The following is a 137,806-nucleotide window of genomic DNA, read 5'->3' as shown; positions in this document are numbered from 1 at the left end:
TTCTTAAAAGTTTTTACGAAATCCATCATTTTAACAACATTTTCAAAATTAAGTATGGGGTAGTGGAAAGGGCCTAAGTAGTTTGGGCATCAGACTAGAAATTAAATGATGGGCCAGCCCAGGGGTTAAAACCCCCTTTCAGGGCAATTTTGGCCTTTAAGCAAAAACACACTTTGCTCATTCTTTGGTTCTCAAAACAGATTCAAAAAAAGAAAATTGTTTTTAAAATTTAAGTTTTCAACACATCAAACTAAAAAAATTTGATAATGACGGGTTAATTTTATTTTTTAAGCAAGGAAAGGGGATAGTAATAAAAAATTAATTTTATATGTTTTTAAAAAAAAGTGCAAAACGGAGTTTTTTTTTTTGTTAAAAAGTATTACATAATACAAAATAACTCGTGTTTTGTTTTTTTTCAGATATTTTTTGTAAAAGGTGAATTTTTTTGTGCAGCAAAATCACATTGTCCATCTTTCACATAAAAGGTTTCTGTATTCAATCACTGCATCCACTTCTTGACCCTTTCTGTAAATAAAAAAATATTTTTGTATACTTTATTTCCATTTGGTTTAAATATTTGCTCTTTTCAGAAATGACGGTTTGGGACTAGGGTTTTAAAGCCAGGGACAAATACTCAATTCTATTTTTTATAAGGGAGCAATAAGGTCCAGTGGTTAAAAGGTCTGGGCCTCCTAAATCGGGATTATGGGTTTGAGCTCTTATTTGGGGTCACAACTGGCATCCTTGTAGCAGGGGAACTGATGAGGTATAGGAAATAAACCAAAATGTGATCAAACCTTAGTCCTGCCTGAAAAAAGTGATAAGCCTATGCCACCAGTATAAGTTTGAATACTGTTTGCTGAATAATTTTCAGGGTGATTATTCCTATATGTGACATCAAGAGTTCCAAAAATGGAAACTAGACAAGTCTATTGAAACGAAATTCTGCAGGTTAAAGGGTCAATACAAGTTGCAAAAACTTTTTTTCACAATACATGTATACCATAAATGGATAATAATGATCTAAACGTATATGCATATGGAAATTTGAATATCTAATTTGATGAGAATCTAAATTTAATGTCTAAATGTTTGGATAGCATACAGAACCAAAAAGAATTCAGAATTTGGTGAACACAAGTTCAATCATTCTGATGAAAATGTCAAATAAATGCATTAAATATGGTTCAAGAGGGTCATCTTAGCAATTGAAATCAAGATAGTGGTTTACAATATGGGTAAGGGAGTAATCAGTAATGCAAACCAATGTGAAGTAGCAGGTCCAATGGGTTTTAGGAGTTAGAAAATCAATGCATCTAGACTAACAATATACTCTATACTGTTCACAAATTTTTTGAAAAATTGATATCTTTGTATGAGTGAAGAGACAGCTTGAAAAATAAAAGAAAGGCAAGTACATTAAAAACAGAGGGGTGTGAAAATAAATGATTAATGTGAAAGGTATGGGTCAATGGACAAGGAAATGAACTAATATATAATCACTCATAGAGAATATTAACGAGATTTTAATGTTTAAGCATGCATTAAAAGAAGATATAAGAATTTTTTTTTTTGTATCACATTTTCTCTTAATGATAAAATTTTTGGTGAAGAGGCTATTCAGCTATCTTACTGAAAGTTCCTCTGCAAACCCCTGCTCCAATATGGAGTAATACACACATCCAGATACCACAGAAATAAAACCAAGGTCCACGTTCCCAAATTAATCTGCAAGAATGGCAATTGTTGGTGTTGATGATAGACTTAAAACTCATAAACCCCAGCCCCAACTCCCCACTCCACCAAAGAACCCCCCAAAGGATCCCATATCCGAAAGACTGAATCAAATCGAAATACCCTCACAGTTCAGGTGTTAACTTTGCCCTCCATTGCAAAATTTCATTTTGGCTTTTCCTGAAGATAAATAAAAATGTAATTTAACAAATCAGTTGTGGAAAAGGATCTAATTCAAAAGCTTGTATGAAAGATTATTGTTAAGGGCAAGTTCTATAAGTTTCAAAAGAGAACTCCACTGAGGTCTAAAAACATAAAATTTGAATTTCTTACAAAAATCAGCTGGGTTACTTAAAAAAGATTAGAAATACATGTATATGCAAAATGTAATTAAACTATATACTCAGAAATAATTTCCAGTCCCGTCATGTCAAAAACTTAAGTGGAGTTCCTTTAAGAAAAAATATCTAGCATTGCAGTAAATAAAATAAAAATGTACATAGAAATGACAAAAAGAACAATCCAAAAATAATCAATGGTTATGAAAAACATAAACTCTAATGTCTAAACCAATGGAATTTAAGTAACTTATTCCAGAATTTCCGGTTGAAATAAAACTAATTCTAATAGCAGAAACTGTTGTCTTTTTACAGAATATAAAAACTATCACCTTGACATTTGACTTATGATCCCCTCCAACCACCAAAAAAAAAGAGAAAAAAATAGCCACAAATTTTGTTTTCTTTTTAATGCACTTACCTCCACTTTTGTGAACACAGTTTTAGAGGATTTATCAAAACATTGAAAAAAAAGGAGGAGTATTTAACTCCCTGGGTTTCCCCATCTGTGTCCCCCTTTTTTCTGTACTCTGTTGTGGGCTTTCTGTCCCAACTCTTCTCGTTCTGAAAGAAAAAACACACACACACTATATCTTTTAACCCATTGCTTCATGAGCATTTTGTGAAAAATGGCTGTTTTCATTGAAAAGTCTCCCGTTACAAGTTCAAATTGCTATAATACTATAAAAACTGCTTCAACACTAATCAAACTTGGCACAAATGTTGACTGGACCATTGTCCTTGCAACAACATGCTCAGGCTTAAATTTTCTGTTACCATGGCAACGAGGGGACATCTCAAAATTGCCAAAAATCACTATTTTGCGTTGATTTTTTCCATCAAAATTGATTTCAAAGTGCTGCAACTTCTCAATGGATTGAGATAGAGTCAAATGCTTTTCAGCGTTGGTTACACGTTACCTTATGATCAATCTGGGGTCATTTACAGCCTCTCACAAGTCCAAAATTTTCTTGGCGATGAGGGGGACTCCGCCCCCCTTCAAACCCCCCCCAAACAGAAGGGGGCACATCCCCCTTCTGGCAACCCCCTGATGTATCTTTTGGTTGGGGGGGGCCAGCGCCGAAAAAAGGGTCACTTTTTTTAACAACATTTCTCAAACAAAAACAAGTGTTTGGGGCCTAAATAAGGCATTTTTTCATCATATGAGACAACAAAAAGGGGGGGGGTGAAAAAGGCGTTTAAAGGCGTGTATATGAAAGTAATGGGTTAACAGAAAATGATGAAAATACTTGAAATTACCCTAAATCCCGTTTTTTCATGTTTAAACATGGCCTGTCATATAAATTTGAAGAAAAATTGTTGTTTTGTAGATTTTTTTCTTTTTTTCATTAACCCATTGCTTCATGAGCATTTTGTGAAAAAATGGCTGTTTTCATTGAAAAGTCTCCCGTTACAAGTTCAAATTGCTATAATACTATAAAAACTGCTTCAACACTAATCAAACTTGGCACAAATGTTGACTGGACCATTGTCCTTGCAACAACATGCTCAGGCTTAAATTTTCTGTTACCATGGCAACGAGGGGACATCTCAAAAAATTGCCAAAAATCACTATTTTGCGTTGATTTTTTCCATCAAAATTGATTTCAAAGTGCTGCAACTTCTCAATGGATTGAGATAGAGTCAAATGCTTTTTCAGCGTTGGTTACACGTTACCTTATGATCAATCTGGGGTCATTTACAGCCTCTCACAAGTCCAAAATTTTCTTGGCGATGAGGGGGACTCCGCCCCCTTCAAACCCCCCCCCCAAACAGAAGGGGGCACATCCCCCTTCTGGCAACCCCCTGATGTATCTTTTGGTTGGGGGGCCGCGCCGAAAAAAGGGTCACTTTTTTTAACAACATTTCTCAAACAAAAACAAGTGTTTGGGGCCTAAATAAGGCATTTTTTCATCATTTGAGACAACAAAAAGGGGGGGGGGGGTGAAAAAGGCGTTAAAAGGTGTGTATATGAAGTAATGGGTTAAGTAATGTTTTAACATCTTCATAAAGTATTTGTTAGGCCCTTTTGATTTCAGAGATAAGTTGGTACATGTATTGGCAATATTGACCTGAAACTCATTAATTGTCAGGAAGTTTTACGTTAGTTACCGTAATTTATTACAATTTATGTACAGGATTTTAAGGATAAGATTGTTCTCCAAACCTTTTATTTCACTTACAGCCTGATGGCCTAATGTTAAGAATGATGGAATCGTAATTGCACAGTTTACTTCGGAATCTGATAATTACTGCCACAAGGTAATTGAAAGGTCAGTATAAATAAAAATGCCAAACAATAATCACTTATCTTTTTCAGTTTACATTGTGACCTATGCCATTTGTGTTTTGACCTATACCAATGAAGCTTCATTTACTTAGTCAGTGCTTTGATACTGAACTTGATTGTGATGTTTATCATTACATTTCTTTACGCTATACAAATTGTTTAAAAAAAAAACAACAGGTTTTTACATAATTTAACTATAGGAAACTTTTGTATTAGAAATTGCTAAGCATATCATTTGTTTGTACTTTTTTTACAATAATGTATATCATGTACATTATGTAATGTTATATTTTGCTGCCATATGGCGTTACAATGTTTATTGGACGTCACATCAGTTATGTTCAGATAAAGCTACAGTACCGGTATCTAGAAAAAAACATAAATAAATGTTGAAAATAAACCATGAGTTGTTGTTGGACTTTTTGCAAATGAATACTTGGAAAATTTGTTACCTTTTTTTTGTTACCATATATCAGCATACGTACCAGAGACTTTAATCTGTTCTTGAGATCTGCGTAGCAATTGATAGGTTCTGTGACAATATCATAGAATAGATCAAACACTTCCATAATGGCATATTTCAGTTCTCGTAATGTACTGGCATTAAACACTAATGTTGTCATAGAGTCCAGTCTCTGGAAGAAAATATATTAATTTATAAGACTTAGATTATTATAATGTATAGCCAATCAAATTAACCGGCTGGAAGCAAAAGTGATTACCCTTTCCCAACAGTATACATGTACAGCCAGGCTAGCTGGAACTCAGTGCCATGTTTTGTTTAGTTTAAACTAGTTTATTTGAGCCGCGTCAGGACAAAACCAACATAGTGCTTTGCAACCAGCATGGATTGCTTACCAACCCTATTACAAATAGAGAAACTGATAGCGAACAGCATTGATCCTGATCAGACTGCAGGGAATTGGTGCAGGCTGGTCTAGATCCATGCTGGTCGCAAAGGCACTAATTGTTAGTTTTGTCGTGACATGGCTCATTTTAGTTTGATTGTGCTGAAAGGTATAAACTTATGGAAACACTCTCAAATCCGTTCCTCAGGAACCAAACGGGATTCGCACCCACGATCCTTAGATTACTAGTCTGATGCGATAACCACTTGGCCAAGCCGCCACTCTATATTGTTGGTAGCTCAATTTTTGTACCCATGCTAGAAATTTCATCTAGAACAGGGGAAGAGGCAGATAAGCTGCATGCTTTAAAATTACTGTACATTATTTTAGCATCTTTTATGACTGAATTGTGTGCTTAAAATGATGATAATTCATCAATAGGAATGAGGTTGTAAATTCATATGCTGCAATAAATGAGTTAAAAGTAAAATGAGCCGTGTCATGACAAAACCAACATAATGCATTTGCAACCAGCGTGGATCCAGACCAGCCTCAGCTGAGCAGCGCATCCACACAGTCTGATCAGGATCCATGCTGTTCGCTATCAGTTTCTCTACTTCTTATAGGGTTTGTAAGCGAACAGCATGGATCTTAATCATACTGCACAGATGCGCAGGCTGGTCAGGATCCATGCTGGTCGCAAACGCATTAGGTTGGTTTTGTTGTTACAGTTGTCGGCTCTAATATTTGTTCATAATTTCCTTTTAAATTTTTCATACTTAATATGTGAATTGATTTTTAGTTAAATTCTGAGTATTTTTCTTTATCATCTTTTTACATGTTTTTCTTTTTTTTAAAGCAGCACTCCTTCAGATTAATGCTTATTTTGAAAATGTGTTTAAAAGTAATATCTATTGAAATAACCAAAAGGAATAAATAAACACATTACCAATGGCACTTACAACCCACATAAATTAGTAAAAAAGAGGACAAAATATGCAAAAATAACCCTTACTGCATTAGTAATGCAGTGGAAATATAGTTATAAATCATTAATCACATATTACATGTATATTATAACTTTAATCTTGAATATTTTTCCTTGTCTGAAATTTTATTACATTTTTTCTCAAGTTTGATTTCATTGAAATATTTTTGCTCATCTGGAGGCATGCAGCTTTAAATGCCCCAGGTGATCTTCATAAGATTTTTAAATTTTTAGAGGTCCTTATGGTGTTCCTTTAAGAACCACTGTGTTGGATTTATTTCTTTCATATTATTTGCCATTTTGCTTCATTTTCTTTTCATGATTTCAGTTAAATTTTATGACTTAACTTTCTCAAACCTGTATCTAGATTTAATGGTTATTTCTCGTCATTAAAAACTTTATGAACAATCAATTTATTTTTAAATCACTTTGAAATCAGAAACAAACAAGTATTTTTTAACAATGAACCAATGTAAAAATGTAACATTTAGATAACCTAGGATTTAAATGCCTTTCAACAATATAAGTAAAAAGAGTGTTAAAAAAGACAGATTTGCATGCAGAGCTAAACCATTTACAATACATTTAGATATTTATATTCCAATCCATAACTCATCATAAGATCATTTTGTTGACAAAGGTCATGGCAGTGTACAAATTCAGAAAAAAACTACAATTATTTTATTTTATTCATTTTGGTGCACTTGACCGAATCTTAAGTGGATAGATGACATAATTTTATTGTCCAACAATTGATCTCTAGCTAAATCTCAAAAAGCTGTGATTAATCTGTGTTGTTACTTTTTTCTTTCTTTCAAATAATCGATCAATTTCTTTACTAAAGAAATATCTTCATAATTTGTTTACAGTTTAACGCTAATTTTCAAAAAAGAAATGATTTGGAGCATAGGATATTATAATGGCTGGTAGTTATAATATGATCAGGAAACTTATAGCACAGACACTTCTGTCACACCCCACCCAGCATTTAGAGAAATTTATAGCACACCTACATATATACCTGCCTTCATGGAACATGTGTACTGGTGTGACCCATATCTTGAAAATGTTTACCCCCCAACTTCTTTACTTCAGAAATTAACACTTGACATTATACAAAAATATTTTATTCAGATTAAATCATGCCACTGTACCATAAACAATAAAGTTTTATGATATCAAATCAAGATATTGTTTCAATCAGATTAAATCAAGATAATATACCAATCAAATCAAATCAAGATAATGTACTGATCAAATTAAATCAAGATAATTGCCTCTCCTATTATTACCCAACCACTAACAGATATGATAAATAGATGCATACAAGTATCGTTATTTCTAGATAATATGACAAAAGCTCAAGTTGTACCCATTCATAAGAAAAATAGTATTTTAGATAATAGCAATTACAGACCAGTCAGTCTTTTACCTGTAATGTCCTAGGTTTTTGAGAGAGCCATTTATGAACAATTGATGTCACATTTTGATAACATTTTTAATCCCTTTCTTAGTGCTTTTAGACCTGGTTATGGTTGCAATACAGCTCTTTTAAAAATTGTTGAAGACTGGAAGTATTTCTTGGATAAAAACCAGTATCTGGCAGCTATCCTAATGGATCTCTCAAAAGCCTTTGACTGCTTGCCTCATGATGTATTATTACTTAAAATGAAATTTTATGGTATGTCTGAACAATCACTAAATCTTATTAAAAGTTATCTGTCCAATAGGCAACAATGTGTAAAGATAGGAAATATATGTAGTGATTATCAAAACATAATTAAAGGCGTCCCACAAGGCTCAATACTTGGACCGATTTTGTTAATATTTTTATAAACGACATTTTCCTTTTCATAAATAAAAGTCAACTGTATAATTATGTGGATGATAACACTCTTTCTTACTCAAGCACTTGTAAAACAGACCTAGTTAGCACTTTAGAAAAAGATAGTTTAACTTTGATAGACTGGTTCTCAAAAAAATCAAATGAAGGCTAACCCTGAGAAGTTCCAGGCAATAGCTCTTGGGGGAAGAAAACCCACAAGCAGAAAATTAATTTTAAATTCAAAAATATAGAAATATCATGTGATGATGAAGTAAAGCTGCTTGGTGTAAACTTAGATTTTATGTTAAATTTTAATTCATATGTGTCAAATATTTGTAGGAAAGCCTCTAAACAACTGAATGTACTAAAAAGAATTGGTAAACATCTTAATAGGTAAAGCAGACTCACAATATACTACTCTTTTGTCATGTCAAACTTTAATTATTGTCCTCTTACTTGGCATTTTACCAATGAATCAAACACTAGGAAAATAGAAAAAATTCAAGAAAGAGCTTTGAGATTTATTTATGATGATTTTAACAGTAACTATGATCAACTACTTGAGAAGTCCGGCCTTATTTCTTTGAAAGTTAGGAGATTAAGAGCAATTGCTTTAGAAACATACACAATTCTAAATGAATGTCTCCTGTTTATTTAAATGATTTACTACATCTTAAACATTCGAAATATAATTTTAGACACACCAATATTGTTGAGGTACCTTTACCAAGAACTGACAGATATTGTAAGAAATCTTTCTGGTATGCCCTGCCAAACTCTGGAATCAACTTCCAGATAATTTTAGACAAACTTCATCTTTTAACCATTTTAGATCATTGATAAATACTTGGCAAGGGGAGAACTGCTCCTGTACTTCATGTAATATCACATAACGCATGTACATCATCAAAAAGAAAAAAACCCAAAATGTTGGCAGCGACATGCTGGATGTTTCAAGTTTTTAGTTACTTTTGCTTTGCATTTGTTTCATCACTATGCTTGTTTTAATTATCTTATATGAGCTGCTTTTGTGTGCTTTTAGTGTGATAGATTTATTTCTATATTTTTTTTTTATGTGCTATGCTTTTGTGTGCTTTTATTGTAACAGATATATTTCTATTTTTATGTGCTATATATCATCTTTTATATACATGTATAACTTGAATGTTTGTGTGTATGTTAATGTCAGGATTGATGTTCATTATGCATATTTTAACCTTGTCATTCTATTGCTTAGTCCTAACCATGTTTTATTTATTTATATATAATTTGCTCTTTTTATAAGTTGGTTTGTCTATGCATTTTATTGTGTGTATGTATGCTTGATGTTCCTCTGCTTAAATGTTTGTGTGTTTTATATAAGCTGTGATGTGTGATCTTAACCTTTAGTATGTATATTAATGGATTTTTTATTAGATCTAATATGTATTACCTCTTACTTTTGTATGCTACTGATGAATGCTAGTACAGTGCTGTTTGTCTACTCTATTTGTTAATGCAATGCTACTTGTCTTATTTTATCATAACCATTTTCGTCATTTATCATATCTTAAACATGTGTTGTATATTATTGTAGTCGGTGTAAAAAGCTCATCAGAGCTTATGTTTATTGTTGATGTATCCGACTTATAAATAAAATTTACTTGAGTTGACTTGATAATGTAATCAAGATAATGTACTGATCAAATTAAATCAAGATAATGTACCAATCAAATTAAATCATGATACTGTACCAATCAAATCAAATCATGATACTGTACCAATCAAATCAAATCATGATACTGTACCAATCAAATCATGATACTGTGCCAATCAAATCAAATCATGATAATGTACCAGTCAAATTAAATCATGCCACTGTACCAATCAAATCAAATCATGATACTGCACCAATCAAATCAAATCATGATATTGCACCAGTCAAATTAAATCATGATATTGCACCAGTCAAATTAAATCAAGATACTTATAATACCAATCAGATTAAATCAAGATACTGCACCAATCAAATCAAATCATGATATTGTACCAATCAAATCATGATATTGCACCGGCATTAAATCATGATATTGCACCAATCAAATTAAATCATGATACTGCAACAATCAAATCAAATCATGATACTGCACCAATCAAATCAAATCATGATACTGCACCAATCAACTCAAACCATGATACTGTACCAGTCAAATTAAATCAAGATACTGCACCAATCAAATCAAATCATGATATTGCACCAATCAGATTAATTTGTTCAACTTGGATTACTAGTACTTAAAATACTTAAGCACTCATATTTATAAATATAAAATACATACCAAATTCTCTTGTTCACTATCACCCATCTTGTAAGTTAAAGCACGGAAGCTCTACCTTTAATAAACAAAAATAAAAATAGCAATGTTAATCAATCCTCATTAAATATGAAAAAAAAAAAAAAAACAACAAAAAACACAACAAAATATAAAATACAAAAACTTTGAACATTTTTAAAAAGAAATTCTAACAATTATTCTGATAATGCCAATTATTTTTATTGTATCTTGGTTTTGATCTCTCATTAATGCAATACATAATTTACTTCATTACATCATTCTCAAATATATATTGAAATGTAAAATTTGCTTAAACAAAATTGACCTTACATGACAAGTGGTCCTATTATTAGAGTGACCTCTTTGTAGAAGAATACTCCTTCAACTAAGCAGTCGATAGTTTGATTCAATTCAAAACACATGTATATGAAAACAATTCATTATATTCATTCAACTAATCTATTAAATTAAATGCTTAATTCCAATTCAACCACACCATTTTAACCACACTTTGTATAGTTATAATTAATCTATCAATATATTGCATGTATAAAACTCTCCCCTTAGTTGTCCATTATTACATACCGTCTTTATATTTGGGTGTAATTAATAAAATCCGGGATAACATTTTAGACAAGAGGGGTCAGTACACTTATCTTATTGTTTGTGGTAGCTAAGATCTGTTGTAGTTGAAGAGATATTTTTTTGATAAAGGACAGTGTATTTAGAAGACCACTTTATCATTTTCGTCCTTTAAGGTTTTACAGGGTATATAAAACAAACATATTTAACCTACGATTGTAGGTGATGGATTTTGATGGATTTAGCATTTTTGTAAAAGTTGGTGCATAGTTATAACAAATAGATACATGTAAGCCCTTACAATGCTCGAACCTAATGCAACCAATATTATAAGAGCTAGGCCTGTACATCCACATGCAGTCTGACCAGGCTAAATACTGTTTGCTTACTAACTTACTAAATCTTTATCTTCATCAAATGTCAAAATTAGTAATGACTAACTGTTTAATTCAATCTCAAAATAATCTCAAAATATCTAAATAAATATCTAAATATTATAAACCTGACCATTCAGAGAATTGTTTTCTCATATTAAATATTTTCATTTATTTAACATTTTTTGCACTGAAGTCTTTGTTTATAACAGTTATTTTACAATGAATTTGACCTTGGAATTCTCTTTATTTATATAAGTTTATAATTTTATCATATTCTTATCTAAAAATAAAATTGTAAAAGTATACAACAAACAAATCATACCATGAATTAAAAAATAAAAATTTATATTAAACTGTAATTTAACTTGAACTTACCTTAAATTTTATTAAATTTTAGGTCACACATTTAAATCCAACTTAAAAGTTACCGTACACTATGTTTATTTCTTTATTTTCTTGCATTTTTCCAAATATAAAACACCATTAATATATATTTTTTTGTTTATTTTTAAAATCACCAGGGAGTCAAATAATCACTTGTTAATTTGTAGATCCCAATTTTTTTCCTTTGAAAATGATTTAACTATTCTTTTATTTCACTGAAGAGCCATTTCATTCTCTTTTACAAATAACACAAAATAATTTTCAAACTTCACAACTTCCTGAAAATACATGTCACACTAAAAGTGAAAAACCAGCAGGTGAAATATTTTCAATATTTAATTTTCTTAAAACAACAATGCTTTGTTCACGACAGAAAAAAGTGAACCTGCCTAATAAAAACCTTTAAGACATTCTCTTAATAAAAGTGGATAAATATTGTACTTATAAAATCTAAGTTTCTTTCTTTAAACTTTTTAATACCCATTTAATCCTGCTAAAAGTATTAATAAATTGTTTGGCTCCAATGAAATATACATAAACTAAACAAGATGGTTATTAATACTAAAAGCAGTACACTGAAAATTCTTTAAAAGTAAAAATTTATTGGTAAAAATCTTTAATAAGATTATTATTATGAGTAAATAAATAAATATAGTATAAGTAAATAAATAAATACAATATTTTTATAATGCTATTGTAAACTAGTCATCAATGATTCCTGTACATTTAAGTGACATTAAAGGAAGATAACTCATTTAAGTGACTGTAGCCATTAAAGGGAGATAATACATTTAAGTGACTGTAGTCATTAAAGGGAGATAATACATTTAAGTGACTTTAGCCATTGAAGGGAGATAATACATTTAAGTGACTTTAGCCATTGAAGGGAGATAATACATTTAAGTGACTTTAGCCATTGACGGGAGATAATACATTTAAGTGACTTTAGCCATTGAAGGGAGATAATACATTTAAGTGACTGTAGTCATTAAAGGGAGATAATACATTTAAGTGACTTTAGCCATTAAAGGGAGATAATACATTTAAGTGACTTTAGCCATTAAAGGGAGATAATACATTTAAGTGACTTTAGCCATTGACAGGAGATAAAACATTTAAGTGACTTTAGCCGTTAAAGGGAGATAATACATTGAAGTGACTTAAGCTTTTAAAAGGAAGAAAATACATTTAAGAGAATTAAGCCACTTAAGGGAAATAATACATTTAAGTGACTGTAGTCATTTAAGGGAGATAATACATTTAAATGACTTAAGACATTAAAGAGAGGTAATACATTAAGTGACTTAAGCTATTATAAGGGAGATAACACATTTAAGTGACTTTAATCATTGAAGTCAGAAAATACATTTAAGTGTTTGTAGTCATTAAAGGGAAATAATACATTTAAATGACTGTAGTCATTAAAGGGAGATAATACATTTAAGTGACTTTAGCATTAAAGGGAGATAAATACATTTAAGTGACTAGCATTAAAGGGAGATAATACATTTAAGTGACATTAGCCATTAAAGGAAATAATACATTTAAGTGACTTGCATTAATAATTTTTCAAATTTTAAGTCTTATCATACCTCAGTGTCAAGTTCCTTTAAAGTTAGTTTAAGACAACAGTCAGATTACACAGATGTGCAGGCTTGCCTATCTATTTGCTGGCAGGAAATGTTAAACGTTTTTGGGTCCAATAGGTAAAAGATTAAAATACACCGTCATCTGTCAATTAAACCGACTGCACAACATTTTCAATTTAGCCGTGTTAGACACCCTTTTTGACTATTTTCATGTTGAGTGACAAAAATGAGATTTCTTGAAAAAGCGATTTCAATCTTGTTTACTTCTATAACGTCAAATAAATTAGATACACAAGTATAAGGGGTTTAAGTTGTTGTTTGTTAAAAGTAATTATATCAATACAGAATTTTAAGTTGATGTAAAGTGTAATTATAAATATTATTTTAGATGAAATAACAACAGTGTCAATATCACTTAAATGTTGCACCCAGGAAAGGTCAAAATAACTAAAGTCCTAGAAATAAATGACAATAAAATCTAAAACTTTAATTAAAAACTCTATGAAGTGCAATTAATTAAGCACAAATAAAATGTTAAAATGTCAGATTATATGGGGTTATTTATTGAAATATTTTTAACTCCCCATTGCTTTCTTAAAGATTTTATGACTGGTGATTTATTATTTTTACAGGCAACAAGTTGAATTCTATAATAACAATTTAGACACGAAAAAAGTTCAAAAGGTTTCAACCAGGTATAAATATCATATAAAACTATCTAAGGAAGGCACTTTCAAAAGGAAGGACAGTCTGTTCATGGTATTACATGTACACACATTAGTCTCTATCTCTATTCTGGTGGCAAACACTTATCACATTCAGTACCAGCAACGTTAAATGTTAAAGGAACTACACTGAGGTTAATAAGCCTCAAATTTTTTTTTTTTTAAGTTTTCACATAGATAACATGAGCACTTATAACAGAAATATAAATAAAATATAACTAAGAAAAATACAAGAAATACATCGAAAATCGTATGTTTGTGCTATTCTCTGTCCGATTCGAGTGAAAAGCGTTTAAACCTTTTGTAATTTTGGGTCATTTTTCACTATTATGATAATTATTTTGTAAAAACAGAAAGAGCTAATGATCTCAAATTTTGCACATAAGTTATATGTATAGATCTACGTAACATCAAACAGAGAAATAATCTAAAAAAAATATTTCTAGTCCGGCCAAGTCAAAAAACCTCAGTGGAGTCCCTTTAAAACTAAAACTTGGTTAATGGAATAGGATAGTCCTCAAACTTAATAATAGAACATAAAAGAGATTTTCTACACCAGCATATTTTAATTTCTATCAGAAATATTTGTAAATAATTAAACAAAACTTCATATTTTTTGTTTGTTAAATAAATGTATCAACATAATATTATATTGATGTTCTTGGGTAAGTTAATAGAGATTTTGCCATAAAATATATTATTATTTAATAATTACATAATATTTGTGTTTGTTATTTTAATTGCAGTTAAACTATTACCTGTATAAAGAGTCAAGTGTTCTTAGATAAAGTTTTAAACAAATGTGGTAAAATATGTTTTAATTTTTAAGTCTTTGGTTTAATTCAAAAAGTAGATCTACATAAAAGTTCATAAAAGGCCATTTAAACTTTAATACTAGTTTATATGTCCCCTAGCCAGGGATTCAGGCATTGATTTTTTTCTGCTTATGTATAACATATGTGCTATTTTATCCTCGTTTGTGTTTTTGATAATATCAATTTGCCAAACAGAAGCACAAAAAAATAGACAGACTGGAACCTAGGCTATAAGTCCCCCCTTCCTTTTATTTTGTTTCCTTGTGTTTCTGATGTGTAAGTATATTAACAAAAATTTAACACAGATTTTGTTTCTGTCAGATTGTATGTGTTCAAGTGATGCAATCTAGCAGACTCATAGCATGGCAAAATTATAAACTGGGTAATAATGAATACTTAACATTCTACTCCTACTCCTGTTTAATTAAAACTTGACTGAATCAGCTGCCCTTGCAATTTATGGACCTTTCATGTTATGAAACTATCAAGGTAACTCAGAGAAGGTTTATGCTTCTACACATGACATTGTGCATTTCTGACTCAAATATTTATTATGCAAGAAAGGGTATCTGAGATGTTCCTTAACTAGTTTAAGTTAGAAAGCTGCTGAGAATAATGTACTAATATTATTCATGTTTATTTTATAATGAATTATTCACTAATTAAATTCCCCCTATTTCATTATACAAATGTAAATAAAAAAATTAAATATGAATGATAATACTGAGTTAATATAATAAATATTTGACCTTTTTTTTTTCTTCCACTTAATTATAGTAAGAAACAATTATTTTTTTAATGGCCTTACCAACTAAACAAATGAAATAATTACATCATATTAGGGTGATTATGGTTTTTAAATAATCCTTTAATTTTCAGATTATTAAGATTAACACAACTTTAATCCATAGATTAGGAATGATGGATTAATTTAGAAAGGAAATAAATATATGAATAAGCTAAAACATTATGTTTGTTCATAATTGGTAAAAAAACATTTAACGTCATAATAATTTACGTCAAAGTGTCAACCAGGTACACTCAGCTGTTGCTAAACCTGTAAATTTTACTGAAATCATTTCAAAGTCGTGTGCAACCTTTTCTTTATTTTTGAAGGGTTTAACCTAGTCCTGACTATTGAAACAAAGAAAAAATGTTGTTGGACTGTCACAAATTTTAAAAACTCTTTCACTGCCACTGCCAATATATATAATATATTACAATGTACACCCTTATGCCAAATTAATTTCCTGGAATTTTTATATATCTTGTACCTTTTTTCACAAAAATGTGTCTACTTATGATTTTTTTTTAATTATTAAAATACAATTAATAATTAGATGAAAAACTTAAAAATGACTCACTGTGGCCTTGCCCTTTGACCTCAAAATCTATACAAGAGGGCAATGATGGCCCTGAGTCGCTCACCAGAAACAACTGCTTTTCAGTAAAAGATAAGACTACCTAAGAATGCTACAGACAGAGTTTGGTGATCATCCATCAATTATTTCAGGAGGAGATGATGTTCAAAGGTTTTTCTATTTATGGCTTTAGCGGCCCCTAAAAGGGGCCAATTCAATTGATATGAGCAAACATGATAAAATATTACCTAAGAATGCTACAGACAAAATTTGGTGACCATCCATTTATTATTTCAGTAGGAGATGATGTTCAAAGATTTTTCTATTTTTAGCTTTAGCGGCCCCTAAAAGGGCCAATCAAATTGATATGAGCAAACATGATAAAATATTACCTAAGAATGCTACAGACAAAATTTGGTGACCATCCATTTATTATTTCAGTAGAAGATGATAATCAAAGGTTTTTCTATTTTTAGCTTTAGCGGCCCATATAAGGGGCCAATCAAAGCAAGCAAACTTGATAACAAGATTTTTCTATTTTTAGCTCCTGTGTACTAGTTTTTCATCCAAGATGTCCCATTTGGAACTCATCCGAGCAATTACCTAGACAAGCATCAATGATTTAGGCAAAAATGTGACCACTACAGTGTTAACAAACAAATGTGGACTGACAACAGACGACGTACGATGTCCAACGGACATCCAACGATCCTAAAACCTCACCCTAAGCTAGCTCAGGTGAGCTAAAAAAAAGTAAAATGTATTGTTTAAAGGTAATTACTTATTAGATTTTTATAATTATAAAATAAGCCTTAAGTGAAATAGGGAAAGAAAAATTTACTGCAAACAAAGAAGAAAACTATCAATTTATTGTTATAAGGCACTTAATGAATATTGACTTTATTCAACTTGAAGGAATTATGCCAGATTTTGTAACATTTGTGATCAAAATATGACAGACTTTCTGGACAGGACAAACGAAATAACAAAAAAATCAAATCCTTTCAAACCATATATCAAAAAGGTTTAAATTCAAACAACTACACCTGACTTTAAACACATGTGGACAGTTTAGACAAATCCTAATCAATCCTGACAGTTTTATTATAAATATTAAAACTCAAATCATGCAAGACTTACTTGGGGGGCTTTAATATAAACAAGTTACATAGAAAAGCCGATTTTAATGTTATAAACAAGATTTGTTTTTCGATTTAATTTTTAGTGGTTTGATTAAAAGCATAGTAACATGCACACATTCACCGCTCTTACCTTTGTAAAATTCAAATCAGGCTACTTTTAATAATCACACTACTTAATTTTAATAGTGAACTTGCTTTCCTTTGAATTTTGGTTCGGTCCATTGTTGTTTCATGGGGTTTCAATAACAAAGTACATGTATATATATAAATTTGAGCATTAACCAGTATAAAGGCCAGTTAGCTCAAAAGGTAGAGCACTGGATTGTGAATCAGGTGATCCTGGTTTGATTGCCATACATTGCAGGTCACTTTTGTTGTGATTGATCATAACATCCTTTCTACGGTCATTTGCACTATACCTCTGATCTGGTATGTACAGAAGTTGTCAGTTCCTTGTGAAAATGAAGGCAACAAGTTACTGGTAAACTACCTGAAAGCCTGCCCAGGAACAATGTAGTGGGTGAACAGTGCTTTGATAAATTCAATGAGGCTTACTCCTGTGATCCGGAGTGAAAACTACCAACACCAGTATAAAGTCTAGTCAATATATAAACTGTTTGTACCTCAATTTTAGTTTGTCATTTGAAATTTAAAATCAACAATTCTAGATTAAAATCATGAAAAGACTAGTTTTATTCAAATTCTAATGGTGTAAATATTAAAAAGTTCTTGAATTGAAAATTTTTGTGTGTGTTTGTTTGTTTGTTCAATTTGAGTTATAAGCATTGGAACAATTCATTTTTTGCACAATTAAAATGTTTGTACTTGAAAAAGCAGATTGAACAAAAGATATAAAATTTTGCATTCAAGTTATTATGGTTACAGACCTACATTAAAAAACAATACTAATCGCGAAAAGATATTTCTAGTTCCTTCAAAATTAGTAATCTTAGTGGAATCAATCACTTTTAGAAAACAGATTTGAACTAAAGTAATCTGGGGAATATAAAATATAGACTGTCGGTTCAATTATATCAAACAACTCCAAAACATAAACAATTTAATATCATAATCAGATGTAAATAACTTTATTTTTGTTTTCTTGAAAATGTTCTTTAAACATAAATATTTACAAGCAAAAAATTTTTTTTATATTTAGTCAGACTAACCAAACAAGCTTAAATTTAACTGTCAATGACAGGGCAAATGACGCAAGTTTAATCTTTTATAATTACTTGGCAAAGTTGTGATTTAATTTTTTAAGTCTAATTGTTTTCAACATTTATCTAAATGGGATTGGCAGTTATTGGTTTTAAGGTATTGTAACCATTTTACAATTGTAATTTATTTACGATATTACATGAAGTGTCATTGCATAAAGATTTATATATACCTATAAATCTTTACCAAAATAAATGAATTTTAAATCAACTTGTCCATCTTTCATTCCAGACAAAACCATTCATCATTTAATCATAAGGAAAATTTCTAAGTAATTAAAGAAATGATTGAAACCGTCCGGTTAGCTCAATAGGTGGAGCGTTGGACTGTGAATCGGGCAACTGGGCGGGTTCAATTCCATAACGGTGCAGGTCACTTTAGTTATGATTGATCATGAAGTTTTTATTGATCATGAAATCTTTTCTATGGTCATTCACACTGTACCTCTGCTCTGATATGTACAGAAGTTTCAGTTCCTTGTGAAAGTGAAGGCAACAAGTACTGGTAAACTGCTTGACAGCCTACTCAGGAACGATGTGGTGGATGAACTGTGCTCTGGTAAATTAAATATGGCTTACTACCGTGATGACTGAATGACAAACAAATACATGTGCTATAAGCAACTTTATGAAAATACAAATTTGTTCCATCAGTTTCCTATGTTTTAATATATTTTTTTTTTTGAACATCAAAACAAAGCTTCTATAAAACAATCATAATGTAACTTAAACCATAATAAACTAATTCAATGTTACCTCAAATTTATTTCATATGGTACAGCAACACGACACTGTTCAATGCAAAAGGCTTTTTTTATAATGAGATTTTAATCGGTTTTAATACAACCCACAATACAAGCACAATTGCCTATAGTGTCTACATTTCTAAAACAAGAAGACCATAAAAGACATGAAAGGCTCATCAAAATATTTGCTGCCTTAATTCCTGAGAAGGCTGTTCAAATGGATTTATTTTTATATTTTTAATTCAATAGACAGTATAAAACATACATGTACAATTAATAAGAATCATCTACATACACAAGAAACATAACATAGTCTTAATTTCAAACTAAACATTGTTAAATACAGCTCATATCCAAGGAGTGCACAAATGATAAACTCTTAAGACCATTTTTACATTATCAACTATAAACCCAACATATACATTCATACATATAGGCACTAAATATAGAATAAATAATTAGAGATTCTGTATTCACAACAGAAAACAGATGAGTGTAAAATACACACAATGTGCAATGAAATTTATATCACAGATAAAAGCTCATTATAAATAAATTAATTGAATACAAGACATGGTATACAAATTCTAACAAGTTAGATTGATTGATTAAAAGGACTCCACTGCTGTTTTTTAATTTGAAAACACTTGACAAAATTTTTTTCAAGACTTGCATACCATTTGATGTAAACTATATCTGCACTAATAACTTGTGTGAAAAATTTCAGTTCATTCCCTAACTCCATTTTTCCAGAATACGTATTTTTATTGTACAAAATGACCAACAAATGCAAAAGTCTTGCAATGCTTTTCACTCAAAGTAGGCTAAAAATTCAGCCACAATCGATTTTCAATTTATTAGTCTGAGTTTATTCTTTGAGTTTATTCCTTTATTATCTTTTGCAGAATTTTCCTTTAAAGTGTGTCACTTAATCTATGGAAGAATTCCAAACTTTTGTTTTTAGGCAATTTGGACCCCAGTGGAGCTCCTTTAAGATTTTATAACAACTTGTAAGTGGACAGAAATATAAATATAGCACCAGCATGATATGTGTAACAAATAGCAACAGTTATTAAGACTTATAAAATATGTTCATTTAATGATATCATGTTTCATTTCAGAACAATTACTTAAATACCAAAATACAATTATCAAAGTTCCAGTTTTAGTTTATAACATCCCAGTTATTCAGAAACAAATAAATTTTTACTTATTTCGAAAGGAAAAACATAAATGTATAAATCAATCAAGTAAATTAATCAATTTTCAATTAAAATTCATTTGTTTGTTTGCTTGTTTCATTTTACGCCTTTTCTCAACAGTATTTCAGTCATATAGGCGGGTAGTTTCCTAACCATCGTTCCTGGAGAGTTTCACCAGTACTAGACTACCTTCCTCTGCCCTAAACTACCAAAGCATCTCCCTGGGATCGAACCCACGCCAGAGAGGTAACTGGATTAGAAGTCATCGACTCTAACCTCTCGACCACGGAGGCGGTTTAAAATTCATTTATCTTAATATTTCAATAACAACATCTTAACAAAAACATCATAAAGTATTAACTATAAAGTGAGGTATATTAACCTAAAACATGCACAAATATTCTTTTTTAATCATCTGAATCACTCTCTGATAAATTTACACAATCAAATCTCTTCTTTTCAGCTGGTTTTGATTTCTTCTTAACTGTCTCCACTGGAGCTATAGTATGAAGTCTCAATTTCCCCTGACCCCTCGCACTTTGTCCCCTCCTCTGCCCTCTCCTCTTTTCTGCCCAAGGTAACCCAGTAACTACAGGTTTAATTGGGTCAGTTTTATAAATACTGTCAGGTTTTGCCTTTTTTGATTTGGTTTCAGTTTTTACAGGCTTTATTGGTTTTACTGTTGTCTCTGTTTCATTCTTCCCACTTTTCCAACTAGCAGTTTCTACATTAGTCTCATCTATTTCTGAAACCTCTATTTTCACAGACTCTATAGATGTTTTGTCTTCAACTCGAACATTTATTTTATCAGATGTGTTCAATACTTCAGACTCAACAGAACCACCAAATTTACCATCGTCCTTTATGTTATCATCTTCATCTTCTACAGGCTCAGCGTCTTCCTGAGTAACAGATTGCAAAACTTTAGATTTATCCCTCTTGCTATTTGTTCGGCTTGACCTAGTTCTTTTAGTTTCAATTTTACAAGAGTCTTCAGTGGCAGTAGTGTTTTCCACCATTTTTGATTTCTTCTTTTTCTTTTCACTTTCTTCAGGAACATTTTTCTGTAAATCTTTTGGTTTATCTTGAATCTTTGCAGACTCATTATCAATTGCACATTTATCCTCTAAAGTCTTAAGATGCATCATAAAATCTTCAGATTCTAATTCAGGACATTCTTCCATTTCAAAGTCATCCTCCCTGATAAAACCTCCTTCATTTTTAAATTTCTCTTCATCAATTTTTTCAGTATCAACTTTATCACCATCAACATTTTCAGTTACATCTTCCTCCTCCTCTTCCTTAACTAAACATTCATCAACTTCTTTACTTTCTCCATCCGCTCCACTTTCAAGATGCAAGATTTCATTCACATTCATTACATTTTCAACCACCTTTCCTTTTTGTTTATACTTCTTAACTCTTTTCATTTCATCAAAGGTGCACCCCATCTTAAGGTTTAATATTTCATCTATGTTTAAACCAGTTTGCACAACATTTTTTTCATCATCATTAGAATCATGATCACTACTGTCATCGTAATCATCATCTGAAGATGATGTTGAAGAGTCACTTTCTGAATCAACACTGTCACTATCTGATGAAATAATCTTCCCTTTCTCAATCTTTGTATTCCCTGACCTCAAACTTTGCCCTTGACCTCTGCCTCTTCCTCGACCCTTACCTCTCCCACGGGCAGGTTTACCACGTACCTTTGTTTCTAGGTCTGGTTCTGCATTACATGCAACTTTACCTTTTCTATCAATTTCTTTATCACTCACGAACTCAGAATCTGGTTTACTTTTTTCTTGTTCTGCACTTTTGTCTTTTGACTGACTAGCCTCTTTTGTTTTCTTATTTGAAGCTTTACCTCTTCCCTTTACAGGTTCTTTTCCTACACCTGCTGATTCAGGCATTCCTTCAGGATCTACTGTCTCATTTTCACCTGACTGACCTTTTGACCTTGACTTTTTACCTTCACCTTGACCTTTTGACCTAGTCTTTTTCTTGTCTTGCTCATTATCAGAATCTCCTTGTTCCTCGGAGGGATTGACAAATTTATTAACCACTTTTTGCAGTCTCTTGCTCTTTACAGGAGCAGGGTTCATGTAAACTTCTGGTTGAAAAAATGCACTTATACTTCTCTGTGACTGTGAAAAAAGGGGGAAAATTAATACTGTGACAGTATAGAAACATTTAACAGTGTAATGTTTAAAACATGGGCATATTTACAGATATTACAGATATACCCTTAGTTATTAAGCTACAATATCCATCTATAGAACTCCAATAGGACAAGGTTTTTTCTTGGCCCATTGGGTCATGTTCCCAATGCCAAAAGGTATGTTTTTAAGCACCATTTCAACGAGAAAACTCCAACTTCAAGGAACAAAAAATAGAATAATTAAAACTATTGTCATTTTGTCACATTTAAATGCTCTGTGTCATAGAAAATTGTTATCTTGCATTCCAATTTGTAATATGTGCTTATGAGTGAAACCCAATTTGTCCAAACCTTTGTAAAAATTTCAATTCTAGGGGTAGGGTCATGTTCCTTAAGTACCAACACCTTTCAAAAATTTTAATTAAAAAATTTACCTGTTTTTCACTCAATCTTTTTATTACAGGTAATAGAACTTCATCTGTCTTTTCACGGTTCCATTTCAGCTTGCTTCCAGCAAATGTACGCAAGTAAGTCAAGGAAATATTGCTTGTATGTAATGTAATTATACAATTTCTATTGTTCATTTCAATATCTTTTAATTCTTAAGTAGTATGCCTGTCCAGTGTACAAATTCTTTTAATTATTAAGCAGTATGCCTGTCCAGTGTACAAATTCTTTTAATTATTAAGCAGTATGCCTGTCCAGTGTACAAATTCTTTTAATTATTAAGCAGTATGCCTGTCCAGTGTACAAATTCTTTTAATTATTAAGCAGTATGCCTGTCCAGTGTACAAATTCTTTTAATTATTAAGCAGTATGCCTGACCAGTGTACAAATTCTTTCAATTATTAAGCAGTATGCCTGTCCAGTGTACAAATTCTTTTAATTATTAAGCAGTATGCCTGTCTAGTGTACAAATTCTTTTAATTATTAAGCAGTATGCCTGACCAGTGTACAAATTCTTTTAATTATTAAGCAGTATGCCTGACCAATGTACAAATTCTTTTAATTATTAAGCAGTATACCTGACCAGTGTACAAATTCTTTTAATTATTAAGCAGTATGCCTGAACCAGTGTACAAATTGTACAAATTCTTTTAATTATTAAGCAGTATGCCTGTCCAGTGTACAAATTCTTTTAATTATTAAGCAGTATGCCTGTCCAGTGTACAAATTCTTTTAATTATTAAGCAGTATGCCTGTCCAGTGTACAAATTCTTTTAATTATTAAGCAGTATGCCTGACCAGTGTACAAATTCTTTTAATTATTAAGCAGTATGCCTGACCAGTGTACAAATTCTTTTAATTATTAAGCAGTATGCCTGACCAGTGTACAAATTCTTTTAATTATTAAGCAGTATGCCTGTCCAGTGTACAAATTCTTTTAATTATTAAGCAGTATGCCTGTCTAGTGTACAAATTCTTTTAATTATTAAGCAGTATGCCTGTCTAGTGTACAAATTCTTTTAATTATTAAGCAGTATGCCTGTCCAGTGTACAAATTCTTTTAATTATTAAGCAGTATGCCTGTCCAGTGTACAAATTCTTTTAATTATTAAGCAGTATGCCTGTCCAGTGTACTGATTAAGTACATTTTTAAAGATATAGAGGATATTAAGTGTCAAAATTTGGAAGTCAGAGACTGCAAAATGTCTGACATTAGAAGTCACATCATATAGGTAAAGAAAGGAAAGCATTATATTTTGTAGGTCACAAGCTAAGATCAAGGAGTAAATGACTCCCAAATTCCATTAATGGAAACCCTGGGATAATGAATGAATGTAGGTTTAATACTGAATTTATTGAACGAGTTGAATAAAATTATATTATGCTAGCCTTTGGTTAGCATAATATCATTTAATTCAACTCTTTCAATAAATTCAGTATAGAACCTACACTTCAGTTTAGAACTTACACTTCACATACAATTATAAATACTGACATAATTTGTAAAGCATCACACAGATTGTTAATATTTATGCATTTTTTTTAAATCATCTTTTGTTATTTTAATTTATCATTACCATAACTATAAAGGATATTGTCTTAGTTGCTCTAGGTTTGGTAACGACCAAGTGAACTTCTCTGTGGAATCATCAACAACAGGAGATAAATATGCCTCTACCACTTGTGTGTTGGGAAATCCTGAAATTACATTAAAAAAAATTTACATCTTTGAAAAATCACAAATATGTTTGCAGTTTCAAAACTCCTTTCTTCATTTATCTGTCAAACTATAAGAAGTTATATGACGCTAAATGTTCTGCATGTATGCATATAAAATGTATTGGCCTAATATCAAAGCCCATGATAATCCAATAGCAATCTTTTAGATCTTGGATAATATCTTTTAATTTCAACTACATTTTTTTGAGTATCTTTATTTCACTTTGAATGTTAAAACATTAAATAAATACATTGTCAATAGTATCTCTGGTAACTTTGTCAAATTGACATTTTAGATGAGAAATTAGCTTTTTAGTTTAAACATATTCATTTTCAGTTTGATAATGATGAAAGTTTGAAACTTATCTAAATCATTCTTGACTATTACGCTTCCTGGTGCTACCCAAGACTTGTTGTGTTATATGAAGGAACAGGGCTGTCATCCTAGAAGTGCTCAAACATATAATACCTAAGTTGAGAGACAGATACCTTAACCACTAAGCCACCGCTTCCCACACAACCATTTTCAGGCATACCTTCACTTATATCCAATTCCCTGAGTTTTGTCAGAAGTTTTGAGGTCGTCACTGAGATCCTAACATCTTTCTGTGCATCTTCCCACCATGATTTCAATTTCTGAAGACTTTCCAGCCCCTTTCCTTGAAATTTAGCGAGGATTTCCATGGCAGTGACTGGCCCGACCCCTCGTATTCCCTCCGTGTAGTCACTACCACACAACATGGCTATGTTTATAAGACTTTCACGGGTCAATCCTAGCTGTGAGCTAATAGTCACATCTCTGCAGATATAAATTGATAAAAAAAATTCCTGCAGTCAATCATAAGAAAAATTTTTATGCATGGATGTAAATTATGTGTCATTTTCAAACCATTTCCCTGAGGATTTTTGTATTGAACTTATCTTTAATAGAACTCTGGTCAACAAACACAACTAGGTAACCAAGGGCAAGCTTTCCTCGCAAAGGTTAGTTAAATAGGTAGATAGAAATTTTATAATACAATATATACATTTTATAATACAATATAATTTATACATGTAGTAAAAATGAATATCTTTAAAAATTGTACAGTTTTCTTCCATGTCAATATTATACCTATACTTCGCAAAGTGTTGACCTTGACCTTTTAAATGACCTTGACCATCAATATCACTTTAATATACTACAAAATAAATCATACTCACTTGAAGCATTCTACATGTTTCTGCTGATTGAAGAAATTCTTGAAAACACATTTCCCGCCAAAAAGCCAAATATCACTGTCGTCTGTTATAGTTCCGTTAGTAAGCTTTATAAGCTCTAATTGAGCACACTGGGCCTCAGCTTCTGTTGGGCTCACAATATATGGGATACCAAACAGCTGAAGTAATTCCTGTTACAATAAATCAAATTATTATAAGGTCTAAAATAGTTTTATCTTCCTAGGGCATTCACTCACTTTTTTTTAAAGAAACTGATTTATTTGAGGAAACAAGAGCGATCAGTAATCACATGTGTCGCCTCATGATGGCCAATTTCATGTTGGGTCAAATTTTGTGACAGACGGACAGACAGACAGACAGTGCACAACTAGACTTGGTACTGATCATTCCTGTAAAATTTTGATAAAATTGCACCAGTAGTTTATGAGGAGTAGTCCGGACAAGCTTTTGGCGTATCTGGCAACACACAGAAAAAAACACCTTTTTATCAAAGGGCCATAACTCGGCCAAAAATCATTCAACCCGAAAACCCGTGCAATATGCGCAAGAACTTGAGCTACAGATCAATCCTGTAAAGTTTCATTGAAATTGCATCAGTGGTATAAGAGAAGTAGTCCGGACAAACTTTAAAAATAAAAATTATTAAAGGGCCATAACTCTGACAAAAATCATTGAACCGGAAAATGCTGACAATATGCACAACTAGACTTGGTACGGATCATTCCTGTAAAGTTTGGATGAAATTGCACCAGTAGTTTATGAGGAGTAGTCCGGACAAGCTTTTGTATATCTGGCAACACACAGAAAAAAACACCTTTTTATCAAAGGGCCATAACTCGGCCAAAAATCATTCAACCGGAAAACCCGTGCAATATGCGCAAGGACTTGAGCTACAGATCAATCCTGTAAAGTTTCATTGAAATTGCATTAGTGGTATAAGAGAAGTAGTCCGGACAAACTTTAAAATTAAAAATTATTAAAGGGCCATAACTCTGACAAAAATCATTGAACCGGAAAATGCTGACAATATGCACAACTAGACTTGGTACTGATCATTCCTGTAAAGTTTGGATGAAATTGCACCAGTAGTTTATGAGGGGTAGTCCGGACAAGTTTTGTGACGGACGGACCGCCAGACAGACGGACGGACGGACGGACAGACAGACAACGTAGAAGTGATCCCTATACATGTATGTCGCCACTACTCCGTAGAGGCGACACAAAAACACAAACATGTATTTCTTTTTATTTCAAAATATATTTGTAGTGAGATGACGACGGGTGAGTACAATAGCTCTCTGTATTCTTTGAAAAGTCTAGTTAAAATATTTGTTGTTATTTCACAAGTATGAAAATTGTATTAAGCTGCTCTAAGAAGCAGTATCTACATTTATTTAATAAAAAATTACAATAAATAACAGCTATTGTAAAATTCTTAATACATGATTGTATGTGTTAAAATAGAGATGCTATTGTATTTATTTAATGTTCCAATTGTATTGAAAAACTTTAAACAATTTTTAATTGGCTTATCTTAATTTGAAAATAACCTGAGCTTCTGAATGCATCTGATCAGTAATGGACACTGCAAGCCTCTCTTGTCTCCCTTGCTCTAATCTTAACTGTCTGTTCTCTGATGCTAAATTCTCCCTCATTCCTCGAACACTTTGCTGTAAAATTTAAATAAATATTCAAAAAGGTTTTTGATTTTGATGAAATTGTTAAAAAAAGTAATTTTTGAAACTTCATTGGAGTAGTACATTTTCAATTCTAATTTTTTATGAATCAATAACTTTCATATTTAATGTCTGAGCTCAAAGGGATCTTATCTTAAAAACATCTTAAAAAGTTGGACTCATAACTCTAACTAAACTGGAACTTTGTTTTGGTTGGTTTTACAGCACACCAAAACAATTTAGGTCATATGACGCTGAGTGGAAAGTGGAAAGATGATTCTGGCTAACCTCAGGTGTTACAAACTTAAAGCAACACCAGGGGTCAAAACCACCTCACCTGCTGGAGGTAAGAGATGTATAGACTCTTAACGATCACGCAAGGATAAACAGCTGCTTCCTCAATCCTTAAAGGTATCCCCCCAGGCCACAAAGGGCTTTACTGGAACTGAAAGTAATTAACTTTTGTCACCAGTATACAGCCAGGCCAGTCTGCCATTCTGTGCAATCTCTCTATACAGTTGGCTTACAAACTTCTTATTTTTCATTTTGATTTCAAATTGATAATGAACAGTTAAAAATATAGCAGTGCAAGTCTATTTAAGAAAATCAGCAAATTATGGGTTAAAGGCCTATCATGCCACAGAAATGCTTTAATTTAGTTTGTTTATTTTGGTGTACTTTTATAGTATCTAAAAAGTTACTCATTGGCCAATTGGCAGAACCATACATTTCATCTGCTGCTTTTGACATTAAGTACTGTTATAAATATGAATAAGTATTTTACATGGAAGTCAAAATACTACTTTGTTTACATTTTACTACCTTCATGACAAACTATTTAACATTTATTGCTACTTTCCCTGGGTAACAAGCATCTAACATTCTCTAAAACCATTATTTAAACATTATAAAATTCATGTTTGCCCTTTCTAAAGAAGTAAAGATTTCTTTCTTTCTGAGGCAGAATGTGCCTTTAACAAATTTAAAAAAAAATAAGCAAATCACAATGATTTTTTGAAACTTACTTCATTCAAACTTTCAAACTGCCTCACTAGGTTGGGTACCAAAGGGCTTGATGGTCGTTCTTTGACATCTTTCATGCTTAAAGGCACTTCTGTTGAATCTAGAGATATGTCGTCTGCTTCAGAAACCATGGTGACATCATCATCTGCTTTCATGACATCACTTCCTGTTGATCTTACTTCAAGGTTCTCATCCACATTGATTTCAGTTCTATTTTTAGACTCATCTGAGATCAAATGAAAAAAGTTCATATTTTCTAGGAGAAAAAAAACCCCCAGTAACATTTTATTTTCTTCAATATTAATGTTATATTATTTTGATGTAAATTGACTTACTTGTACAAAACAACAAGAGCAGATCATAAGGGTGTTAATGCTTGTCTGTTAAAATAACTGCTTTTGACAAAAATTTTTAAGATAAAATGGGGCATTACTCCAAAAATATAGCTTTCAGAATCATGCCCATTGTCTTACAAAAGTACAATATCAAGATAAGCAAGACTTTTGAAACAGAAACGCTAATAAAATGATTTTTTTTTATCAAATTTGGTAAGTTACAAAGCACTTAAATCATTTCTTTTTTCTTTTCGTATTTTCTCTAAGTTTGAATATAGCTACTGAAATCCCTTAAACTTTGAATAGACAGTTCTAAGATCAAAGATTGGCAAAATCATTATACAAATTAAGCAAATAAAGGCTTCAGATTACATTTACCATTGTCAGTTTCATTCTCCATATCTCCAGTGTCACTGTCTACTACTGTAATCTGGTCATTTATCTTATCATTGACTTCACCAATTGTTGATCCCTTTTCCTTCTCTACAACAGCTAAGTCATTATCTTCAGCTGCACTGTCATTAATTTGAATAATATTGTCTTTACTGTCCATGGATTCAGGTTCAATTACCTCCACTGCTTCAAACATACTGGCTGGAAACAAGTTGTCTTCTCTTACTTTAGTTAAGTCAACCTTCACTTCAATAAAATCTCCTGTAAAAACAATAGTTTATACAATTTATACAGACAGACATGTTGATAAATACTATATTTTAAAAGGGAAACTATAAGCAGCCAATTCAATGAAATACATATATTATGTGTAAGAGATGAAAATGTTTTATATACAGGCAGAGCTGTTATGTACCTAGTTTTATGGCAGGTATCATATTAATATTTTAATAGTTTCTATTTAGCAATGACAGAAAAAAAGCCAGGAAATTAATGTTAAAATCTGATCAATTGCAGGAAAATGAGCCAACTAGTTTTAAGATAGATAAAATAGAAATTTTAAAGAAAGCCCACCATGGGAAAGTTGCAAACGTTCCCGGTTACATTTGATTGAATCTGTTAGCGGTTGACAGTAGTAGATGTAACCTACAGTCCACACCCCTTACCAATAGCTTAAATAGCAATATACATTTAACTATGTAAGCTACAGTCTACACCCTTTTAGGCCAGCCCTAACTTAAATAGAAATATACTTTTGATTTAACTATGAAATGGTGTTGAATTTGTTAACATCAAAAGATGTGTACTAATCTAACATACCATCAGACTCAGAAGACTCCGAGACATCAGCATCAGTGTCAACATCAGATAAATCTATCTTCCTTACTTTATTAGGCTCTTCACCACTTCCATCTGATTCATTGGAGAGACAGGAAATATTCCGCTTCAATATCCCAGACTTCTTCTCTATGGTGACTGTTCTTCTGCTTGTATATGTCTCCTTGTTACTCTGTTCATCAACAGAACTTTTACCATTGTTCCTTTCATTAACTTTATTTTCCTTTTTAGAATCATTAAAACCCCTTCCATTACTTTCACTAGAACACATTCTACCTTCTTTGTTTATATCATCACTATCTGCAACACTGCTTCCAATCAAATTTTCAACTTTACTTTGTTTATTCTGATGTTTTGTTGACTTCTCAGCTTCAATGATTCCTTGTTGTCTTTTTTCAGTTGATCTTTGTCGAGTTTGTCTCCCAGCAGTTACAACAGGAATTCCGGATCTGTTTGAATGTTTATTCTTAGTACTTACTGCATCAACATTTTCAGTCTTTTTATAAAGTTCAGTATCTTGAACTCTTAACTTCTTAACTTTACTTACATTTGTATGTCTTTGTTCCTGCAGTGAGAGCTCGATGGCAAACTGCAGTTCAGGATCAACATTAGAGTCATCTAAAACAACTGTTTCATCACCAACAACCTTAACACTATCATCACTAGTGTCTGTACCAGAATCAGACTCCACTTCAATTACTGCACGGAATCTAGGTTTATCCTTTTCTTGTTTTTCAATCCTATTTACTCCCACATGCTTCATAGTTTTGTTTCTTGTGTCTTCAATGTTATCATTAGGTTCATTAGTTTTACCACTAATGTTTCTTTTGTTTTCAGTGTTACTATCGGGTTCATCAGTTTTACCACTTAACTCCTCAAATATAAGTCGACTCTCCTCTAATATGTCTACCTCACCAGCACTATCATCATCAGAATCTACAATTAACTCATCAACTTCTGCTATCACTTCAAGCTTATCAGTAACAGTTTCCGCCTCCACCTCCATCATTTTTCTACTCTTGTCTTCTTTCTTTTGTGACAAGTTTCTTTTGGCAAGGATATAGTGAGCTGAGTCCTCGGACACAACTCTTTGAGAATAAATGTCATCAGAATCCTGAAACCTTCCTTTGAAGTTTTTTGTCAAAGAACGTGTCTGTCTAGTGTTCATTTCTTTACGGACTTCTTCCAGTCTGGTGTTAACTTTATTGTGCTTTAGAAGCTTCGCCATTTGGTATTTGGAGAAATCTTTAGAATCCTAGGAAATAAACCACATCTTCAGTACTGATTAACTCTTACCAAAGTGTTTATGTGTAACAGATATGTATTGATTTTCATTTGGAAAAGTAAAATTTTGGCTTTATTTAGGGGTGGGATTTTAGCATCAAAAAGTAGTCACGAGACTAGTAAACTATTTGGTTAAACTGCACAAATGTGCAAGGAAGCCTGACTCTATATGGTGACATAGGCTAATCAATGTTGCAGCAAAAACTAAAATGGGTTTAACCTTAAACTGCTGAATTTGTGAAAGGGATAAGCCCAGTCAGTCCTATCAAAGTTAAATAGATTTCAATTTCAAAATACAAAATGTTGAGCTTCAACCAGTATATAGCCTGGTCAGACTGCATGTATGTGCAGGATGCTCATACTATAATTTGGTGGCAAATGCAAATCCTTTTTGTTCCAGATGGTTAAGGTTTTAAGTTAAGTAAGAAAATCTATTTCAATTATCTTTAAGTTTGGCAAAAAGTTAATATTACTCATACAATTATACTCCTAAAATTGATGTGATAGAAACTTTTAAATGATTTCAGCATGTGCTAATGCATAAGTTTTCAATGATTGTGCTGTAGCATCTTTTGTTATCTGGAAATGTAATTCAAATATGTAATATACTTACATCAGGTAAATCAACAATTTTTGACAGGTTGTAATTTTTCTTGCGTAACCTCATATCTGTCATGATTTCATGCTGTACATCAGGTGGCAGAGCTTTAAAATCCTCAGACTCTACATCAATCTTGCTGATGTCTTCATACTGGTCCTGTAATATAAAAACAAAATCTGGATAAAATGTGTTCCCCTCAAAAGCTATAATCCGAACAAAATTACATGAAAATTGCAGACTCGGTTTGATTGAGTCTGTACATGAGGGATAATGAAAAGGTGTACCATCCCTCAAGTGCCCTAGCACTGGCTTGAGTGGTATTTGATTTTCAACACTTAAATGTACTGGAATCAATGATCCTGAAGGACCAGAAAAATCTAACAAAACTGAAAGCGAAATAAAATATTACAGACAGTGTCCATATGACAACATTTTATTTAAGTATTAACTTTTGTTTTTCATCATTGTCATCAATTTCTATCTTTTACATTCATGTACTATTGTCAGAACATTACATTTTATGCATATTTTCATGAAAACTGCAATTTTACTTGGATGTTAACAATAACAAATAAGATCAACTTAAATGTTTCATGCAACAACACTTGGTTTAAATACGAAATCTACTTTACAAATCTTCCTGATTAAGTCAGAGTTACCAAATTCTGGGAATGTATTTATCTTCTTTACATTTTTATTAGGTTATCTATTTTGGACTGATAAAGATGTTTTGGTTGGTTATGATCATAGTACTAGAATTCACCTATGAAGTACAGTCTGAGTTTTTGATAAATAATTTTACCTCCACCATTTCTTGCAGTTCTCTTCTTTGAATATAAGTCTTATCCTCTTCACTTCTTTGAGACATATACCTGTAACATGATAGACATTGACAGTAACATGATAAACATTTACTGTAACATGATAAACATTTACTGTAACATGATAAACATATACCTGTTACATGATAAACATATACCTGTTACATGATAAAAATATCCTTGCAACATGATAAATAAACATATACCTGTAACATGATAGACCTTTACTGTAACATGATGTAACATAATAATTATTTACTGTAACATGAAAAGTAGACATGGACCTGCAACATGGTGAACAGACATAAATCTGTCACATAATATATAGACTCTCTAAAGCAGTAACACTGCACAACATTTCAATTTTAAAAACAATTAATGAGATTTTAGATTCATAAATTTACCATGTCATTAGTTTATACATTAGTCATGATTATAAATATACGTACGGTACAGAAGTGTCTGGTACAGGAGGTAACTGGTACAGCACATCTTTATTTCCCTTTGCAGAGCTCTTTGGTGGTGGAGGTAAATTTGGTAGTTTATCCAGGCCACAAGCTTCTTTGAGAGCCTGACTACGAATCAGATTGGTAAGAATCTTCTGTTGCATTAAGGAGCTTGTTTTTTCAGCATCTTCCCTTTTGTTTCGTCTGGAAGCCTAGAATGTCATAAAAATACAATTTAAGTACCAATTTAAAGGGACTCCACTGAGGTTTAAAAGCCTAAAAACATAACATTTGAATTTCTTACATAAATGAGCTGGGGCACTTTAAACAGAAATATATGCAGAGATAGTTAGGAATATACTTAGAAATAAATTGAAAATTGTATTTTTATGCTTTTCTTAGTCCTATTTGAGAGAAAAGCATTTAAACGCTTTTAATTTTGGGTCATTTTTTTTAAAATTTGAATAATAATTCTGGAAAAACAAAGTGCGTGAATGATCTGAAATTTTGCACATAGATTAGTGGTCTAAACCTACATCAAATGGTACACTTATCAGTCCCATCATGTCAAAAAACCTCAGTGGAGTTCCTTTAACTACTAGTACCTTACTTATGAAGGTATTACAGGAGAAAATACCCAAACACTTCAATATTATCTCCGTAACAGGATTATTTCTTTCATACTAAAAGTACCGATATTTATTAAAAGTTTTAACTGAAAACAAAGAATGTGTGGTGTTTGGTAAGTTTTGAAAGAAAATTGCATGATGTGATAGACATAAATTGCACTCAGCCTTTCTTTTCTGAAATCACCATTAAGCCAAGTTAACATTTATGTTAGTAAATAAAAAACGTAACACTAAATTTCATCTTTAAGGTGTTCTTTTTTTTCTTTATTTTTAAAGCCAAATCATGCCTCAGAAATTCATATTGTTTAAATTTTTTAGAAATGTCAAACATGTGTTTAATAATGGTTTAAGAACATGTTAGATGTTTAACAGCTGAAGAAAGTAGTGCTGAACATTCAGTAATGTGTAGTAAAAGTAGCAAAATGTAAACAAAGTAGTATTTTGACTTCCATACAAAATACTGATTCACTATAATAACAAGAAACATCGCAATGCGATGCAACCAGGTTTTCAGCAAAATATTTCACAGATGCTTTGTCATGAAGGGGCATTTGTTTTTAATTGAACTTTTAGGAGGAATTATGGCTTTTTTAGTATTCCTCAAACAAAAATGATTGAGAAATTTTATGTTGTCTATTCGCCTTTTTTTCCCAAATGTTTTAGAAAGGTAAACAGTACTTTATTTTTGCTTAATTTTTGCATTTTTGCGTCTCTTGTCATTTTCTTTTGTCAACAATATTAGTGGTGTTTTGTGCGATATCAAGAAAAGTATGTTCACAATTAAAAAAAAAAAACTTGAATGATGTCTTGGAAGAAACATGGGAATTTAGTGAGCACCAGGGCACTTGATGACAAAGTTTCTGTGAAAGTTTGGTCAAAATCCATTGAGAAATGTAGAAGTTGCGCACTGTAGAAATTGTTCACTATAATATTCTGTATAAGGAAAAAATATACAAAGGGCCATAATTTGGTCAAATATTATCCAAACACAAAACCCCGACAATATGTGCCAGGCACTTGATAACAAAGCTTCTAAGAAAGTTTGGTCAAAATCCGTTGAGAAATGTAAGAGGAGTTGAGCACAGAAGAAATTGTTCTCTATATATTCTGTATAAGGAAAATATGTACAAAGGGCCATAATTAGGTCAAATATTATCCAATCACAAAACCCCGACAATATGTGCCAGGCACTTGATAACAAAGCTTCTAAGAAAGTTTGGTCAAAATCCGTTGAGAAATGTAGGAGGAGTTGCCCACAGAAGAAATTGTTCACTATATATTCTATATAAGGAAAAAAAACAAAGGGCCATAATTAGGTCAAATATATACCAATTGCAAAACCCTGGCAATATGTGTCAGGGCACTTGGTGACAAAGCTTCTGAGGAAGTTTGGTCAAAATCCGTTGTGAAATGTAGGAGGAGTTGCGCACAGAAGAAATTGTTCACTATATATTCTATATAAGGAAAAAAAACAAAGGGCCATAATTAGGTCAAATATATACCAATTGCAAAACCCTGGCAATATGTGTCATGGCACTTGATGACAAAGCTTCTGAGAAAGTTTGGTCAAAATCCGATGAGAAATGTAGGAGGAGTTGCGCACAGAAGAAATTGTTCACTATATATTTTATATAAGGAAAAAAAACAAAGGGCCATAATTAGGTCAAATATTATCCAATCCCAAAACCCCGACAATATGCGCCAGGGCACTTGATGACAAAGCTTCTGTGAAAGTTTGGTCAAAATCCGTTGAGAAATGTAGGAGGAGTTGCGCACAGAAGAAATTGTTCTCTATATATTCTGTATAAGGAAAAAATATACAAAGGGCCATAATTAGGTCAAATATTATCCAATCACAAAACCCCAACAATATGTGCCAGGCACTTGATAACAAAGCTTCTAAGAAAGTTTGGTCAAAATCCGTTGAGAAATGTAGGAGGAGTTGCGCACAGAAGAAATTGTTCACTATATATTCTATATAAGGAAAAAAAACAAAGGGCCATAATTAGGTCAAATATATACCAATTGCAAAACCCTGGCAATATGTGTCAGGGCACATGACGACAAAGCTTCTGAGAAAGTTTGGTCAAAATCTGTTGAGAAATGTAGGAGGAGTTGCGCACAGAAGAAATTGTTCACTATATATTTTATATAAGGAAAAAAAACAAAGGGCCATAATTAGGTCAAATATATACCAATTGCAAAACCCTGGCAATATGTGTCATGGCACTTGATGACAAAGCTTCTGAGAAAGTTTGGTCAAAATCCGATGAGAAATGTAGAAGGAGTTGCCCACAGAAGAAATTGTTCACTATATATTTTATATAAGGAAAAAAAACAAAGGGCCATAATTAGGTCAAATATTATCTAATCGCAAAACCCCGACAATATGCGCCAGGGCACTTGATGACAAAGCTTCTGTGAAAGTTTGGTCAAAATCCGTTGAGAAATGTAGGAGGAGTTGCGCACAGAAGAAATTGTTTACGCCCGCCTCACTATATATTCTATATAAGGAAAAAAAAACAAAGGGCCATAATTAGGTCAAATATATACCAATTGCAAAACCCTGGCAATATGTGTCATGGCACTTGATGACAAAGCTTCTGAGAAAGTTTGGTCAAAATCCGATGAGAAATGTAGAAGGAGTTGCGCACAGAAGAAATTGTTCACTATATATTTTATATAAGGAAAAAAAACAAAGGGCCATAATTAGGTCAAATATTATCTAATCACAAAACCCCGACAATATGCGCCAGGGCACTTGATGACAAAGCTTCTGTGAAAGTTTGGTCAAAATCTGTTGAGAAATGTAGGAGGAGTTGCACACAGAAGAAATTGTTTACGCCCGCCCGCCCGTCCGCCCATCAGCCCGCCCGCCGACATACCTCAATCTAATAACCAGTTTTTTCCTTCGGAAAACCTGGTTAACAAAAGAAGCAAAAGATATTTCATGTGTTTGGCAAATGTGTTTACGTATTTTATTTAAACTGTAACAAGATACCAAAAATAAAAAGTTTGTGAGAAATAAAAATGATAGCATTAGTTATAATGGGCCATCAACATTTTTAACCACTTGGCCATGTAAGCCTGATAAAAACTGAGAAAATTCTAATACAAACCAATGTCTGCTTTTTCAGCATAGGAACCCCTCCATCAAACACAAACACAGGTTTAATTCTGTAATACAGTAACTTGCAAATCCTGGTAAACAAGCCATGGAGATGTGCGTTAGGTAGAGGATTGCCCGAGCTGTCTCGCATACCCTTAGATAACTGATGTAGCCATACACTTACATCTGAAATTGAAAAAGGTCAATATTTCCAACTTAGACATATCTCACTATCTTAATTCTTTGTGAAATCTTTTTTTACAAAAATAGAATATAATGTATAATCAAAAAATATTTAATAAAGTTATCTAAATGTAAGGACATGCATTTTAAATATGTATATCTCCAAAACTGAAACTTTAAATTACAAATTTTTTTTTGTAACAAGAGGGCCATGATGGCCCTGAGGTCGCTCACCTGTATATAGGCCCCCCCACCCAACGTTGCAGGGCCAATTTAACCCAAGGGCTTTTATTTGCACAAACTCGGTAGACACCCATAAGAAGATGTTTCATGCTAAACATCTAAGCTCTAGCTCATTGGGCTTTTTGAAAGAAGATTTTTTTAAAGTTTTTACTATACACATATAGTTAAAAACAATGACACCCCTGGGGCCGGGCCAGTTTTGACCCCAGGGCTTTTATTTGAACAAACTTTGTAGACACTTACTAGAAGATGTTTCATGCTTAATATCTAAACTCTAGCTATTTGGGTTTTTTCAAAGAAGATTTTTAAGTTTTTGCTATACACATATAAAGAAAATCAATGACCCCCAGGGCGGGGCCAATTTTGACCCCAGGTCTTTTATTTGAACAAACTTTGGAGACACTCACTAAAAGATGTTTTATGCTTAATATCTTAACTCTAAGAAGATTTTTTAAGTTTTTGCTATACACAAATAAGGAAAATCAATGACCCCCGGGGCTGTGCCAATTTTGACCCTAGAGCTTTTAGTTGAAGAAACTTGGTAGACACCTATTAGAACATGTTTGATGCTAAATATCTTAGCCATAGCTCTTTGATTTCTTTAAAAGAAGATTTTTTAAGTTTTTACTTTATGCATATAGGGAAAATCAATGATCCCCCGGGGCGGGGCCAATTTTGACCCCAGGGCTTTTATTTGAACAAACTTGGTAGACACCTATTAGAACATGTTTGATGCTCAATATCTTAGCCAAAGCTCTTTGAGTTCTTTAAAAGAAGATTTTTTAAGTTTTTACTATATGCATATAGTGAAAATCAATGACCCCCGGGGTGGGGCCAATTTTGACCCCAGGGCTTTTATTTGAACAAACTTGGTAGACACTTATTAGAACATGTTTCATGCTAAATATCTAAACTCTAGCTCTTTGAGTTCTTTAAAAGAAGATTTCTTAAGTTTTTACTATATGCATATAGGGAAAATCAATGACCCCCCGGGGCGGGGCCAATTTTGACCCCAGGGCTTTTATTGAACAAACTTGGTAGACACTTATTACAACATGTTTCATGCTAAAAATCTTAGCTCTAGCTCTTTTGGTTCTTTAAAAGAAGATTTTTTAAGTTTTCGCTATATGCATATAGGGAAAATCAATGACCCCCCTGGGGTGGGGCCAATTTTGACCCCAGGGCTTTTATTTGAACAAACTTGGTAGACACCTATTAGAACATGTTTGATGCTAAATATCTTAGCCATAGCTCTTTGAGTTCTTTAAAAGAAGATTTTTAAAGTTTTTACTATATGCATATAGGGAAAATCAATGACCCCCAGGGGCGGGGCCAATTTTGACCCCAGGGCTTTTATTTGAACAAACTTGGTAGACACCCATTAGAACATGTTTCATGCTAAATATCTTAGCTGTAGCTCTTTTGGTTCTTTAAAAGAAGATTTTTTAAGTTTTTACTATATGTATATAGGGAAAATCAATGACCCCCCGGGGCGGAGCCAATTTTGACCCCAGGGCTTTTATTTGAACAAACTTGGTAGACACTCACTAGAAGATGTTTCATGCCAAATATCTAAGCTCTAGCTCTTACGGTTTTTTTAAAAGAAGATATTTAAAGTTTTTTCTTTCGGTTGCCATGGCAACCAGAGTTCTGCATGGAATTAAATTCTTTGAACAATTTTTAAAGGTGACCACCAAAGGAACATTCCTGTGAAGTTTGGATGAAATTGGCTTAGTGGTTTATGAGGAGATGTCATTTAAAGTAAAAGTTTACGGACGACGGACGGACGGACGCCGGACGAAAAGCGATCACAAAAGCTCACCCTGTCACAAAGTGACAGGTGAGCTAAAAAGGTCACTTTCTTTATTATTGTGGTGATTTGATGATAGAATCTTGTGTGTATTGTATCCCATATGAAGAGAAATGTATGAAGTTTAAACATATATAGAGGATATTAAATGAGTGTAGTTTAATACTAATAATTTATTGAACGAGCTGAATAAGACCATATTATGCGAGCCTCTGGCAAGCAAAATATTGTTTTCAGCTTTTGTAAAGGCAAAATATGTTAGTTTAGATAAATTGTTTCATATAATTATTAAATCAAAAGAATTAAGGTGGAAAATGAAAAATACATAAACAATAAGAAAACCCCTACCACTAATCTACTGGTCCACTCTTTATATGTAAATTAGTAAAGCGGATGATATGTTTCCCTATCTTCTATTTTTAGCAACAAACATCACTGTCAGGTTATAAATAGCTCTCGGGACACTGTGTTGAAGAAGGCTAAACAGTAATATGATGCACTTTTCGAAGATAAAGTTACTGAAATACTTAGTTTGTCCATCAAAATATAAAAGCTGAAGGCCGCCTTAAATATTAAGACATTTATTTAGTGTGTTTATATATTTATCACTTACCAACAGCGAGAACTTTTCCTTCCAGAGATTCTAGAGGTACAGGTTTACCTGTAGAACTTAACAATTGCCACAAACCATGCACACCCATCTTGATGAAGATTAATATTTACCTGTAAAATTATCAGACAGTTAACCTCACTGAGAATTCTATTCATGACAAACATTTGTAAAAGCAATTCCATCAAAATATTGTATATCCATTATATACATTTTCATTTTTAAGGTTTATATTTAAAGGAACATTATGCGGCTCAGAAATTCATATTTTTTAATTTTTCAAAAATGTCAAAAATGTGTTTAATGTGCAATAAAGATAGCAAAATGTAAACAAAGTAGTATACAAAATACTTTAGTCATTATAAGTATACCTATGCTAAAAGAACAAAAGCAGGAAAAGATAGTTCATGTATATGGAAAATAAGTATAATTTTGGAAACTATATATCAAAATACCAAAAATAAAAGGTTTTTGAGAAATACAATTGATAGCAATTCTGAGATATAATGGGCCTTTACTATGATGGATGTAATACAGTCAACATATTGCAATACAATCAACAGATTGAAAAAGTAAACAGATTGCAATACAAATTTTACAATCAACAGATTGCAATTAGTAAACAGATTGCTATACAGTCAACAGATTGCAATACAGTCAATAGATTGCAATACAGTCAACAGTCAATTGCAATACAGTCAACATATTGCAATACAGTCAACATATTGTAATACAGTCAACATATTGCAATACAGTCAACATATTGCAATAGTAAACAGATTGCAATACAGCCAACATATTGTAATACAGTCAGCAGATTGCAATACAGTCAACAAATTGCAATACAGTCAATAGATTGCAATACAGTCAACAGATTGCAATACAGTCAACAGATTGCAATACAGTCAACATATTGCAATACAGTCAACAGATTGCAATACAGTCAACATATTGCAATACAGTCAACAGATTGTAATACAGTCAACAGATTGTAATACAGTCAACATATTGCAATACAGTCAACATATTGTAATACAGTCAACATATTGTAATACAGTCAACATATTGTAATACAGTCAACATATTGTAATACAGTCAACATATTGCAATACAGTCAACATATTGTAATACAGTCAACATATTGTAATACAGTCAACAGATTGTAATACAGTCAACATATTGTAATACAGTCAACAGATTGCAATACAGTCAACATATTGCAATACAGTCAACAGATTGCAATACAGTCAAGAGATTGCAATACAGCCAATATAGTGCAATTCAGTCAATATATTGTAATACAGTCAAGAGATTGCAATACAGCCAACAAATTGCAATACAGTCAGCAGATTGCAATACAGTCAATATATTGCAATACAGTCAACAGATTGCAATACAGCCAACAAATTGCAATACAGTCAGCAGATTGCAATACAGTCAATATATTGCAATACAGTCAACATATTGCAATAAAGTAAACAGATTGTAATACAGTCAACATATTGCAATACAGTCAACAGATTGTAATACAGTCAACATATTGTAATACAATCAACATATTGTAACAGGGCTTCCATTAATGGAAGTTTGGGAGTTATTTACTCCTCAATTTTGCTTGTGACTTCCAAAATATATAATGCTTTTCCTTCTTTACCTTAATAATGTGACTTCTAATGTTAGACAATTTGCAGTCTATGACTTCCAAATTTTGGGACTTAATGGAAGCCCTGTTGTAATACAGTCAATATAGTGCAATACAGTCAAAAGATTGTAATAAAGTCAACAGATTGTAGTACAATCAACATATTGTAACACAGTCAAAATAGTGCAACTATAAAAGCCGAGGAATTCTGATTGAAAACGGATGCGTAGACTGGTGTCCTATGCACTTTTATCGGAACTAAGAAACATAATAGGACATGGAACCAAAATAAACTGAAGCAATGTGTAAAATATCCAATGACAGTTTTAAAATGGAAAATGTAAAACATAAATGAATGATTATTTTATACTATTTCACGGTAAAAGTAAATCAAGCTCGCTTTGACGCTTTGCCTTTTTTATCTGTTTATGTTATAGTGAGCTCGACGAGCTGGCCCAAAGGGCCTGCTCGCAAAGCGGCTTTTATGGTAACGCGAGTTACCTGCTAACTGATGGTTTTGAAAACTTTCGTCCGAAGTAGTACCGAATTTGACACATTGCAAACTTTTCGAATTACAAGCTATAACGATAAAAGCCGATGTACTCTGATTGAAAAACGGAAGCGTAGGACTGGTGTCCTGCGCACCTATATAGGAACCCAATAATAGAGAGGGAAACGAGAATAAATGGAAGCAGTGTATAAAATACCGAATGACAATTTTAAAACGGAAAATGTAAAATAAAAATGAACGATTATTTTAAACTATTACGGTAAAAGAAAATCGAGCTCGCTTTGAGGCTTTGCCTTTTTCATATTAACATTACGTAACTGGACTGAGCTAACCAGCCATGTTAAAAATTTCCCTCAAATTATTAAGTGAACAGACCTATATAGGACACATTATCACTAAGGCCCACCACGATTACACGTTTAAACAGAATATTTCGATTTTCATTCATAAACGTTTACGATATTGTTTACTGTTTAATCGAAATGACCATATTGTCTTACAAAATTTCTTAATCATTGCCTGTAATCGAGACTACCTGTAATTCATGGATTTTATCATTCTAGTGGTTTATTCCAAAAGTAAACAAACGGGGAAAATGGATGTTTACAACCCTCCACACAAGCATTACCCCTTTATAAGGTGCAAAATGGGCTGGTGACATAATATACCATTTTGGTAAAAAAATGGGGTTACAATTTGCAAAAAATTGCCTGTGCTGACTCAATCGGTTGATGAGCCTTGGCACATTCTTTATTTGTACAAGTATTAAAAAATAGAAAGAAAGACATCATTTGGGTGACTCAAATACATGGTGTGTATGGTACATAGAGGTACCACCGTTTAAACGGTATCGTTTCGGTTCTTAGCAGTCGTGTAAACGTTTACAAAAAATTGTAAACGTGGGAGCCTTAATTATCACATATATATCTATTAACTACAGTAGGTGGAGTAAACAAAATTGGATTTTGAGTGAATAGTCAAGACAAAAGGAAAAAAGGATGGATTTTCGATATGACAGTAAAAGCAGTGCTGATATATGTAATTAAATGATATAAACAATTGTTTTTGTTTACATATATTTCAAAGTAACCAACCAAATACAGACCACAATAATTATTGATGAGAAATCATTTTTCGAAAATGCAATGGACTTTTCCACCTCAACACCGTTTACACTAATTCTCACGAAATTATCTTTTTACAAACGCCGTTTTTAAAAACCGATGTAAACAAATCTTAAAATATTTCCGACTAAAAACATGATTTTGAAGTGGTTTGTGTAAATACACTGATAAAAATGTCTAGTGAAGAAGGTGTTAGAGCCACCAATGATGACGCGTCCCAGTGTAAAAGATTTGCGGTTGACAAGGGCTATTGGACCGACCATTACATTTCGATGTTTACTCCAAAACCAAAACAGACCCATGCACCAGAGATTAGCATTGGTTATTATGCTAGAGTGAAAGGGCTAAGACTGATTGTTGAAAAGTTTATTGCGGTATGCTTCTATTGATTGCCTTAACCAAATGGTTCAAAATTGTTGCTAATATAATAAAGGCAAAGCCTCAAAGCAAGCTCGATTTTCTTTTACCGTAATAGTTTAAAATAATCGTTCATTTTTATTTTACATTTTCCGTTTTAAAATTGTCATTCGGTATTTTATACACTGCTTCCATTTATTCTCTTTTCCCCTCTCTATTATGGTTCCTATATAGGTGCGCAGGACACCAGTCTACGCTTCCGTTTTCAATCAGAGTACATCGGCTTTTATCGTTATAGCTTGTAATTCGAAAAGTTGCGATGTGTCAATTCGGTACTTCTGACGAAAGTTTTCAAAACCATTACTATCTAGCAGGTACTCGCATTACCGTAAAGCTCGCTTTACGAGTAGGCCCTTCAGGCCAGCTCATCGAGCTCGCTAATACGAAAGTAGGCAAAGCCAACAAAGGGGAAGTTGGTTAAAAAAACTTTCATTCATTTTATATATTATTTTTACATTTTTCATTTTAAATGTGTCATTTAGTATTTCATGCCATATTTCTGTTTTCTTTTTGAACACCGTGAAAATTATTCTTAAGCCAAAAAGTTGTGATAGTTCCTTTATATTAAGGAGCATTGCTTATCATTGTGTGAGTTTTTTTATGGCGGTGCCTAACTAGAAATGACACTGAAAATATCACTGTTAGTTACAGAAATCTTTTTATAATTGTTTTAATTTAATTTCCTTTTAAATATGCACGTTTATAATCTATAGTCTGGCAAGCAATTCCCAGGCCACCGGGCCCACTTTGCGGTCCCGGCTTTTGACATCCCCATATTATGAAACAGGTCAGGAGAACTGTAGCTGAGCTGAAGACACAATATTATATCAGTTATTATTACTTTTTTTGTCCCGGTTCATAATTATACTGTCATATTTAATTGTCATATTTGCTGTGCAACTTGTCTCATCACAGATGTAACTTCATTGTCAGGACCTTTCACCTCTTGAACATTTCAGCCTTGGCCTTTTTGCTACCATTTGATTTTCTAACATGGTACTGTAAAGGGAGTACAGTATATGTGTGACATGACCTTCATGTTATTGCTTATTTGTTTAACTGATAGGATTATCTTAAGTGATCTCATTTCTCTCTTAACGTTAACTTGATTTTGACATTAAAAATAAGTTATTTATCCTTGAAAATTTTTTATTTAATGCTCTTCAGTTAAAACTTTAGTTTTACTTTTGCAAATTGATGATTTTATAGATTTGTTCATATTCTTTATGCAGTCATGTGAATCTAAAATAAATGTAATATTTAAATATATATTTTTTGTAACCTTTTTCTCTGTAATATACAAACTTGTCTTTGTAATATAGCTGACAAAAGGAAAGTGTCAAGTGGTTAGCCTTGGTGCGGGGTTTGACAGCTTGTACTGGAACTTGAAGGATGCAGGAACCAATCCTGTCTCGTACATCGAGGTTGACTTCTCAGCAGTTACATCCAGGAAAATACAGTATATAAGACGATCACAGGACCTGTTGCAGAAAATCACAAGCGAAGGTAATATACTTAACCCTTACTACCCTTATTATCTTAAATGGATCTTTCAATCTTGACAAAACCATTCATCATTTTTTGGGAAAATTTCAAAATGTGTACTGACTGAATAGGGCATTGTGTAGGCCAAGATGAGATGGATGATCTTCAATGTACAATGGTCATTTGTCACCAGCAGGGGAAGGGTTAAACAGATCAATATCATTTGAATTTTCCAAGAGCATGTTAACTGGTTTTTTCTTACATCTACATCATTTGCTGCCAATTAATTTCAGGAATACATTTTATGTTGTTTTTTTCTCAACCGTTTTGACTACAATATATCATTCTTTTCATTTAATCCAGCTTGACTTCAAATGAGAAACCTCACAGCTACACATTTTTGAATAAAAAGCTAATTTCTGTTAACGAACACTTGTTACTTTTGTTAATTAAATACAAATACAGAATAGCTGATGAAACCTTTTGTTCTAGAACTTATTGTTTTGCAAAACGGGCAATAGCCTGTGATCAATTGATGACCAAAATGTGTTCAGATCACTATGATAAAAACATTGAAAGTTATTCACAAACAGTGATGTACAGTGTGTGATTAAGCTATATACCTAAAAGATCTTGTATTTTTTAGTTAGAACAAAGCAGAAATTATTACAATCATAATAATATATATTATAACAAATTGTCCTGCAAAAAAAAAAGGTAATAGCAAGTGATCAATTGATGACTGAAGATGTTTTCAGCTCAACATTTAGCAGTATTTGTCTCACCACCTCACAATATTTGTTCAAGCTTATCTACATGATGTATTATGATAATTAGCCATATCATTGCGATCATTTTCTGCCCAAGCTCAAAATAATCAGTATGATAAAAAACATTGCAGTATGATAAAAACATTGCAAATTTTTGCAATGAAAGATTTTAGAACTTTGTGCATGTACATAAAAAATCTTATTGGTAAAAGATCTTGTATCTTATTTCATGTTAAAATTAGAATAAAACAGAATTATTAAATAATAATATAATGGTATAATATTTTGTAGATGATGACATTCAGTTCAGCAGCACAGATTTGTACAGTAAAGACTATCATCTGATTGCAGCTAACCTAAAAAACTTAAACGAACTTGATCATAAGTTCAAAGAGTGCGGGATAGACAAATCCTTGCCTACACTCTTCATCGCGGAATGTGTCTTAGTGTACATTGAAAAATCTGATACAGATAATTTGTTTAATTGGATAACAAAAAACTTTCCAACGGTATTACTTATCTATTATGAGCAGGTAAGTGATTACTGCAGAATCATTATTATTTGTGGGGCACTAATTTTCGTGGTTTTCGTGGATATGTCAATCAATGATTTTAATAAAAATCCAACAAAATTTTATTTTCCTCTGCTGTAAGTTTATTTTAAGGGATGGCATTGAGTGACCAGTTAACCAAGTTCTCGATCAAACGTCCAAATATCGGTTAACAAAATTGATATTTGATTACTTATTAATTTTTTTACATCATATAATTTACATTTTACCTCCTTTTCAAAAAATAAATAGTCCACAAATTGAAGGACCCATGAAAATGTTCTTTGTGACAAAACCACAAAATTTCATGCCCATGAAATTAAGTGAATTCACAGTAATATGACACTTATAAAAAAAAAGGAAACAATTGCACTAGCTCAAAAAAGGGACATAGGAGCATTTAGGCATTCTCATTGGCCAAATACTAATGTTTCACATTTATACATTAGATTAATAGTGTACAAAATAACAAACATTATTTGTCACTAAAATGGTTAAAAAAACATGCAGTGTATAAATTTTTTCTCTTGGTTAAAATTATGTAGTGTTCAAATTACAGTTGAAGTAATGTAGTCAAAGTCCTTTTACAAATCCATGTGACATATTTGAATTGAAAACACATTTTGTACTTTTCATCAAAATGATGGATTGATTTAGGTATATAACATATTCATGCACTTTATCGCCTTATTTATTAAATTTATCCCACACCCCTCATTTTAGTTCTAAGTAATCAGGCTTTTCACAAATATTTAATTTTTGGAAAGAGCCTCTAATTAAAAATTCCAGTGACAAAATTTATTTCAAAGATTTAGATTGTCTGTAAGGAAGGGAAATATTAAGGAACAGTGTTATACATAATAAACTCTCTTAGAGTATTAACAGCAATTATTAAAATCTTTTGCCACTTGACTAGGGTCAACCTGAATCTGGACTGGCTAGATAATATTGTCACCTGTCAGTCATGTTTCACCTTAATATATATCTGAGGCCTATAAAAAGCCTCTTTCCGATGGAATTTTTCTTTGAAAATATGCAGTTTTACTTACAACAGCTTGTTTTCTTCCCAAATTGGAAATTTTAGCAATATTATTTTTCCTCAAAAAGAGGCTAAGGCCTCTTCCCAATTAAGTGAGAAAACTCACTGTCTGTACAATATTGTAAATTATTAAACTACATGTACTTTACTTAATGATCAACATTATTTTTTGTCCAATCACATTGTAGTATTTTTCAAATTTCTGCTTAGTCTAACTTTGGTTAATGTGTACTAACTAAATAAAATTCACTTAATCTGTCGTCTAACCGCAGTCTAACAAATTTCAGTAATGCATTATATTAGGGAGGAGTTAGAGGTATGGTTTACACTCTGATTTGTAAAATGTTAAGGTTAGCAAAACAATGCCAACATAAAAAAATTAGTCGAGGTCAGGTGTTTCTAAATGTGAGGATACAACCAATTGATTTATTACATAGATAATATATGTGGGGCATGTAGAGACAAATGATTACATAGTAACTTTTTTATATCCTTTTAACTGTAAGAAAAATGTCTGTTATAAATTGCTGACTGTTTTAAACTTTATATTTTCCAAAACATTTTTTTTTCCACTTGATAGGAATGAACTGCATTAACAATCATTGATATTAAGAATACAATGATTACATTTTTGGCTGGAAAACTGATTGTTAATGGACCCCTCCACCTGTAAACCTAAATTGATACACAGAAAAAAAATGAACTGTTTTACTGTAGATAAAGGTATAAATTCTGTGACATTTCAGAAAACATGTGCCTTATTATTTGTTGATCAGGGCCATTTATTTAGCTTATATCTAAATGTGATATGTTAGAAACTTGACAAGGTGTAGACATCTTGTAGAGCGAAAGGGCGGAGCTATCGGTGATTTAGTGAAATGCCTTGTTTTTGGTTGAAAAAATAATGTTGATCATTAAATAGGTTAATGTTTAATAATATGCATTAACAAAAATAATTGGTCGCCTGCCTGCGGCAGGCTTGACCAATTATTTTTGTTAATACATATTATTAAACACTAACCTATACTTAATTACTCACCTATAACACTGATGACTTATAAGACAGGGCCTAATTTCGTCTTGACATAGTGAGTTTGACTAGAAATTTGTTACAAGATAAATACTCTTTGGAGGATAAAAGGTTAAGATCTGGTTCACATTTGATTAACTGATTGCTTGATATTTAGGTGAACATGGGTGACAGATTTGGTCAGATTATGATGGAGAACCTACGTTCTAGAGAATGCATGTTACATAGTGAATATTGTGCCAGTCTACAAACTCAAATTAAAAGGTAATATTTACTTTACTAGTGAGACCATAGAGTTACTGTATGTGTATTTAAATTCGCGGAAAGGTCCATTTTGGGGGTATATACAAATATTCGCGCTATTTTGAATTCGCGGAGGTGACTGCCGTAAATCATAAATTCGCGTACACCCATCATGTTGAAAATAAGGGAAATTACTCTAACACGATTAGGCAATAGTTTTCTTTCCTTTGACATACTTTTAATGTAATCATTGTGGGATTTCACAGTTATTTTCAACACCTGGTGTCAAACAATACCCTATTGTACAGAATAAAGACATTCAATTTGTCTAGTGGACAGATTATTGCAAACAAAAGAACGTCCGTTAACGTGCGTGATTTTTCACAGTTTTAAACAGCAATGAATGAGACCATAATCTTTTCACCAATATTGTTAAGATGTTGACTGAGTAATTGTGTTTTGTTTTCCATGTTTTCATCATTTAGAATCGTTAATGTTTGTGTTATTTGTATTGTTTGTTTAGAAAAACAAAATATAATCTGATCAGATGTCAAGACTTTTATGACTCAGACTATGAAATAAATAGCATGATGCAATGGTATTATTCAAAAATGTATATACTTATACATGCATCCGATAATCATATCAGTCAAACAATAATACACTAGCAAACTGATTAATATACAGAGCTGAATGTTACATGAACAGTTTATACAACAGTAAAATCACACTTTGAAAGCGCCACGGTTACCAGACTTATGGCAGCCGTGAACACACTGATATACATTGTTCTATAGATGCGCGAAAATATGACTATTAAGAAATTATATGTGTAGAAATATTCGCGCTGAACATAAATTCGCGGATCGAATGTCACCGCGAAGATCGCAAAAATTTGAAGCCCGCGAATATTTCTACACATACAGTATTATTTATTACAGATTTATTATTTGTCTGTTGTTTTTCTTTCTTCACTGATTTCAAGACAATATTAATTTTGGTCATACCGGTATCTTGCTAGTCAATTCATTAAACAGGCTTTCATGGATAACCAATTTCTCTACAAGTGATAAATTACTAATCTCACAGGATTTCTGAATCAGCAGTGAGAGACAAATGATCATTATACTCGACGTATGAAGTCAGTTTATCACAAAGAAAGTTAATCTCATCAAGGAATTGACTAAGCAAACCATGTGATATAAATTGTTGCTTTATCTATTGAGCTAAGCAGTTGGACTTGTAGCTGGTGCATAGACCATGATATTATAATGTATTTCAGGTGCATAGACCATTTTATGTTTCAAGTGCATAGACCATGATATTATAATGTTTTTTAGGTGCATAGACCATGATATTATAATGTATTTCAGGTGCAGACCATGATATTATAATGTATTTCAGGTGCATAGACCATGATATTTATAATGTATTTTAGGTGCATAGACCATGATATTATAATGTATTTCAGGTGCATTGACCATGATATTATAATGTATTTCAGGTGCATAGACCATGATATCTATAATGTATTTCAGGTGCATAGACCATATTTATAATATATTTCAGGTTCATAGACCATGGTTTTATAATGTATTTCAGGTGCATAGACCATGGTTTTATAATATATTTCAGGTTCACAGACCATGGTTTTATAATGTATTTCAGGTGCATAGACCATTGTTTTATAATATATTTCAGGTTCATAGACCATGGTTTATAATGTATTTCAGGTGCATAGACCATGGTTTTATAATGTATTTCAGGTGCATAGACCATGGTTTTATAATATATTTCAGGTTCATAGAGCATGGTTTTATAATATATTTCAGGTTCATAGACCATGGTTTTATAATGTATTTCAGGTGCATAGACCATGGTTTTATAATGTATTTCAGGTGCATAGACCATGATATTATGATGTATTTCAGGTGCATAGACCATGGTTTTGAAGGTGCTGATGCCATGGAGATGAGGCATGTGCTATCAAGTCTTCCTCAGGCTGATGTTCAGAGGTAATATAGTTGTATTGTTTTATTTTTAATAAACTTTTCTTAAGAAATGAAGGTTTGTTAAAACATAAAAATTGCTTCTTATTTTGTTTGTTCAAAAGCCTATCATTTTTGGTGTCCGGTAACAATTAAAAAAAAAAGTTACCTATTGCCATGATAGCTGAACCATCTTTTGCGTATTACATTTATAGATCTTTTTTGAAAAAGTAAAAGAAAAAGAAATATGAGACCTAGATTTATCATTACCAGTTTAAATTATGCAAATTTTTTTACAATTTATAGCAATTTGTGTATCAACTATCTTGATAGTCCTATAAATATGATGTCGCTTTGATATATTATAACAAGCATGTAACGTCTGATATATTGGACTACTATCTTGAAAGACTGAATTTTAGATTTCAAAGATGAGGTTCTAAAAAATTAAATTGTAATTTCTCTGTTGTTACAGAGGCTGGATAATAAAGATTTGAATTCAGATTTGTCATAACCAGTTGAAATTTATCAGACTTTGCTACTGTTTATAGAAACAAGTGAAATTAGTAGTTTTAAATTTCTTAGACGAGGTTCTGAATATTTTTTGATTGCTTTTGTTGTTGTATTTTCACTCTCGCTGTATTTAATGTATGCTGTGTATTTTTGTTATGACCAGGAACTGTTATGGTTCAAGTCATATTGTATAATAAAATCTGTTCTGTTCTGTTGTTACAGAGTGGAGAGGCTCGAGTTTTTAGATGAGAGAGAGTTGTTAGATCAGCTGATGAGCCATTACTGTTACTGCTGGGCGTATAAAGACGCAAACAAAATTGGACTCGAGGAAATCGATTTCTCATGATTTTTGGTGTTTATACCTCAATGCTTTTTGCTGTGAAATAATCTCTATGACCTAGGTCGTACTCGTCACAAAGTGTTGATATCAAGAATTAAGATTGCTTTAAAGTGCTCACAAAGAAATAATCCAGAGAATACAGTATTTTTGTGTCGCCTCTACAGAGTAGTGGCGACATATAGGGATCACTTCTCCGTTGTCTGTCACAAAACTTGTATGGATTACTCCTCAAAAGCTACTGGTGCAATTTCATCCAAACTTTACAGGAATGATCAATACCAAGTCCAGTTGTGCATATCATCAGCATTTTCCGGTTCAATGATTTTTGTTAGAGTTATGACCCTTTAATAATTTTTATTTTTTAATTTTGCCCAGACTACCCCTCTATACAATGCTTTCATAAACTGAACATGTTGACTGCTCTCAGTACTTGCCTTTTAACGGTTTTTGGGTTAAATGTTTTTTGGCCAAATTAGGGCCCTCCCCTTGAAAAAATTTTGCATTTTGCCATCTAAATGATTTTTGTGTCATCTGCTGCGAAGTAGCTGCAACTTTTAATTGGCTATCATGAGGCGGCACATGTGATCACTAATCGCTCTTGTTTATGATAATGTAGGCTTTTATTGTTGAATTTGTTGTTTTATAAAAATGCATGCATTAAATATTGTGTTAAATACAGCAGCATTTTTAAATCTTAGAACTTTTCGAAATCTAACAGTAGAATCAGATTTCAGTAATATTATGTGTAACTATTATAAAAGGCAGGAATTTCATCCAGACACTTGTGCGTCTATGGAAAAAAATGTTACCCATGTTACCTTTTCCATGCAGTGCTCTTGTTTAATTATGTGTTTACTGACAATTGTATGCTTTGAAATTGCTACTAACAATTTGTACATTTGTTTTTGCTAAAATTTGACGATTGTGTGCTTGCCTTTTTGCTCATGTTCATTTTATTTATAAAGCTGTATTTAATATATATATTGAAGAGGCTTAATAAAAAAAGAGAAGATATTTTAAAAATGTGTTAGTTTCATAGTTTTGCCATAATTTGATAAGGAATTATTTTTTTATCTTGGTTGTTCGACAAAAATTTTTATTAATTTTTTAAAGCTAAAACAAGAGGGCCATGATGGCTCTTGTGTCCCTCACCAGGTTAACAACCATTACAATCTTTTATCATCATATATTGTAAACCTAAATCAATGACATAACAAGAAGATCAAGATTTTCTTTTGATGAAGATATAGTCGAGGGTTTGGTTTCAATAGCATTAACAAAGCATTTCTTTAATTTGACATGTTGACCTAGTTTTTTTACCCAAGATGACCCATAATGCAAATTTTTCCAAAATGTCAAAAACATTGTAACAGTTTGTCAATTTTCCAGTCACAAATGCAATCTTTACAGTTCATTCTTGCATAGCAGATTTGCATTTTCGTGAGCTTTACTCGTGCCGAAAATTTCATCTGGCACGGTGGTGTAGACGAGTGGTGAAAACAAGTCATTTTCCCTTTATAAAATAACCCATTTTAAAAATGATTCTTTTTAGAAGGGAAATATCGTTTGGGATGAGGCTTTCCCCCGTTGTTTTAAAGTTGTAAGTTCATACGCTATTTAAAAAATATTTTTGGATAATAATTTTATTCCCATGAACATATATCATTTGAGGAAAAACCTTTTTAAATATGAATAATAGGGCAAATATGCAAAAAAAATATTGACATTTTGCGGTTCGGACCAAATATCCCCTCAAAACCCCCCCAATGGCGTAAGAGGCGGTCCTGGGGGAACCCCGCCATGGCTGTAAGGGAAACCCTCGTTACGGCCCCTAGGGGAGATCCCTCAGGGGGATATTGGGGTCAAACCACAACATTGAAGATATTTTAACCCCCGTTGTCTAGCTTTTGAAATTGTTGACGTTTCTTTGTGTTATAAATTGCAAGTACTAAATTACATGTTTTGCTAACACTTAAATCTGTGCACAATGGAGTAAATTGTATTTTTGAAGATCTGCAGAAGTTTAGATTGTGAAGCACGCACCCAAGTTTCACGACTTGTAGATAGCAACAAGAGCAGACTGTAAGACAGTGCGTTTCACTATTTTAAGAGCACAGCAGTATGTTAAGAGGCATAAACTCTATATAAAAGGTAACTCAGAATTACAAGACCTGTGCCCATCATGTTAGATAATCAAAGAGAACAAGTGGGTGATGTTTCAACCAATATTGTTCAGTAGTTTTGGAGATACCAACATGCACGAAAAAAAACTCTTCCAATATGAAATAATCACATTACAGTATTTAATTAATGCCAAAAAGCAATTTTTTTTTTATTTAATTTTCCGGTGGTGGTTGGGGGGGGGGGATTTAACGGCACAGCAACAGTATTGGTCATATATAGGCTACTATCCAGCTTTCCTGGTGGAGGAAGTGCCCTCTTATGAATTAATTCAGTCACAAACAGGCACCCAAATAGAACCACCAAAGTTCTGTAAGCTATCCTCATATGAAAGAACTGGAAGATGCTTGTGCAGATCTAACATACAGGAGTGAGAAGCAAGTAGTTTGAAGTCACTGACCTAATCACTTGGCCACGGATACTCCATAATAAGACTTTTTATGCGTTATTTGATACTTGAAGGTCTTGTTATAGGCAAAAAAACAAAATAGAATAGCTCATTACAGGATGTTATTTTTTTTTACAGGAATAACAAACTACTAGTTGTATATTTACTGTTTTAATTCACATTTTCATGAATATACACAGAAATAAACATGAAATTCAATGCCATAAGATGTGATCTAGTAAGTATTGTTTTATTTTATCATATAATAAATATTGTATGGTCACTATCAGAAATATCATCATGTCTGTTAATCTGTGACCAGTTGTATTAAGTTAAAGGGTAATAATAACTTACTGTTATAAAGGGAGGTTTTTTTTTTCTAAATTCTGAACAACTCTAATCATAACTTGTTTAGGATTTTACTGAAAAATGGACAGTGTTTTTCAGCTTCATTCAATCTTTAAGTTTGCAGTAATCTAATATCAAGGTCAACACTCAAGTACTGTTTAGATTTATGAAAAAAAATCTCAAAAAACATCACATCTAATCAGTGTTGACTTACAGTCCAATTCATTATATATCATACAAAGAAATTTACAAAATTTCCACCTTCAAGTTGATGACAAGAAACTATTTACAAATGTTTTATTTAATGTTAACAGTGATTATATAATGATTGCAATTTAATTAGTCCCTATGTTTGCTTTTCTTTGATTTTCGCCGCTGTCTCCCTGAACTTCGTGACCTTGACCTTCTATGCTGAGATCTTGACCTTGATCTTGATCTACGTGACCTTTTAGGACTGAAATAATAAAATTTTCATAGTTAATATTCATTCATTGTCTCACAGCAAATCTGAACTGAAACCAATACAATACAATAATGCACTCAAAAGTTAACGTCTTATTTCCTAATTTCTAATGTCACAGGGTGTGAAAATGTGCAGCCTGACCAGGACTCGAAACTCGGGACCCTCAGAATACCATTCCGCAGCTCTACCACCTTGAACTATCTGACCTTACACATCTTCTCCCCTAAATAGTGAACAGTTCTAAACAGTGACACTAATTTGACAATTAAATGGTTTATGATTTTAACACTGTTCTTACAGATGATGAGATCTTATGTTATTTATAACAGTCAAATTATCTATAAAATCAAGTCCTTTATATCAGAACAAGGCTATATTCAACAAAACTTGATCAATATTTTGTTATTATTGTATGGAAACAAACCTTTTATTTCTCTTTCTTTTTGGACTATCATCATAATGATGTTTATCATCGTAACGTGGAGATCCTGATCTGTGACGTTTACGTAGCTTCTCTGTTTAGGTGAATTCATTATACTCCTGTTTAATAGTCCAATTTATCAATTAATTACATTCAGTCTGTATAGCCTCATAACTTCCTTTCCCACAACGGCAATATCAATATATATATTAGTACATAAAGGATATTGAATGAAGTGTAGCTTCAGTACTGAATTTATTAAACAAGTTAAATAAAAGGGTTAGGGCAGGGCACCCTCAATTAAAAAAGGGTTTTAAAAAATTAAGTTTTTAAACCTACACAAATATAGTTTTTTCCTTTTTTATCACATACCAAAAAAGAGCCATTTTTTTAAATTTTAAATTTTTTCTTTTTTTATTAAAATTGCCCACGCCAATGATATTTTTTTAACATTTAGGGGCATTTTTAAAACGCTATGTTTTATAACGCAAGTGATGCCCACATCAAAAATCAGTAAAAACTTTGGAATTAAAGCGCCCGGGCAAGGGAAAACAAAAAAAAACGGTGTTTAAATTTGAAACGGTCCCTTAAGAAAAGTCAGAAAATAAAATATAAAATAAAATTTATAAATGAAAATCTTTTTTTTTTTCCCGAGGGGGTTTGGGTTTTTTAAAATTTCCCCAATTTTTATATAATAAATGTTGAATACGCTCCGATAATGGCCTAAACGGATGCAAATGTAAAAATAACGTTCTGAAATATTTATTGACAAAACAGTTTTGATCCATTACGTACATGTTTGACATTTTTTCCCAGAATTTTTTAACTTCTCCGTTGTTTTTCCTTGTCTCCAACACGAAAACCCTTTTAGTGAATAATGTTTTCTGTTGTGTGCATTTTTTCATTTGAAATAAACAAACTACAATGTATTTGTTACGATTAATTTAATGGCTGATCAAGTTCAAGGTCAATTCAATGCAGTCTAAATGTCAACAAGCGAAGCGTATACACCATCTCAGTATGGGACGGAGCGTTGCATTGTTTATCCCGATATTATTGGATAATACACGTCACGCGTATACTTAACTTCATTTGCGTACGCAAAAACGGTTGGGAAAATAGAGTTTTTAAACACTTTTAAATTGTTGTCTTTTGATTGTTTTGCCCCACTTGTGACATAACGAGGTGGCGTTTTTCCAAAAAACAAAATTTTACTTGAAAGGAAAAAAGTGGTCGTTTAATTTGAAAAGATTGATGTCTTTTTAAGGGTGAAAATTAGCGGTCCCCCGGGTTTTTCGCGTTTGAGCCAAAAGTGGCCTTTAATACATTAAAGAAATAGAGAGAAAAATGATCGGGGGGGAATTTAAATTTGGTCTTTTTAAGACAAAGTCGTTTAAAATACTGATTCGGGCACTAAAAAAATTTGGGAAATTTGCGGGGGAAAGAAAATTTTCCCATTTTTAGGGATTTTGTAAGAAAGGCAAGGTTGGGGATAAAAAAATTAAAATTGCATTGTTTTTTGATTACAACACCCCAAATAATTCTACAAAAGCAATATCAACATATATCTACATATATGTAAATGATGCTAAATAAATGGTAAAACAAAGTAACTAAGTAATTTTTGTCACAACAGAGTTACATACATAAGCAAATATTTTTTTTAATAATCACCGAGTTATCTTCCTTACCTTGTCAAATTTATAATCAAAGAGTTACCTACCTTAGCTAGTAATTTTTTCCTATGATGTTCTATTTGTTGAGACATTGACATTCCAGGTTTACGACTTCTTTTCCCTGCCTCAAGTTCATCTTGATATTTCATGACTTTAACCTGCAGCAAATTTATCATACGTATATCAACACAATATATCCATCATAACTAAAACACTATATTCTATGCACTTCCACCTTTTTCTTTTCATTTTTTGTTTGGTTTTACAGTATAGGTCATATGGCAACTTTTCCAGCTTTACTGGTGGAGGAAGACCTCAAGTGCCCTTTGGCTAGCTTCCTCACATAAAAGAATCTTAAGTCCCTGTTGAAATTCAAACCCACAGCAGTGAGGGGCAAGTGAACTGAAGTGAACATCCTAACCACGGATGCCCCCAATTCCACTTGATGTAAAGTTACTTAACCACACAAAATAAAACATATTATAGTGCACAAAAAGCCAAATCTTTAATGATTTAAAATTTCTGGGAACAATAAACACACGTTTATACAGAACATAAATGACATAATAATGCAAAGTTATCACACTAGTGTATTCTTGTTCTTATTTAAAGGCACTCTACGACACTTAAATGCACTCCTATGCCATCATTCATGTGACAAAGTAGAATGTAGAAGCCTATTCTCAAAACATCTAAAAATGAAAAAAGGATAAAATTTCTGTCTTCTGTCCTATCAACTCCAAAGTTTACATACCTCTATTTCGCGTAACTTTCTCCGTCTCTCTTCAGTCATCTCCACCTGATGATGTTGTCTAGGTGTACCGTACGAGTCCTGCGGCGATCTATCATCTTGATAAATCATCAGTCTGACATCTCCTGACCGTCTAGGTTATCATCATCTATTGGTCTGTAAAAACAACAACAACAGTCACATTTCTAGTGCCCTACCATGTATTATTTTACATAAAAGACAGCACTTCAGTAGAACCATCAACCCTTTTATATCCAGATTAAGCTTCTTTTCCTTACAGTGTGTCATGTTACTAACTAGGGAAGAAATTGTGCAAGAAGCAAAGTAGTTCAGTCAATAGAGCTGCAAAACGGTATTCCAAGGGTCCTGGGTTCAAGTCCTGGTCAGGCTGCACATTGTGACAAGTGTTTGAACCTGTAGCTAAATGTGGGTCTATAAATTTAAAACCCAATCACTTTTAACACTGACACAAAAACCTTGGGCCACTAAACCCCCCTTTAAAATTTTTTTAATTTTTAAATTTGGCCTTTGGGGCCCTTTTATGTTATTTTAAATTTTTTCTTTAAGACATACAAAAATTTTTAAAACCTTCAGTTGGCAACTCCCTTTTTTAATATTTTTAAATGGAAGAGACCCTCACAAATATTTTAACTTAGTTCCCCCAAAAAAATTCCCCACAAAATATTTTAATATTTTTAATTACTGCCCTTTTAAAGGAATTTTCAAAATTTGGTTTATTTTTTCCTCTTAAAACCAAGTAAAATTCCCATTTTGATGTTGTATGCTAAAAAATGAAAGAAGATTTTCACCCCCGTGTTTCAACATATTCGTTCCCCTCCCCTTGGGGAATTTAGGCCCTAAGACCATAAAATATTTTTTTAGAAACTTGCCCCCATCCCCTTTCTTTTCTGAACATAAACCATTTCAGCCTAATTTAAAAGGAAAATTTTCAATTTATTTACTGACCTGAATTTAGTGGAGAAGTGCAGCCCATGATCAGTGAACAGATCTTGCACTGGTTACAATTGGGTTATATATGGTTGCCAGCTAGCATTATTATCATGTTTTATTTTCAGATTTGGTTTAAAAATTATTAACTGAAGTTTTCATGGTTTTTATTCTTGAAAGCCTCTAATATTCCCGTTTCTGCTATTACTGTTTTCCCACTTAGATTTTTGTAAACTTTGTGGCGAGGATTTGGCTTTCCCGGTTTTTTGCTGGGTTTTTGCTAGGGCTGAAAGAAGGGCATTACCATTCTAAAATCTGAACATGGTTCCCCTCTGTAAGAACAAACCACAGATATAATAAATAATTACTAATAACCTGGTAAATTATATCCATTGGAAAATCAAAATGTCAATGTGAACATTGCAATCAAAAAACAAAGTTCTCACTTATCAGATTATTCAGTTCATACATTTAATACTAAGTTTTTTGGGCAATTTCAACAAATAAACTTTTTTTTTTATTAAAGTGACATTATGTTCATTTTTTTCATTGTCAAGTTGAGCTGAATTGACTATATATTTCAAAGGATTAACCATTGTTATGTTGATTTACAAACAGTTGATATTGACAAAAATATTAGAATAAAATAAAAATCTGCCTAAAGTACAGTATAAAAAGCCTGCCCCACTCTTTTTATAAATTGAAAAAACCTCTTCAATAATATAGGTCTCCTCATTTCAACAAACTCAGATATAAAATATAAACGATAAGATTTCTCTTTCCCTTCAAAACTCATCCAATCACAGACTCCACTTAAATCACCAACTAAGATCACTAACTTATCAAATCAAAGTTCAACTAGGCAATAACACACTGCATGTTTCTGATGAACAGCAACATGTTTAACAGTTATAATACATATATACTCACAAGGTGCACCATCTAAATCATCTTGTATAGGGGCACCGTCAAAATCATCATCTCTCGCTCTCTTTATTATGGCAGGTTCTTCAAACGGCAGCCCGTCGACGTCCGGGTCAGCTAGAGGGATTCCGTCCAGATCGTGTTTCACTTCAACCTTAGGTGAAGACACGCCCACAAGCTATAATGAAATAAAATAATTAAAATATAAACATCTGTTACAGGTAAATCTTTTTTTTTATTTTAGTATTTTAATTTAACTTTATATTTTGAAAAGTTAATATGTAACTGGTAGCAAACAGTGATCATAGTGACTGTAAAAGTATTAATTTCCATGCTGAACTAATTTTACTGAATTTTGTTACTATGGCCGTGAATATTAAATACCATGCATCATAATGGATGTGTTGTTACACCTACTTACATAATAACATACAACTTACTAACAAAATAGAATTAAGTTTTAATTAATCTACAAATTCAAAATTTACCAAATTCTTACAAAACAAGATTTAATTAGCATTAGTGTTTGAAATTATTTTTTTGTCCAATAGCATTGCAGTATTTCAAATGAATCCTAACACAATCATTTACTTTGGTAAATCGGCAAACTGTTAATCACTCTAGTAAATCGACTGTTTGTAAAAATAATTTCAAACACTAAGCTAGTTAAAATTTATAAGTTTGGAACTTGTTAATTTTAAAAAAAAAATTTTTGGGCGCGCAGCTTCTCTTTTGGGCCCAAAATTTAAATTTTTAAAAAACATACAATAAACTTTTACCTATACTAGAAAATCAAAGTCAATAGAGATGATTTATTTGAATTCATTTAAACACAGATTATTATTATTTTACACATTTTCAAAATTAAACCAGAAAAACTGTTTTCCAGCATGCTTTGATAAATAATAGTGCATGTAACTGGCTGGTACTGATTCCTGGCCTGCTCCAAATATAATAGGAATAATCGGACAGGAAACCAAAATTCATAAAACTATTCTGCCAGTATAGAGCCTGGTCAGCCCGAAATTCCAGGCTCTAAACAGTATTACTGTTGATTACCCCAATTTTCATACTCTGATACTGAAATTTCTTATACTTGGAATGGACTTCCCAATTCAAAGCAGGGTAAATCCACTACTTGAAGCAGATTTAGGGCTAAAGAATACGAGCTTTGTTTGTCATAGGATTTGAACTCTCTACCTCTAGATCTTGAATACAGTGCCGTAAACGTGACCACTGCTTCCTATCTAGTCACATCATGATCAGTTATTCTATCCCTTGCTTATTATAACAGATGCCCCAAAGTATTAGTCATAATATTTTCAGCTCAGTAGCACGTTTTCAGAAGGGGATGGGTTAAATCAATATAAACTTTTTAATGTTTTATTTGTCAAATATACTTGATTTATACTCACACATTAGCAGACATATTATAACAATATAATACTATAAACATTTACTGATTAAATGATTAAATTTGATTAATGTATAAGTTATGATTCAATCTTAGACAGTGAATTGATGTTATGAAAATATACTAACTGCCATTTTTTTTATTGAAGAATTATAAAAGATCTCCAAAGTACTTAGCATATTTATGTAACTTTATAATGAATATTTTAACATGCATGATTTCTTTAATACTACAAAGAATCAAATTGTTAAATACACAGTATTTTGATACTTGTTTACTGCAATAAGTTGGGAGAAAGACGCATTCTTCATTAACATAAGCATTTTCTTCCCTGTTTAATTTGTCTCTTTATATCAACATTTTTTTTTATAAATATTGATATCTAAATTAACATTAAAGCATGTTTATTTTTACATCTAGTTTTAATAAAAGAACTGCTCCTTTAACATGACCCATTACCAGTGCTCCTTCAGTCCGCACCAGCACACCTAGTCTCACATGTCAGGAATTTCCAGAAAAGCAATAAAATTTATATGCTTTAACCCACATAGAATGCTATCTGCATATATAGAACTTCTTATTTCTTTTATTTTTGGTTGGGTTTTACATAGCACCAACACAGTACATGTCATATGGCGACTATTCGGTTAATGATGATCTCAGATGCCCCTTCGTTATTTCAGGCATGAACTGGCACCTTAGCCAGCCTGCACATCCAAAACAGTATGACCAGAGTGACTCTACAATTCTATCTATTTGATATCTGATACTGAAATCCCTTGAAACTACCAATGAACTATTCCAACTTTAAAACAGGAAAAGTTCATTATATAAATTCAGCAAAGTTAGGGTTACAAATATGTCTTCTTGCCTTGAATGAAAAAAGTTACAGCTAGGTGCAACCTAAACATATCAATAGGGTTACACAATATAGGTCTTGCCTTGAATGAAACAACTTACGTCAAGGTACGACCTATACAAATCATTCATTTGATTAGGAGCACTTGTTTTTGAACGTTTCGATCTAGATGGTATCGCACTGGTTTCTTTTACGTCTACAGACTGTAAAAACAAAGCCTTACATTTGTATACATTCAAACTTTTACACTTATCTCTATATATGTTTTATATATATTTTTCGCCTTAGTTTTACAATATAAGCAATAAACCGGTGTTGGTTTTTTGTTGTTTTTTTTTTAATCATGGAAAAATGGTTGCAGGGCTTATGGAATAGGGGAAAATTGCATTACAAAGGGAAAATTGGGGAAAGTTAAAATAATTGGCCTTTAAAATCTCTATATACTGTAGATTTTATACATTTTTACATTGAATTTATACTTGGCAAAATTTCCTGTAACAGTCCATTATATGATCCTTCCTTTTTATAATCTTGGTTGCTTTTTTTTTTTTTTTTTTTTTTTTTTTTTTTTTTAAACCTAATGGTCAAGGTTGAAGAGGTCCTAATGGTCATTCTGAAGCAAACTTCTTAATTTTGCATAGGCTTACCAACTAAAGATTTAATATTACATTTTACTGACAGAAACACTATATTTTAATTTTAGGATATAAACTACAGTAACTTTTACGAAATAAAGAAAATCTTACAATAGTCTTAAGGTCAACCCTTAATATGCAAATATGAAGCACCTTATCTTATTAGAAACACAGAAGGATAATTCTGAATATTTAACAAAGCAACTCATGCTGTTAAAACCTTAATCTACCTGAATGGACAGTATTCAGACTAGTAGTTGTAGCATCATTTATATCTGATTATAATCAGATTGGGGAGGACCCAGGATAATGTTGCAAAAACTTTTGGCCCAACACTTTCATATATTGTGTAGATACATATCTTAATGTAAAAGTTGATCTATATCTACTGTATATATGCAATAAAATATTATCACCACTTTAAAATATCACCATGCTATCCCAAAATTGTTATAGGACAGTTTTTGTACATTTAATAAAGCAGGTTTAATATTAATAACAAAGTCTTGCTGTTAAAGCTGCATGCCTCCATTTGAGCCAGAATATTTCAAGAAAATCAAACTCTAGAAGAATGTACAAAGACTTAAGAAAAGTCAAATATTAACAATCTTCCCCTAAATTAATAATTTGATGCTCTCACTTTTGAGCTCAGCAGGTGGACTACAAAGTCTTTATCTAAGTAACAGGCCTTTCTGTCATATTTATTTATCACATGCTTAAAATTATCACAGAAATAATTGGACATTATCACCAAATCTCAAAAAATTGATTTATACTTGAAAAAGCAAAAAACATTTTTCTTACAAGAAACAGTCTCACATTCTACTCAAGTTTAACAGTTGTATTTTTAAAGCTTTTGGATACTGAGAAATATTTAACTCCCTCTCTCACCCCCCCACCCCCCTAAAAAAAACTCCCAAAGTTAATAATAAATAAATAAACAAACAACAAACAAAAACAACATAGTAGAAGCTTTCCAGCAACATAATTGTATTCTTTTAAATTTCACAGCTTCTTTCTTATCTAACTAATTTTCAATTACAAATTCACATACCCATCACCAAATACACATGCATTCATTCAAGAACCAATTAGAATTAATTATAAACTATAAGGAAATCACAAATTTCTTACCTCTTTTGGAACAAGACCAAGGAATATATTTTGTAAGTTGATCAGGTATTCATTTGGATATATTGCCCAGTCCTCCCAAGCTCTAAAACATAGCATCACCTTTTGCTGTAATAAAAATTGTAATGATATACAATGTATTCACAAAGGTCAAACATTTCCTGCCGATGAAGATATATTCATTTATTACAATAGAACAAACTAGAAGTGTGTTCATATGTCCAGATGCCCCCAACATCCCACTGTTTTGGGCAGTGTGGTAGCCAGACAAAGGTGAATATATAGCCCGCCTAATTAGTGGGGACATATCAATAATGAAACAACAATAAAATTAACTTAATTAAATTTCCTTTCATATTGCCCACCTTTCTGACCTAAAGCAACAAGAGAAATAACCTTTTTGTTTGGTTGGTTTTAATGCTATTTTGACACATGTTTTGGACATATCACTGCAGTTGATCTATCTGACCATTTTCAGGATAACTAACCAGTAATTATCAATATCTCCATAACTGAACAATTACTTATCATACATGATTTCTAAATCAGTGCTAGAGCCAAATAACCATTAGACTCAATGTCCTGGATCAATTATCATGGAAAAATTTCACCTACCATTATCACCATAATGGATTTTTCAAAAAAATGACGCAAATAAATACAGTTCATCAGTAAAAAGTGTGTTTTCACTTTTTTTTCTGTTATGAAAATAAGTCAATAATATGCTTTGTTAAACATTAATAAGAAAGAAAATGGCAATTTTACATTTTTTATCTTAACCATTTATAAGTCTACTAGATTATTTACATATATATATATATATATATATATGGGGTTCAATGATACAAATAACAAATTTAATTACAATACTGACCTTAAACTGTTCTGCTTTTAACCGACCATCAATATTTTCATATGTTTCATGTACATCTTGAAAAATTTCCGGCAGTTTTCTTTGAAATCTGTTAAAAAGGAATGAACAAGAGCTGTCCGTAAGACAGCGCGCTCGACTTTTTTATTGCTTGCCAATAAAAAAAGTTTTTGCAGTAAAAGGCAATACCCTTGAATATTACAGCAATGTTTATATGACATAATTTATGGTAAAGTGAACAAGTGGATAGGAATGAATTTTTTTAGATTTTTTAAGTTTTTTAGTGCTTGCCTATAATACAAAACATTGACAGTTAAGGGCCATAATTCAAATAAAATCTTTGACAGAATTACCTTCTCCTGGACATGTTTGGGAATCATGATTGTAAACAAGTATTCCAACTTTCAAATTAATATCTCAAACAGTTCAGTCAAAAAGTGGACTGGTACTAAAAACTTAACCAAGATTCTAAGTCGATAAAAGGCCTTAATTTTTAAAACAAATCCTTGACAGAGTTACCTTCTCTTGCGTACAGATGGGGGTAATGATGTGAAATAGCATTAAAAGTTTCAAAGCAATATCTCAAAGGGTTAAGGCAATAAGTGGATTTTACCCATATTCAATGTATTTTCTAAGTCAAAAAGGGGCATAATTCTGTCAAAAACCTTGACAGAGTTATGTCCTCTTGTCTGTTGATGAAGGTCGTGATGGTAAACAAGTATGGTCAGTTTCAAAGCAATACCTCCAATGGTTTTGAAATAAAGTGAGGTGGTACAAAAAACTTAACCAAGCTCAATACACTTTCTAAGTCAAAAAAGGGCCATAATTCTGTCAAAAACCTTGACAGAGTTATGTACTCTTGTCTGTAGATGGAGGTTATGATGGTGAACAAGTATGGTAAGTTTCAAAGCCATACTTGTAATACTTCTGAAATAAAGTGGGGTGGTACGAAAAACTTAACCAAGGTGTGACGCCAACGCCGACGCCGACGCCGGGGCGAGTAGGATAGCTCCCCTTTTCATAGAAAAGTCGAGCTAAAAATAAATAAAATATTCAGGGAATAAAACTTCTTCCAACGCTTTACACAAGAATGGATATCCACTGGGTTAACAGGTCTAATTCCTGTACTTGTAAGAAATTAAACGAGTTGAATAAATTAAGCTTGTAATAAATCATTATACAGTAATAAGGAAACAACAGGTGCTTGTGCATGCAAAAGACCGTACACTTTGAATGATATAGACTCACAATAAATGATACAGTGATCCCATTTACCCACTGATATTTTTAAGGTTTCCCAAATTACTTTCTTTTCAATAAAAACTGCATTTTTTATAGATTTCTTTTACATAAAAATATTAACAAAGAAAGACAATTGGTTACAATTTCTAACAGGTTAAAGGTTACATCACTATATTGAGCAATATATAAACAATATCTTTTAATACTTACTGCTTTCTGAAAAATGAGGCATTAGGAACTTTGGCACTACTGTTAAACAGAATATCAGAAACCAAAAATAATCGTGCAATCTGAAATAATAAAATAATACAAGATTAAAATCAACATGTTTTTAATTTTCATTAAATGTACCAGACAATTGTAGGCATTGCATTAAAATATGAAACGAGGAGTAAATTGCATATAGTTTCATTACAATTAATTTAGCTATTTTTTTTTTCTTGTCTTGTGATGGGTATTACAGAAATGGACGTATGGATGGATGGCTTGGCTAGGCTAATAGCTATACAAGTCCTAATAAATCTTCTGAGTAACTTGGCACACAATAGGGAGAAAGACCTAGTACTGAAATCAATAAAAGCAGCCATCTCTACTTTTAAATAAATAATAAATATTTCTAACTCTAAATTAAATATTTTCATCACTTACTATATCAAACATCACATCCTCATTACAAACAATCCAACTCTTATCAATAGCAGAATTGCTCTGATTAAAACATTACCTACTTGTAATAAAACTCCCACAACCGACACCCCCCCTCCCTCCGCAATTTCAAACAAAACTAGCCTTTCCATTAAGATTACTCCTTTGAACTCAACAAGAGCGATCAGTGATCACATGTGTCGCCTCATGATGGCCAATTTCATGTTGGGACAAGTTTTGTGACAGACGGACAGTGCACAACTAGACTTGGTACTGATCATTCCTGTAAAGTTTGGATAAAATTGCACCAGTAGTTTATGAGGAGTAGTCCGGACAAGCTTTTGTGTATCTGGCAACACACAGAAAAAAACACCTTTTTATCAAAGGGCCATAACTCGGCCAAAAATCATTCAACCGGAAAACCTGTGCAATATGCGCAAGGACTTGAGCTACAGATCAATCCTGTAAAGTTTCATTGAAATTGCATTAGTGGTATAAGAGAAGTAGTCCGGACAAACTTTAAAAATAAAAATTACAAGCAATTATCATAGTATTGCAAGCAATCCATAAGTCCCCTACCGGTAAGAGCCCAAGCAACATTCTGAAGGGCCATTGGCCATTCACTTATGTTTCTATTTTAAGTAAATTTGTTGAAAAAGTTCTTTAAAAGTGATCACAGTGAACAGACAGACAGACGGACTGAAGGACAGTCTAAAGTTATTTTTTAAACATCCCTGTTATCAAAATATAAAATTTTAAAAGCAAAATTTTTAAAAAAAAGGAGATAACGATGTCATACATGATGTGAGTGTAACAAAGAACAATTAGTAATGAAGGTATGAATATTGAATATTTATTTGGAAATTGAAGTAAATGAAAGTTAAAAGAACAAATAGGAACAAGAGCTGTCGGAAGGACAGCAACGCTCGACTATTCTTAGTGCTTGATAGTAAAAAAAATGCTTGATAGAGTTACCTCCTCCTGTTTACAGGTTGGGGTAATGATGGTGAACAAGTGTGTAAAGTTTCAAAGCCATATGTCAATGGACTTTGAAAATATTTGAACTATTACAAAAACTTTAACGTAAATTCTAAGTCGAAAAAGGGGCATAATTCTGTCAAAATGCTTGATAGAGTTACCTCCTCCTGTTTACAGGTTGGGGTCATGATGGTGAACAAGTGTGCAAAGTTTCAAAGCCATATGTCAATGGACTTTGAAAATATTTGAACTATTACAAAAACTTTAACGTAAATTCTAAGTCGAAAAAGGGGCATAATTCTGTCAAAATGCTTGATAGAGTTACCTCCTCCTGTTTCCAGGTTGGGGTCATGATGGTGAACAAGTGTGTAAAGTTTCAAAGCCATATGTCAATGGACTTTGAAAATATTTGAACTATTACAAAAACTTTAACGTAAATTCTAAGTCGAAAAAGGGGCATAATTCTGTCAAAATGCTTGATAGAGTTACCTCCTCCTGTTAACAGGTTAGGGTCATGATGTTGAACAAGTGTGCAAAGTTTCAAAGCCATATGTCAAAGGACTTTGAAAATATTTGAACTATTACAAAAACTTTAACGTAAATTCTAAGTCGAAAAAGGGGCATAATTCTGTCAAAATGCTTGATAGAGTTACCTCCTCCTGTCTACAGGTTGGGGTCATGATGGTGAACAAGTGTGCAAAGTTTCAAAGTCATATGTCTATGGACTTTGAAAATATTTGAACTATTACAAAAACTTTAACATAAGTGGTTACGCCGACGCGGACGCCGACGCTCGGGTGACTGCAATAGCTCTACTTATTCTTATCGAATAGTCGAGCTAAAAATTAAAAGTTTAAGGAGGAGATAATTCTGGACATATGGATGCTAGATTTATAAACCTTGTCATATTATAATGATGTGGGAGTTTGAAGAAAATTCTATCATGATTGAAGAAGTTGGAGTAAAAATTACCAATTTCTCAAAAAAAAAGTCTAAGGTCAAAAGGGGCATAATTCTGGAAATAGTCTTGCTAGAGTATTGAACACTCACAAATGTTGAGTGATTATAAGAAACATTTATATGAAGTTTGAAGTAGATATGTTCAGAAAAAAAGAAGTTATTAAAAAAAACGATGTTTTTTTTCATGAAAATTTTAAGTTCAAGGGAGGTAATTCTGATAAATTTTGTGCTAGAGTTGTAAACTTTAGCACATATGATGTGGTTGATGACTAGCAACTTATTTTTAAAGTTTGAAGAAAATACCTTAAGATATAAAGAACTTATAGTGAAAAAACTTAAAAACTAGAATCAGAAATCTTGAAATTCAGTCTATTTGTTGCCATAGCAACCGGAATTTTCAACACAGGAAGATAAGAAAAGGATGTGCATAATTTCCATACTGCCATCTACCCATATGTCAAGTTTCATAAAAATATTTTCAATACTTTTTGCGTTATCACTGGATCCAGGTTATGTGTAAAATCTGCCATATTTTCAGTCTATTTGTTGCCATAGCAACCAGAATTTTCAGCATAGGAAAAAAAAGAAAAAGACGTGCATAATCTCCATACTGCCATCTATCCATATATCAAGTTTCATAAAAAAAATTTCAGTAATTTTTGCGTTATCGCGGGATCCAGGTTATGTGTAAAATTTGCCATATTTTCAGTCTATTTGTTGCCATAGCAACCAGAATTTTCAACATAGGAAGAAAAGAAAAAGACGTGCATAATCTCCATACTGCCATCTATCCATATACCAAGTTTCATTAAAATATTTTCAGTACTTTTTGTGTTATCGCCGGATCCAGTTTTGTGGACGGACGGACAGACGGACGGAGGGTAAACCTAAAGTCCCCTCCGGTAAACCGGTAGGGGACTAAAAATTATTAAAGGGCCATAACTCTGACAAAAATCATTGAACCGGAAAATGCTGACAATATGCACAACTAGACTTGGTACTGATCATTCCTGTAAAGTTTGGATGAAATTGCACCAGTAGTTTATGAGGAGTAGTCCGGACAAGTTTTGTGATGGACGGACAGACAGACGGACAGACAGACGACGGAGAAGTGATCCCTATATGTCGCCACTACTCTGTAGAGGCGACACAAAAACATCATCAACAAAACATTATCCACATTAACTAGGAACTATATGTTAATTGTTTCAACATTACCTTTTTAGGTATAGGTGTTTGTAAGATAGACAACGACTCTGTGATACATTCAACGACCTCCTCAGCCGAGTCAGCATGATCTAGACACCAGACCATACCGTCCCCTACTTTCTGTCGCTCCGGCGTCAATTCTCGTAACATATCTTCTAATCTGTCTCTTTGACTACAAAACAACACAAATATGTAAAACGTAAATGTTAATACTATGTACCTTATAAAATACAGACAAAACTGTTATAGAATGACTTAGAGTAAAACAGTTGTCAAATTTTATCAAAGTCCATATTACCACTTAGTCTGGATTCCGAAAAAAGCAAATATTCCAGTGTGTCCATATATCTTTTAAATACAAGTACACAACATGTGATTTACTTAGAAATAGCTTTCAATACGCTTACTTAAATATTTTCTGTAAAACACAGTGTTTTTTCATTGAACGAGATGCCTCAAATTATCAGTGAGTAAGAGGTTGTCCATGAGCTGAATATTAAAATACATAAATAGCTTAAAATCAATCTCTCTTCTTTTAATATTGAAAACAAAAATGTTGACTTGGAAGATGTTTGTTTAGTTAAGTTCTAAGTCAAAGTGACACAGTAAAGGTCATATGGCGACTTTCCAGTTTTACTGGTGGAGGAAGATCTCAGGCGCCCCTCCATGCAAAGTGGGCACCCGAGTGGAAGATAAATGACTTGAAACTTTATAATACAGTTGTTAGTGATAAAAAGGCTGAAAATGGAAATATGTTATTAGAAATGCAGCACCTATCAGTAAGTTTTCCTTTCTTTAATTGCGGTTGTTCAAATTCTTCTTTTTCTTTGACCTCTGGTATGATGTCAAGGTCACCTGGCTCTACTAGTTCCTCTGGCATGCCCTGGGTATATGGATTCATGGGTGGAGGTTTCCAGTATGAGCCTCCTCTAAACATTCTGAATTCCTCGAGCCTCCATTTGTATGGTTGATCTCCCTACATATAGGAAATATATTTATTTACAGTATCGTGCAATATATATGTACTTCAAGGGTTGATCGCAAAACTACAGTAACTTATATGAAATACAGAAGGACTTACAACAGTATTGCGTGTCACCCTCAATTCCATTTTATGAAAGGTTTTCCAGTTCTTAGTTTTATCATATAAATTCCTTTTGTTAAGTATATTAAAATGTATATTCAGCAAAGTAAAATTTTTTCTCTGTGTATCAGATGGGTATCTTAAAATTAGTTTACTCTCAATCAGTAAATAAAACCAAACTTTATAATAATAATAAACAGAAGTTTTTCACAAGAAAAATTGACTTTTTATGTCAGAGTATGTTTTTAGGTTCAATGGTCCATTGATATACATGTCATGTACGTCTTTATCTACAATATACATAGTATCTATATATTACCCCAAACAGAAAAGTATTTTCAGCAAAACTAACAAAACTTACATTAAGGATAGAGAATAGTTTCCATCTATAGTAGACATGTGCTGGACTCTGGTTGTCAAACAGAAACCTGTGGTCAAAGATACAAATACAATTATACGTTTAAAAGATACTTCAAATTTTTGGACATAATTTTTGACCACAAAAAACTGTACTGAATATTCAGTTATGAATGTAGTTTCATATTTTTGGTATTAATGTTTTTCTCTGCAAATGCTCAGACTTGGATAGTATTTTTTTTCTTGCAGCATCTCATATAACCAAACAAATTTTATTTCAACTATTTTAAAACACTTGAAAGTTTTCATAAAATTTTCAGCATGAATCTAGAAGGGTTTGCCATCTTTGCTATATCCTGGAATAGACCCCAGGGTCTAAACCAGGAGTGTATATAAGGTTCATTCCGTTTTCTTGAGTGTATTATTGATACAAGTTTTACTTCTGAAATATACATAGGGGTCTATTATAAGGTTCACTCCGTTTTCTTTAGAGTATTAAATACAAGTTTTACTTCCGAAATATACAAAGCAGTCTAATCCAGGAAGATTGCCGCCTTCTTTACCACTGTAAATGTTATTAATTCTAGGTAAGATAAAATACTTACTTGAACAATGGATTACTAATTTCCCTATTCATTATCATTGCCTCGAACATCGGTCCCTCTCTGACGACGAATTCAACCATTCTGTGTATCACGCACAGCAGGTTCCTGAAAATACCGTACCCATCGAATCCAAGGTCAACAGCCCAACCAAAAGCCCTTTTTTTTTTACTAATATCATTACTTAATAAAAAAAAAAATTTTTAATCAAATTTACTAGTAAAAAAAGTTAACTGATAATTATCTAAAAAGTCAAAAAAAAAGAGAATTTTTGAAAATAAGAGACAAAAACATGTCAAAGATTTTTCTTTTGGTTGATAACAAAGATATGTTTCCAAAAAAGAGAAAAAAGAAGAACCACAAAATTATGAAAATGAGCTTTCTTTTTTAAAATACACGAGCATTACAAAAAAAAATACAAAAAAAATTAAAACTCCTATCTTGCATTTAAAGATTGGCCTACTTTAAAAAAAATATAATTCTAATCTTAGAAAAGTTTAGCAAACTTAACATAAAAAATATAAAACATATAAAAAATTTGGTCCATATATAAATATTTTACAGAAAAATCTTTTTTTTCTTCAAATTTCTTCCATCATTTTTCATTATTTTAATAAGGTTAAAATGTTAACAATTTATTATTTTAATAAGATTAAAATGTTAACAAAGATCTTTCTACCCTAAATGTGATCCTAGAATCTTTATTACAATAATTCTCTTTTATAAGAAATAATAGAACTGAAAAAAGTCATATTTGTGATTGGATTAAAACTCCTCACAAAACTGTAGCAGTTACAAAATAAATCTTTTATCTTATTTACGTTAACAATTTGAACTCTCGACAAAACTTTAGCATTTCGATTTTTTTTTTTATCATATTCACCTTAACAAAAATAACTTTGCATAATTTATTCATAATAATTTTATTCTTGTAAAATAAAAAAAGATTTTTGTCTTTCTGTTATCTACAGTTGACTGCACACCAACCTACATAACTATAAGCACAATCTCTGACAACCGTGTCAGGGAATTGACTCTTTTGGCTTTGTGGTCTAGAGCATTGTTACATTTGCTTGTTAGCATGAGGTCATGAGTTCAAATCCCAGCAACTGCGGGATCTTTTCTGATGCATCTGTATCTTTCTGTTACAAACAAAATTAAGACGTGGTGGCATTCAGAATTTGGCTCGAAATAGCAATTGTAAATAACAGTGTGTCAGTGTATACATAATATTATGTATATATTTACAAAAGTTGAGCTTGAAAAAATGATTGGTTAACATGATATAATTTGTAGTTTTTTTAACTTTTTTATCATGCAGATGAATTTCCGATTCATAAAATAAAATCATAGTAAATAATAAAGGTAATAAGTCTGAAGTAATGATAAATCTTACATAAAAATGATTGTAATTTAATTAATTTAATTGATGATGGACAAAAAATAATGAGACAATATAAATGAAATATGAAATAATGAAATTCAGGTAATGATCACCAAATGCAGGAACTAACAGTTTTTGTTGTTTATAGTTAAAAATGACCATTTTATCAACTAAATAATTTTTTCTTACAAAAAGCACAAAAATGTAGTAACAAAATAACCTGCTGTAAGCTTAGCATGAAACCTAATTTTTATATAAATTAATAAAGTAAATAATTTGAATTGACAGAAAACTGTTCACAAAATAAAGACTTCATAATTTTTTTCTAATAATAACTTATTTCTTATAACTGTAAGATCTGTTTTTTCCAAAGTGGACTTGTATTAAACAAGAGCTGTCCGTAAGACAGCGCGCTCGACTTTTTTATTGCTTGCCAATAAAAAAAGTTTTTGCAGTAAAAGGCAATACAAGAATCTCTGTATTTTTAAAGTGAACTAGTTGTTTGATACCCTTGAATATTACAGCAATGTTTATATGACATAATTTATGGTAAAGTGAACAAGTGGATAGGAATGAATTTTTTTAGATTTTTTAAGTTTTTTAGTGCTTGCCTATAATACAAAACATTGACAGTTAAGGGCCATAATTCAAATAAAATCTTTGACAGAATTACCTTCTCCTGGACATGTTTGGGAATCATGATTGTAAACAAGTATTCCAACTTTCAAATTAATATCTCAAACAGTTCAGTCAAAAAGTGGACTGGTACTAAAAACTTAACCAAGATTCTAAGTCGATAAAAGGCCTTAATTTTTAAAACAAATCCTTGACAGAGTTACCTTCTCTTGCGTACAGATGGGGGTAATGATGTGAAATAGCATTAAAAGTTTCAAAGCAATATCTCAAAGGGTTAAGGCAATAAGTGGATTTTACCCATATTCAATGTATTTTCTAAGTCAAAAAGGGGCATAATTCTGTCAAAAACCTTGACAGAGTTATGTCCTCTTGTCTGTTGATGAAGGTCGTGATGGTAAACAAGTATGGTCAGTTTCAAAGCAATACCTCCAATGGTTTTGAAATAAAGTGAGGTGGTACAAAAAACTTAACCAAGCTCAATACACTTTCTAAGTCAAAAAAGGGCCATAATTCTGTCAAAAACCTTGACAGAGTTATGTACTCTTGTCTGTAGATGGAGGTTATGATGGTGAACAAGTATGGTAAGTTTCAAAGCCATACTTGTAATACTTCTGAAATAAAGTGGGGTGGTACGAAAAACTTAACCAAGGTGTGACGCCAACGCCGACGCCGACGCCGGGGCGAGTAGGATAGCTCCCCTTTTCATAGAAAAGTCGAGCTAAAAATGAAAACAAACAATTCTGTTAAAGTGAGTGGTTACAGACAAAATAGCTAATTGAGCCTTAAATCAATTAAAGGAGTATTTCTATACCACATCAGCAATCAAATGAATAACATTGTCAAAGAAAAAATATAATCTCATTTTTAAAGAAAAAATATAATCTTAACAAAACTTAAGAAGAACTTTATAAGATTTAGTATCTTTCCTTCTAATCCATTTAAACATTGTATATATTGAATGAATGTATATTATGTACTGTGTATGACTATGAATAAAAATTGTATAAACTAAAAACATGAATTATAGAATTAATTAGGTTAGTTGCAACTTCTTAATGTGGATTAGCAATAAGTGAAAATGACTTGATCTAACATGTAAAACAAACATTTATTTTAATTTCATTGTGTGCTTTATATGGACTTAAAGTGGCACGCTTTCAGACAAGTAAAATAAATATTTTAGTAAAAATAAAACTTGTTTTCCATTTCCATGTACAATACAAGCATAGGGACCTTAAAAAATGTTGAATGCACAAAAACAACAACAACACAAAAATATTTTTAATTTAAAAGCCTCAAGAGTCAAAAAAAAAAAAAAAATCTTTAATAATACTCTATACTAAAGCAGTCAAAAACTATCTGTTCATGATATAATAGAAATAATGATTCTTCTGATATCAATCACAATTCATATGAAAAAAAATATAAACCAGACAATTTCATATCTTATCAAAGGTACAAAAAGTCTAAATCAAACAATTGCCAACAAATTGGAATACCATAACTTTCTCCCCATTTGCCTATATTGTATGTATATATGTATTTTATATTATTTAATTAACGAGACAGATTATTAATTAATCCAGCAAAATCTAGCAAGAACAGTGCATTTTTTTTTCAACTTTTTACTAGTTAAGAATTCCCCACTATTGTACAAATGTAAGACGTCATTTTAGTAAATGTTATAGACAGAAATAGCAGGGAGAAATATTTTGTTGTATGTTAAAGATGGAAATGGCGGGGAGAAATATTTTATTGTATGATGGAAATGACGGGGAGAAATTTATGTGAATCCAGGCATCTTCTCCTGTTCTGTGTAGGTTGCCATTTTGAAGGCGTCTTGTTGAACGTGTCTGGACGTGTGCCTCTTCTTCACCTCTTGTTGTACTCTGTGGTATTCCTTACTTTTATTTCCTTAACTTTTTTATATCATAACTTAGAAATTTCTTTTTCGCTCAGTAATGCCAAACATTTCATTTATTTACTATCCCTCAAACATATGTCATTATTTAATATCATCTAATCAAATAGCCTGATACTTATATTGACAGTTTAATGAACATATCTAAATGCTGTGTCTGTTATTTCCAAAAAATTTTGCCTCAAGGCAATGTGAATACCCATTAAACTGCTATCATATTAAAATGCTGTCATACAATGAAATCTTGAACCATAAAATCTTCAATAAAACAATTTCTTAACTTTGAAACAAATGTGTATCTATTATCTAAATTAATTTTTTTTTTTCATAAATGACCAAAATTAAAGAATATCAGAATAATGGAAAAGTATCATAAAAATCCAATACATGTTGCAAAGGAATTTTGACTGGTTTCTGTTCCCCTTTCCTGAACATCCCTCCTTAAAAGACCTTTAAGTTATTTATTTTCCTGGCATTACTGAGTACAAGAATCAAGATCTGTTGCATCACATGACCATAAAATGATCACATGACTTTTCAAGTTATTTTTAGAATATAGTAGTCTATTTTTAGAAAGAAATATAAAAGATTTGAGTACCTTTCTGTAGGAATAACCACTTTCACGACGGCTTTCGTTAAGGTCTGGAGAAATGGCCAAAGTGAAGAAGATTAAATATTGCTGTGTCATTGAAGTTAGCAGCTTTTTACACGCATTTTATTTAATAAGCATTATATTATATAAGAAAATCTCTCAAGAAATATTTAAAATAAATTGTTCAATCTATGCCATATATATAAATGTTAAAAATGCCTTTTTTAAAACATCTTTTTTAACAAAATACATAAATATCTTAAAAAATTTCAAATTGACATCTATAATATTTTTCTTTACATTTTTTTTCTTCATTTTTTTACTGTCTTTGAACTCACAAAACTTAAAAACAGACTGCATGCATTCATATAAACCCAATTTTAAGCACATATTTTCCTTTTTTTCACACAAGCTTGCATTGCTTATTAATATCAGACATGTGAATTTCTGAAGAATTTTTTTATTTTCCAAATGAAACTAACTACAGCTTAAAGCATAAAAGAATATGGTTCAAATTATGCACTGAAAACATGACAAAATACGATAGATATTTTACCTTAATACCTGTCAATACAATACTTACCATGATAAAATATATATATATAATAATAATACTGCATGAAAACAGTGTGGACCCACCAAAACTAAAATTTTAGAATATTAAAAATTTCAAACCAACCTTTAGTCAAAGAAAATAAAACAGAACTTTTTTTCCCAAACTTTCATCTTCACAATACAGATACCTTATTAGTTTTGGTGGGAATACCCCTTTTTTTAAAAGTTAAACGAGACTTTAATGGAAAATAAATGAAAAGACTCGCTCCTAGAAAATATTACCTTTTCCATCTCGGCTCTATTCTTTGGCATCGGCATATTGTTGAACCCTCGACCATCGCGTCGACTCAGTTTAGGCTGTGCATTAAATGGAAGACCTGATGGTGGCGGAGGTTGTGTAAGTTCGGCTAGCGCGGGCGGGATGTATATGGGATGTGGTGGAATCGGTACCGGCTTGCCCCAACCTAACTTCATCTCAAAACCACCGATTTCTCTACCTGTATTGTAACATTAAAACGCCTAGCATATATCAGTCAATAAACATTGTTGTAATTCCCAAATATCATGCAAGATTTCTTGCTTTGTCTTTGTTAAATCATAACAAATAATATCCTTGTACAGAGAAAGTCAAAATCACTCAAATTTTTATTTATTTTATTGTTTGGTTTTACAGCACACCAACACAATTTAGGTCATTTGGCACTGAAACAGGAAAGATGATTTTGGCTCACCTCCGTTTTGCAAATTTAAAGCAATACCAGGGGTCAAAACCACCACTTAAACCCTTAGTCTGCAATGACAAATGATTTTACCCAGGCAACAAGTGCAGACCAAGACCATGGTCTGACTTTTCTTTTTCCAGTCAAAACATATTTTGAAATTTTTGCTGCATATAACTGTTTTGTCAATATTGAAAAACACCAAAGTCCATTTAATATGTTAAGGTTTGTAAATGTAAATAACCTGACATATAAAGATAAAAGTCTCATATCTCCTTAGAAGAACTTAAACATTAAGTTAGTTTAGGGATTTCAAGTAAAGAATTTGTTACTTGTTTTTGATTGTCTGGTTTATAACACAGTTTTAGTCATTTTTATCTCAGATCAGTTGATCAACTTAACAGGCATTTCTGAATAACTAACTGGACAGTAATTAACAACTTCTCCACAAGTGACCAACTTATAATCCCACATGATTTCTGAATCAGCAGTGACAGACAAATGACTATTACACTCAATGTCCGAGACCAATTGTCACAGAGAAGTTTTGCTTCATTTCAATCTAGAGAAGACCTTGTGCAATGATCAATTAAACAAAATTTTGTTTAACTCTCCATTATACTTACCTTTCAGATGTTTTAATGCCCTTTCCCCATCCTTTCTATTCATAAACGCTACAAAACCGCAATTTCTTCCTCGAGATTTTTCTTCATCTGTCCGAGGCCACATTATTTTAACACTTGCTAGCGGACCGAATCTCCCAAACAATTCCATCAATTGCTTCTCAGTCATCTAAAAATAATAACTTATATTAGTCACCTTAAAAAATACAAATAAGTTCAAGCTACAAACAAAGGTCATCATTTTAAACAATAAACTTTCAACTTTACATCAAGCCATCATCAGTCACACTGCTAGAGATAATCACTATGTTTTAATTGTATCTTTTGTTTCTGTTAAGGAAGTTTTTGGAAATTTTCTTGAAGGCAAAATTAAAACTGTTAACAGTTAAACTTATATATAATTAAGGTTGCTTTGTTGGAATTTGTTACAGGCCATATAAACTTTGTTGAGAAAATTATTTCCTTATTTCATTGTCAAGTTCTGTTGAATTGATTATATATTTCAAGTTTTATCATTATATTGGTGACTGACCCAAACAGTTAATACTGGAAAAATGTTTAGGATAAATTTTAAATCTGCCTAAAATATATAAAGACTGCTCCACTCTTTTTGTAATTTGGCCAGTAAAGATAATTTCTGATCGACGTTAACAGAAATTTCCTTGGGCAATGTGAGAAATTTATCGTTCACTCGGGGTAAATTATTTAATTTAAAAGAATTATGGCAAATGTAAACTTAAAGTAGTACCATAGTATCGTATAGCAGGGAGTTGATACCATGACTACTTGTATACCCCGCACCTCTTTTTTTGTTATGACAATGGAAAAAAGGTTGTATGATAACATTCATGGTAACTGTTAAATATAAATCTCAATTGTCCCTTTAAACATAATTTGAAGAAAATGTGCCCTCATAAATAGAACTTATTAAGATAAAAGTATTCCTATGCTAATGTACCAACACATTAGCTTGAATTTTTGTACAAGTTACAACTATTGACTCACTATATTAACTACAAAGAAAATAAGGAATGCTAGCTTCACAAAACTTTTTACACAAGTTTTAACTAACAGGACCTGAATGTTTAGCAAAGGATGCCAATTATACATCTAATACAAATGGGATATGGCAAGACAGAAACAAGAGGGCCATGATGGCCCTAGATCGCTCACCTGAATTATCAAACTCATCCAAACAATTACCTAGACAAGCATTCTGACCAAGTCTCATGACAGGTGAGTCAAAAATGTGACCACTACAGTGTTAACAAGGATTATCCATATTTGAGCAGTGCGACCTAGTTTTTTACCCAGGTGACACATATTCAAACTTGACCTAGAAATCATCAAAACAAACTTTCAGACCAATTTCCAGGATACTTGGATCAAAACAGTAGCAACTAGAGTGTTAACAAGATTTTTCTATTTTTAGCTCCGGTGACCTAGTTTCACATGCGATTTCGAACTCATCCAAGCAATTACCTAGACAAACATCCTGACCAAGTTTGATGATAATTGAGTCGAAAATGTGACCACTAGAATGTTAACAAGGTTTTTCCATATTTGGGCGGTGTGACCTAGTTTTTCATCCAAGATGACCCATGTTCGATCTTGACTTAGAAATCATCAAAACAAACTTTCAGACCAATTAACAGAATATTTGGATCACAACAGTAGCCACTAGAGTGTTAACAAGATTTTTTCTATTTTTAGCTCCTGTGACCTAGTTTTTCATCCGAAATGTCCCATGTTCGATTTATTCCCAGCAATGACCTAGACAAGTTTCCTGACCAAGTTTGATGACAATTGAGTCAAAATTGTGACCACTAGAGTGTTAACAAGGTTTTTCTATTTTTAGCTCCTGTGACCTAGTTTTTCATCCGAGATGACCCATGTTCGAACTCATCCGAGCTATCACCTAGACAAGCATCTTGATCAAGTTTGATGATGATTGATGCAAAAATGTGACCGCTAAAGTGTTAACAAGGTTTTTCTATTTTTAGCTCTGGTGACCTACTTTTTCATCCGAGATGACCCATGTTCGAACTCATCCAAGCTATCAACTAGATAAGCATCCTGACCAAGTTTTGATGATGATTGATGCAAAAATGTGACCACTAGAGTGTTCACAAGGTTTTTCTATTTATAGCTCCGGTGACCTAGTTTTTCATCCGAGATGACCCATATTCGAACTCATCCGAGCTATTATCTAAACAAGCATCCTGACAAAGTTTGATGACGATTGGGTCAAAAATGTGACCACTAGAGTGTTCACAAGGTTTTTCTATTTTTAGCTCCTGTGACCTAGTTTTTCATCAGAGATGACCCATGTTCGAACTCATCCAAGCAATTGACTAGACAAGCATTCTGACCAAGTTTGATGATGATTGGTTCAAAAATGTGACCACTAGAGTGTTCACAAGGTTTTTCTATTTATAGCTCCTGTGACCTACTTTTTCATCCGAGATGACCCATGTTCGAACTCATCCAAGCTATCACCTAGACAAACATCCTGACCAAGTTTGATGATGATTGGGTCAAAAATGTGACCTCTAGAGTGTTCACAAGGTTTTTCTATTTTTAGCTCTTGTGACCTAGTTTTTCATCCGAGATGACCCATGTTCGAACTCATCCGAGCTTTCAACTAGATAAGCATCCTGACCAAGTTTGATGATGATTGAGGCAAAAATGCGACCGCTAGAGTGTTCACAAGTAATTGTGGACGGCCGGACGGACGACGGACGACGGACATTCACCGATCCTAAAAGCTCACCCTGAGCAAGCTCAGGTGAGCTAAAAATAAGTACAAGTATATAGAATGCATACCTTTGGGTTAATACTGGAAATATAAATATTTGTAGAAGTTTCATCAGTTGTTAGATCATACATGCCTAGACCTTGTGACGCTGAAATAATACAGGGAGAAAATATATTACAAGAAACATGGCAATGCCACGAAACCAGGTTTTCAATTATCTCCATTGTAGATAAATATGTTGTATTTGAAATACAAATACAAGCAACAAACAATGTAACTATGTGCAATGTAAAACATGAATAATGTAGGAGGAATTGCCACAGAAGAAGTGTTCACTATATAATTATTCTGTATAAGGAAAAAATATATTCTGTATAAGGAAAAAAAACAAAGGGCCATAATTAGGTCAAAAATTATCCAATCACAAAACCTCTACAATATACCTACAATATGTGCCAGGGCACTTGATGACAAAGCTTCTGTGAAGATTGATCTAAATCTGTTGAGAAATGTAGGAGGAGTTGCGCACGCTAGAAATTGTTCACTATATATTCTGTATAAGGAAAAAAAACAAAGGGCCATAATTAGGTCAAATATTATCCAATCACAAAACCCCGACAATATGTGCCAGGACACTTGATAACAAAGCTTCTGTGAAGATTGATCTAAATCTGTTGAGAAATGTAGAAGTTGCGCACGGTAGAAATTGTTCACTATATATTCTGTATAAGGAAAAAAACAAAGGGCCATAATTAGGTCAAAAATTATCCAATCACAAAACCCCGACAATATGTGCCAGGACACTTGATAACAAAGCTTCTGAGAAAGTTTGGTCAAATCTGTTGAGAAATGTAGGAGGAGTTGCTCACAGAAGAAATTGTTCACTATATATTCTATATAAGGAAAAAAAACAAAGGGCCATAATTAGGTCAAATATTATCCAATCACAAAACCCCGACAATATGTGCCAGGGCACTTGATGACAAAGCTTCTGTGAAAGTTTGGTCAAAATCCATTGAGAAATGTAGGAGGAGTTGCGCACAGAAGAAATTGTTGACTATATATTCTATATAACTAAAAAAAACAAAGGGCCATAATTAGGTCAAATATTATCCAATCGCAAAACCCCGACAATAAGTGCCAGGGCACTTGATGACAAAGCTTCTGTAAAAGTTTGGTCAAAATCTGTTGAGAAATGTAGGAGGAGTTGCGCACAGAAGAAATTGTTCACTATATATTCTATATAAGAAAAAACAACAAAGGGCCATAATTAGGTCAAATATTATCCAATGCCAAAACCCCGACAATATGCGCCAGGGCACTTGATGACAAAGCCTTTGTGAAAGTTTGGTCAAAATCCGTTGAGAAATGTAGGAGGAGTTGCGCACAGAAGAAATTGTTTACGCCCGCCCGCCCGCCCACCCGCCCGTCCGCCCATCCGCCCGCCGACATACCTCAATCTAATAACCAGTTTTTTCCTTCGGAAAACCTGGTTAATAAATACAGATACCATACAGCTGGTCTTATGACTAAGAAGTAAGATATTTTTAACTGATTCTGAAACTAAAATGATTAAAACTTCAAGTACAGTACCAAAATTGTCTTACAGACTTTTCTTAAACTGAAGACCCATGAACCTAATAACGTGGTTAGCATTATAAAAGAGTGGCAGTATATAAACTTACAGGGCATAAGATCCGCCTCGGGTTCAAATCTTGTTTTTCTCTCTTCCTCGGGGAACTGAGCAATACCACCACCTGGGTCACCTTGACCTCTTATTACACGTTTCAACTTGTGACGCTCCTCTCTCTCTTCTTGTATTCTAAAAGAATAGTAATTCATTATAGATTAATGTTGGATATCAAACTTATCACTTATAAGGAGATATTTGTAAGTTAATGGGTAGTTTAGCAGGTAAAGCTGAAAACTGTATCCAATAGTTTAGGGTTTAAGCCCTAGGCATAGAGGTAAGAGGATGTTTCATTGTCATTACTGGAGGTAGAAAACATCAGGTGACTATATATACAGTAGGCAAGGCCCAAGCCAATGAAACAATCAACCTATGCATAAATTAGCTTGATAGCTTCCTCACATAGAATTTTCTTACTGCTCATGATATAGTTCAAACATTACAGTTTGAAGGACAATGGAACATGAAACCTTTAACCATAAAGTAAACACTAAATAAACATGTAGATTGATGCATATTTGTTTTCTTAATTGAGTTTTTTATCAAACAAACACAGTATAGGTCATATGGTGACTATGGAGGAAGATCTCAGGTAGAACCACAAATGTTGAATCATCTTGATATAAAATTAATGTACCTTGATGCAGGTTATGTAAGCACTCATTATTTTTTTCTTGACATATATATATGAAAATAGACATTCTGCAGGAACACAGGAAACAAATATCATTCAATATAGCATTCTTTTCTTAATGTTAGACGAAAAATACACAATTTTAAAGATAATTATGTATTGTTGTAATTTGTTTGGTGTAGTTATAAGTCACATCGACATGAATGTAAAAATCCCCAACTTTCAGACTGGGTTGAAGCCACTGTAATGAGGAGTATGAAACTGAAGCCAGTGACAGAGGTATATTGTAATCAGGGCTGCCAACAGCAAATTGCAAAATCAGAGGAAAATACGCCGGGAGTCAAGGGGGCTGCGCAAGCCCCCTTTGCGGGTCTAGGGCAGTGCTCAGGTGTGAGCCAAGGGGGGGAAAGCCCCCTGAAGCTCCCGGATTCTGATGATTTGGTATGCCCTAAAATCAATTTCCTGGACTCTAAATTTGACTTCCTTGGTTGCCTTTAAAGCCATTCAGAGACACTTTAGTTGGACTTCAGGTTTTCATCAGCCCTCAAAACAAATATCCGACATTTTGACAACAGACAAGAGTGACAATGTTAACTGTAATCTGATTGGTTATTCTAAAATATAATGCTGGAAAAGACTCGATTTGACTGATGAGAAAAGAACTTACAGACGTACAATAGGGGGCTAGCGTAACGATAAAAGCCGAAGCGTGCCAGTTTTTGGGTACTGTATAAAATATGACGAATGAATTTATTGTCTTTGTCGAATTTACATCAATCAGACCCAGGAGCTCATGAAATCCGCAGATTTCCGCGAATCCGCAGAAAATCGGCAGCCCTATGTAATGCCTTTTATCAAAACTACTTCCTTTCATTTGATCATACTTTACCTTTTTAATTCTTCTTTAAACATTTCCAGGTTACTCTTTTTCTTGTCATCTGCTTTCTTCTTTAATGCACTAGCTTTCTGTAAACAAATAAAATAACTACATTTTTAAATTGAAACTGGAGTTGATTTCTATTTTCAAACTTACATGTAAACAAATAACTGCTTTACTTTATTACAAAAATTAAAATCATTCCTGTTGATTTTCCTCATGTCATCAAGTTCATATCACATTCAGATTTAAATATAAACATGTATGTATATAACTTTCTGAGAACAGCAGATTTTTCAGGTCTCAAATAAAGAGGTGAATGGTGGCATGTTATTGCTGACAAGGAATATTATTTAACATTCATGTGTATATAGAGGTTATTGAATGAGTGTAAGTTCAATACTGAATTTATTGCACGAGTTGAATAAAATTATATTATGCTCGCCTCTAATATTATTTTATTCAACGAGTGCAATAAATTCAGAAATGAAGTTACACAAATTTAATATTCTATTTATCACATACCCAAAATAAAGACCGTTTAAGGTAAAATAAGAGTCATATTTCATTGACGCGTCTATAGTATAACGCTAACATTTAGCGCGTCTTTACACTATGTTTGAATAACGCTCATGACGTCACGTCAAAATATATGCATGGCCGTGCAATACCATATTTACGGAGTCGCAAAATTGGCATGGGTGTGTGATAAAAAGCTATATCTAATGAAATATTTCTATAAATTTTATAAACAGTAAACTCACCAATAAAAACTGTTTTGAAACATGTTCAAAATTTGATTACAAACTTTAAAGATCACTTCACACTTACCCCAGGTTTATCCGGCCTTTCTTCATCTTTAACTGATTTTGTTGAATGAAACGTTGAAGCTAACTCAGCAAGTTTTGATGTTGGTTTGTAAAGCCGGCCTTTGTCAGCTTTTCCTGGGATAAAAAACAACAACAAATATTTTATCATGATAATATGCATTCATACAATTTGAAAATTGAATGTAGAGGCTCCCTTTTAACTTCATTACTATCCACTGATCAAAATGAATCCAACAGATTTAACATTTTTTATAATCAACATTCAATCACTAATTTCTAAATACCAGTTTCAAATACCAAGATAAAAATTACAGGGACTCCCCAGACCACTGAGGTTTTTTTGACATAGACTGGAGCTTTCATTTTTAACTTGTCTACCATTTGATATACACCGTGACTAATCATGTGTGTGCAAAATTTCAGATCATTTCCCTCACTCTGTTTCCCCAGAATAATCATTTTTATTTTGTAAAATAACCAAAACAAGAAAAGTGTGGTAAGGCTCAAAAATTGTGCAAAAAATGTGATTTTGAATTACACTTTGATCATATTTATCTTTTGAGGATATTTCCCTTTTAAGGACATCATTTGACCTAAGTAAGAATTTCAAATCTAATGTTTTTCAGACTTTCTGACCTCAGTGAAGCTTCTTTAAGAAGTCAGAAAACACAATAATCTTCCATGTCTTACAAATTTTTATAAAGGTGACACAAAAATCAGAAGAATAACATTAATTTAGGTATGCTGATAATACAAAATATAGGCTTTCACAATAAGGACCTCTGCGGTCAGAGTCTCTGAATCATACCTGGTTTGTCAGAGTTCACAGTTTCTCCTTTCACCCATGTTTTGCCTTGCTTACTGCTCTCTTGAAATGATGCTACAAAATCTTCATATACTGCTGCAGCTGCCACCTGGTCTTGCTGCATTACAAGATATAAACATATATACATTGATAAAACATTTAACATATGTCTCACTATGTGAAGCACCTAAATACTTATTTAGTTATTAACGCTTGCCAAACTAAATGTCTTGAAATGGACTAGTCTATCATTCAATATGGAAACATTCAAACAGTATGTTGCATTAACTTTTTTTAAATTGTTTTTGGTTGGATTTTGGGTCACACCTGCACTTTATATGGCCATAAGACCTGAAGTGCTCTTAAGTCTTATGTGCGATATTTCAAGCACCCAAATAGAACCACTGACAAGCTGTAAGATAACCAGACCTGGGGTAATCACTAATCGTAATCATCGATTATTTAATTGATTACATGATTACAGTGTAATCATCATGTAATTGATTACCTTGCTCAAAATTGATTACATTAATTGTAATTAATCAATTACAGCTTAAATTCAGTCTGTAATTATGATTACAATTTGATTGATATTGATTTCTTTCAGATTTTACATGAAACTATTGAAATTCAAATGATTTATTTCACATGTTACAGTTTAACTATTAGGTAGTAAAATATCAAGTGAGACATTTTAAGACATCACTCACAATGAAGAAATAAGTTTTAATCCATACAGTTAACCAAATTCTAACTGAAAGATAGACATCATTGTTTGGCTGGTATTCTAACCAAAATGTCAAATCATTGGATTTATGATGTCTTTGAATTTCCTAAAGAAACATCTGGAAATGTGACAGCACCATGCAAATTGTGCCCTAAGAAGATTAATGGAAACACTAAGTCACATTCAAATTTCATTACCAACATAAAGGTATGTTAAATTTTGTTTCACATATTTTGGTTAAACCATGTTTTAAAAAATTTCAAACAATGTACAAATGTAGATAACTTCTTTACTTTGTATATTCTAGAGTTTATGTCAGATGCATATTACCATATTTTAATTATATGCAACAGTTATTTTGTAAGGTGATAGACAATGTGTCTATATTATAATGGATACTGTTGTACCATTGAAGTGTTTGTAAAAAAATTGATAATTTCTTTGTAAAGTCTATTGTCTCTTTGAATTCCCATATAAAAATTTATTGTTTTCACACCTGTTTTAACACCTGTATACAGCATACTGTACAATTGACACTTTTCAAAATTTCTGTTGCAGAGAGTTCATTATGAAACCTACACCAAGAAGACTGAGGACCATTCCTGCATCATTGGCCCCTGTAGAGCGTTTGTTTAGTGTTGCGGGTAAAATTTTCCGTCCTGATAGATGCAGTCTGACTGACAGACGGTTTCATGAACTTATGATGCTAAAGTGCAATGCTAAAATATGATAAAGTGATGTGACAGTAACTAAAAGTGTGTTAAAATGATGACTGTTGATGAGCTGGAAATCCTTTGTGTATATAATGTATATATTAAATAGCATTAAGAAACTTTTGTTTATAGTTATACATGGAATGTAATCAATTATCAATCAATTACTTTCTCAAAGTAATTGTAATTTAATTGATTACAGAGGCAAGTCTGAGTAATCAATTGTAATCAATTACAATAAAATCTGAAAGTAATTGTAATTAAATCAATTACTGATCAATGTAATCATCCCCAGGTCTGAAGATAACTGGACAGCATCCTCAAATGTAAGAGTACAAAGTCCCTTGCCGGATTCGAACCCACAGTGGTGGGGAACAGGTGGTTTTAAGTCATCTAATTAAACCCAGTGATTTTTTTTCCAATTTTCAAAACAACCTGTGGCTTTCTGAAGGGGAAAATATAGCGTGATAAATCAGAAAAGGGGAAAATCAAATTCCAACAACTGAGAGTGGAATTTACCCACACATTTTATAAAATTTTTAATTTCAATTCAATTTATCATGCATGATACATAGCAGAGGCTATAGGGATTCTAGCTGATATAATAAGTCAGATGCTGTTAAGTAATGGTTCTGGTGAGGGGCACAGGGGAAATATTAGCTTTTTAGGGGAAAATATACCTATTTCTAGCTAGGGGAAACAGCCTTTATTCGGCTGTAAAATACAGGAAAAAAATCACTGAAACCAAACTGCCATGGACGCCACATGTACTTCATGATGAATATGTTGCACATTACACAGCTTATGTTTTGTATAGAAAATCTTACCTTCCGTCTTAATTCCTCCTGCTCCCTCTTGGACAGTCCTTTCTTACCAAGCAACATTGTCTGTCTGTTTTCTCTACTATTCAATATCTGAAATGAAATTTATTCCAAAATTTATCTATAAAAAGCTCAATCTATAAAAAGCTCAATCTTTTTGCGCAATCACATTTTAAATTAGACATAGAATAATTATGGACAGTTATGAAGTTCTGTTGGAAAAAGTAAATAAAAAATTGAGAGTGGTATCAAAGATCTTCATGCAACTTCTGCCAATTGTCATAAGAAAATGTTTTCATATCTATTTTTCTAATATAACCACCCCTTCGCAACAAATGAATTGATGAGAAAAAAAACCAAGAACATTATTGACAAAGTTAAAATTCCAGAACCTAATGTAAAGTCACATAAACTTTAATACCAGTTACAATAATTTAATAATATATAAAATCTTAATAGATAGTATTTCACTTTTTAGTTTCTTTTTCCAAGACTCTGCGGCAAAGATATATTCAGCCTTGATTTAATATTTCATTACAAGATGCTCAAGTCATCAGGAATCCACCTCTTAATAGTGGTTTAACACATGGCAGTGTTAAGTTATACAGGGATATCAGTTGAGTATTTCATTTCCAACTATGCATAACTGTGACAATGCTGTGGTTTTGTTTTAAAATCTGCCAAGGAAATATGTCTAACTTATAGAACAGGGGCATACAGACAGGAGATATCACTTTCAGGTTGACATCTTTACCAGAAATTTGGTAATCAACAAGAGCTGTCGGTAGGACAGCAACGCTCAACTATTCTTAGTGCTTGATAGTAAACAAGAGGGCCATGATGGCCCTAGATCGCTCACCTGAATTATCAAACTCATCCAAACAATTACCTAGACAAGCATTCTGACCAAGTCTCATGACAGGTGAGTCAAAAATGTGACCACTACAGTGTTAACAAGGATTATCCATATTTGAGCAGTGCGACCTAGTTTTTTACCCAGGTGACACATATTCAAACTTGACCTAGAAATCATCAAAACAAACTTTCAGACCAATTTCCAGGATACTTGGATCAAAACAGTAGCAACTAGAGTGTTAACAAGATTTTTCTATTTTTAGCTCCGGTGACCTAGTTTCACATGCGATTTCGAACTAATCCAAGCAATTACCTAGACAAGCATCCTGACCAAGTTTGATGATAATCGAGTCGAAAATGTGACCACTAGAATGTTAACAAGGTTTTTCCATATTTGGGCGGTGTGACCTAGTTTTTCATCCAAGATGACCCATGTTTGATCTTGACTTAGAAATCATCAAAAAAAACTTTCAGACCAATTAACAGAATATTTGGATCACAACAGTAGCCACTAGAGTGTTAACAAGATTTTTTCTATTTTTAGCTCATGTGACCTAGTTTTTCATCCGAGATGTCCCATGTTCGATTTATTCCAAGCAATGACCTATTCAAGTTTCCTGACCAAGTTTGATGACAATTGAGTCAAAAATTGTGACCACTAGAGTGTTAACAAGGTTTTTCTATTTTTAGCTCCTGTGACCTAGTTTTTTCATCCGAGATGACCCATGTTCGAACTCATCCGAGCTATCACCTAGACAAGCATTTTGATCAAGTTTGATGATGATTGATGCAAAAATGTGACCGCTAAAGTGTTAACAAGGTTTTTCTATTTATAGCTCCGGTGACCTAGTTTTTCATCCGAGATGACCCATATTCGAACTCATCTGAGCTATTATCTAAACAAGCATCCTGACAAAGTTTGATGATGATTGGGTCAAAAATGTGACCACTAGAGTGTTCACAAGGTTTTTCTATTTTTAGCTCCTGTGACCTAGTTTTTTCATCAGAGATGACCCATGTTCGAACTCATCCAAGCAATTGACTAGACAAGCATTCTGACCAAGTTTGATGATGATTGGTTCAAAAATGTGACCACTAGAGAGTTCACAAGGTTTTTCTATTTATAGCTCCTGTGACCTACTTTTTCATCCGAGATGACCCATGTTCGAACTCATCCGAGCTATCACCTAGACAAACATCCTGACCAAGTTTGATGATGATTGGGTCAAAAATGTGACCTCTAGAGTGTTCACAAGGTTTTTCTATTTTTAGCTCTTGTGACCTAGTTTTTCATCCGAGATGACCCATGTTCGAACTCATCCGAGCTTTCAACTAGATAAGCATCCTGACCAAGTTTGATGATGATTGAGGCAAAAATGCGACCGCTAGAGTGTTCACAAGCAATTGTGGACGGCCGGACGGACGACGGACGACGGACATTCACCGATCCTAAAAGCTCACCCTGAGCAAGCTCAGGTGAGCTAAAAAGCCTTGATTAAAAGGTAAAATTTTCTAAGTAAAGAAAAAGGCAAAATTTTTCTTTAAATCCATATTACAGTTATAGGCCTTGGAGAGAGTCCTATTATGCTCTCAAAGAAGAGTATAAAATTTCGACATGTTTCAAAGCCTTATGTCAATGAATTTTGATAATATTTGAGGTATTACAAAAACTTTAATGTAAATTCTAAGTCGAACAAGATTGCATTTGAGAAAAATGCTATGCCACCGCATTAATACAACACTAAATAGTAGTGTAGGAACAGATTTTTTTTTGTTTCTATACAATTGAAGATTGTCATAATGCATAGATCCCTGACCTATCTAATTCTTATTATCAGATTAGTGATTAAATCTATTGTTAATCAAATAAAAGATCAGAGCAGGAATATATCAATGCACTTGAGTCTAGTGAATTTGTGGTGAAGGTCATATTTCATGCAAGACTAAATTTTCATGACTACATCAAAGGACAACACAGTAAGAACACTTTGTCAAAATCTAGGTAAGCTGATATCAAAGTCCACTTTACATTTTAATCTGTGCACATGGTTCAAATTTCATAGCTGTAGATCAAAGCACAAGAAAGTAGGTCACATTATCAAAATCTAGGTCACCTGATATCAAAGTTCAATTTTACAACTAAAACTGTGCACATGGTCAAAATTTCATTGCTGTACATCAAAGGACAAGAAAGTAGGTCACTGTCCCATTGGTCAAGGCAAAATTTTGACCCAAGGGTTTAATCCAAAAACAATCTTGATACAGGTCCACCAAACAACTAGATATACATAGTGTAAATCAATGACCCCCGGGGCAGAACCAATTTTGACCCCAGGGCTAAAATTTGAACAATCTTGGTAGAGGTTCACTTCGCAAAGTCTCATGCCATATATTTAAACTCTAGCCTTTGTCAATTCAGAGAAGAAGAATTTTTCAAGTTTTTACTTTATACATATAAAAGAAATCTAGCGCCTCTGGGGCAGGGCAATTTCAACACTAGGGGCATAATTAAAACAACTTTAGTAGAGGACCCAAAGATGAATATTATATACCAAATATCAAAGCTTTAAGCCTTGTACCTTCAGATAAGAAGATTTTTTTTAATTTTTTTACTCTATGTTCATAGTGAAAATCAATGACCCCTAGGGGTGGGGCCAATTTTGACCCCAGGGCTATAATTTGAACAATCTTGCTAGAGCTTCACTACACAATGTTTCATGCAAAATATCTTTCCTCTAGCATTTGTCAATTACTAGAAGATTTTTTTAAAGTTTTTACTGTAAGTTTTTACTATATACATATAAGGATAACCAATGACCCCCGGGGCGGGTCGATTTTGACCCCAGGGCTATAATTTGAACAATCTGGTAGAGGTCTACCAGACAATGCCTTATGCAAAATATCTAAGCTCTAGGCCTTTTGGGTCCTTATAAGAAGGTATTTTAAGTTTTAACTATATGTACATATAGTGAAAATCAATGACCCCTGGGGCGGGGCCGATTTTGACCCCAGGGCTATAATTTGAACAATCATGGTAAGGGTCTACCAGACAATGCCTTATGCAAAATATCTAAGCTCTAGCCCTTTTGGGTCTTTACAAGAAGGTATTTTAAGTTTTTACTATATGTACATACAGTGAAAATCAATGGACCCCCGGGGCGGGGCCCATTTTGACCCCAGGGCTATTATTTGAACAATCTGGGTAGAGGTCTACCAGACAATGCCTTATGCAAAATATCTAAGCTCTACGCCTTTTGGGTCTTTTACAAGAAGGTATTTTAGTTTTTACTATATGTACATATAGTTAAAAATTAATGACCCCTGGGCGGGGCCGATTTTGACCCCAGGGCTATAATTTGAACAATATTGGTAGAGGTCTACCAGACAAAGCCTTATGCAAAATATCTAAGCTCTAGGCCTTTTGGGTCTTTACAAGAAGATTTTTTAAATTTATTCTTATAATTCCTTTCGGTTGCCATGGCAACCAGATTTCTGCATGGAATGAAATTCTTTGAACAACTTTGGAAGCCCTTCACCCAAGATCAATCCTGCCAAGTTTGGTTTAAATTGGACTAGTGGTTTTTCACAAGAAGATTTTTTAAGTTCACTATATAATCTATATAACACACACACACACACACACAAACAAACACACAGATGAATCGCTATATGCCACCGCATCGCAGATGCTGCGGTGGCATAAAAAGGGGCATTATTCTGTCAAAATGCTTGATAGAGTTACCTCTTCCAGTCTACATGTTGGGGTCATGATGGTGAATGAGTGTGCAAAGTTTCAAAGCCATATGTCAATGGACTTTGAAAATATTTGAGGTATTACAAAAACTTTAACATAAGTGGTTGTGCCGACACCGATGCCGACCCTCAGGTGACTACAATAGCTCTACTTATTCTTATCGAATAGTCGAGCTAAAAAGTAAAATCCCCCTTTATTCAACTGGGACTGGAGTAGCAATTGACAGGGGCAAAACAAAGAGATGAAACAGAAAGATTTTCATTTGTATTTGGAAAAACATTTCAGCAGGGCTCTCGATTGACACGGGGATCCGGGTTTTGACTCGTGAAAATCGGGAAATGCACAAATTTGACACGTGATAAAATCTACTCAAGAGTCAATTTCCCACATGGGATTTTCAGCTATGCAATAATAATTACCTTTAATCCACCCCTAATTGCCTATCAAATCCTACATGTGTTAAAATCTCACTCATTAAAAATGTCAACAGGCAGTATAAGCCGTGTATAAAATGTTTTACACACGGCAATTGTTTATACCCTGTGCACTGAAGCGCGACAATTCAGTGGCTGCAATTTGACAGTGCTAAAAATAGCTCTACACAACTGATAAGAATTACATACTTGAGGTGTCAATTATTGATATACGTCTTTGATTAACTTGGAGTACCTGTGCATTTGTTATTTCTTTTTCTATTAAATATTCCAAGGTACATTTTGGTATTTAAAATTAATATGATACATATAGCATACCTGCAGTAAAAATATTTTTTTTATATTTTATATATTTAATCAGAAAAGCTGCTGCTTATTTTATTCTTTCACAGCAATTCATTTTTTTGTTTTATTTGGGTTTTTTTAGGTGGAGGAGGGGGTGGGGAGGTATAGACATTTATAATTATGGATTTTTTCTGTCAATTTAGACTTTGGAATCTCCAAAAATGAACTCCAATACAGTCATTTTTGTAACATAAAAATGATTCATGTAGTCAAATGACACTTGAAAAAAATGATTTGACTCATGAAAATTTTGGCCAAAGAGTCTTTGACTCGTGAAATTCTGACCCTACTGAGAGCCCTGCATTTCAGGAAATAAACCCCTTTCCCTGAATTGGAAACAGTCTCTAGTATAGCAGTGGCATTGGTCACAATTTGGTGACACATAAACCAACATTGAGACAAATATTATTTAAGTAAATGTTTACTGCATAGCATGTTCATTCTGTATTAATCTTTTATTGGAAATTTTACTCCTTTGGAATCATTATCGGATAAATCATTAAAATGCACTAGAATAGATCTATATATAGACATTGTCTAATGTCAATTTGTTTGCTATCATCTGTTAAGACCTAAAGTAACATGGAAAATGAAAAATGTAAAATCTCATATGAAGATAAACATGAAAAGGTTACGGATAGGTCTTATAAGTAGGAATTTAGGAATACAGTGGTCTACCAACACTTTGAGCAAATACAATGATTTTAAGAATATTTTACATAGAAAAGCCGGAAAACAAAAGTTATAGAATAATAATGGGGTTATGCAGGGACTGTGTTTAGGGCAATGTCAAGCAAAACCTTTGCCGAAAATATTTTCACTCCATCCTATTTGATCAAAAAAGCTACAGTCCAGTCACCCAAAAATCTCAATGAAAAAGTCCAACATGTATAATTTAATTCAATACTCGCTAAAACTTCCTGGAGTCAGATTTAGTTGTGTAATCTCATGTGATAAGCACAGCCAAACGGTGATGCCCTGAAGTGTGGCCATAGCAACATTTGGTAACTGACATTGCTAAACATAGCCCTTTTGTTTATGTGGATTAAAATATCGGATGTTAAAGCTGTGAAAGACCCTTGGCCTTACTGTTAGATATGAATGCTGACTTGTTACTTATTTCGTGAAATGAAACTGAAAAAAAATCCAAATGGTATAGCTTCATTTGATGACTCGTCCTAAATTTCAAAACTCATCCCTATTTTCTAGAAGGAATTTTGAGTCCAAGGAAGTACCTGGTTATGTCAATAAAATTCTGTCATCAATTTGCATCTAATAATGAAGAATAATTTTGTAATGCCAGGGTGTCCGTTAGACCCTTGAAATGACTCTTTGACCCTTCAAATTTCCAAGAGGCCTGATTTGACCCTCAGAATTTTAACTGGAGGGTCAAATTTTGTTAAAATCATGGGGATTTAACCTTGTAGTCGGTAAAACTTAGTCTAAATGACCCTCAGGATTTCATGGCCAGTGAACACCCTGAATGATAAAGTTCAATAACATCATTGTAAACGCAAGACAAGTTATGGGAAAATTTGTAAATTTGAAGAACAACAGAGCTAGGCTTTGTTCAGTTTCTTTTACTCGTTTATGTTGATAGCGAGCTCGACGAGCTGGCCTGAAGGGCCTGCTCGCAAAGCGAGCTTTACGGTAACGCGAGTACCTGCTAAGTGATGGTTTTGAAAACTTTCGTCCGAAGTACCGAATTGGACACATCGCAACTTTTCGAATTTACAGATAACGATAAAAACTGAGGAATTCTGACTGAAAACGGATGTGTAGACTGGTCACCTGCGAACGTCTATGGGAACCATAATTGGACAGGGAACCAGAATAACGGAAGCTGTGTATAAAATATCGGATGACAGTTTTAAAACGGAAAATGTATAATGAAAATTGAAGGCGCCATTTTGGTTGAAAAATCTGATAAATAAAAACAATTTTTTGTCGAATTTTGTTGTGAAAACTATCTAGAATGAATGAAAGAAAATGGTCTAACTAAGAAAATGAATCCGAACACCACTATCTTTTATTCAGTCGTTAACGCTGTACAGCGCCAAACAGCACGCGCAAAACAATCAAATCAAGTACGCTATTTTAATGTCGCAAACGTTTTAAGTTTTACATTTATTTCACTTTTAATAATCTTTATTTGGCTTGAAAAATTATAGAGTGCAATAAAATAAAAAAACAAAGTTTTATCAACGTTTTCAAAACTCGTTATTCATTTAAAAACAGGGGCGAAGCCATATTTAACACAGTACGTGTGACGTCACGCGCACTCGTCACTGCATTTGAAATAAAAATGAGCGATTATTTCATACTATTTAACGTTAAAAGTACATCGAGCTCGCTTTGAGGCTTTGCCTTTTTCATATTAGCGAGCTTTACGGTAACGCGAGTACCTGCAAAGTGATGGTTTTGAAAACTTTCGTCAGAAGTACCGAATTGGACACATCGCAACTTTTCGAATTACAAGATAAGGATAAAAGCCGATGTACTCCGATTGAAAACTGAAGCGTAGACTGGTGTCCTGCGCACTTATATAGAACCATAATAGAAAGAAGGAACCAGAATAAATGGAAGCAGTGTATAAAATACCGAATGACAATTTTAAAACGGAAAATGTAAATTAAAAATTATCTTCCGAATGACAATTTTAAAACGGAAAATGTAAATTAAAAATTATCTGATTAACGATTATTTTAAACTATCTTACGGTAAAAGAAAATCGAGCTCGCTTCGAGGCTTTGCCTTTTTCATATTATCTTGCGGTAAATTCGTCTGGGACACCTAAGTAAACGACCAAAGTAAACAAACGGCAAAACACGCCGAAGAAAATTACCAAAAACTGCAAATCAAACGGTAATTTAGTGTCCTGAATTGCATTCATTGTGCCATCATAAGGATTATATGGTAAGTAAGTAGAGCGTAGAATACCTAAATTTCCAAAATATATGACCATTAAAGTTTGCTATGTTGTCCTTGAGGCAGAAATGCTAGTTTAACATGACATTTTTCCCAATCTTGGTTTGCTACCATTTTTTGATCACGTGATATTCCAGCGGTGCTTTCATAAAACCTTCGTAGTAATAGGATTTCAAAATAAAGTCCAAACACCACTAAATATTTTCCTTCAAGAATTTGCGCAAAGTATGATGTGGATGACTAAAATATGAAAGTAACTTTTTTTTCTGACAAAAATTTGTAAAAGTGGCCATAGAAATAATATGAAAAAGGCAAAGCCTCTAACCGAGCTCGATTTTCTTTTACCGTAATATAGTTAAAATAATCGTTCATTTTTATTTTAAATTTTCCGTTTTAAAATTGTCATTCGGTATTTTATACACTGCTTGCGTTTATTCTGGTTCCCCCTTTCTAATATGGTTCCTTTATAAGTATTCAGGACACCTGTCTACGCTTCCATTTTCAATCAGAGTACATCAGCTTTTATCGTTATCTCGTAATTCGAAAAGTTGCGATGTGTCCAATTCGGTACTTCGGACGAAAGTTTTCAAAACCATCACTTCGCAGGTACTCGCGTTACCGTAAAGCTCGCTTTGCGAGCTCGCTATTAAATAATGCGTTTAAGTTGAATTTTATATTATATTTGCTAGTTTGTAGATGTACGTGTAGCTTTATACAGTATGATCAAAAATGAACAATATTTATTTTCAAAAATAATCATTATGATGTTTTAATCTCCATCTATGACACAAAAATATTATTACATGATAGATTTTTTATTTATATCTACAAAAAGCTTTTAAATATCGATTGTTTGAAAGAATAACTTTTTGCCTCAGATAATATGAAAAAGGCAAAGCCTCAAAGCGAGCTCGTTTACTTTTACCGTGAAGGCCAGGGTATCGCATTGTAACATGGCCAGCGATTGGCTGAAAAAAAGTCCAGGGAAAACCGTATGATTCAATTTATACATGAGGTGATTGGATTAAGATGGGGTATTTTTAAGTACAAAAACTAACTTTGAAAGTAACACTACATTGTTTTCTGAAGAAAAAGAAATATTTCATGAGTCTCTATGATAATTTTGACTTGGATATTTGCATTTATAGAAAGTGTATGTCAGTCCTGTGATCAGCAAAAAAATGTCAATGAAATGGGGGGGAGGGGGGGGGGGTAATCCTCTTTGAAGTCATTTTGCAAAAAAATTGGTTGGCTACCCCTATATAACAGGAACATTTTTATGTGTCAGGCATTTCATTCTGCTAGAAAAATCACCTCTTAAGCATGTAAACTCAATTTTAAGGTAGGATTAGGGACCATTTCTTATATTGTAAGTCTATGGAATCAATGTGGGTGTCTGACCTGAAATAATATAACATTATAGTTCATTTTTCCGTTTTAAAATTGTCATTCGGTATTTTATACACTGTTTCCGTTTATTCTGGTTCGCTGTCAAATTATGGTTCCCGTAGAAGTGCGCGGGTGACCAGTCTACATATCCGTTTTCAGTCAGAATTCCTCAGTTTTTATGGTTATTTTTAAATTCGAAAAGTTGCGATGTGTCAATTCAGTACTTCGGACGAAAGTTTTCACAAGGTTAGCTTTTAAAAAAGCTAGTAGCGACTCGCTTCGTAATTTTTTTCCAGGGGTGTGTTTAAATGTAAAAATGACAGTTCTGTTAGCTGAAGAGACTTCAGCGAACATCAAAATAAAAGTGACATATACATATAAAGTTATCGAAGTCAGTTCTCGAGATCTCAGTTTAACAAAGAGGAATATGAGTATATATGAAGATGCATGTAAACAGATAAAATGAAGTCCCTATGTATATGCACATTTACTATTTGGCCTGTTGACCTTGACCAAAAAAATGTTAGATAGGTATAATTCATAAAGATGTCTCTTTATACGAAGTTAAGTTGGGACCCAAGAGCTATGTGATGTATACGAAACCTGTCGGAGAAATCTGCCGTAAACATGATCTAAACAACCATTTCTTCGCAGATGACTCACAACTCTATCTATCCTTCAAACCAGTGACTAATATTTCAATTCAAGAGAATATAAACCGTATTGAAAGATGTCTTGAAGACATTGTAAGTTGGATGAATGCCAACATGCTGAAGCTAAACGGCGATAAAACAGAGTTGATAATCTTCTCATCTGAACATAACGCACAACCTGTTTCAGATGTTACAGTAACAGTCGACGGTTCGAAAATTAGCCAATCATCTAGTGTGCGCAATCTTGGTGCATTTCTTGACTCGAACATGAGGATGGAACAACATGTAAATAATGTCTGTAGGAACTGTTATGCACAATTAAGACAAATCGGTCACATCAGACCCTATCTTACTGTTAAAGCAACCAAATCTCTAGTAAATTCACTTGTTACTTCTAGGTTTGACTACTGTAATGCACTGTTATATGGAGTCTCTAAGCAGTCAATGACCAAGTTACAACATGTTCAAAATACAGCAGCTAGAATTGTGACCAAAACACTCAAATATGACCACATAACACCTATTTTACGTGAACTTCACTGGCTTCCGGTAGAGTATCGGGTCGAACATAAAATTTTGACTTATACATATAAATCCCTCATCGATCAATCACCAGCCTATATAAAAGACATGATAGACGTGTACATCCCAGTCAGAAATCTGAGGTCCCAGAATAACTCAATGACATTAGTTGTGCCTAATTCTCGGACAGTACGATATGGTGACAGGTGCTTCCAGACAGCCGCAGCGAAATTATGGAACGCGTTACCACCTGACGTTAGAGACTGTAATACTTTGCCATGTTTCAAGAGAGCTCTCAAAACACATTATTTCATAAAGTTCTATGGACGTTAGTTCATAAATCATCATACATGTACTACTTTTGCTATATTATCAGTGTTAATTTTAATTGTGCCTTGATTTTAAACTAAATGTGTCTGTATTTCTTACCATCCTTTACTGGTTTTAGATTATCATTATTGTTTAATAGGTTTACTTAATTAATGTTGTACATTATGTCTTATATAAATATATGATTATGTTTTATCGGATTTATGTAAAGCACTCTTGAACATTTATTATTTATGAAAAGAGTGCTATAGAAATGTGGTATATAATAATATGTTATTTAGTATTGGAATGAGTGACAGACACAAGTCCTATACAGGAATATATTACTGAAGAACTCTCTTGGGTGTGGGCGAATTTAGATTCATGGGGCATGATTAACATTTGATTTGTACAAGTTCTCAAGTCTCGTAAATCCCGGTCAAATTAGACCGGGAGAGACCGGAAGCGACCGGACCGGAGAATAGGATATCCTAGTAAATACATACACTAAATACCGGAAAGGATAAATTGACCGGAAAAAAAGAAAAAGAAAAAAATGCACAGAACCAGATGTACACTTATGTTAATTAACCAAACGAAAACTTACTACAGAGAAAACAGGTGAAATCGCTAAGTAAATATGATTTATTGAAAAGAATTCATGAAAACAAACATTTAAATCATCATTATATATTTTCGCTCAAAGCAATACTTGCTGCTTTTTAAAAATGGCGTGAAAAATGAAGGTTTTTTGACGCTATGTAAGATTAAATTTGATTGGCTAAATAATTTTGGATTCCAGCCCTGACAGATAAATTTTGTAGAAAGCTGGAAGCCAAGCGTCGATTAAATTTTTGGATGGATTCGGAGTTTTAGGTTGTTTCTAAGTAAAATCCTAACGTAATACCGGCTCGCCGTGGCGAGCCAGCAAAACCATCACTTTGCAGGTACTCGCGTTACCGTGAAGCTCGCATTAGTTAATTTTAGACAGCTTTTATTTATTTAGTTATTTATATTTTTGTTTCTGTTTTAATTTGTCCGTTTTTTAACAGATTTGACTTTCATCAGTTATCGATCATTTTCTGAATATTAGATCTATGTCGCTTCTTTTGATATTCACGCGCTTTTAGTGATCGACAGTAATGTCGCGGTTTTCATTGACTTTGGTTTTCTAAACATTGCGTTAAAATAAAATGCCAAAATGCACAGTGTTTATCAAATCTTTTAGATATTTTTCTTCCAATTTGATAAACCCATCCGTGATGCTTTTGCAGTGAAAGACAGGGGGTTTGCACTTAAATTAAGAGTGTTCTGTACTCGTCGTTTGCGACGTTGTTTTACTCTCGTGGTTTCACACTTTGTAAAGAAGAGCTGAATTGTTCCATATGATTATTTATGATAACTCTGTTTAAAAAAAGTGTAATTAATTTGAGCTGGTATACTTTTGTTTTGCATGCACATAATAGTTTAAATTGTATTACTTCAACAACATGTGATAGGGCTATGATTATATGGATTATTGACTGAGAAGGAACTTTTGTTATTTCCTTTAGTCATCTTACCCTTGTGTTGACAGTAATTGTATGCTTTATAAAGTGTTGTTTTTTTCCCTGACAAGGGGAATTGTTTACTCCTTGAAGGTTATAAACTTCTAATTACAAATTAAATTTCTGTCATTCTTGTTTATTTCTTTCTTTATTTTTTATCCTTTATTTAGGTACTAAGTACTACATTTGCTTTTGTTTTTATTATTTACAAATTATTATTTTGTGTTGTTGTATTTGTTTTGTTTTCATTCAATTTTGCCTGCCTTTTTATTTTGTGGTTTTGACGTGTTTTGTATGATTTAGCTTAATAGCTTAATTTGCAACTATTGTCAATTTGTATACACCTAGAAGTAAGTTAAAAAAAATCCGGCATTTTGCCCCAGTTTTGACATGACCAAAACTGAAATTTAAAATACACACATATTGCGCATGCTCAGTGACATGTATGGCCAGCGTCTCGGTGTTTGGGATTTTAGAAGAATAAATTTACATTTTGCAGAGTATACACATGTTTGTGTTATATCACTATTTTGTGAAGTCGACTTGATTATAATAATTCCCAACAACAAAACACTATCGGTAAATCAAGGAATGAAATAAAACTCATCCCCACTTTACCCAAATAAAAACAATAACAACATCAACAACAAATACAAAGTTCCAGTTGTTCTGCATCCCATACACAATCATTTTGCATGGCTGGTTTCTATCTATATTAGTACATGAATTAACTTATTGATCATGAAGATCCTGATAAAATGCCATATTCACGGACCACCTATTTACCTAAAGTAAGTAACAGCGATGAAAAATAGATATAATAAATAAATAGAATAAATATAGACTATATATATACATATTATAAGGTTATGACTAAAATCTCATTTTAAGGTCACCATCAAGCAGTATATACCATAACACTGTGTGGGCCCCGTGTGTTTTCGATAAAATAACCTTTTTTAGTAGTCCATAAAGAAATACGATATTCGCGAGTATTCAATTGGCCATCAAATATGGATCAAGACAAATATTGACATCAAATATTGATTAAGTATACGGTCTGCATTTCATACTCTCTACCTAAAGATTTCGTTAAAGAATATGAAAATGATTATTCGTAACTAAAAGTAGTCAAGCAAATTCAAAACAATAGAAATTGATAACCCGATAAAGAAAAATAGTCGAGCAACTTAAATTAATTTCTGACAGGGAAAACTCGAATCAGGTCGACCTCACCAGTGATGATTTATTTCCGCAAAAGTAATCATGCGCAGAGCTATTTAGGAAAAAAACGGTCATGATATTTTATATATCTTAAGATTATTCATTACTAAATTACTTAGTACATGTATTTGGTTTGCAGTCATTCGTGTAAATATGTGTTATATATAGAAATATGTGTATCGAAAGATTTCATCTTTAAAACATCTTGGAAAGTGTTGATCCCTCGAGACGAATTGAGAACTGCAGCAGCAGCAGCAACAGCAACAACAACAACAAAATAATTATAAAAACAACAGCAACAATAATGACAATTTTAAACTTGGATTATATGGAGTCAGTTTCTAAGAGATAATGGAAAGTGTATAATCTCCAACCGGGGATGGGTGGGATATCTCCAACCAGGGATGGGTGTGACGGGGTGTGACGGGGGTGGGGGTAGAGAGATGATTAAGAGCACCGCCATTAGCGTCATTTAAAATGTACCATCTTCCGTCGATAAATAAGATTATATTTTCTTCATTTATTTTAATTATTAAATTATAAAATACAAAACGGTTAAAATTGTTTCCTAGAATTATAAAAATACATAAAAACAACAAAATAATTATTACAAAACATATAAACAAATATTTAAAAAAAACAATAATGGAAGCTGCCATTCTTATTTGAAACACATATAAACATCCTAATACTTTAAGAAACTTTATGATTACTTTATGACGTGTCTGGCTTTATAAGAAATGACCTCATCTCATTCGCTTTAGGTCTAACATCATCAGAAAGTTTTGTTCTGCTGATTTCATTGATATGAGTTAAAGAGGTCTCTGTTACATCGTTTTCAAGGACATTTAAGTCTAAACCTAACTTAAACTCTTTTAATGACACAGGTTCATTGGAAACACTACATCCTGTAACATTTGTTGGAAACTCACAACTCACTGGCTTCCGGTGTAAGACCATACTAGTGCCATTGTACTCCAAATTGTTTGTGACAAGGTTTCTAAGACTTACTACAGTTATATCACAGGAGAGCGGCTTTTGACCTAGATAATGACCATGAGTGAATTTCTCGTTCTGTTGCTCCACTGAGAACAGCAATGCTTTGTTTTGGAGTTGTTCGTTTAAAATGGTGCTTAAAACTGACGCATGCGTATATCTAACTTCCGGTGTTTGTAATGGATCATTTTTATATTCTATCTGTAGAATAAATTCAGATAGCGTAGCAACACGTTCAGACACACCTTGTCCAAGCCCCTTCCCGTCATCATGCCGCATGTTCCTGTCTAACATTACTTCAAACCAACCGTTTTCAAGGGAAGCAACTCCATGGCTTTGTGCAGAATGAAGTGTGAATCGCTTTATGTGATCTTCAATGATGCCCATTGTTGTTATTGGGTAATAATTAGTCTCGATTGGTCTAGTTTTGTTGTTTTTTCTTCCCATCAGCTGAAAACCATTTTGGTCTGTGAAAAATACGTCTCCATTATCAATGTCTGTTTTAAAACGAAGAATGACTTCCGACTCAACGAGCCTCGGTTCCATTTCTAGAGTAATTTCCTGTCTTAAATGGAGTGCTTGTCCATTAATGTCGTCTGCGTGATACAATATCCACTTTTGTGTAAAACCGGATTTATAAGAAACTATTACCTGGGAATATACAGGTCCACTAGACACGGACACTTCTGGTCGCGGAAGTTCGGTTATGCGTTTTGCTGGCCCGGCTGGTCCAAACAAGTATGCGCCACTTTTTACAGGTTGATATTTCAAAAAGTTACAATTTATTTCCGTCTTCCTACCAAAATTGTCTGTTATACTTTTTAAAGATCCATTAATACCAAAGAACTCCACTTTCAAGAATCTGTTTTCAATGGTCATTATTTCCCTTGTGTCTCCAGATGATTTATTGACCTCTTCAAAGTATGGTGACAAATTAGTGCCATCGTCTTTAGCCTCCATTTCGACCATCTTGATTTCTAAGGGAGACAAATCGAGGGATATTGTCACTAAGTTAAACCTTTCAAACTTTGATGACATAGACTCGGCTATTTGATGGGACAACGCTCCTGATACAGACAAATCTGTTTTATCAGTGTAGAAACTCACAGAGCATTTTCGGGCCTTTTCTAAAGGGTTTGCTACGTATAGTTTAAGTTTCTTGTTTTTCAATCTATATACTTTAGGCGTGAGAATACTTTTTGCTCCTGATTTTTCATTATTGTCAATTAATGCAAATGGCTCCTTAACGATTCCATCTGACACTATGAGGCCCACTGTAGAGGTGAGTGCTTTCTGGACATTTTTAAAAGCTAACATTAATCTTGATTCATAATCAGTTACTACATACGGTAATGAAGTTCCAGTGATACCATCGTGGTGTTGAAATATCCCAATCTCTCTCCTGGCTGTTCTGAGCTCATTGAGGATAGCACTGTAGGCAAGTTTGATATCAGTACATCTCTTCGAGACAATACACATGTTATATAATATAACACTGTACTTATCTCCTGCACGAATCAGTGGCTCTATCTCCCTTGTTAAACGCTTAATCCACGGGCGTGTTGTGAAATAGCCGGTCCAGTAATCATTTTCTTTTTCAGAGTATGGAAAGAAATCACCACTTATAACTGGAAAAGCTGACAAAGGTATAGCTTGTTTTTCTTCCTTACGAATGTTTTCAAAATAATCTTTAATCGTACCAAATTTCAGTTTCATTTTCCACTCAGCTTTGTTATTAATGTATGCCATAAGTTTCCCGTAGTTTTCATGAGTATCAGACCAGCTTTGTATTCTGTCGTAGGAGTTGTCTTCTCCAAGGAAAATGATTAAGTGATTATATTTGTAAAATGATGCTGTAAATTTGTAATTGTTATACAATTCAGTGGCCAGACTTTCAATATTTGCATCCGTGACAGGAACTGCGCCATCCTGTCTATGTGTATTCAAATGAAGAAAATTAAACTTTTTACAAACATTTCTATCTGGACCACACACATTACTATTCCAGTACTCAGTGTATGGCATTAGATTACACAAAATATCGTTTTCATTCTTGGAATTCCAATATGGCCGCCACATGAAATCGAGGCTCTTTTTGCGCATTAATGTGTGCTTGATTGCCTGGTGAATACGGAGAATCACCATGTTCTGTATTCCACTACTTTTCCACAAGTATGGCATTGTACTGGAATAACCAAATGGATCATTTATCCATGCGTTAACTGGTATGGCGCCAAGATTTTCCATCAGCCACTGATGACCTTCAATCAGCTGGTCAACCACCGGTGCATAGTGTGTTATTGCCTCGTCAGGCATGACCCACCCTCCGAGCACGATCTCGAGCTGTCCTCTGGCTACGAGTTGACGTACCTAATATATAGTTAAAGCAAAACAATGATTAACAAAAACAATTAAATAAATCATTTAATTTCATTTTCAAATACTAGTACATGTACATGTAGTGACGCCTCCTGATTCATGCTAATTTCCGTGAGAATTTTGAAAGTGTAATAAAATTTAATAAAATTGTGATTTGAACTAAGAAAATAATTGTTCACATTACAAACAGCACTTACAACCTATATTAACTACCAATAAGAGGTCAAAATAGACAATAATAGCCCTTACTGCGTTAGTAACACAATGATGAAAAATACTGCAAAATCGGTCTTAAATCGCACACAACATATGGAAATAATTACTTCTATTTTGAATCTTTTTACTTTTCTAAAAATCTCAGTACTTTTTTTCTCAAGTTTGATTTTCTTGAAATATTTTGGTAATATTTTGGTTCATCTGGAGGCATGCAGCTTTAACAGTGACGAAAAATAAATCATCAGTCATAGATTTAACGTCATCAGAAGAGGGGAAGGGATTATTTGTAATTGCTGCAATGTTTAGTAAGATACCTTCTGCTTAGTTTCTTCAGTTATGTCACGGAACCATCTTTCAAGGAACACCGTTTCTACCCATTGGAACGTCATATTTCTATTATTGCTAAGATATTCTACCATGTTGTCTAGTACACCTGAAACAGATGGTAAATAAACCATTAAATATCATAGATATGGTAGATATAAAGCGGTATAGCCATCCTGAACATAGTTTATAGTTTATACAAATTTATTTTAGTTCGATTGTGTTGGAAGCATTCAGCTTATTGCAACACTCACGAATCCTCTCCTAGAACTAAACAGTACCGAGCAATGAATGTAAAGTTTCGTGCTCAAGGAAACAACGGCTTGCCCCTGACAGGGTTTGAGCCCACGCGGTCAGCAATCCTGAGATTACTATCTTGAGATTACTAGTCCGACTGCACTCCGCCAAATATTGAACTTGATACTGAAAACAGTTGTACTTTCTGTTCAGACGCTATAGTATAGTAGAGATTATGTATATATGAGACGGGTTTAATTTTCATTACAAGAAAATACAATATAAAACATCCTGAATTTTAAATACATTGTAACGATATGAGAATATGTATAACGTTACAGTACCCTGAAATTTGAACACGCTGTATAGATACATGTAATGAAATACGTGAACAGAATGTCATATTCCGTGTACACCAAGATTGTGAAAGATCAAGATCAAAATTCAGAGCTAAAAATGTTCCCTTTGTTATTTTCATAGATCTAATATCAACACACAATATTCAATTTCACAATGTAAAAAAACATAACAAAAGGGTTGGGACAAAAGTTCTAAAAGCTCACTTTTAGTCGATCCACTATAGTAACCTTCCACAGTTTGACCATATCCGGGGTCAGTGTGGGAAAAGGGAACCAGAGTGACACGAATCTCGGCGTCCGTTCCTTTTGATTGGTGGAATTCTTCCGGAAGCTTGTAGAGGCCGTCTGCTCCAAGACTATAGTCTGTTTCTTTGGGTAAATCATACGTAGATATCCTTCCGCCGGAAATGTCTTTAAATGGCACTACTTTATTGCACATATGTTTGTTATGATCTATCGATTTAGAGGTTTTTGTTTTGAAATTATGTTCCTCCTCTCTAAAAGATTCTTTTCGTCGGGATACGTTTTTATAAAAAACGTGTCTACCAACATCTCCCGCGGAAACATCACGTGGTGGACTTGTCGTTGGCCAAACAGCAAATAATATGAATAATAACGCGCAGACGGGTATCACGACTTTAATTTTCCGGAGGGGTATTTGTTGTATCATTTTCATTTCTAAAGTTGAGTCTGCAAATAGAAAAGGAAAATATTTTTTTTTAATTTATATAAATGAAACAGCACAAAGTTAAGCTGTAGAATTCCAACTGACACATTGTGATGGAGAAACTAGGCGAATGTAATTCTGATATAACGTTTTAATATGACAGATTTTTATGTGGAAGAAAACCGTCAATGTTAGAGAAAAAGATCAAAATATTGACTTATTTGTGAACAGTGCAGACCATGATCAGACAACACAGAATGATGTGTGTCAAAATCAAGTGGGCATTTGCCCTTTTGCTCTACGCGAGGTTTCCGTCCTCGCTGAGCCCACCTTAGGACACCTGCGTTATCGTTTGACAGATGTACCGCCCCAGTCAAACTCCCCGCCTAACAAGGTCTTCAGAGCTGGTTACATGGATAAATTCAACACCTGTCATTAGGGATAACAAAAGTTAATGCATTTAAATTTGTGCTATATCTTTATGTAAATGGAAAATAAATTTAAAAAAAAAAACAAACAAAAAAAAACAACAACCAAAAAACAAGATAAAACAAGTGTAAAAAAACAAAGACAAGTAGACACTTTAACTTTAAAAAGGTCTACAATATATAAGAAGTAAAATTACCACATATACGTGTATTATTCCACCATAAAGTCCGTCAAAGATAAGTTAATAGTATAATTTACTACATTGCATCATAATTGTAGTATAATTAGTTACAATTATCATAATTGGATGCTTTCACAGTGAACGTACGTTGTGCAGAATGTGTTACAGAGAAAAAATAGCAATGTTTTCATTAAAAATGTTTCGACCATTGAAATACTTTAAACTTTACTTCATACTTATTTATCAAATCTTCAGTCTTCTTTACATTATTACATAGAAAGCATTTACACAACTATGTTTCTCCACACTTTTGACTTTTTTTGTATTCAAGCAATCACCAGAAGAATCTTTCAATAAAAAAATCGTTTCAACATGTTCAGCTTGACTGATTTTATATAGCAAAGTGAAACTAAATAGTTTAGCTAGGCTATGTACATAGTGCGGAATCAATATAACATTATATTATTATATTTGGTTTTTATTGAATAGAATTCAATTTTCATTTAAAATGCTTTCAGCTTTATATTTAGTAATGTCATATTTTCCAACGTTAAAATTAAATGTAACTTGTTTCCATTTTCCCAGAGGAAACTATAACCCATTTCAAAATTTAAAAGATATTCGGAATTGAAATATTTTTTTTATATAAACATCAAGTTTTAAAAAAATGAAACTTGGGATGAAGAAAACAGCATTATATATACACAGTTAATATTGGACAGTTGTAAGTAAATCAAACACAATGTAAAGGTACATTAACTAAGTGTACTCGATCTGTCATATAAATATACAATTTGCAATAGTTATGACACTTTTCATGACACTTGCCCATGTCACTTCAACTATCGTAAAAGCACTTCATATATCTTATTTGCATTGCCACTACCTTATAAGCACTGCCACTATCTTATTAGCACTCACTATCTTATTAGCACTGCCACTACCTTATTAGCACTGCCACTATCTTATAAGCACTGCCACTACCTTATAAGCACTGCCACTAACTTATTAGCACTGTCACTATCTTATTACCACTGCCACTATCTTATTAGCACTGCCACTATCTTATTAGCACTGCCTCTATCTTATTAGCACTGCCACTATCTTATTAGTACTGCCACTATCTTATTAGCACTGCCACTACCTTATTAGCATTGCCACTATCTTATTAGCACTGCCACTATCTTATTAGCACCGCCATTATCTTATTAGCACTGCCTCTATCTTATTAGCATTGCCACTATCTTATTAGCACTGTCACTATCTTATTAGCACTCACTATCTTATTAGCACTGCCACTACCTTATTAGCACTGCCACTATCTTATAAGCACTGCCACTACCTTATAAGCACTGCCACTAACTTATTAGCACTGTCACTATCTTATTACCACTGCCACTATCTTATTAGCACTGCCACTATCTTATTAGCACTGCCTCTATCTTATTAGCACTGCCACTATCTTATTAGTACTGCCACTATCTTATTAGCACTGACACTACCTTATTGGCATTGCCACTATCTTATTAGCACTGCCACTATCTTATTAGCACTGCCATTATCTTATTAGCACTGCCTCTATCTTATTAGCATTGCCACTATCTTATTAGCACTGCCTCTATCTTATTAGCATTGCCACTATCTTATTAGCACTGTCACTATCTTATTAGCACTCACTATCTTATTAGCACTGCCACTACCTTATTAGCACTGCCACTATCTTATAAGCACTGCCACTACCTTATAAGCACTGCCACTAACTTATTAGCACTGTCACTATCTTATTACCACTGCCACTATCTTATTAGCACTGCCACTATCTTATTAGCACTGCCTCTATCTTTTTAGCCCTGCCACTATCCCATTAGCACTGCCACTATCTTATTAGCACTGCCACTATCTTATTAGCACTGCTACTATCTTATTAGCACTTCCACTATCTTATTAGCACTGCCACTATCTTATTAGTACTGCTACTATCTTATTAGCACAACTACTATCTTGTCAGCGTTGATACTGTCTTATTTGAATGCGCATATGACCGATGTTCATTTTGCGTTGTTTTCAAGTAATTTACGTTTACTACACGTAAAAAAAGTTTAGGTTTTCGTTTAGGTTTTCAGTGAAGTACTCAGTATTTGAAGTACAATCTATAGGAAAATAAACTATTTGTAAGTCACCCACCGTAACTTAAGATTTTTTTCAGGATAAAAAAAATCAGTACTATACATAATATAATTAATCATCCGACTTTTCTATTCATTGCCGTTTTGAAGATATCGGATAACGTTGAAAGAACAGAAGTATAATTCATCACTGTAAAAAAAGAAAAAGAAAAAAAAGATAGATTTTAGAAATAGTTTCGAGTTACATCGGATACAATCACTTCTGTTATAGGAAAACAATATTTATCCAGTTCACCATATTGGTCGAGGACGAGTTTTTGTAAATGGTATATTTACTACTTATATTCTTTTTTTTCTGTCCTAATAATACAAGTTTACAAAAAAATAGTCCTATTAAACGACCACCTGTTCAAGCAATTCCCTGTGATAATTTCCTGAATAAGGCTACATATGGAAACCAACTACCAGGCTACAAAGATGTAACAGACTGGGATACATTAGTTTGCATAATTATGTTAATAAACATTTTGATTTCGCAAAGTTTTAAGTTTTTTTTGTATATTAAAGTATGATTTAGATGTGATGTAGCTTATATCATTTCCGATCCCCACCCATAAGCCCAAAGCAACAGTAAAAAAACAACAACCAACGACAACCGACTACATTAACAATAACAACAACAACAGCAGCAGAATCAACAACAAGAACAACAACAACAATGATAATAATAATGAAATAATATTGATTATTATATGCTAATGAAAAGCAAGTAAAAATATTGAAATAACGTGACAAGTTAGTGCAATGGTGAAAAGAAAACATAAGACGCACGTAGATAAAGATATAGAACAATGAGCGCGTGCACGTGATCATGAACATGCTTCCGCGTAGATTGCTCATTAGATTTTAATTAAAACTACACAGTTTTACGACAAAGGAAAATGAAATACAATCTACAAACCTGTTTAAAATATACTTCAGTAGCGTATCTATAGAAAAATCATTACTATTGCGTGTAAAGGCTCTATTTGCACGAGTTAATTAAGTAAACATATAGTAATTTTCAGTAAATATTAAGAGCAAAATTAAAGATTGCAATGGGTCATAAAAGGTCTAGATTGAATCTACTGGGTGATAAAATCAATAGTGACAAAACTATACAATAAATTTATCTGATTGTATATTTATATATGGTCTGTATAATTATTAACCTATAGCTCTTCAGCGCTTCTTATGTAAAATTCTTCCAAGTATAATTTCCAATAACCGTAAATTATACCATACCCAGACTATGGTATAATTTTCAGTTTTGAAGATCGAAGGAGAAAGTGTTTCTGGGCGGAGCTATAGGTTAAAACAGATACACCATTGGTGCGTTGACGATTTCTGGGCTTGCGTAAATTATACCATAATCACGTGACCTTTCTTATGCAACCTCACTCGACTTCGTCTCGTGAGGTTAAGGCATAAGAAAGGTCACGTGATTATGGTATAATTTACGCAGGCTTGCGTAAATTATACCATAATCACGTGACCTTTCTTATGCAACCTCACTCGACTTCGTCTCGTGAGGTTAAGGCATAAGAAAGGTCACGTGATTATGGTATAATTTACGCAAACCCAGAAATCGTCAACGTATTCCGGGTCGCTTAGGATGACCACTTTAGGATGACCATAAAATTATACATGTACATTAATTAGCGACCATTTACTTAAAGTTATTTTTAACATTATTATTACCGGTGGTGGAGCATTGGTGGAGCGCTTAGTTCAATAGTGAAACGGTATAACAACATATCCAGACTCCAGAGTTCTGCCAGTTAGTAGCTTATCCTAAAATAATTTCTCATATATTATTCAATTTGAGTGTCACTTTTAACCGAGGTGCTTATAATTAAGAAAATATTAAAAGAACCAGCGGAACGAAGAATTTTTTTGCACTTTTTTCCTGCATCATCATGTAACAAACGCCCCAATCGGATTACATCGATGGTTATTCCATTCGGAACTGCCTCGGCTATTACCCATAATAACTTATCCGAAGACTGACGGAAAGGGCCGAGTAGTTGCGACTGTGGTTATTCATAATAATCGGAAGATTGACGGAAAGGACCGAAAAGTTACTAAGCGACATTAAGTGAAGATTTTCGTATGATATCAAGTATCGACCTGTCTTACCTAAAGGAGGAAAATATCATATTTCCTTAAATGTATAAAACAACATATAATTGCGAGATGCATATATAAAATGTCAATATATATATATTTAACCTGTACATTGTAACCAGGGCTACCCGGACCCCTCTACAAGACTACATGTGACCCTATAATGATATTTCTATGAATAAATTTAAATCATTTAAAACATTATAAAAATCAATACAATATCACGGAACAGAAAAAAACAACAACAATCGAACTTCCTGGTCCATAGTTATCTTATATATACAACTTGTAGTCTGTTTTTACAGACGACAATTTAATTCTTTTAATCTGTGATATTTTAATGATTTTTTGTGTGTTTGTAATGATTATATTCATTTTTTAGACGTAGAGGAGTCTAGGCCGGAGAGTACTGGTTTATGACCTGGCTACGCGCCTTAAACCTACGTGTAAGGGTAACGTGTTTGTTCGATACCTTCGTATCACACAAAGGTCAACATACCAAAAGAGAAAAAAAACACTAAAGAACGCCCAAAACGTCAACATTGAAAATGTTACAGTCTCGGTTTAATTGAGTCTGTTCATGGACGGCAGTGGTAATCCAAGCCCCCTAGCACCAGCTTAAGCAGAATTCAACATTTAAACATGGTAATGGTGACATTACCAAGAAATTATCATTAACATATACCAAGTCGGGTTTCTGCTATACAGGAGTCAAGAGAGATAAAACTTTAATCAAAGCTAATTCCTGAAAAAGACTTATCTAATATTCACGACATTAAATAAACATACAAATATAACAAAGGCTGTAAAATTTCTTACCCTTTTAATGTCCTGCTTTCGAGTGCACTCACAATCAAATAGTACGGTATAATTAAAATGTTTTGAAAAAAAATTCTTTTTCACTTAATGAGTAAATAACCCTTTAGGTAAAACATTTAACGACAATTCAAACACGACCATTTTGGTTATATCTGATATACAATCCACCACAGGCAGGCAGTCGTTGGCGGATACTATTTCATGTGAAGGTCATCGCTGTACTCCGAACAATATAGTCAACGATCTAATTCAGTTAATTTATAATGCGTTTATTTTTTAAGTGGAATATGAGTGTTCAAATAAACTTGTTCAATTGTCAGTCAGTTTGAATTGTACAGTCAACTCTTGGCAAAACGACCATTGAAATAAAAACATTACGAGAAAATCTTAATAAGTAGATTTTTACGTTATTTTTTCATCTGAACAATTTATAATACCTGTTAACCCAATTTGAGAATTACATGCTAATAATTGGGGCGTCTTATGGAATGAGAAAGGGCGACATCAATATCTCGAGCCTTTTAGTCGGTCATAATAAAAGCCGATCATTCCGATTGGTATGAGGGTGCTTGATTATTATAAAGTCGCGATATGTACTGGATAATTTCGCAATGCAAACATTTTCAAATGAAATAACCTTTTCCGTCTCTTCTTTTTTTTTATTTATCATTTTTAGTACATAGTGTGTTATTATGGTATTTTAAAATACAATAATGAGTTGATGACCTAAACATTCCGAAAATCTATTTATAGAGGGATGTACTCCTATCGGTAATTTCCGGTCTCTCCCGGTCTATTTTGACCGGGATTTAGTAGTGACCGCGAATAGTATCACACCAGTTTATTGCCCCCGTCTCTCCCGGTTTTGGAGTAGATGTTTAATGAACAAATATTTTACAGATAAATAAGCTTTTTTCCAAAATGAAATGTTTGTCACTTAGTCTGGTTACAAATAATTAATAAACATAGATCAACTCTCAAATTTATTGATTATTATTATACAATAACATACAAATTCGAAAAAAAAAAACCCACCAACAACAACAATAGCATGTTTATTTTATCTATATGAGATTTAAAAAACAATAAATATGTACAATAATTGAGAAAAAAGGTACAATTTTATGACACTATCAACTTTGAATCATTTTATTTAATTTGTTTACTCGTGTTTTTAGTAAAGATGCCGAGGAATTATTCAAAGTTACAATTAGATTTTATGAATTATTCAATCGATTGATAATTTAGGAAAATGGTAAAGAAAAATTACCAATGTACATGTACATTGGTTTAAGAATAAAGAATATTATATTCTTGAAAGATTAACCATAATTTACTGACTTTTTCCAGTTAAAGTTTTGACTTTTAATCGTCGGTCAATATGACAATTGAATTCTTAAAATTTATTTTACAATTTTAATAAAAAAAGAGTAGTAAACATAAAAAAACTCAATATTAAAATAGCACATAAAACACAAAAAAGAGAGGAAACCAATATTCATAAAATCTGTATTTTTATATTAAAATAGATATCACAATTATTGTATAATAAACAAGTATGCTCAACATGATCAACATGGTAATATAACCAGTATCATATTTTTACTAAGTGTGAACAGATACCTTAAGAGGGGGTCTTCGCTAATAGCGATTTCATAATAAGGGACAATTCCACAAGTGTCGTGTTGATCATGAGTTACACATATGGATTATAAATGATTGTATACATGTATATACGTTGCTATTAATAATCACGATCATGAAGAAATAACAAGTAATATTCTAATCTCTAGCATGCCAATCAAAGTTCATAATGAACAATGTCTTTCGTCTGTTCATTCTGGTAAAAACCAATTAACCATTGAAAAGTTTATAAGAATATCTTGTCATCATATGTCTACTAGTTCATCTTCACTTTCTGCATTTCTTGCTTGGACGCCCTTTGATGCTTTGCATCAATGCTTTTCTTGTGACATTTTGTAATATAAAACTCCACTATGGCTAGTACGGGGAGATCACTGCGTGGAAGATTGATTGAAAACGTGTCGCCCCCTCAGATAAATCAGACGATGCTTTTTCTATTACTTGTTTTTTTTTATTGCACAATATCACTAAATAAAATCGGGTCATTAAAGGCATATATCCGTGTGTCTGGTGTTAACATTTCTAAATGTTGACCACCGTTAACCATGCACTTAACTCCATAAAAATGTTGCTATGGTGAAATAAAACAACATTTTACCAATTTCTGCAAAAAGAGTTCGATAGTCTTTAAAAAATGTGGTGTGTCTTAAACCAATAATTATTTTACAATTTTACAAGGTGAAGATTGATTCAATATTTATAGAGCCTTTACTCTTATACTTTTACTTCCTATACTTTACAACTTTAACATTAACACACTTATTTTGTTTAATTGTATATAATCAATCTATCTCATCCTTGGGCATATGTATGACGAATATGAGTGGAATTTACAATGGAAAAATAAATTATATTTGGTTAGGTTATCTGTTGTTCTTATATTATTAGATATACAGATTCTTGGCAGGTATAATATGGCCCTATAAAACGGTTGTTTGCATATTCAACCCGAGTCGTTAACTAGGGATTTACATACGGCCCTATAACCTTACTAAAATCTTTATAACAAATATATAATACAGAAAACTTCTTCTTTTAGAAAAATGAAATTTCTTCATAAATGGACAGCAGTCGTGTATATTATCAGTTATAAAGATTTTTGACAGGTTATATGGCCTGTCGGCTAGGGTTATACATGTATATAAATTTTATAAACAACCGTTTATATACGGTCATACAGTATAACCTTTCAGGAATATTTATAACGAATTTATAATGCTAGTTTCCAAAACAAACTTCTTCTTTTTTTAGAAAAAGGTGAAATTTCTTAGAAAATTGACAGCAGCCGTGTATATAAAACTATATAAACATCGGGAGTGACATTACAAACGTGCAGTATTATAATATTACAAATATTTTTTACAGGTATCAGAACTGTGAAAGAACAGTATATTGGTTTTTATTTGCAAGTTTGACTATGAGTACATTTGCATGGTAAAGATCGGAGAAGCTATCTGGTGTAAAATATACTGAAATATTAATTCAAAGCACGTGACTTGTCTCGTTGCAATGGTAACTATGCAATTGACATTACGCCAGAGAAGAGATTGCTCCGCCCACTGATTCACGTGACCCGGTCATTCAGAACCTTAGACAAAAGACTGTACCGACGTTTATGCGAAACTGTCATGCCACTTAAGTGACTAAAGAAATTACCTTATATAATTTGGTATACATAAAAAATTTAATGCTTTTATTGAATAGTTCAATGTTTTAAGATATTTTAAAAAGTAACATATAACTGTACTCAGCGAGAAATATAACAAGATCTTTGCCAAACATTTTATTCATCATCAATGCGTGAATTCAAGGCAGGTGGTACTGACAAAATATCATTTTAGTTTAGAAATTCAAAGATAGTTAAAATTGATGTAGCGGAAGATATAATAGTAAAATTATATCATTTCATTTCATTTATTGGCAAATCGGCATTATAAATGCCTTTGACCATTTGCATGCTAAATATGGCTAAGACATACTGTTTATATAAAAGTTTCACAAAAACTACACATTTAATCTTTTAAATAATAAATAATCAGCAAATATCAGACATTAAGAAATTAATTTTAAACTCACAGATGAAATAAATCCTACGAATCAACGAAACAGTAACATTTACAAATGTTTTGGGGTTTTATGTGCGAAATCACTTATATGTAATGAACTTGTGCATAAATTGTCAAACTTAAATGAGAAAATTGCCCTTGCGTAACTTTGTTGTATGATATATGATTATATGTATATTTGTACATTAGATATTTTCCTGAAAAAAAAACGCAATATTATTCACTTCGAAATAAGTTTCGCGCATGAAATGTACTGATCAGGAAAAGTAATCGCTGTAGGCAATGCGAGACAAGCTCCGAGCAGGGTAACTTCCCCTGATCAGTATGCAACACAACGTCGATCTCCATTGGCAATGCTATTGTTCACATACTGAATACGAATTGAAACAGTTATACCACGTGCGTGGTTTTAGATGTGTCATCCCTGATAATATATACATCCAAAAGAGAAAATATATATATATATATATATATTAAAAAGTAACATATAACTGTACTCAGAAATAAACGTATAAAAAATTAAAGAACTTTGTACTCTGCATTTCCCAAAACATACTTATATATATACAAAGGTCTTTTTTTTGGGTAAAATAATAATTAAAAAATATATCTGACAAATATAATTGATTTAAAGATGCCCACTGATGTAGAATCCGAATAATTGTCAACCGGTAGCACTGCGGATGATCACGTGACCAAAATCGTACAATGGGCTCATTAAATGGCGGCCTAAACGCCCGGTAAAAGCAGTGAAATTGAGGTAAGCGTACAGTAAACGTTAAATTTATATGTAAAACTAGGCCGCACGGAACGCCTGAATAAAAACCACGTGCTGTTCTGTTATTGGTTACTTTGTAGCTCTCTCTATTTAGGCCTGAAAGTCGAAAAAGTTGTTTTGGGTGATGAGTACAATGGCCGGAAAGGTACTAAAATACGTTGTTTTCAGTAAAAGAAACGCATTTTGAGCAAAATTAGCAATGACATCTTGTGCACATTTGCAAGTTTGCCCGTCAAGAACAATTTTCATTCTTTGTAAAGTTGCGTAACGAAGTTGTGCATCTTTTTAAAAACGAGTACAATGGCCGAACCAAATTTAATGAGTACAATGGTAGAACGATTTTATTGCCTGTCCCATTTCGTCAAATTATTCATTGAATTATGCTTGTTTCTCGCTTCCAGTCTTTGAAATCATACAAATATGATATTTGAAAGTGAAAAGTAGGAAGAAGTATTAAATTAAATGAATTCAGTTTGCTTGCTATAAATTCCCATCTTAATAGTATTTTGCTTTGATAACACACGTGTACATCAGCGTAAAGGTATTTAAAAATACATTATATAGAATTTATTTCACCTGCAAAATATATGTTTCAATTACATACATAGAAATGTCAATTATTTTGGATATAAAGTCAGGTTTTTTGTTTTTGTTGTTGTTGTTTTTTTATTTCTGACGCAGACAAAGTGGTTCCTTTAAATGAAAAGCATGTTTACGTATATCTATGGAATATATACATGTAATGTTTATATTAAATTCGAAATTGTGCTTATATTATCTTTAAATACTTCCGCACACCATATTAAGTAATTCAATATCTTTATAGAAATTGGAAATTTCTTATGTGTTTATTTGCCGGCATTATGGCAAATCGTATAGAAGACAATCAGCTTCATGTCGTCACGAGCAGGTTCACAATGGGAAGGCATATTGTGGGACATTGCTTCTAAGTTTAGGCAAATTGCAAAAACAAGGGTCTGTAAATTACATATCATACAAGAAGTACATAGCTGTCTGATATTTCTACAAACGGCTTGTGTGGCAAAGATGGAAAGAACACAAAGAAATGGTTACATAAAGAAAAAGTATTAAGAAAACGAAATAAGGTAATCCTGGAGCAATATATTGCCCTATTATTTGCAGCGGCATACAATGTACCCTGTGTGTTGAGAAATGAACGCATTACATATGTTCCTAAAAGGATTCAGTTGAAGTACAAAATTTCTTATGAGATCAAATATTATGAAACCCGGTTATAATAGCTCCAACACCGTTAAACATAACATGGAAGCCATATTTACATCAATAATCTGATAGTATTTCTAAAATTTTAATGTGTTTCAGTTGTTTCAGAGCAAACAGCCATGGCGGATCAGCACCGTTTCAGGCAGTCATTTCGCGACAAAATCTGATTAAGCAACACAAGTTATTCACTGAATAAACTTTATTGACGTTTCTGCTCGTGACAAAAATATCATGATATGGTCAAAACAAAGTCTTATGACATAAAACGAGGCACTTTTGTGACAATGACTAGAACAGTTTCACTGAGTTTGCTTTGATATTACACACTTTAATCCGTGATTACTCAAGCCCTTACTTTATACGTAGGCTCTTCCATATTATGTACATTTGTGTTTCTATTTACTGGAATAGGAAGAAAGGCGATCAATTAGCATTGCCCTAGTTCGAAAAGCTTTGGCCAGATGCTGCAAGATAGAGTGGGTAAGCATGGAATTACTTGTGTTGCTCAAGTTCACATTTGTCGCAAACAAACTGCCACATTCTTTGCACTGATGCAGTTTTTCTCCGCCATGCTTGTTTGCTCTTAAACAACTGAAACAAATTAGAATTTAGAAATACAGTTTATTGATATAAATACAGCTCCCATGTTGTGTTTAACGGAGCTAAAATATCCGGGTTTCATAATATTTGTCCTCATAAGAAATTTTCTTCTTTAATTGTACTCATTTAGGAACATATAAAATGCGAACTTTCTCAACACAAAGGGTACATTATATGTCGCTGCTTATAGCAGATAATGGGGCAATATATTGCTCAATGTTTATCTTATTTTTTTTTCTTAATAGCTTTTCTTTATTTACATGTAACCATTTCTTTGTGTTGACAGTCAAGCCGTATGTAGAAATATCAGACAGCTATGTACTTCATGTATAATTTGCAATTTACAAACCAATGTCTTTGCAATTTGCCGAAACTTAGGAATCATGTTCCACAGCATGTATGGGGTACCTTTCCCTTGTGTATCTACTCATGACGACATGAAGCTGATCGTCTTCTATACGATTTGCCATAATGCCGGCAAATAAACACATTAGAAATTTCCAATTCCTGGTAAGATATTGAATTACTTAAAATGCCGTGATGAAGTATTTAAAGATAACATAAGCACAATCTTAAAATCTAATATATACATTACATATATATATTCCATAGATATACGTAAACATACTTTTCATTTAAAGGAACCACCAAGTCTACACCAATCGCCTTCATGGAGAAACTGACCGGAATACAAACACTTCACGAAAGAAGACAAACCAAGGTCCTTCTCCAGGCAAACAAGTACCAGTCCCTCCCAGACAACCCCATGAACAGCAGACTTGAGGGATTCACCAAGAACCGCCTCAAGCGCTGCAGCTTTGTACATCAAGCAAAGAAGCTGAGTAGAGAGTATGCAGCTGAACTAAACACTCAGACAATTCCCTTGGGCCGAGCAGACATCACCAACCCTACAGCAAATGACCTGTCTGCAGTCAAAGTGGCACTTGCTATTCCTGGACTAGACATGGGCAAACAGGAAAATGAGACCATCCGTAGAAGTCTGACACTTGCGGCTATCTACGCAGACTATCCTTCGGACACATGGACCCATGTATACACAGATGGGTCAGCCACTAGAGCCGTTAAGGATGGAAGTGGTGGTATTCACATAACGTACCCGTCAGGCCAGAAAACAGCCCATTACATCGCCACTGGGAAGCACTGCAGCAATTACAGAGCAGAGACTGAGGCACTCATGAAGGCAGTCTTTTTGATAAAAAACTCGCCAGAAGAGATCACCTCTGTAGTCTTCCTCACAGATGCAAGATCAGTTCTGGAGGCCCTACAAAACAACAATGTCCCTGAACTAGCGCAAGCCGTGAACAAGCTTGGGTCGTCCTGTAATGTTGCACTTCAGTGGATACCATCTCACTGTGGAGTGCCCGGAAATGAGGAGGCTGACAAGCTGGCTAGGTTAGGTGCCCAGTTGGAGCAACTAGATAACCAGGTGACATACAAGGAGAAAGCCACCATCATCAAGGCTCTCACCAAGACAAGACAGGAAGCGGATGCCTACCACATGCTAAACCGACTAGAACAAGTGGTGATGGTCAGGCTTCGCTCGGGACACAACAGACTGAATGCACACATGTGCAGGAAGTACAAACTGGTGCCGTCCCCCATATGTCCCTGTGGAGAAGAGGACAAGACTACAGAGCATATCCTCCAAAGATGCAAAAGACACGATCAGGAGCGAGGAGCAACGTGGCCCCGAGGTGCAACACTCCAGCAGAAGCTGTACGGAGACGTTGAGGACCTGCGGCGGACCACAACCTTCATCGCGGATACTGGCGTGATCGTGTAGAGCGAACGCCAGTAAGTAAGTAAGTAAGTATTTAAAGGAACCACTTTTTCTGAGTCTGAAATACAAAAAAAAAAGACTTTATTTTCAAAATAATTGACAATTTTATGTATGTAATTGAAGCATATATTTTGCTGGTGAAATAAATTCTATATAATGTACATGTTTGTATTTATTTTTGTATTTCAAATACTTTTACGCTGATGTACACGTGTGTTAGCAAAGCAAAATACTATTAAGATGAGAATTTATAGCAAGCAAACTGAATTCATTTAATTTAATACTTCTTCCTACTTTTCACTTTCAATTATCATATTTGTATGATTTCAAAGAGAGGAAGCGAGAAACAAGCATAATTCAATGAAAAATTTGATTAAATGGGACAGGCAATAAAATCGTTCGGCCATTGTACTCATTAAATTTGGTTCGGCCATTGTACTCGTTTTTAAAAAGATGCACAACTTCGTTATGCAACTTTACAAAAGATGAAAATTGTTCTTGACGGGCAAACTTGCAATTGTGCACAAGATGTCATTGCTAATTTTGCTCAAAATGCGTTTCTTTTACTGAAAACAACGTATTTTAGTATCTGTTCGGCCATTGTACTCATCACCCAAAACAACTTTTTTGACTTTCAGGCCTAAACAGAGAGAGCTACAAAGTAACCAATAACAGAACAGCACGTGGTTTTTATACAGGCGTTCCGTGCGGCCTAGTTTTACATATAGATTTAACGTTAACTGTATGCTTACCTCAATTTCACTGCTTTTACCGAGCGTTTAGGTCGCCATTTTATGTGCCCATTGTACGATGTGGTCACGTGATCATCCACAGTGGGTAGACATTTTGTACCTTCGCTTTCATCAACATAAATATTGTACTGCTTACTTTTATATCTATAAATTTACTTAATTTAGGTGGACTTTTACTCGATATATTGAAATAAACTTAGTCAACGCGTATACGTTTCAGACAGAACCTTAAGATTCTTTTAGAAATTTTAGAGTGGCCGAAGAGATTCTCAGATTTCAGTTTGTAATTTTAAAATGACCTATGAAAATTACAGGAAGTCAAACCGTAAACAGAAGCAAGTACATGTATAACGGCCACATTGTAGACATTGTTAAAAATGTTTAGTATTGAGGTATTACATTTATCACAGGTGGTTCTGTGAATAAGAAGTGACTCTGTAACAGACCTATTTCATGTATACCATGGTTATATCATGTCATTGTTGTTATACAAATTCCGATTGTATTATAGCTGTATACTGATGGGTTAGCCTTTGTTTGAATAAAGTTTATCATTATAACTTATCTAAATTTGTATTGAATATTATTACGTAACCCTTGCAAAACATCTTGTTTTATTTGGTTCCCGGTCTGGTCATTGAATGATACCATAACACAGTAGAAAGCAAAATAAAACTTTTATATTAAATTCAGCGAAATTTGATGCCATTTTCAGGGTATTTATAGCCAGTTTTGATGGAAAACAACAGCAGCAGCTGCAGCGGCAACAACAACAACAGCAACAACATACTATTGAGTGCAGCGTAAGACAAACAGAAATTTGTTCGTTTTGTTCGTTTTTATGCTCCGGTCTCACGCTTTTAAAAATGTTTTTAAAACCAGACATCGTAGTGTATATTTTCTCTCAATCAAACACTTATCCTCTTACATTTTCAACAACAGACTTCATGTTGTTGAATTAACCGGATATCAGAGTTCCTCCAGAAAAGTTTAATAATTCAATATCCGAAAGGAAAACAAGATAAGACAACATTATACAACAACTAAAACCTGTTTTGTTCGATACTGATACACACGCAGACACATACATGCAAAGATGAATAGCAGTCTAAAATTAGAAAAAAATAGGGATCGAAATCCTTTGAGCTAGTTGGTCTTGATTAGATAAAACTATGGCTGTGTACAAAATTACAATAAAATCGTAACAATTATAGTGGTAGTGTAGAGGTATTTCCGCGCAACAAACCAACGTAATGGGTTTGCGACCAGCATGGATCCAGACCTGCCTGCGCATCCGCGCAGTCTGATCAGGATCCATGCTGTTCGCTTACAGACCTTATAACAAGTAAAGAAACTGCTAGCGAACAGCATGGATCCTGATCAGACTGCGCGGATGCGCAGGCTGGTCTGGATCAATGCTGGTCGCAAACGCATTACGTTGGTTTTGTCATGGCGCGGCTCATATACATGTATACGGAAACATGTGTACGTCCATATAACTCTTCCACCTGTGAAATAAAAAAAAGAAGAAAACAAACCAAATGATAACAATAATAATAATAATAATAATAATAATAATAATAATAATAATAATAATAATAATAATAATAATGATAATAATAATAATAATAATAATAAAATAAAATAAAACGAATAAATAATAATTATAATAAAACAACAAAAAAACGTTATAACTGTAAAAAGCTTCTTGAAGAATTAAAGTAAGACACCGAAACATCTTGCAATATGCATTGTCTGTGGAGATTAAATGCACCACCGACTTTGCGAATTGTCCTAAATACATGTACATTACTGACAATTGATTTAAAATGCACCGAACCAGTGCATACAATGTAAAAATACCCATTAAGTCACGTTGAACAACTTCGAAACGACCGACATTTTTCTTCCAGTAGTTATAATTTCTACCTAGACAAAAGAGGAAGTGATTGTGTTAAAATAAAGGTAGGAAATGTTAGCTATTTTCATATTCATTTATATATATAATATATATTATTTGTAAATATATTTATTATAAGATAAACAAAAATGAATGTTATACAAACCGTAATAAAATAACAGGTTATTTTTCGATATGCTATTTTTGGTTATTTTTCAGTTATTAATTTTGATTTGATTTTAAGAAAATATTTTTCTTATTAAAATGTCCATTTTAATATAAATTGGAACAATAACAATAGTCATAACAATTAATGAACAAATTTAAAATTATTAAATAATCATGGCAATGAAGTAGAACAGTGTTGTCACCATGACTTAGATCAAATTTTTAATGAAGTTACGTAGGTAAAGAGTAACTTTCATGGACTTCGGTGCAGCATGACACATGGGACTTTCGTGTAGCATAACATACTGGACATTCCTGTAGCATGAGAGACTGGATTTTTATGTACTTGACCAGGCTGGATATTCGTGTAGCATGACATACCGGACTTTTGTGTAGCATGACATACCGGATTTTCGTGTAGCATGACATACCGGACTTTCGTGTAGGATGGACATAATGGATTTTCGTGTAGCATGACATACCGGACTTTCGTATAGGCTGGCAAATTCAACTTTCGTGAATCATGACAAATTGAACTTTCGTGTTGCATGACCAAACTGGACATTCGTTTAGCACGACAAACTGGACTTTCGTGTAGCATGACAAACTGGATTTTCGTGTAGCATGACAAACTGGATTTTCGTGTAGCATGACAGTCTGGATTTTCGTGTAGCATGACAGTCTGGACTTTCGTGTAGCATGGACCGACTCTACTTTAACAGGTTAATCTTTACTTTTTTGAAAAATAACTACTTCAAATAACAATGGTCAAGTCACAACCTGAAGTAAGACCAAAGTCTATAAAACAAATATTTAGCAGTGTAAGATGTAATGGGCCATATCAATATAACTTAATGGAATATTATAATATTTCAAATAAAATAGAATTTTGAAGAAAAATATTCTAATTCATGTAAGAAATCTTTTCAAAATTGCAGAAAAATATTTAACACACTGCAGTAAATAATTAAAGTGACTTTATGCTCAATTTTTTTAAAGCCAATTTGGGCTGAATTGACTATAATATTTTAAAAAAATTGACTTTTACAATGGTGATTGACCAACAGTTGATTATGGAAAATATTTATGGTAAATATATATCTGCCTAAAATATAAAAAGACGGCCCCACTCTTCTGCTCTTCAGCCTAAAATATAAAAAGACTGCCCACTGTTTTTTCATATAAAATAAACGTTACAATTAAATCTAGGCGGATATCTACAAAAATTTCCTCGGGCGAGTTTTTTTTATATCGTTCATCAGAAGAAAATTGAAAAATTGAAAGGACTTATGGCAAAATGTAAACTTATTTTGACTTTCTGTTCATTCACTGTATACCATTTGATGGACATAATGTGACTTTAATACAACACATTACAGTGTTTGAAAAAAAAGATAATGAAATAGTTAATATGAAATAGTATCAGCAAACAGAAAGATCTTAAATTTATTTCATATTTATCTTTAACATTGAAAAAAAAATCATGTTTACTGTTATGGTTATTATGACGGAGAACTGTAAAAGTTTTTTGGAAAATATTTATTCTATGTATAAAAATAAATTTAAAAAGTGTAACAAATGATTTCAATTAATATCGACGATATATTCGTTTTTTCCAAAGTATTCTTTAAATATTTGAACTATCTAAAACTTTATTTTAAAAACCTGAAAATCAGATAACGCCACAAAACATGGCCTTGTAAAGTCGCGTAGAAATACAATAAGAAGCGCTTTGAAAAACATTAAACAAATAAAGAAATTATAGTTCTGTCTTTTCTAAAGAAGTCTCTTTTTTAAATTTAAAGAACTTTTTTTATACTAGATCTTCAGATGTCTTGCACAGAAATAATTTGCAAAAAAATGTGGATAAAACTGGAAAAAAAGATTGTAAATTAATCAAAAGATATATATCGAAAATGGTAATGATGATGATGATGATGTTGTTGATATTGATGATGATGATGATGATGATAATGATAATGTGGTTGCGGTGATGATGATGATGATGATGATAATGATGATGATGTCAATGATGATAATAACCGACAATGAAACTCTTTTTAAAGAAAGATATTTAGTAGCTTTATCTATACATAATTTATTTCAATAAAAAAACATATATGAGGAAAAACTAAAAAACTGTTTATAATGTTACTAAGAGGTACGGTATGGTAAATTGTAAGGAAAATAAAACAAAAAACATACAATGATGAAAAGGTATATTTAACAACATGTGACAGTCAGCACGACCTAGAGCAGGTAATAGCCTTGAACACTGAACATGATAGCATTCATGTGCAGACATATCAAAGTTTGCGGCATACGATATTTGCATCGTATTTGTCTCAAGTTTCGTGTTTTAATTTCCAATTTCGCAATATGCAAAAAATAACACAACAAAAGAAAAGAAAGGAAATGTAACACACACGTTCATATGAGCCATGTAACGACTCAATTATCTCGAGCGCATGACTTAGTTACTCGTGGCCACGACATAGTATCTCAATAAAAACACACACACACACACATGTCACCTCTGTGCCACCGTAGCCATACGTAGCTCTGGGTGTCGTAAGTCGTAAATAGAGAAATTGAAAACAGGAAAATATAATTTTAAAATATTCAAACGAGGAAAATAGCTCTATAATCATAAAAAGATACGCAATATTAATTTTGGTATATGTTGGCAATTTCTCAAGACATAAAATTGCTGTTTCAGGCGGAAGGTTAAAATAACATTTTAAAAGATCTATTACAACCGTCTATTATTAACGAATGTTTGAATATTTAATTGTATAATACACATTTTTTGCATGATTGTATGAATTCTTTAGAGCAATAGAGAAGAAATTGAGAGCCATATGTAATTCAATATATACTATCATTGTATAAACCTTTGATACAAAACCAGAAAATTAATATATTTGTTAACAGGTAGATTTGATTAATTTATTCCTTTGTAATTCTTTTATTTAAAGGCCCATTATGCCCCCAAAAATGCTTTTATTATATTTTATTTCTAAAAAGCTTTTTATACCTGGTGTACCTGTATAGTTTCCAAAAAGTTACTCATGGGCCAATTATCTGAACTTACTTTTTAATTGGCTGCTTTTTGGCAATTAGTCTAGTAACAGTGATTTTGAATTTTGTATTGAAATCAAAATACTACATTGTTATACATTTTGCTACTTTTATGACAAATAATTTCAAACTAACTGCTACTTTCCTCAAGTAAACACACATCTATCATGTTATAAAACCATTAGAGCCGCGTCTCGACAAAACCAAAATAATGGATTTGCGACCAGCATGGATCCAGACCAGCCTGCGCATCCGCACAGTCTGATCAGGATCCATGCTGTTCGCTTACAAACCCTATAACAACTGGAGAAACTGATAGCGAACAGCATGGATTCTGATCAGACTGCGCTGATGTGCAGGCTGGTCTGGATCCATGCTGGTCGCAAACCCATTATGTTGGTTTTGTCATGACGCGGCTCAAAATTTATTATATTGTTGAAAAAAAATCATGTTTGCTCGCACTAGGGAAGTAATGATTCGTTTTTCAATTCATTCTTTTTCAGTTCTTCATTTTTTTTATTCATTTCATGTTAAAGGGAGACACAGACAACATTTTCATTTCTTCGTTCATTCACTTTTCTGTAAATGTCCTCAAAATGAAAAACTACGCAGTCTTAGGAACAACACTTGTCTCCTTATAAAGAATAAAATGCTGGTTTCCTAACTTGACCCGCGTTGGTCAGATTAGAGCGTTAAAATATCACATAAGTTCCAAAAGTGAACTATGGAAACGTTAAAGGACATATCAAATGAATGACTTAAGACTTGTTTCAATCATTCAATATCCACAAAATTGGTTATTGTAAGTTCCAGGGTTTGTTCAAGCCACATGGCTTGATTTAAAACTATTCGGTGATTCTGTCGGCGTATAAATTTCGTTCAATACATGTAGATATAATTTCGCTTCAAACCCAAAATAAATAGAATTTATACAGAATTTCATGCTGGGACTTTAGAAGAATATCATTTTAGCGTGATTTGAGTACATTAAATCATTTTGATATTTTTGTCATTTATTTGCCTGAGTATCCCTTAAAACATGACATAATGAGGCAAGTTTCAGTACAAATACAAAGAGGATAGTCAAGGTCTTTTTATAAATACAAGATTTATTATCATCGAGTGGTATGAACATAAATATTTCATGAGTGGTGGTAGCCATGAGTGAAATATGAAAATTTTCATACAACAAGTTGAAAATAAATCATTTATTTAAAGAAAAATAAAGAATTTTATGTTTACTGTTTACTATATACATTTTTTTCTTTTTTGACATTAAATTTTGTGTGCTGGAATAATTTAGAAAAAAAAAATATTCCAGCAAGACACCAGTGAAAAATATGGAAAATATGTTTCACAGTAGTGAAAAATATATTTTTACAGTGAAAATACGGAAAATGAAAATACGCATTTTATTTCATCAATATTTCATTTATAAAGATATAATAAACAGCGAGACATGCAAATTGATAGCAGATATAAATATAAACAAGTACAATGCGGGAGAAGTTTCCAAGTCCGAGGATACATAATATTACCCCTAGTATACATGATATCACAGAACATTGAAATTTTATATGAACATTGTTATTAAAGTCACAAATTCGGATGACATTAACAAGCATGTTTTTTTTTCTTATACCGTATATAGCGTTGTGAATTTTTTACAATCTCGTTAACAAATACATAAATTATTTTATAGATTTAGTATGATTTTTAATACTGGTATTTATATTTTTACTGAATGTAATGGTATTTGGGTTGCGGATAAATATTATTCCTTTCACATATTGTCTTCTTAATTCATTTAACACTGATATGAACTTTCAGGTATGTTCATCACTCAGTCATTGTAAGGCATAATGTGCCTTTCAGATAGAAGTATTTTTTTGTTTGTTTCGGTGTTGTTTTTTTTTTAATAAAGTACATGTACATTGTAATAGGAAATCATTGAAAGAGACACGTTGAATAAAATAATTTTATGTGAACGCGCGAGGCGCATGCTAATTTATTTAATGATTTAAATAAATAATTGAATATAATACATGCATTATATTCGTACACATCTAAAATAAGAACAATTTATATGAAAAAGATGTTTTTATTCATTGACGAGCTTAAACCATAACAGTTTAAATTATAACATGACTTTACGCTACGTTTGTAGAATTCAAAAAATAGAACTTTCCAATCAAAGGTTAAACATAGTATGGCAATTAATGATAATATAATAAGAATGAATAAAATCAAAGATAAATAAAGATTTAATAAAAGAAAATGAAGGCTCAGCATTAGCATGTTAATTAGTCATTGCCACAGTATTTTAAAATAGAAACAGAGTTTCAAGTACAAATACACAAATTTAATTTTACATTCAACAAATACATTTTATAATTCAGTTTTAATAGCAAACATTTAAATTTTGAATGTGAACGGTTATTTTCAACAGAAAGCAATAAATAAAATAGTTGTCGCATTTTGTACGTGTGTGTAATCCAAACAAGAGGAAGAAAATAATCAAATAAAAGACAATAAACATTAGGGAATGTAGAGGATAAAAAAATCATTAATTTCTAATTGTATTAATCTACCAAAGTAAAGCATACATATATTATATAAATATATTTAAATACATAGAAGATAATTATTAAAGTTTTTTTTCATAAATACAGGATTTATTTTCATCGAATGGTATGAAAGTAAATATTTCATTAGTGGCGGTAGCCACGAGTGAAATCTGATAATTTTCATACCATAAGGTTTTCCCATATTGGCTGAGTTTAGATAAAAAGCAGCCGGCAAGACAACAGTGAAAATACTGGAAATATATGTTTCACAGCGTTGAAAAAATTTTTTTTTTTACAGCAAAATACGAAAAATACGCGTTTTATTTCTCAATATTTCTCAATATTTCATTTATAACTTTATAATAAGATTTTGTATTATCTTTTTCTATGTACATGTACTTAAAGTTACATTTTTATATATAAAAACCGACATTAAACGGATTTGTCATTAATGTAAGAGGCACATTATGCCTCAGAAATTAATTTTTTTTACCTTCTATACAAAGGAAAACATAAGTTAATTAACCGTTAAATAATAATGTCAGGGAATGGTAAATGGTTATCATCTAAAGAAAGCTGATAAAAGCACCAAACTGTAAACACAGTAGTATGTTGTCTTCCACACAAAATATTATATCAAAAGCAAAAAAATGGTTCCGGCAATTGGCTAATGAGAAAATGTTTGGAACAAAATTCAAAATCATATCATTGCCGGGGAATAATGGAACTTTAAACAGTAAATGCATGGTAATACTTTGCATAGTAACACCGGCACTGTAACGGTAATAAGTCAGGCGACTTTCAAATTTTACCAGTAAGTTACGACCTCAGGTGCCCTTTGTGCATTACCCTAGGCACGGGCGGGCGTCTTGAGTAGAACCATCGACTTTCCGCCATTCTTCGTCTTCGTCATACAAAAAAGCCCATGTCGGGATTCGAACCTACGAAGCAAAGCGACTCAAAATTAATCTGTCATAGAGGACCAAACTACTGTAAGGAAACAATAAAGCTCCACTTTACATGCTAATATAATTATACAAGTACATGTGCATTGACCAATTTTTAAATGCTTATATAACTATACAAGTACATGTATATGCACTATTTAAGTACATTTGTAATTTGTCCGATTTTTTTAAAGCAGTGTGGCTAAATTACACATCAAACGTGTCGGGTGTATTTATCTTATTTTAAAGAGCGATAATCATCAATTCATTATTTCAAGCCCATATCTATTTCAAAAAATCTAACAAAAAAATTTGCGTTTTAAACACGCGAATGATTGCAACGCCTCATACAAAGAGTTAATTCAAGCGATGATCACATGGACTGCACAAAAACACCTAAAACATGAATAGAAGACAACGATTTGTTCTCTTATACTTTGTTATTTTAAACATTATATTACTTCCGTTTTTTGGTTAGTCAATGTGTATTGACTATTAAAATGGTTAAGTCTCACGCTCTTGTCAAATGTTCGGTCTGATTTAATCAGTTCCTAAAGAACGCTACATGTTAAGGATAAGCAACTAGATTGGTCTGAATTTAAATTTGGCATTGTTCATTGTTCACGCAATAGATTTTCGTTATAAAAATTCTGTTAATAAAGATGACTAGACTTTCTTTCAATATTTCAAAGTGCAAAAATATGTGGTTACATCCATTCAACAATTAATTATTTTTTCCACGAACACAATTTTATAATACTGTATTCGTTTCTGTTTGGGACCGCCTCCGGCCTCGGAGTGTTAAAAGTTTTACGGGCTGACTGATTGGTCACTAAAATTCTATAAAGTTCTTTTTATTCTTTCTATAAAATTTATTTTCATTTCAAACTGTTGGTGTTTGGCCATATTCGATTGTTGGCCGATAGGTGTTCGCGATATATATGTCACGGTCAGATTCGAACCTGAACTCCGAAGACAGAAAGCAATCACATAAAGAAACACGATTTCAATGTCTTTTATATCAAACTGCTTAAGCAGAATCTGACAAGCAAAAGGGGTGAAAACCCAGTGTCATGAAACTTACATGAGTGACAATAACTAAGATATATTTCTATTTAATTATATCTATCGTGATGCAAAATTGAATCTTTATTTGCACAACTTTCGAGAGAAGTGGTAGCCTGACTAAGGTATCTGCCTATCAATCAAGAGACCATAGGTTCAAGCCTAAATCGTATCATGACCATGTTCCCTCATATGATATCAGCACTGGTCAGTTCTCTTTTAAAATGCCAGTAACATATTATGTATGTACATCGATGTTTTATTGTTACTTGCAGCTCATTTACAAGAAAAGATGTTGTCTTTCATTAGAAATAGTAGGCAGACCACCCGAAGTTCAGAAAAGTCGGGGAGGAGGGATTCCGGTCTATTTCATTCGCCACAACGTTCGTCTACGTCAATCAGCCTAGACTATCATTTCTATTGCTTCCCATGTGATTCCCATGGTGACCGCAAGGAGGCGCACGCATATTGTGAAAGTTGTACTGAATTTCTCTGCGATAAATGTTTCAAGCATCACCGCAAAGCGAAGACTTTACGAAAACACAAACTTCTAGGAAAGGAGAAGGCGTACCGAGGGCTCATGAGGTCCAAATCTTTGACTGATTGCTCCGGGAAATGCCCAAATCACCCGGAAGAGAATGTCACGTGGTATTGTCGTTTTCATTTTCAGCCTGGCTGCCATATTTGTAAAGTAGAACACCCTGAAAATTGCAACTCTGAATGCGTTCCGGATAACAACGAAAATGCAAATGCTGAATACGTGAGTAACATTATTAAAGAGATGGACAGTTTCGAGACGAAAGCAAATGACAAGATAACAAAAGCAAAGAAGAATCTTGAAGACGTCGAGTCCTATTACGATTCAGAGGTCGAAAAGATCAGGCGTATGTGCAAGATGCTGAAAGACCACATTGATTCCCTGGAAAATAATGCCTTAAAGGAAGCGAAGGAGTTATTTGAAGAAGATAAGAAAACAATGGAAACCATTATCGATAATTGTGAAGATGCTAGGGAAGAAATACAAATGGTGAAGAAAAAGACATTAAAAGATAGTAAAAAATCGAGCAGAAATTCTTCTCTGCGAAAAAGCAATCCCGACATTATCAAAGTAAAAGCAGTACTGAGTCAGAATGAAAAATGCAACAGCGTTCGACATTATCACTTTGAACCTGACGAAGGCATGTTTCAATATATTTTGGGGTGTAATGAAATTGGAATCATGCATGTTGCTGATGAAGGGTGCGTGTCTGTTGAGAACGCAGATAGTGACATTCCCACTGACTCGACTGCAACAACTGACGATGACATTCGTCCCGTTGGGATCAATGGTCAAGAAGAAGAACCTGAGTCTAAATTCCTTGGGACCATACGTGTTAAATCGAGGTCCGATAGAAACCCCTGCTATATCACAGGCATATCCGTGCTCTCAAATGAGGAACTTGTTATTGCTGACAGCCAAAACAATTGTATCAAAATGGTTGACATCGAACGAAAGAAAATTTCTTCATATTTGAAGATGTCGTTCAGTCCACAAGACGTGACTGTAGTAAACAATAATCTACTTGCTGTAACATTACCTTGCGCGTTCCTCAGTATGATTCAGATTGTAACAAGATTCGGTCCATTCAGATGGAGGACAAGTCACAGCTTGAAGGCAAATGGCAATTGTTACGGGATAACTAGCACTTCTGACAAGTTGATAGTTTCCTTCACCGCTCCTCCAAAAGTAGAAGTTCTTTCACTTCAAGGGGAAGTTCTTAATACCCTAGATACTAGTGCTGATGGCCACCAATTGTTTAACCAGCCTAGACATTTGACCGTGTCTGAAGACAAACAATATGTGTACGTATCTGATAGGGGCAGTGGATCTTTAACAAGACTTGCACTATCTGGTGATAAAGATGACATCATTCAAATCTCACAGGACACCGGTTGGCATATTTCTCCGGAAGGAATAGTAACAGCAGAAGACTCTGTACTGGTATGCGATATGGGTTCGGAAGAAGGCAACGTGTATGCATTTCAAGAGGATCTGAGCGAGAAAGGAATCGTGTATGACAGCAAAGACGGGATACGGTACCCAAAAACTATCTGTTATTCTCCGTACCAAAATAAAGTTTTCGTTACATGCCATGGTGAGAAGGTTCGAAATAAGATATTCTTATTCAAACTGTAAGAAAAGAAAACAATACACACGTGATTTCAAGGTTCGCGCTTAAGACTATAATTTCCTTTTAAAATTATTTTAATTTTATAACTACATGAGAAAGTTTTGCACTAAAATTGACATTGAAGCTTATATGCTGATAATTACAACAATATTAACTTCAAGATTTTCGTAAGATTTAATACAAACTCAAGAAACCTATCAAAAAGGGAAAAAAACAGAATTTGATAAATATTCAGAAGAGTGTTAATGAATGAAATAAGAAACTGTAAATTCACAGAAGAAAGGATGAACTGGCAATACGCATATTGTATCATACCTCTGTACTCGATGGTTATTACATTTGTATGTAAATTCTTATGTAACTTGTCATCAACAACGTTTTTATACGGCCGAAAATAATCGACGTACATGTAAATAGTTATACACCTGGTCGTCCGTCCGTCCGTTTGTTAGCAGTTTTCGGTCTGTATAGTTTGAACCGGTTGAAGAAAGCTGAAACTAAAAATGTGGTTGGCAGAAATGTTCACCATGACATTCCTTAAGTCAAGATCAAGGTCACAGCCATTTAGTATGAATTTCAAATTTTTTAGTGTCCGCTCTGTTACTCTTGAACAGATGGAAAGAAATTATAACTTTTTGGCATAAATAATTCTTACATAATGCGACAATGTGCATAAAACAGGTTTTGGTTTCCTGATATCAAAATTTATCCCACCCCGGGGATAACTTGATTTATATAGACTTATGTCAGAAACTTCAATGTCCAGAGTTTAGACATTTTGTATGTAACATTGCCTTATTGACCTTTACTAAACTGATATAAATCATGCCCCTTTGTCCAAAATGGCCCTGCCCAGGGCCATTTGATTAACATGTATATAGACTTATATAGGGAAAAAAACACATTGGATTTATTGTGTGAAACTACGATGCTCAGAGCTAAGATATAAGGCATGAAATAACACTTTGTGATCCAGAAAAAAAAACTGGTCTTAATCGTGCCCCACTTGGTCAGTATTGGGCCCGTCCCGGGGATCACATCGTTAATGTAGTTCTGTGTAGGAAAACACATTTAAGTATTATTTTTAAAACTACAATGCCTAGAGCTTTGATATTTGACATGTGGCATTGTCTTGTTGGTCTCTACAAAACTGTTATTTATCACACCCATTTGATTAATATTGGCCCCGCCTCTTGGGTCACTTAGTTGATATAATATTGTATGAGAAAATACGTTTCAGTCTTATTTTGTGAAACTTTTAAGCCTAGAGTTTAGATATTTGCCATGTAGCATTGCCTTTTTAACCATTACAAAATTGATGTAAATCATGCATCTTGGATCAATCCCCGGGGTCACACATTTTATATAGACTAATTTAGGAAAACTTAATTCAGTCTTATCGTGTGAAACTGCAATGCCCAGAGATTAGCTGGCAAGTAGCAACAATTTCTACAAAAAATTGTATTAATCATGGTTGGGCTTTCAGGTAAAAAATTGGGCCTGCCCTGGTAGTCACTTATGTAGACTAAGGAATATAAGAGCACATATTTTTCTGTTGATAAATACTATACCTCTATATCTGGTATATAGCATTGTCTAGTAAACCTCGAATCGTGCAGCTAGAGTAAAAATTGCCTCCACATTGGAGGTCATTTAGTGTCATAAGGAAAATTGAGATAAAACATTTTTTGATCACTCACATAAATGTAAATTACGGCGTATAGTGTCCCGCCTTTGCAATGCCCTTGTCACATATCTGTACTTCAGCATATTTTTCCTGTGAGTTTTTTTTCAGATGTAGATAATCTATTAACAAGGCGTTTGAACGGTAATTATAAATAATTTTACAGTCCTTTCATGAAGATATTGCTGTTGTCTTTCTGTCTACATTCATTTTTTTCGGACATAAGTAACATTATCTCTCATGTATGAATTTTTTCATCACATTAATCCATCACATTAATCATGTACAAATGTTCAATACTGCTTAAGTCGGTGCTAGGGTGAGTGAACGCTTTGCACTTGTCACCACAGTCCATGAAACCGAGCTTGCAACATTTTCAGTTTGATCACTTTAAGCTCTCTGCAAGGATTCTGTTTTTCTCTATTTTAAGTGATCATGCTTTGTAATATATGTTGGTATCTCATATTTGTAAAAAAGAAGCAATTTCAAACAATTAACAAAATAAATAAGGGCAGTGTAAATACTATTAAATTTACTGTACATATTTGTTTTTTGTGTTATATTTGGGGAAAAATAAAGTTCATTTCGACAATAAAATGCTTTTTGATTCAATTTTTGCACATACAGTCTAAATTGGCCATGCGACCATGTGTATTAAGCGAATTTGTCTTATGCAACCGTTGTAAATCCCCCGGATCTATTTACAGTAGATTATATAAATAAAGTTGAAAAACTTCCCCATTGGAAAACAAGATGTAATGTATAAATGACTTTTTTTCATGCTTTCGTTAAGCGACCATTTTTTGGCGTTTCCCTTGCACGGTCGCTAAATACACGTTTGACTTTACTAGATTAGAGAACTATTAGTCATCACATTCATAACAAGAGCTGTCCGTAAAACATCGAACTCGATTTTTCTCAATGCTTGGCATTAAGAAATAGACATGATGTGAAAAGGTAACTCAGAGTTGTTGGACCGGTGCCCATCATGTTGGATAATCAATAGACATGATAGAATAGAATAGAATAGAATAGTTTTATTTCACCAATCAAGGGTCATATTATATGACATATATAATCACAAGCATAAAACATAAGGCATGAAACAAAATATATCAATCAACAAATTGTGTATTGTATGGTAGAAATGAAGACAATAAAGTAACTAAAGCTTAATTCGTATTATTGGGAAAAAAACAACAAATAACACAGGCATAGTAATGTTAAAATAAGAAGTAAATAAATCAAGTACAATAATATACATTCAATGGTCTGACAAATCTTTATTACTAATAGTACTACCTAACATAAGATTTCTTTTATTATAAATTTCGAGTAGGTATTTAGAAAAGACATTCAAGATTCTAGGGTCTTCCGAGGACATTAACCAAACAAATTTCTGCTTATTATTCATCATATAAAAGTTCTTATTTGATATTTCAATTTGTCTAAATAGTAGTTCTCTATTACTATCAAATTGTGTACAACACATGGAAAAATGAATTTCATCTTCTACAAGATTGGAAGAGCAACAGTTACAATACCTTTGATTTACTGGGATCTTTTTATATCTGCCTGTTTCTATATTCAATCTGTGTGCACTTACTCTAAACTTGGTGAAGAAAGTTCTTACATCTTTGTCCTTAATATGTCTAAAGTACACTTCTCTACAAAACCTTTGTTTAAACAAAGAGTATGTTCTAAGTTTCCCTTCAGTACCTGAGATATTCAAACATCAGTTGGTTTGGTACATTTTCACTAACTTGAGTTTAACAACATTTACTAAGTTCTTATTGGTTAAACCAGCATCAGATATACCTAAATGCTTAAAACAATGTTGTACACAAGAAACCCAGCAAACTTTTTTATCCGTAAATAATGTTTGACTTTCAATAAAGGCAGCAGATAGTAATTTGCTAACATTTCCACTTAGCAGTCTTTGGTAAAACTTAACATAACTACATAATATTACATCAATAAATAGTGGATACCATCCTAGTTCACCGCATACTGCCTCATTTGATGTTTTTTTGTGTACACCCAGAATATATTTTAAAAATTTCACATGCATCTTATCACAGGACATATTTCCAAAGGATTTCATTAACACATAATCTGTTTTTTTAACAATGGAACTACTAATATTTGGTATACCCCAAATCTCACTACCATACAGAAGAATGGGTTTAATAGTATGATGAAAAAGATGGATGATAGTGTCAACATTTTGGTGTAGCTGACCAAAAACCTTACTAATCTTAAAACTTGCTTTCAGTGCTCTTTTATAAAGATCATCTTGGCAGTAACTGAAAGTACCAGATGATGCAAAAATAATTCCGAAATATTTATAACTTTTAACATGATTAACTTCAGTTCCTTTAAAGTAGAATTTCTCACTAGAAAGCCTTCCACTTTTACAAA

The 137,806-nt window shown here is 32.8% G+C and overlaps 5 protein-coding genes across 7 annotated transcripts; 2 read left to right on the top strand and 3 right to left on the bottom strand.

The window, feature by feature from the left end:
- Window positions 1–19,980: 19,980 nt before the first annotated feature.
- Window positions 19,981–43,356, bottom strand: LOC132742862 (DNA excision repair protein ERCC-5 homolog). The gene is made up of 15 exons (XM_060731356.1): window positions 43,291–43,356; window positions 40,036–40,145; window positions 37,197–37,372; window positions 33,452–33,660; window positions 32,984–33,053; window positions 32,194–32,337; window positions 30,279–31,551; window positions 29,445–29,720; window positions 28,734–28,957; window positions 27,583–27,702; window positions 26,015–26,202; window positions 25,348–25,610; window positions 24,676–24,790; window positions 23,080–23,152; window positions 19,981–22,631 (listed from the first exon to the last, which is right to left on the bottom strand). The coding sequence occupies exons 2-15, from the start codon at window positions 40,121–40,123 to the stop codon at window positions 20,889–20,891; spliced, it is 4,962 nt and encodes a 1,653-aa protein (XP_060587339.1). The 5' UTR covers window positions 40,124–40,145; window positions 43,291–43,356; the 3' UTR covers window positions 19,981–20,888.
- A 40-nt stretch (window positions 43,357–43,396) lies between these two features.
- Window positions 43,397–51,875, top strand: LOC132742861 (leucine carboxyl methyltransferase 1-like). The gene is made up of 6 exons (XM_060731355.1): window positions 43,397–43,683; window positions 45,049–45,232; window positions 46,273–46,514; window positions 48,759–48,865; window positions 50,776–50,859; window positions 51,568–51,875. The coding sequence occupies exons 1-6, from the start codon at window positions 43,483–43,485 to the stop codon at window positions 51,689–51,691; spliced, it is 942 nt and encodes a 313-aa protein (XP_060587338.1). The 5' UTR covers window positions 43,397–43,482; the 3' UTR covers window positions 51,692–51,875.
- Window positions 51,876–54,406: 2,531 nt separating this feature from the next.
- Window positions 54,407–96,542, bottom strand: LOC132742851 (U2 snRNP-associated SURP motif-containing protein-like). Its single transcript, XM_060731343.1, has 25 exons — window positions 96,386–96,542; window positions 88,064–88,150; window positions 85,800–85,914; window positions 84,993–85,105; window positions 84,174–84,250; window positions 82,646–82,782; window positions 81,029–81,108; window positions 78,206–78,371; window positions 77,143–77,357; window positions 76,312–76,355; window positions 71,776–71,880; window positions 71,175–71,241; window positions 70,503–70,705; window positions 69,739–69,901; window positions 66,148–66,227; window positions 64,699–64,786; window positions 63,828–63,932; window positions 62,160–62,261; window positions 59,792–59,963; window positions 59,081–59,147; window positions 57,917–58,046; window positions 57,178–57,320; window positions 56,196–56,209; window positions 55,490–55,580; window positions 54,407–55,056 (listed from the first exon to the last, which is right to left on the bottom strand). Exons 2-25 carry the CDS (start codon window positions 88,118–88,120, stop codon window positions 54,942–54,944), a joined length of 2,649 nt encoding a protein of 882 aa, XP_060587326.1. The 5' UTR covers window positions 88,121–88,150; window positions 96,386–96,542; the 3' UTR covers window positions 54,407–54,941.
- A 5,975-nt stretch (window positions 96,543–102,517) lies between these two features.
- LOC132742860 (alpha-mannosidase 2x-like) lies at window positions 102,518–116,726 on the bottom strand. 3 transcript variants are annotated; one of them, XM_060731354.1, is made up of 4 exons: window positions 116,637–116,726; window positions 106,733–107,218; window positions 105,923–106,041; window positions 102,518–105,383 (listed from the first exon to the last, which is right to left on the bottom strand). In XM_060731354.1, exons 2-4 carry the CDS (start codon window positions 107,202–107,204, stop codon window positions 102,732–102,734), a joined length of 3,243 nt encoding a protein of 1,080 aa, XP_060587337.1. In that variant the 5' UTR covers window positions 107,205–107,218; window positions 116,637–116,726; the 3' UTR covers window positions 102,518–102,731. The 3 variants fall into 3 exon arrangements, with proteins under 3 accessions (XP_060587337.1, XP_060587335.1, XP_060587336.1); XM_060731352.1 differs by lacking the exon at window positions 116,637–116,726 and adding an exon at window positions 112,917–113,159; XM_060731353.1 differs by lacking the exon at window positions 116,637–116,726 and adding an exon at window positions 107,821–108,112.
- Window positions 116,727–132,110: 15,384 nt separating this feature from the next.
- LOC132742850 (uncharacterized) lies at window positions 132,111–133,706 on the top strand. The gene has a single exon (XM_060731342.1). It carries the CDS (start codon window positions 132,111–132,113, stop codon window positions 133,704–133,706), a length of 1,596 nt encoding a protein of 531 aa, XP_060587325.1.
- Window positions 133,707–137,806: the final 4,100 nt, after the last annotated feature.

Source organism: Ruditapes philippinarum, unplaced genomic scaffold (assembly GCF_026571515.1).
Source record: "Ruditapes philippinarum isolate M1 unplaced genomic scaffold, ASM2657151v2 ctg1334_1_1_1_1, whole genome shotgun sequence".
Lineage (NCBI taxonomy): Eukaryota > Metazoa > Mollusca > Bivalvia > Venerida > Veneridae > Ruditapes > Ruditapes philippinarum.
This window is presented reverse-complemented; position numbering and strand designations above follow the sequence as displayed.

Bases quoted from the DNA above. Each gene is read 5' to 3' on its own strand.
- LOC132742850 (XM_060731342.1), top strand. From the start codon at position 132,111: ATGAGGTCCAAATCTTTGACTGATTGCTCCGGGAAATGCCCAAATCAC.
- LOC132742860 (XM_060731354.1), bottom strand. From the start codon at position 107,204: ATGAAAATGATACAACAAATACCCCTCCGGAAAATTAAAGTCGTGATA. The intron at 106,042-106,732 runs GTGAGCTTTTAG...CATCTGTTTCAG, and splicing joins CTATAGTGGATCGACTAAAA to GTGTACTAGACAACATGGTA. The intron at 105,384-105,922 runs GTATCTTACTAA...ACTATATATTAG, and splicing joins CTGAAGAAACTAAGCAGAAG to GTACGTCAACTCGTAGCCAG.
- LOC132742861 (XM_060731355.1), top strand. From the start codon at position 43,483: ATGTCTAGTGAAGAAGGTGTTAGAGCCACCAATGATGACGCGTCCCAG. The intron at 43,684-45,048 runs GTATGCTTCTAT...TTTGTAATATAG, and splicing joins TTGTTGAAAAGTTTATTGCG to CTGACAAAAGGAAAGTGTCA. The intron at 46,515-48,758 runs GTAAGTGATTAC...CTTGATATTTAG, and splicing joins TACTTATCTATTATGAGCAG to GTGAACATGGGTGACAGATT.
- LOC132742851 (XM_060731343.1), bottom strand. From the start codon at position 88,120: ATGTTGCTTGGTAAGAAAGGACTGTCCAAGAGGGAGCAGGAGGAATTA. The intron at 84,251-84,992 runs GTAAGTGTGAAG...ATTTGTTTACAG, and splicing joins AAAGGCCGGATAAACCTGGG to AAAGCTAGTGCATTAAAGAA. The intron at 71,881-76,311 runs GTACTCAAATCT...CGGTATTTTCAG, and splicing joins GTGGTTATTCCTACAGAAAG to GAACCTGCTGTGCGTGATAC.
- LOC132742862 (XM_060731356.1), bottom strand. From the start codon at position 40,123: ATGGGTGTGCATGGTTTGTGGCAATTGTTAAGTTCTACAGGTAAACCT. The intron at 33,661-37,196 runs GTTTGTATTAGA...ATGACATTCTAG, and splicing joins TGCTGAAAAAGCAGACATTG to GCTTCCAGACGAAACAAAAG. The intron at 26,203-27,582 runs GTTATTTTCAAA...TTATTGTAACAG, and splicing joins AGATGCATTCAGAAGCTCAG to GAATTACTTCAGCTGTTTGG.